Below are 144,179 nucleotides of genomic sequence, written 5' to 3' on the forward strand. Positions count from 1 at the left end.
GTCCACATCCTTTGTGTAGTGGGATCCCAAAACTGAATATAGTACACCAGATGTGGCCTCACCAGTTTGGAATAAAGGGGAATAATCATTTCCTTTGATCTGCTGGCAACAATCCTCCCAATGCAACCTAGTATGCCATTAGCCTTCTTGGCAACAAGAGCACACTGTTGGCTCATATTCGGCTTATTGTCCACTGTGACCCCAGGTCCTTTTCTGCAGAGCTGCTGCATGGACAGTCAATCCCCAGCCTGTACTAGTGCATGGGATTGTTCTGTCCTAAGTGCAGGACTTTGCACTTGTCCTTACTGAACTTCATGAAATTTATTTTGGTCCAATCCTTCAATTTGTGTAGGTCTCTGAATCCCAGCCCCACCCTCCAGCAAATCTACTACATCCCCCAGCTTGGTGTCATCTCTAAACTTGCTGTGGGTGTACTCTGTGCCTTCTTCCAGGTTGTTGATGAAGATATTGAACAAAACTGCCCCCAAGACTGACTCCTGGGGCACCAGCTGCTAACTAGACATTGAGCCATTGATTACTACCCTCTGAGCCCAGTGATCCAGCCAGTTTCCTATCCATCTTACAGTCCATTCACCCAGCCCCTGCTTCTTTAGCTTGCCTGAGAGAATGTTGTGGAAAAGCATATCAAAAGCCCTGGTAAAATCAAGTATATCACATCCACTGGTTTCCCCACATCAAAAGCCAGTCATCTAATCATAGAAGGCAGTCGGGTTGGTCAGGCATGACTTGCCCCTGGGGAATCCATGCTGACTGTTCCTAATCGCCACCTTCTCCAACTGCTTAGAAATGGATTCCTTCAGGATCTGCTTCATGATTTTTGAGGGACTGAGGTAAGGCTGACCAGTCTGTAGTTCCCTGGATACTCTTTTTCCATTCTTAAATATGAGCACTCTGTTTGCCTTTTTCCAATCATCCAGGACATCTCCTAATTACCACGATTTTTCAAACTTGATGGCCAGCAGCTCTGCAATTACATCAGCCAACTTCCTCAGCACCCTCAGGTGCATCCCGTCTGCCCCCAAGAACTTGTATATGTCCAGCTTTTCTAAATAGTCCATAATCTGTTATTTTACCACTGTTGACTGCTCACCTCCTCCCCAAACTCTGCTGCTAGATGCAGCAGTTTGAGAGCTGACCTTGCCTGTGAAGACTGAGGTGAAAATAGCATTGAGTACTTCAATCTTTTCTGCATCCTCTGTCATTGGGTTGCTTCCCCCCTTCAGTAAGGGATCAACACTTTCCCTGATCATTCTCTTGTTACTGACAAACTTATAGAAATCCTTCTTATTATCCTTCACATCCCATGGTAGGATCCTAGCCACCCTCACAGTGAAGTAGTTCTTACGGATGTCTAATCTAAACCTACTCTCCAACAATTTATGGCCGTTATTACTTGTTATGCCAGGGGGTGTTAGGGGAAACAAGGTCTCTCCCAAACCCTTCTGGTTAGCCCTGCCAACCATGACCTCACATTGGGGCCTGTGGAGCATGGTGCTGGGCCCCCCGCTGAGGGCCTGGGTTCAAGTGCTGGCCTCTCCCTGTTTTTTTTCTTTCTAGACTTCAGCAAGGCCTTTGACACCGTCTCCCACCCCATCCTCATTAAAAAACTAGGCGACTGTGGCATGAATGCCTACACAGTCAGATGGATTGCAGATTGGCTCAAGGGTCATACTCAGAGGGTGGTGGTGGACGTGTCATATTCAACCTGGGGGGAAGTGGGCAGCGGAGTCCCCCAGGGCTCGGTCCTGGGGCCTGCGCTGTTCAATTTCTTCATCAGCGATTTGGATGACAGGGTGAAATGCAACCTGTTTAAATTCACTGATGATATCAAAATTTGGGGTGAGGTGAGCATGCTAGTAGGAAGGGAAAAACTGCAACAAGATCTGAATAGGTTACAGGAGTGGGCTAACATAAACAAGATGCGTTTCAATACTGACAAGTGCAGGGTCCTGCACTTAGGCAGTAGAAACCAGCAGCACACTTATAGAATGGGAAACTCCCTTCTTGAGAGCACGGAGGCACAAAGGGATCTTGGAGTCATTATTGACTCCAAGATGAACATGGGCCGACAATGCGAGGTCTCGGTTGGCAGGGCTAACCGACCATGTCGTGAATCCACAGGTGCATCTCAAGTAGAGCCAGGGAGGTGATCCTCCCTCTCCATGCGACGCTGGTCAGGCCACAGCTGGAATACTGTGTCCAGTTCTGTGCGCCCCATTTCAGAAGGGATGTGGACAACATTGAAAGGGTCCAGCAGAGGGCCACACGCATGATCCAGGGACTACAGGGCAGACCCTACATTGAAAGACTGCGGGACCTAAACCTGTTCACCCTTCACAAGAGAAGGCTGAGGGGGAACCTGGTGACTAGCTATAAACTCACTAGGAGGGACCAGAAGCGTTTAGGGGAGAGGCTGTTTCCCCTAGCACTCCCTGTCATGACAAGGAACAACGGACACAAGTTATTAGAGAGTAGTTTTAGATTAGACATCTGCAAGAACTACTTCACAGTTAGGGTGGCTAGGACCTGGAACCAACTTCCTAGGGAAGTGGTGCTGGCTCCTACCCTGAGGATTTTTAAGAAGAGGCTTGATGACTACCTGGCTGGACTCATTTGAGTCCAGTCTTTTTCTCCCGCCCAGGCGGGGGGTCGGGCTTGAAGATCTACAAGGTCCCTTCCGACCCTACTTCTACTTCTATGATTGTCGGCCCATGTTCATCTTGGAGTCCTTTCTGCCTCCGTGCTCTCAAGAAGGGAGTTTCCCATCTTATAAGTGTGCTGCTGGTTACGACCGCTCAAGTGCAGCACCCTGTACTTGTCAGTATTGAAACACATCCTGTTTTTGTTAGCCCACCCCTGTAACCAAGTCTTGCTGCAGTCTTTCCCTCCCTACTAGTGTGATCACCTCAACCCAAATTTTGGTATCATGAGCAAATTTAAACAGGTTTCTTTTCACCCCATTGTCCAAATCACTGATAAAGTAATTGAACAGCGTGGGCCCAAGGACCGAGCCCTGGGGGACTCCGCTGCCCACTTCTCCCCAGGTCAAATATGACCCATCCACCACCACCGTCTGAGTACAACCCTTCATCCAATCTGCAAACCATCTGACTGTGTAGGCATCAATGCCACAGTAGCCCAAATTTTTAATGAGGTTGTGGTGGGAGACGGTGCCAAAGGCCTTGCTGAAGTCCAGAAAGACTACATTCACAGCAACACCTTCATCCAATGCTTTTGTGACCTAATCATAAAAGGTAATCAGGTTGGTCTGAAATAACCTGCCCCTAATGAAACCGTGCTGGTTGCCCTTGAGCACCATGTCTGAGGCCAGCCCATCGCAGATGTGCTCCATGATGATCTTCTCAAAGAGTTTCCCTAGGATTGAGTTAAGACTGACAGGCCTATAGTTGCCCGGGTCCTCCCTCCTCCCTTTTTTAAAGACGGGGACCACTTTGGCTATCTTCCAATCATCTGGCACCTGGCCCGAGCACCATGAGCACTCATAACACCATGCCTAGGGCCTTGCAATAACCCCTGCTAGCTCCCTCAACACCCTGCAGTGGAGAGCATCTGGACCTGCTGATTTGAACACATCCAACTCCTCCAGAAGCTCTCTAACCCAGTCCTCCCCAACCTGAAGTCTGGAGGCATTCCCCTTGAGTCTGTCTTGCATCACGGTGGGGAAGTCCTGGTCCCTGCACAGGAAAACACAGGTGAAGAATTGATTAAAGAGGTGTGCTTTCTCCTCTGGCACAACCACCATATTGCTCAGAGGATCTTGCAGGGCCCCCACACTTCCTGGTGCTTTCTTCATCCTCCCTATATATTTGAAAAATGACATTTTATTATCTTTGATTTTGGACCCAAGTCCTAGCTCCATGTTCGCCTTAGCTTTCCTGACAGCTCCCCTACAGGCCCGAGCAGAGGAGGTATACTCCTCTTTGGAGATACCACTCCCTTTCACTGGTTGTATGCTGCCTTTTTGGCAATCAGGCATTCCAGTACACACTTGGTAAGCCAGGGGGGCTTTGGGGCACTCCTGCCCCCCTTGCTTTTTATTGAGATGGTCACCCCTTGATCCCTGAGTATTGTGTCCTTAAGGAACAACCACACATCTTGGGCACTGAGCTCTCCTGCTCTCGAGAAACCCAGCGCCTCTCCCACTAATCTCAACTCATTGAAGTTGGCCCTCTTGAAACTTAGGGCTACCGCCTTGCTGAAGACCCTTGACACCCTGCACTGGATGGTGAATTCCAGCAAGCGATGATCACTATCACCCAGGTGGTCAAGGACCTGGAGGCCCCTTACCAGGTCATCACTTGTGGCCAGGACCAGGTCCAACAGGGCATTTCCTCTGGTGGGACTGTGCACCTCCTGAATTAAGTGGAGGTCCTGTATCTCGGCCAGGAACCTCCTGGAACAGTCCAACCTGGCTGACTGTTCTTCCCAGCAGATGTCCAGGTAATTTAAATCACCCATGACAACTACATCCCTTGCCTTAAGTGCCTCTGCAAGCTGGCCTGAAAATTCCTGGTCCAGCTCCTCCCCTTGTTTGGGGGTCTGTAGTAGACACCCACCATTAGTTCCCTCTCCCCACGGCCCCCTTGTATGTTGACCCAGAGCACTTCTGCTTGCCCCTCTGACCCCATTTTGCTGGCAGAGGTTGTGTATTGCTCCTTGACATAGAGCGCCACACACCTGCCTTTCCTTCCTTCTCTATCCTGCCTGTAAAGCCTATAGCCCCTAATGCTAACTGCCCAGTTGTGGGATGAATCCCACCAAGTTTCTGTAAGCCCTATTATATCTTGGTCTGCACTGGATATTCTGATGGAGAGTTCCTTCTGTTTATTCCCCATACTACGAGCATTGGTATATAGGCATTTAAAGCCTTGCCTAGTTGCATGTGCCACCCCCCGATTTAGGAGACTGTCTGGACCCCTGTTTCTTACCTGGGAACTCCTTGCATTTGTCACTTGTCTTGCTCCCTTGAATTTCTTTTTATGTTGGCTGTGGCTATACTCCAAGACTCATGTGTGAAACTTCAGTTGATTTTGTGTTATACGTTTGAAAAGATGGGGAAAAATGTATCCATTAGCTTATTGGAACCCTCGCCCCTTCAAGAGACTTCTCTTATACATTATAAAACAACAGTCATGGGAATTAATTAGTTAATTAAAAAGTTAAAAATTTAAAGAAATGGCTAACTTTTAACTTTAACTAGTTACATTTTTCAGCTGTCAACTTTTAACTTTAACTAGTTAAAAAAAAAGGTTAACTTTAACTTTAAAAAAAAGTATAAGCTAAAGGTTAAAAAAAAAGAAATCTGGCTTTCCCAGAGTGTTTCCTGACACAGCCACTCTCTGGGACTTACATGGAATGATATTTCTTTATTGAAAGTCTAGGACTTCTTGTTTGAGACACAGAGAGTAGTGTGCCTTCCTATGAGATACGGTCTCTTAAGAACGACAAATCCCTGAGTTCCTTAATTCATGCCTGACATACAAAAAACTAGAACTCTTGGTTCCAAAATGATACTTTTATTAGACCAATTGGAAAATGGCAAGAAAATTGTCCTTTTCTGCCAGCTTTCGGGATCAAAGTCCCTTCGTCAGGCTCTGGGAAAAGCGTAGATGGTACAAGATAGTAAAAAGTCCCCATATGTAGGAAATAAACTTCATTTTTGCACAGAGGGAGCTGAAGATGGAAGTCTGTCCCTCTGGATCCATGAGTGTCTTTGTAAGCTGTGTTGAGTAGCTCTTTGATGTGTTGATCAGGTAGAATTCCTTCCCTGGAGGTGTCAAATGGCAGGCAGGGAGGTAAAAAAAACACTTCCTTCTTGTTCTGCAATGAAATTTAAAATCCAAAATCAGCTAAAATTTGTCATCTTCCATGTTTCTGGAGTGCACTTGGTATCTGTGTTGGTCTGAGACAAAAAGACATACAAAAAACTAGAACTCTTGGTTCCAAAATGATGCTGCAACAGACTTCAAATGGCACATTCTTTCATCCCAGTAAAGTCTTTCTTAAGTGTCAACAAAGATCTGTCTAAGCCAAGTCAGTTACAGATGCAGTGTCTAAGCATATTTTATAAGGGTAAAACCAAAGCAAAATGAATCCCAATTTACAAATAGCTAACAAAGTCAGAGAGAGATTAGGAGGCCAATTCTAAAATTTGTTGCATGTGGGCAGTCTTTTGCATCCTCACATAATCTATTTTCCTGAAATGGGGTTCTATATAGGTGCAGTGCAAATGATATGCTGTCAACAGGCCTAAGCCACTAGCTAAAATCAGTGGAATTGTGAGGAAGCCGGGAAGTGAACCTATATTCCTTGGCAACACAACAATCCTTCTTCACAAGTACAATTTTTGATACCCAGAACATAATATAATGTTGATTTCATGACCTTAAATTGCACCTGTTTTTTCTGATCTTGTGTAATGCTTGACCACAGGACAATTTTCTTCAGTTAGTTCTTTATTCCATATTCTTTGACAAAAAACATTACTGAATAATTAATTAGTTGTAATTTGTTTGTGAGCAATTCATTGCCAACGTATGATATTCAGAATGTGAACTCTAATGAACGGGCAGATTCTTTGTATCATATATTTCTGTTCCTGGCTAAAGAGGTGCCATTTTCAGAATCAGGCTTCCAAAGTACTTAAAGATAGCCAGTGTGAATATCTGTAGTTACAAATTCAGAATTTCCATAAATATTGCGTAGTCAAAAAACAAACAAACCCCAAAACAAAACAGAGGAAAAAAAATTGGTAATTTGACAGACACTTGTTATACCAACAAACAAGAGATCACCAAGATAGATTAAACACATTGGTTCCAAAAAAGTGTGACAGGCTGCCCCCGGGAATTTCTCTTACCCCGTCCTTCAGCTGTTCTTTACTATGCTGGGCTTCACCTGTTCTGGTCAGACCTGAGGAAGAATATCTTGCTTTCAAAATGCTTGTCTATCCCAAATACCTAGCTGGTCCAATACAAATATCATCCTAACAAATCTTTACCCTTTGCATAATTTCTGTACCATCATGGTTACAACATCAGTCTTACACTACAGATATTCGTTGCATGTGTTTGCTGTATTTTGACATATTTACACTTGTAGGATTCATGTACTCTTAAGGGCAAAGTTGTCCTTAGATCTCCACTTTTGAAATTAGCTTTGTTGTTCTACTCCATAAGAATATGCATCTTCTTTATTTTGAGTAACTATGAATTATACAATTGTGAAATTGATGGAGAATCTGGATTTAATTTGTAGAAAGCACAAAAAAATCAGAAAAAGGTGAAAGATTAATTTTCAGGCAGCAATAGGGAACCAAGACACTTTGTCTTCTGCCTATGCAGAAGTCAGAGGACATGTTCATAAGCATTATCTGACATTTTGTTTTATTTAATTAAGGATAATACATGTTTAATGAAAAGTATGCCCAAGCATTGTCTTTGGACAATTAATGCTATCATTAATGAATATAAGATGCTTCATTATGCAAAGCAAGCAATAATTCTTAGGAAACTAATTTCTATAAAGTGGAAAGATACAACCTTGTTTGAAGTACTGAATGCTAAGGTAATTGATCTGCTTCTTTTTAATGCAGGCTGAGAAAGTACAAACAGGTAAAAAATGATCAGTATGTGCTATTGTATATAAATTCTCATAAAACACATTCACTGAATTTAGAGGCCAGATCTTCAATCAGTGCAGTGGCATCACTCCATGAAAATCACTGAAATATTACTGATTTATACCATCTTAGATCTGGGAGTTTCTGGCTATTTATTAATTCTGCAGAACTGGCAGGCTTCCCTGGACTGAAGAACTGGGAATGTCTTTCCCTCCTGCACCCCTCTTTCCTTTGTGGGAGAGCTTGGGGCCAGCCCAGGAAACATCTCAGTCACCCAAAGAGGGAAAAGGATTTGAAAGCCCTACAGGGTTGGCAGGCCTGCCTGGGGAGGTACTACTGAAGGGTTGTGTTTGTTGGAACAAAAGGGAGGAGTTAGGTGTACTTTTTGGGGGAAAGGAGCAACACCTGCAGCCCCTCTGTAGGAGAGGGGTGAGAAGCTGGGAGGGGAAACTGCAAGGAGAGTTCAGGGACCTTCCCTGCAACTGAGGTGGGGTGGAGGGAGTAGGGAAAATTATTTTATATCTGGAAGTGGTGGTGGTATGGTTGGGATTGGCAGGAAGGTTTGCTTGTGTGGAGGTTTGGGCAAGGATAGGGTGGAAAGCGGAGACTGGAATTCTTGGGTTTTGGGAAAATCCTGTCTGTGGGTTGGTTGTTTACAGTAAGCCACTGTGGGCCTTTTGGATAAGGTGGGATAGAAATCTAGGAAATAAATAAAGCAGTGGATAGAAGAGTTAGTGGTACTGCAGCTAAAAAGTTTTCTTCTAGTTTAAGTGCTAGAGGCCTGGAAGTGTGAAGAAGCATGCACTATTCCTGTTTTCCTATTTTGTGAAACTTTTGATTGCTGTCTATCGACTTAGATTCATTTTTGTTCCTCAATTCATAGATTCATAGATGCTAGGGTCAGGAGGAACCTCAACAGTTCATCAAGCCTCACCCCTGCCCTAGGCAGGAAAGGGTGCTGGGGTGAGATGATCCCAGCCAGATGCCTTTCTACTTACTCCTAATATCTTGAAGGAAGTACTGGGGCTGTGGGGTGCCTTCTATTAGCATGAGACATTTGAAACAGACTGATTTTATGTTGGCCTCTGCCTGTATGTATATGATGGTATGTACTGCAATAACCTGAAAAATTTCAATTTAAATTGAAACATGTCAGATGCTAAGCAGTCTCAGGGTCCTTCTAGAAAACTGACCAGGACACTTCACCCTGCACATTTGGTTTGTGAATCAAAGACAAGGCCTTAAAAGAAGTTTGTTTCAAAATTATGTAACCTAGCAGAGATCAGCAAAGTATATCACCTCAGATATATGCAGATACATTGCTTGATATTTAAGACTCTAATCCCAACCTTCAACACCCTCACAGTATGGAGCCTGGATCATTTCACTAGTCACTCCTGTTTTTCATTGATCAGTTTTTATTATACCAATTTCAGTCATCAGGAAAAACAAAGGAACTGATAGGAGCAAGGTTGAAACTCAGATATCTGTAAGTGACTGGGTCAGAGTTAATGGGCTCTTTTTCTACATCTACAATTAAAATGACTTGCATCTTACAGACATAAAAACTAAATATAAATCCCATCTCCTTAGCATTAGTTCCCCACCATAATCTTCCTTAGAAAAGATTCTTGAATTATTTGAGCATGATTAGCTCAAGAAATTTAATCAAACAGTCTGTACAAGCCCAGATCTGAAGAATTAGGATGTTCTTATGGTTTGGATAATTATTCAGATTTAAAGCCTGAATCGTCAAAACAACTCCTCCCTTTTGCAAAGATGTATGAGAGAAAACTTGGAGGTCAGGAGCAGTGGGGAGAAGAGGGACACAGGTGCACGTGTGTCCTTCCCACACGTGTGCCTCCTTTCTGGACCCGGAGCGGAGGAGAGTGCAGCAGTAGCAGCGGCGGCGGCGAGCGGAGCAGCTGAGGGGGCAGCAGCAGCTGATCCCCCTAAGGTAAGTGGGGCTGAGGGACTGAGGGGCCGGCGCAGCTGAGCCGGATCCGGAGGGGAAGCCCCCCGGGTCCCTCTTAGCCGAGCCGGTAGGGAGCCGCGCTCCCGAGCCGCGCAAACAGAGCGTGCAAACAGGCGCGGTCTGTAAGAGCGCGCCGGCGTTTGCGGCGGCGTTCGCGCCGGCGGGCGAGCAGGCGGGGCCCAGAGGCTGACCCCTGCTCTGCTAGTAAGGGCAGCAACCCCTGCGATGGTGTCGACACGGAGTTCTGCCAGGGCCCCTGCCCGGGGGGCGCGGCCTTCCCGGGGCTTGTCCGAGGCCTCCACCCAGACGGAGCCCTCGGGGGGGCTGCCGTCCTCCAACCCCCTGGCCTGCGGGAACTGCCCAGCAAGGTCTGGGGGGGCAGGGACTGGGGACTCCTGCACCTGTCCTGTAGGTATCCGCCTTAGGACCCTGGAGGAGCGGGTGCAGGAGCTCCTGGAGGAGGTTAGCAGGCTGAGGGGAATCCGTGAGGCAGAGGAGGAAATTGATAGGTATTTTCTTTCTCTGCAGGGTGGTATGACAGAGGAGAGGGCAGCCCGGGATGAGCCCTCCACTGCTGAGTGGCAGACGGTCTCCCGCGCCAGGGCTATTAACCATGTTGCGGCACCAGTTCCTCCTGTCCATCTGGAGAACAGATATGAGGCCCTGGCAGCCCTGGAGGAGGAGGGAACAGTGGAAGATTCCAGGGAGGAGACTCTGCGCACACAATGTCCTGTGCGGGCGGCGGGAGTCAAGAGGCCTAAGAGGAGGAAGCGTCGCGTCATCGTGATTGGTGACTCCATCCTGAGAGGTACGGAGGGCCCCATCTGTCGCCAGGATCCCTCAGCACGTGAGGTCTACTGCCTGCCCGGAGCAAAGATTCAGGATGTGAAGGGGATGCTCCAGTCCATCATCCAGCCCACCAATTATTACCCCATGGTCCTCGTCCATGTGGGTACTAACAATGCGGCCAGGAGAGCCCCTGATCACCTGATGGAGGACTACCATGCTCTGGGAGGCGTACTGAGGGAGATGGGCGCACAGGCGGTCTTCTCTTCCATCCTGCCAGTGAGCGGTCGAGGCAGACGTCACGAGATGTGCATAGCGGAGACCAACTGGAGGCTACAGGAATGGTGCTTCGAGGCGGGCTTTGGCTTCCTCAGCCATGACCGGCACATCGTGATGAGAGACATGCTGGGATGGGATGGGCTCCACCTTTCCCCTAAAGGTAAGCGTGTGTTCTCTTCCAGGTTGGTGAACCTCCTTCGGCGGGCTTTAAACTAGGCTCGTCGGGGGAGGGGGAAGATGAGGGCGGAGGAGATGATGAACTACCAGGCCCAGCAACAGCCAGCGAGCCCAGACCAATGGTCAAAAGGGAGAAACAGGTAAGTGATGGGGGACGGGGCATTGCTGAGACTAGGGGGTCAGTGGGCACAACCGTTGGAGGCCTCAAATGCCTCTACACGAATGCTCGAAGTATGGGGAAGAAGCAGGAGGAACTCACCCTCCTCCTAGCTGTCACCAGCCCTGACATAGTAGGGATCACAGAAACGTGGTGGGACTCATCGCATGACTGGGCGGTGAGTGTCAAGGGCTATAGGCTGTACAGGAGGGACAGGATAGGAAGGAAAGGTGGAGGAGTAGCACTCTACATCAAGGAGGAATATACTTCCTCGTTAATTAGCAAGGGGGTAGAGGGGGGGCACTCTGAGGTGTTCTGGGTTAGAGTAAAAGGCAGTCCAGGGGAGAGAGACTTAACGGTGGGAGTCTACTATAGACCTCCCAACCAGGGAGAAGAGCTCGACCAGGAATTCTTAGGTCAGCTCACAGAGGCAGTGAGGGCTAAGGATGTGGTCATCATGGGGGACCTGAACTTCCCAGACATCTGCTGGGAGGAGCAGTCAGCCAAGTCTGATCGCTCACGTCGGTTCTTAGCCAGAGTGCAGGACCTCCATCTAACCCAGGAGGTGCACAGTCCCACCAGGGGAGGCGCCTTGTTGGACCTGGTGCTGGCCACGGGTGATGACCTGGTGAGGGGGCTGCGGGTGATGGGCCACCTGGGAGACAGTGATCATCGCTTGCTGGAATTCACCATCCAGCGTAAGGTGGCAAAGGGCTGCAGCAAGGCAACAGCCCTAGACTTTAGGAGGGCTGACTTCAACAAGCTAAGGAGGATCGTTGGGGAAGCGCTGAGGACCCAGAGGGGAAGGGAATCAGATGTCGAAGGTGAGTGGTTGCTCCTTAAGGAGACGATCCTCCATGCCCAAAGGGAGGTAATCCCAACAAGGGTCAAAGGGAGCAGGAGGGCACATAAACCCCCATGGCTCACTAAGAGCATCCGGGAATGTCTCCTTGCTAAAAGGGAGGCATATACCCAATGGAGAGATGGGGTCATCACCAAGAAGGACTATGTTACAGTCGCCCGAGGATGTAGGGGGGCAGTCAGGACGGCCAAGGCAGAGATGGAGATAGGACTAGCTTCCCGGATTAAGGACAATAAGAAGTCCTTCTTCAAATACATAGGGGGTAAAAAGAGGGTCCCGGGTAATGTGGGGCCCCTGCAGGACACGATGGGCAACTTAGTCATCACGCCAGATGATAAAGCTAACATATTTAACGATTTCTTTGCCTCTGTCTTCCTAAGTAGGGACCAGTTCAGCCACCTCCCTGCTGGGCCCCCCTCGGGCCCCGGGAGAGACACGCCTGGGCCAGGGGTTAGCGAGGAGTTAGTTAGGGTACTTCTGGAGAGGCTGGACGTGTTCAAGTCCGCTGGTCCGGACGATCTTCACCCTAGGGTTCTACAGGAACTGGCCAAGGTCATTGCGGGACCCCTGGCGCAGCTCTATGAGCACTCGTGGTGCTCTGGCGAGGTGCCGGAGGACTGGAAGAGGGCCAATGTGGTCCCTATCTTCAAAAAGGGAAAAAAAGAGGACCTGGGAAATTACAGGCCAGTTAGTCTTACCTCAATCCCAGGTAAGCTCTTTGAAAAAATTATCCTGGCACACATCCAGGAGGGCCTTGCGGGGGAATGCATGCTCAGGGGCAACCAACATGGGTTGATCAGTGGCAGGTCTTGTCAGACCAACCTGGTGGCCTTTTACAATCAGATCACCAAATCATTAGACGCAGGGGTTGCTGTGGATGTAGTCTTTCTGGACTTCCGGAAGGCTTTCGACACTGTCTCTCACCCTGTCCTCATCAAAAAGCTGGGAGACTGTGGTGTCGATGCCCACACGGTCAAATGGGTCGCCAACTGGTTGGAGGGCCGCACCCAGAGGGTGGTAGTGGATGGGTTCTTCTCGACCTGGAAGGACGTGGGCAGTGGGGTTCCGCAGGGCTCGGTCCTCGGGCCCGCACTGTTCAACATCTTCATCAGTGACTTGGATGAGGGGGTAGAAAGCACCCTGTTCAAGTTTGCTGATGACACTAAGATGTGGGGGGATGTGGGTGCACTAGAAGGGTGCAATAGGCTACAAGCTGACCTTGACAGGTTGCAACGGTGGGCGGATGAGAATAGGATGGGGTTTAACACTGATAAGTGCAAGGTGTTGCACATGGGGAGGAAGAACCGGCACCACACTTACAGGTTGGGGAACTCCCCTCTTGCCAGCACGGAGACGGAAAAGGATCTTGGAGTCGTCATTGACTCCACGATGAACATGGGCCGGCAGTGTGGGGAGGCAGTCAAGAAGGCCAACCGTACCCTGTCATGCATGCACAGATGCATCTCGAGCAGGTCCAGGGAGGTGATCCTCCCCCTCTATGCGGCACTGGTCAGACCGCAGCTGGAGTACTGTGTCCAGTTCTGGGCGCCACACTTCAAGAGGGACGTGGACGATATGGAAAGAGTTCAGAGGAGGGCCACTCGTATGATCAAGGGTCAGCAGGGCAGGCCTTATGAGGAGAGGCTACGGGACCTGAACCTGTTTAGCCTCCACAAGAGAAGGTTAAGGGGGGACCTTGTGGCCTGCTACAAACTGGTCAGGGGGGATCAGCAGGTATTGGGGGAGTCCCTGTTCCCCCGTGCGCTGCCAGGAGTGACCAGGAATAACGGCCACAAGCTGGCGGAGGGTAAGTTTAGATTAGATATTAGGAGGCGCTACTTCACAGTCAGGGCGGCTAGGGCCTGGAACCAGCTTCCAGGGGAAGTGGTGCAGGCTCCTAGCCTGGGGATTTTTAAAAGGAAGTTAGATGAGCACCTTGCCGGGGTCATCTGACCCCGGTGCTCTTTCCTGCCAAGGCAGGGGGTCCGACTAGATGATCTACCTAGGTCCCTTCCGACTCTAGCTACTATGAAACTATGAAACTATGAAACTATAAAACATAAGCATATGAATAAATGAGAATGGTCCTCTTCTGTGGGAGTGTTTCATAGCTATCTAAGTTTCAGTAATTGATGTATATAATACATTAATCAGAAGATTCATTCCTTTATGCAACATATAAATTCAATAAGTAAGTATAAGAGTTTGGTGTCAAAAGGGAACATTCGATCTTTAAGCAAGTAAAACATCTATGTGATAATTAGTTTATTTCAAAAATCAATAAATAAGAAGTTACAAATTAGTCTACTAATAGAGTCATTATCATCATCCCTTTGAATTGCTTTGAGTGGAACTATGACTTATACTATCATGAGCAAACTCCTTTTGTCTCATTGTAATAATCATGTACAGGTGCAGCTGTAAGGAACATGTGATCCATCTCCCAGGAGTATACACTGTGCTTGGAGCAAGCTGTTTCATTACTATTAGTGATTGCTTTCCCCCAAAGATCCAAAATCTTTCCTGAATCCTTACTAAGCAGAACAGGTCTAAAACTAATCACAGTGGATCAACAGCAGTAGTTGCCACTGCCAAAACCAAAAGGTGGACAAACTAAGCCATCTTAGCTGCTCAGTCTCTCTGGAGCTATTTGAACAGTGATTCTCAACCAGGGTGCTACCATATCCTTTGAAGGATGCTGCAAGGTGTAAGGAGATAAGCAGAGAGGGGGAAGCTCAAGCTTGTCCCTACCTGGGTAATCTGCCACCCCCTACTGCCCAGCCCCTCTGTAAGAAAGTAAGCACTCTAATATAAGTTAGTTTTTGAAATTGGGTGCTACTCTATTCACAAAAGTTATGATTGGGGTGCCTCAAATCTAATGAGGGATAACTTGAGTCCAAAAATAGTTGGGAACCACTAGAGTACTAGAGTTATGTGACCCCAGCCCTTGCCAATTTGCCACACCCAGGATAACTACAAAGCCTCTGTAACCCTTGAAGCTCTTATGATGTCAGCAGTCTTTGCTTTTAAGGACCTCTTTGTTGGATTGGAAGATTGGCTGGTTCACAAGGTTGACTGATTGGAAAAGAGCAGAGAGATAAGTACCTTCAGAGCTCACAGCCACAGTGCCATTAAACATTAATGCACAACTAATCAATGGATTTACTACCTTCTTTAACTTAATACCTAAAAAATTAAAGGGTTGGCTCAAATTCTCCTCCATTGTAATCAGTGGCTATGCCCCCACAGACTTCAGAGATGCAATGCTTCCACTCATATTTTTCATTTGATTTCTTTATATAAAAAATGTCAGTGTTCTGAGTTGTTCTAATTTTCATTAAGCAAGATAAAGGAACATATTAAAGCAGTGAATATGAATGAGAAGATACAAAGAATGAGGATTTGTGCATTACCATACACTGTACACCAAGTGTTTTAACATTTATATTTTCATAATGGCACTACAGTTTCTTAGGATTGTTTACACTTTGGTAGGAGTTTTACACATGACACTAATCTGACCTATACAAGCATTAGAAATGTATTCAAAATAACTCATTAGCATAAGGAAATATGGCATGATTATACTATTCTTTCTATATTGTGCTTTTCTTTTTTAACACTAGCAAATACAAACATAGTTTATTTAAAATAAAACCCTACCTTCTTTGTATTTGAATTATTTAGGAATTCTAAATATAATTGGAAAGAAAAAAACAAACTGATGCTATAAAACAAAGTAAATTGGAAATGCGGAACATTCCACCTTTAGGTCTCAACTAGTTTTTTTCCTCTGTCCACTTCCCCTACTCCTTGAATTTCCAAATTCCAATCCAAAAGGTTAAGAATATAATTTGATCTAATAAGTAATTGAGTTAACATTTCCCAGTGATATATGCAGGTGAACTACACTTAGAAATGACACTATGAATATTAATTTGAGCTTGATTGCAATAAATGATTCGCTTCATGTGAATTAAACGTGCCTTACAAGAAATTCTTCATGCAAAAATGTGAAAAAAAAATCATCTTCCGGTTTCATTGTATCATTTCTGAAAGTGTTCACATGATATTGGAGATGTACACTTCTTGTTAATCCATTTCTAAGGCTTAGTTCTTTATATTCCTATATAGTATGATAACATATCCCGACAATGTATATACATTCTCTCTTGTGACCAGTTCTTAGATTTTATCCTTTTGTAAACAGACACGAGTCTCTAGTTATTAACTATGACTTACATTTCTCTTATTTTATTTGTATAACGTAAATGAAAAGAAAAGAAAATAGCTAGACGAATAAGTATAAAATTGGATATGTTGTCTTGAAACTCCAAAACATTTATAATACTACGCAGTTTACTAACTCTATCTTATACTTTAGATGGATTTGAAAATCTCAGGATAACTGAACAGATATTTATACAGCTACATTTCCCCAGCACATTAAAATACATCTATCTATGGTTTACAATTCAGAATTTGGTGATGGACAGCACTGCTTACCAATGATACTATCTTACACTGGAAGTAGTTTAATATCTTACAGTAATCCAATATCTTATACTGGAAATCAAATCAAAACACCATACCTGAATTCTGGTTCAAATGAAGAACATAGGAGTAATAATAATAATAATAATAATAATAAAAATTAAATGTTTGTACTTTGGTATTTCTGCTACGTGGTCCACAAGTTACATGTGAAGTGACTGTTGACCTCAGTTAGGTGGCCAAGGAACTAGCGGACCTCCTGTGGATATGATGAAAGACCTACAAAGAATGGAGGATGGGATCCACCTCCAAGGAGCAATATTCCACAGTGGTCCAGGAACAAGGAAAGCCAAGGCTGTGACTGAACTCCAACTAGCTATAAGTATCAAGGATACTAAAAAGTCCTTTTTTAGACATGTGGGGAGCCAGAAGAAAAGCAAGGGCAACATTGGACCCCTGCTAAACCAGAAGGGACAATTGACAACCGACACCCAAGAAAAAGCCAACCTACTAAATAGGTACTTTGCATTGGTCTTCATTGGTCCCATGGATTGTCCCTGCCCATTACAGGACAGCGAGGCCTGGATGAGGGAGATTCCTTGCCCTCCATCAATGCTGACCTCATGAAGGAACACCTTGAGAGGCTGGACACCTTCATGTTAGCTGCCCCTGATGGTTTACATCCCAGGGCACTCAAGGAGCTGGCTAACATCATAGCTCAGCCCCTGGCATGGATCTTTGAGAGTTCCTGGTGGTCTGGTGAAGTGCTCGAAGATTGGAAGAAGGCCAATGTGGTGCCTATCTTCAAGAAAGGGAGGAAAGTGGATGCGGCAAACTACAGGCCCATCAGCCTAACCTCTATCCCGGGGAAGGTCTTAGAAAAAGTCACCAAAGAGTCCATCTTCAATGGACTGGCTGATGCCAACATCCTGAGGGATAGCCAGCATGGGTTTGTTGTGGGTAGGTCTTCCTTGACCAATCTCATTTCCTTTTATGACCTTTTATCACCTGGACAAGGGAGAGGAGATTGATGTTGTATATCTTGACTTTAAAAAAGTCTTTGATCTGGTATCCCATGATCACCTTTTGGCAAAACTAGCCAACTGCAGCCTTGGGTCCACCACGATCCGCTGGCTGGGGAATTGGCTCCGTGGTCGGACCCAGAGGGTGGTGGTGGATGGAAGTCAATTGTTGTGGTGCCCTGTAACCAGTGGGGTCCTTTAAGGCTCTGTCCTTGGTCCTATATTGTTCAACATCTTCATTAATGATGTGGACAGTTGAGTCAGAAGCGGACTGGCCAGGTTTGCTGATGATACCAAACTTTGGGGTAAAGAATCCACACCTGAGGACAGGAGGGCAATCCATGCTGACCTTGATAGGCTTAGGAAATGGGCAGATGAGAACCTGATGGTGTTTAACACTAAAAAATTTAAGGTTCTCCACCTTGGGAGGAAAAACCTGCAACATCCTTATAAGGTTAGCAGCACTTTGTTGGCTAGCACTATGAATGAAAGGGACTTAGGGGTCATGATTGACCACAAGATGAACATGAGCCTTCAGTGTGATGCTGTGGCTAGTAAAGCAAGAAAAATGCTGGCTTGCATCTGTATATGCTTTTCAAGCTAATCCCAGGACGTCATTCTACCCTTGTACTCGGCCTTGGTGAGGATGCAGCTGGAGTACTGCGTCCGGTTTTGGGGTCCACAATTCAAAAAGGATGTGGAGAAGCTTGAGAGAGTCCAGAGGAGAGCCACGTGCATGATCAGAAGTCAGGAAAACAGATCTTATGACGAGAGGCTGAGCCATGGGACCTTTCAGCCTGGAAAAGTGCAGGCTCAGGGGCCACCTATAAGTTTATCAGGGATGTTCACCAGGATCTGGGGGAATGATTGTTCACCAGAGTCCCCCAGGGGATGACAAGGTCGAATGGTTATAAACTTCTGCAAGACCGTTTCAGACTGGACATAAGGAATAATTTCTTTACTGTCTGTGCCCCCAAGGTCTGGAATAGCCTGCCATCAGGCGTGGTTCAAGCACCTACTCTAAATGCCTTCAAGAAAAAATTGGATGTTTATCTTGCTGGGATCCTGTGCCCCCAGCTGGCTTCCTGTGCCTGGTGCAGGGGGTTGGACTCAATGATCTTCCAAGGTCCCTTTCAGGGCTAATGTCTGCGAAATCTGTGAAATCTGTGAAAAGCACAGTCTTTTTCCATAATCAGCTTATTACAGCTGTATTGTAGGATTGTGTTATGCTTCAGGTACTGATATGATTTGGAGGAGAGTTGGCCCTATTCAATGGCCGAATCTCTGAAACTGAATTGAATCAGGAGACCAATTAAAAGGTCCAAATTGATTTGAAGCTTTCCAAATTGATTCAGAAAAGATCTGGACCTGGACTTTGTGTTGGTAGTTAAGGGGCAGGGGAAGGGAGGCTGGAGGATGGGGGAGGGGAACATTTGGGGGATTTGTGCCAGGTCCCATTCCCTTCCTGTTCCCCTCTCTCTCCTGAGTGCCCTGCAACCCCATCCACTTTCCCATCCCCACCATTGCTGCCCCACCTGGCCACAGCTCCCAGCTTTTTTTTAAAAAGCCCCCACTCACCAGTTGCTGCCAGGAAGGGGCACAATCCCCACTGCCCCACACTGCATGGGAGCTCTGTCATGAGCCCTCTGACCTCTGCCCACTCTCTCAGCCCTGCCCTCCCCATGGCTGCCCCAACTCCCAGCCCTTTTAAAAAAAAAAAGGCCTGACTCACCAGTTGCTGAAGCAGCCTCATGGTTTCTGTGGGATCATGGCAAAGCTCCCATGTAGTGTGAGGCAGTGGGGGGCCATGGGAATTGCCCCCCACCTGGCAGAAGCCGGTGAGCGGGGATTTTTTTTTTTTAAGAGCTGAGAGCTGGGAGAGCAGGAAGGACAGCCATAGAGCAGGCAGAGGATGGAGCTAATTTGGAGATTGATCCAATTCGGCAGTGGCCAAATCTCTGAATCAGATTTGGCTGAATTGCTTCGGGACAGTGATTTGAATAATCAAATCGCTGTCCTCTGAATTAGCATAATTCAAATCCAAAATGAATACTAGCCACTTCGCACAGGCCTACTGTATTGTACTAAAAAATAGGGTGTGCAAAATGGGCAGTATTCAATTCAGATTCAGATTCATCCTGAATTGGGGACAGTGATTCAATTAATTGATTCAGATCACTTGTCCTCATTCAATTCAGCTAAATCTGAATCTGAAGATTCAATGCAGATTCAGAGACTCAATGATTTGGCCATAGACACAGCTTTAAATGTTTTTCTACATACTTTGAGGTACCAGGCACAGCTTGTGAGTGCTGCAATGCTGGGGTGGCTGGAATATCACACAGGAGTGTAGAGTGGGGGCCCTCATGTGCTTGGCAGCGAACCCAGAAATGGATCAGAGGTACTTCTGGTCCACTTCTGGGTCCACTGGGGAGCATGTGAGGGTCTCCTGTGCCTCCTCATCTCAGTGCTTGGTCACAGGGGGTCCAGGTGTCCTCCCAGACCCAGGAGGCACCACTTGCTGAGCCAGAGAGGCACAGGGGGATCCACCTGTGCACTCCCTGGTGGAAGTGCTTCTGGTCTTCTTCGGGGTCTTCTGCCAAGCACACTGGGGAGGCCCCCATGATCCTGTGGGATGCTCTATCCATCCCAGCATAATAGCATTCACGAGCCACCTGGTACCTTGAGGTATGTAGAAAAAATATTTAAAACTGGGTCTATTTCTGAATCACTGAATCTATCTGAATCTCTCTGAATCAATGTGAGGGGTTCCGATTCAATTCAGAGAGATTAAAGGGGCTCTTGGTTCAATTTGGAATTGGAGATTTGGCCACTGAATGAATTGGACTGAATCTCCACTGAATTGAATCAGGGACCAAAGCTTTGTACAGCCCTACTAAATACATGGATGGTATACAATAGAATTTTGTTTTTTCCAGTTGTCTCTACCCGCAGTCACAATCTTTTTTCTTTCTTTCTACATCCTATTCAGAATCTGCTTTCAGATTTACACTTAAGTATAACAAGGGTGGAGCAAATGGAGCAGCAGCCCCAGGTGCTCACTGACGGTGTGCCAGAATCATCTCCCAGCCATAGGAGCCAGGCAGGGCAGTGTACACCAAGCACTGCATCTAGGCAGGGCAGTGCCACACCAAGCATTGTATCTGGGGATGGGAGCTGCGTGGAGATCCCCCCCATGATGCCTTTGCCACAGCAGGCACAGCTCTGCACCTAATATGTATGTAGCTGCAATGGGGCACAAGGGTCAGCTTCCAGGGAACCTGGCCACAGGGCTGCTGCCACTGAAACAGAACTGATGGTGCTACAACAGTGGCAGCAGCAACAGTAGTCTGGGAAGGTAAGCCTTCACCTCCCCTCATCCACGTCCCATCCCCCCAGTCTACATTGGCCTTGCCCTTCTCCTTTCTCCCCTCCCCCTGACACTCAGTGATCTTGCTGCTCCTCAAAGATGGCCAATCCAAATTGCATTTATTCAAAATATTCCATGGTAAGTTTTTATTGTTTATATTGTCTTTAAGAATATGTCAGGTTGATTTCATAGGCAACTTCAGATTTAGGTTATTAGCCAGGCAGATGTAGCAGCAACATGTAACAATATACTGTTTTCTGGAAGGATGATAATGAAACTAACACAAAGTTATTCATTTTTATTAATTAGTAATTGAAGCACTAATATGTTCCAACTGGATAAGGAAAGTGACTCTCTTTCACCATATGTGTTAGGTACCCCTAGCTTTGATTTGTTAAGAACTGAATATCCCTAAACTTAAGCAGTTAGGGATGAAGACAATGCCCACTGAATGCTGTGGAAGCTTCTAACATGTAATTCAACTTCCAATAAAGCTATTGGAAAGGGAAAGACTTTCAAAGACTTCAAATATTTGGGTTAAAGTTTTAGGATAAAATCTAAATGAATTGAAGTCAGTGGCACAATTTCCATTGATGTCAGTGGTTCAGGATTTCATTCTTACTAAGAAAAACCTTTATTGTCTATAAGAGTTTAAATCTAGGGCCTTGATCATAGAGTCTAGAAAAGTACAGCTGGAAGGGATCTCCAGCAGTTCTAGTTCAACCGCCTGCATGAGGCATTGTATTGTTTAACGTATTAGCAAATTATGCAGTCAACCCTGACACAACCATAAGACATAATGCCCTAACCTGCCACAGGTAAAGCAGGGGCACCATGGGGGCAAATTATCATAGCTGCTGTGAAGGTTGTTAAAATACGCTCAAGAGAGTCTATACAGATTTATGTTCATGCCTACATTTATGCATGTGAGTAGGTCCATTTCATTAAGTCAGTGCATCAGTCTCTGTAAGACTGGGGTTTTGTTTGCAGTACCTGACACACTATTAAATGTGTTCAGAATGAGTAATTGTCCCTTAAGTGTAGCTGATTTACAAGTAAAGTTTTTTTTTTCCAGTGACAAATTATGATTTTTAGTTGGCATGGAAGTATGTGGTTCAGTAATGAAAAGAATCAATATCAATTATGCAGTGATAATGCACTAGTTTATCAAACTTAACATAGAAAAGTTCCTTTTCAGCTGTTAATACCATTTCAGTGAATAATAGTGAGAGCCTCAGTTTTCTAGCTATGAATATTAGCAATTTGTTTACTTTCTTGTTCTTTTGTTTGTTTGTTTGTTTTTTTAGCTGGGGGTTGGAAAATCCTTTATACATTTGCTGCTTCTATGACATAATGCTATTATATGTTGCTTAAAGCTGTGGAAGCTAGGGTTTGCTTGCAGTCAGCATACTTTATCATGACATAGAGACTTGTTTGAAAAGAAACTCTGAAAGCAATCAAAACTTATAGAGGATCCCATTATTCCAGTGTGAAACAATCAATAACTCCAAATTCACCCAAATTTTAATTTTCCTCATTATTGGCCGAATGAGTACTTGATACTTCAGATGTCCTTCAGGGGTTGCAGCACAGAAGGCAAGACTATTGCACTATATGTCAGTCAAAACCTACAAAGTTAACTAAGGTAACTAGCACAGCGCAAATGCTTGACTTTAGGAAAGCCAACTTTGATGCACTCAGGGCAGTAGTCAGGGGGGCACTCAGAGCCCAGGGGGTAGCTAGTATGGGGGTTCAGGAAAGGTGGTCCTTCCTCAAGGAGGCTATCCTTGGGGTGCAGCAGGATGCAATTCCTCTGCACAGGAATGTGGGAAAAGAGTCCAAGAAATCTTCATGGCTGAGCGTGTATATCCAGGCTGGCCTGAGGGCAAAGAAAAAAGCATACTGGCGGTGGAACCAGGGGGCAGGGACAAAGGAGATGTACATGTCCCTGACCCGAGCTTGTAGGGATTTGGTGAGAAAGGCTAAAGCAGCACTGGATCTTAGATTAGCTTCTGGGATTAAGGATAACAAAAAGTCCTTCTTCAAGTATATAGGTAGCAAGAAGAAGTCTCGAAGTAACATTGGACCCCTACAGGACAGGGCAGGGTAGTTGGTGATGGATGCATGAAAAAAGGCAGAACTCTTCAACAAGTTCTTTGCCTCCATGTTCCTGACAATGGGGTGCTCTCGGGTGACAGCATACAGAGGCCCAGGAAGGATGCGAGTCCCCCAACTGTTAGCTCAGACCTAGTTAAGGATTACCTGGAGGGCTTAGATGTGTCCAAGTTGGCGGGCCCGGATGACCTTCATCCACAGGTGTTGAGGGAATTGGCTGGTGTCATTGAGGAGCCAGTGGCATGGCTGTTTGAGGCTGTGCTCAGGCCAAGTCCCTGAGGACTGGAAAACGGCTACTGTGGTCCCTATTTTCAAGAAGGGGAGGAAGGAAGAGCCTGGCAACTACAGGGCAGTCAGTCTCACTTCTATCCTGGGGAAGGTCTTTGAAAAAATTATCAAGGGCCACATTTGTGAGAGCCCTGCAGGGGAAGTGATGCTGAGGGGTAACCAACACGGGTTTGTGCAAGGCTGATCCTGCCTGACTAACCTGGTCTCTTTCTATTACCAGGTAACAAAGAGCTTATATGTGAAGGAGGAGTTGATGTCATCTTCTTGGACTTCCAGAAGGCCTTCGACACAATGTCCCACCCAATTCTGGTGGGCAAGCTGAGGAACTGCGGCATTGACGAATGCACAGTCACATGGGTGGCAAACTGGCTCCAGGGGCACACCCAGAGGGTGGTGGTGGACGGGTCAATGTTGACCTGGGAGGGTGTCGGCAGCAGCATCCCCCAGGGCTCGGTCCTTGGGCCAGTGCTGTTCAACATCTTCATTAGCAACCTGGATGAGGGTGTGGAGAGCACCCTGTTCAAGTTCACTGATGACACCAAGCTGTGGGGTAAAGTGAATACACCGGCAGGCAGGGACCACATCCAGGCAGACCTGGATAGGTTAGAGAAGTGGGCGGATCTGAACAGGATGCAGTTCAACAAGAACAAGTGCAGGGTTCTGCACCTGGGAAGAGGGAACCAGCGTTATGGTTATAGGTTAGGGGCTGACCCTCTTGGCAGCACAGAGGCAGAGAGGGATCTTGGAGTCAGGATTGACTCCAGGATGAATATGAGTCACCAATGCGATGAAGCAATAGGCAGAGCCAACTGCACCCTGTCCTGCATCAACAGGGGCATCACTAACAGGTCCAGAGAGGTCTTGCTCCCCCTCTATGCGGCGCTGATCAGGCTGGAGTACTGTGTCCAGTTCTTGGCGCTGCACTTCAAGAGGGATGTGGAGAACCTGGAGAGGGTCCAGAGGAGGGCCACTCATATGGTTGAGGGCCTCCGTGGCCAGCCCTATGAGGAGAGGCTGAGGGACCTGAATCTCTTCAGTCTCCGCAAGAGGAGACTGAGAGGGGATCTTGTGGCTACCTACAACTTTATCAGGGGCCACCAGCAGGGACTCGGGGAAAGTCTGTTCACCAGGGCCCCCCTTGGAGTCACCAGGAACAATGGCCACAAGCTGAGGGAGGATAGGTTTAGGTTAGATATTAGGAAACACTACTTCACAGTAAGGGTGGCCAGAGCCTGGAATAGGCTTCCCAGAGAGGTGGTGCTCTCACCTTCCCTGGAGATCTCCAAGAGAAGACTGGATAGGCACCTGGCTGAGGTCTTATGACCCCTGCCACCCCCAGTGCTCCTTCCTGCCCATGGCAGGGGGTCGGACTAGATGATCTATCTAGGTCCCTTCCGACTCATTGATTCTATGATTCTATGAAAGACAGGAACAAGCTGTAGAGGATTGGAAGTGGCCTCATTGCCCATTCAATCCTGTCTCTTGTGCTGGCAAGCAACCATTTGTCTAAAGTAGGGGTGACAAACTTACCCGGCATGAATCTGGACTGTGCAGCTTCTCTTGACCCAAATCTGGACAGTGGCAATGCAATGAAAGGCAGCAGCAGTAGCCAAAGTTACTTCATCCATTGTTCACCTGGCCTCCAGATTCTCAAGCTCTCCAGTACCCTTGTGGGCCAGAAAACCTGGCTCCACTGTCTAGAGCCCATCTGTGGGCCATATAATCTACAAGATTGTCTCACAGACTAAAGCCACAGGAACACCACTTCAGTTAAAACAGGGAAAAGAAAGCATTTCCCTGTGCCTCTTAGGCAAAGAACAGGGGATAGGAGGGCACTTCTAATACTTTGTCACTACAATAAATGGCAGTTTTTAGGTCAATATATGCTCCTATGGGGACCCAGGAGAGGGATTATACATAGTTGGAAGTAAATTTAAGGACCAGGAATTAATCTTTTGCTATATTTTAGAGCCCCAATTTACCTTCAGAGCATAAAGCTAAGAGGGAATCAGTATTTGTAAAACAACTGAATTTTAAGGGTCACTTAAATCAATGGGAAGGTTGCATCAACTTCAGTTTGCTTTGGTTCCGGCTCCAAGGAGAGGATTCACTCCTAAATACTTTGTAATGATTTGAGAGCTGCTAAACAGAAGTTGAAATGATTGCAAGCTGATATTTGTAAATTTTATTTCTTAGCTTCTGCCAGGAAAAAACATTTTACAGGCTAGCAGGTTATTTTGTTACTTTGCCTGACAAGCACTGGGAAAAAGCAGGTTACATTATGACATATTTTGATATCTACATATTATTTAAGGTTTTTAAGCTGTTATGCTAGTGACACAGGCAAAGGAGAAAGAAGGTTAACTATAATTATAAGGTTATATTCTGCTTTCCTGGAAAATGGCAAAACAGTTTGAAACTATTGTACATGATATTGTATTTATCATCTTGTCTATTGACAGTTTCAAATACCAGCTGCCTTCATATGTACATTACTAATAAGATGGAAGATAGAGATTCAGTTTCAAGTCTTACTTTGAAAGGCAACCTCCTGATATTTACTGCTGTGGGGACAAAGATGTAACATACACAAGTGTAGAGAAAAAATATGGAAAATTGGGTGCTTCATAATCTGCTATAGGTATATTTTTTTCATATGGAGGCAAGAAACTGAACATGCATTTTGAAAGTTTCCTGCAACCACCCACCCTCCCATCCACTCTAGAATGAGAAAATGACTAGTTTTAGACTTTTCACTTGGGAAAACTTCCATTGTAGTCAACATCTCCATGCCAAGGGATTTTAGCATGCCAAGACTAGCCCCTGATTTGGCCTATCCTTCAACCCGAGCCCTGGGAGTATCTTTGAAGATAAGTGGCTCATCTGGCTAAAACCCTGTAAAAAAATCGGGGGGCAGCCAAGATACCTTGGGCCCTACCACATAAGGAGAAGGCAACCTAGCAGTTAGTCCACTTGGTGACTCTAGCACGTAAGTGTTGGGCTGACAAATGGAAGGGCATAAGGTCAAGGATACTCACAACCACTGGTGGTGGGAGAGAAGACCCTTCTTTAAGATGGACATTTCTTTTTTTTGCAAGTGGGAGGGAGGGGTTGCTGTAACTTTTGGGGCCATACAGCACAAGGAGGCCAAGAGAAAAAATTCCCAGTTGACCTGCTCAGTGGCTCCAGGGCACAAGAATTACACTGACAGATGGAAAGGTGTGAGTTCAAGGTCACAGGGCCTGGCTGAGCAAAGGGCCTTTCTTCTGAGGAGGGCAAAATGAGTGTTAAAAACAGTGGGTAGAGCTGTACTTTCTTTCCTTCACAGACCTGAACAAGAATGCTTTGCTTGTTTAACTTTATCCTGATTGTAGAGCTGGTACAATAAAATATCTTACCCCCCACAAAAAATCCTTGTCTCTAAGGCGATTTTGACATTTAATTCTATTGGCATTCAATGCTTCATACATATTGTAGAATACTAAATATTTTATTCAATTTTCAATGTCTCCTTAAATCAGGGGTGGGCAATTATTTTTGGCAGAAGGGCGCTTATTGAGTTTTGGCAAGCTGTCAAGGGCTGCATCGGTAGCCCTGCCCCTTGACAAGTGCCCTGCCCCCGCTCGCCATCTTGTGACCAGAAGTCCCACCTCCAGCCCCTGGCCTTTGCCACCAGAAGTTCCTCCCCTTGCCCCCAAAAGAACTTCTTACAGAAAGGGTATTTTTCCATCTCAAAACCAGAAAAATACCAAATGATATTCGAAAAAGTGATCATCTACAACATTCATTAATTTGATTTCAAAAAATATTTTTGTCCTGGTTTACATGTGTTCATGTAGTGTACACAGAGGTGACTGCACAATAGCTTAAAATGAAGTCTTATTCTTGTATATTGTGGGGGGTGGGTATACGTTTGTGGGGGCTGTGAGTGTGTGGGTATGTGGGATATGGGGGGAGGGTGGCTGGGGTTTGTGTATGGCAGTATGAGGGGAGGCATAGGTGCATGTGTATGGAAGGGTGTGCATGTGGGACTCATCCTATGAACACACACACACACACACTTTCCGTGTGCAGCAGACACACACATACACACACACACTCTGCCCCAGTGTCTGCCAACACGTGTGTGCACACACATACAAACCCCTCCCAGCATGGTCCCATAATCTGTAGTCCAGGGGGCCACAGTAACATGGAGCACATGGATCTGGGTGGGGGCAGGAAAGCAGGGAACTGCCTGGGGGTGGATGGGGCTAGGCTGCTCAAGCCTGCAAGACTGCTGAGGGATCTCTCTGGGTCCTACTGTCCCTGGCTCCCGCCAGCTTTGACAGGGAGCTGGGGCAAATAAATATTAATTTACTAAATTTTTTAGGAGCTCCACAGGCCAGATAGAATGGCCTGGCAGGCCAGATCCAGCCCATGGGCCAAATTTTGCCTGCCCCTGCCTTAAATATGTAGCCTTCTTTATACATAACAGGGTAAGTTATCACTGATAACTCCTGATGCTGCTATATACCTTTTTCCTTCCAGCCAACAAGGTTTTTTACAAGTATGTCAGCAACATGAGAAAGATTAGGGAAAGTGTGGGTCCCTTTCTGAATGGGAGAGTCAACCTAGTGATTAATCATGCAGAAAAAGCTGAAGAACTAGATGCCTTAGTCTTCACATGCAAGGTTAGCTCCCTGACTACTGCACCTGGCTGCACAGTTTGGGGAGGAGGTGAACAGCTAACAGTGGTGAAAAAACAGGTTAGGGACTATTTAGAAAAGCTGAATGTGTACAGGTCCATGGGGCCAGACGTGATGCACTTGAGGATGGTGAAGGAGTTGGCTGATGTGATTGCAGAGCCACTGACCATTATCTTTGAAAACTTTTGGCTGTCAGGAGAGGTCTCAGATGATTGGAAAAGGGCAAAAATAGGGCATCTATATACATGCTCTGGGGTGTGGATAGAGGGGCATTTTAATTAAAGCGGCTCTTGGAAGTCCTTCTAATTAAAAAGCCTGCAGCATCTCATGCATTCAGCATCCTGAGTTTCAAAATGTGGGGGGACGGGAGGGCTTTAACTAAAGTTTCTTTGATGATTAATCAAGTCTGGTCCAAAGTGGAATGCATTGGAGCACACATAAAGCTGCCCGTGGTGTCTATCTTTAAGAAATGGAAGAAGAAAGATTCAGGAAACTAAAGACTGGTCAGTCTTACCTTAGTGCCTGGAAAAAGCTTGGAGCAGGTGTTCAAGAAATTAATTTTAAAGTGCTTGGAAGAGAAGAAAGTGATTAGGAACAGTCAGCATGGATTCAAGAAGGGTAAGTCATGCCTGACCAACCTGATTACCTTCTATGATGGGATGACTGGCTCTGTGGATATAGGATGAGCATGGAACATGATATATTTTGAATTTAGCAAGGCTTTTTATATGGTCTCCCACAACATTCTCACAAGCAAGCTAAGAATGGGTTGGATGAATGGACTGTAAGGTGGATAGAAAACTGGCTGGATCAAAGGGTAGTAATCAATGGCTCAATGTCTAGTTGGCTCCCAATATCCAGTGGAGTGCCTCAGCAGTAGGTCCTGGTGCTGGTTTTGTCCAATATTTTCATCAATGACCTGGAAGATGGGATGAAATGGGCCCTCAGCAAGTTTTTAGATAACACCAACCTGGGGGGAGAAGTAGATAAACTGGAGGGTAAGACTAGGATTCAGAGAGACTTCAATGAATCGGATGATTGCACCAAATGAAATCTCACGATGTTCAATAAGGACAAGTGCTAAGTGCTGCACTTAGGATGAAACAATTCCATGCACCAGTACAGGCTGGGGACCAATTGGGTAATCAGCAGCTCTGCACAAAATGACCTGTAAGTTACAGCGGACAATAAGCTGAATATGAGGCAAGAGCGTGCCTTTGCTGCAAAGAAGGCTGATAGCATACTTCTTGAGTATTGTGTCCAGTTTTCAGCCCCCCACTATAGAAACGATGTGGACAAATTACAGAGAGTCCAGAAGAGGACAACAAAAATGGTTAGGGGCCTGGGTCACATGACTTCTGAGGAGAGGCTGAGGGAGCTGGGCTTATTTAGTCTGGAGAAGAGAAGATTGAGAGGGGATTTAATAGCAGCCTTCAACTAGTTGAAGGGTGGTTCCAAAGAGGATGGGGCTACACTGTTCTCATTGGTGGCAGATGACAGAACAAGTAGCAATGGTCCCTTGCAGCAAGGGAAGCTGATATTAGATATTAGGAAGAGCTATCTTACTAGAAGGGTTGTAAAGCACTGGAACAGGCTACCCAGTGGGGTTGTGGACTCTTCATCCTTGGAGGTTTTTTAAGACCTGGGTAGAGAAAGCCTTGTCTGGGATGATATAGTTAGGGTGATCCTGTTTTGAACAAGGGGTGTACTAGGTGACTTCATTGTTGAAAGGACAAATTTCAATGCTGGTATAACTCAAAATGTGACCTCACTAAGGTAAGGTAGTTGTATGGTTTTTCTGGAAGATTGAATCAGGCTGCTTTACAGTGCAGCACCTTCTGCACTGGTAAGGTGGAGTTCCCAGCCTAACTTTAGATGATAATGGAATAACAAGGAAATGTTAAATGATTTCAAACCCAGAAAAGATTTAATAGGGGAACAGGTAACAAAGGGTAAAGGGGAATACATGAGCAATGAACAAGCAATATACTTTACCAAGCTAGAAACAAATGACAGTAGAAACAGCAAACCAGTTACAGCAATGTAATTTGAAAAACTGATGATGACAAACAGGTAAGCAGGGGAATCTAAGGACAAATCCTATAGGTCAACATCTAATACAGAGGGCAGGAAAGTCACTCAGAAGACTGGGTTTCTGAGCTACAGTTTCATTGAGATACCAACACAGCCAAAGCCCAATCTCATACATTAATCAATAAATTCACCCAATCTGAACAAACCAACCAATGCACAACAACCATTCCTGACAAAAATCCTCAAACACACAGGCTGTGTTCAGATCAGCATGGATGTTTGGTTTCCCAGAGACAAGTAGCAGTGGCCCACCTTGTTCCCAAGGAACATCAATGCTACACATACATTGGCATGTGGCAAATTACCCTGGGAGGAGTAGGAGAGGCTGTGTCCAGCACCATGTGGGCCCCAGTGGCCTTACTTGGAGTTCTGGGGGCCTTCTTGGGCTGTGGAAGTGGTGATACTGCTGGGTGGAGCTTTGTTGGCAACCACAGTGTGACTCCAGGTGGCCCGACTCCACTTTTCAGTGCTATGAGCTGCTCCGGGTTTTTTTCATGGATGTTTTTGACCGCTAAAATTCAACTTTGTATAAAAAATTGTTCATGTTGAACTCATTATAATGGGTTTACTTGCCAGGTGAAATTCATCAACTATTAGTATAATCCTTATTTGCTGTGGAAAAGTGAAGATTTTATCTATTTAAATCTCATAGAATTTAGACTGAAAAAAAGCAATTATCTAATCTAGAACTTGTCCAGGGTACCAGGATTAATACCTGTAGCTTTGCAACAAATGCCACAGGTTTTTTAATATAAAAAATAACCAATTTCATCTTTAATCCAAAACATGACTTGTCTAAGACTACAGTCCTTCTAGTACCATGACATGCCATTTGTTTAGTATTGATTCAGAGTATATTACTTCTTGATTCCTGAATATTGCCTGCCCTTATAACAGAGTTTTACTTCATAATTCCCATCCAAATACCAGAGAGTCACAAATATACACATTCTATATAACGATTTCTGCCATATTTGTAAAAGTCCTTGACTTAGCAAAGCACTTATGCACATACTTAACTGTAAGCACATGTATAAGAATTTTCTTAAATCAAATTTAAATGAGGAATTACTCCACTTAAATAAATCAAATCAACTTGATTAAAAAATATATGAAGATTAGATTGGGCCCCATATCTTCAAATAAGTGCACTCCTTTTTTACAAGGTGCAGCAAAAATATCTACTTCCTCTATGCAATGGTTCCATCTGTAAGGCCTTTTAATAGAAGCTTCTCTCTAGATTGTCAGTTCTACTCCTTATCCCTACACATAGGATAAGATATGTATCTAATAGTCTCTTTGTCACTCAAATAGATCTCGCCATCATTTTTAAATATATATTTTTCACCCAACCAAACTCCTACATTAAAAACTCCAACATGGAGCCAACAGAATCCACAAATAACCCAAAATATCTACACATGCAATACACAAAGGATAGAAGGAACAGTGTTTTAGGAAAACAAGTTTCCATTTTATTTCATAATACAAAAAGCAGTCAATATATTTTTGTCCAGGAGGCTGCTTCTGGAGACCCCTTTCCCCAAGATAGAAATGGTATAATATCTTTTTGCTCCAAAGGAACACTCCAGGGAATCTCTCAACTAAGAAATACTCCATCACAACCACTACCTACTTGCTCAGGCTTGCCACCGGTCAGACTAAGCTACATCTCATTTATTCAAATATATATATTAGCATGAAAGAAAGGGACTTATTCAAAGGTTTACATACTGTTGCCACCTAGAAAAATAAAAATATGAATGTAGTGTTTTGACTAAATATTGGGGGGAAAAGGAAAATTCCATCCTAGTCACAATTCCCTGACTTAAGTCACACTTTCCAGCCCTCAGCTCCCTAAAACAGTGCATTGCTCCATTCCAGTCTCTTGTAAAAGGTAGTTGACAAGCGATATAAAGAGTGGTCTTGCATGCAAGTTATCTACAAAACAAGGAATCAAATTAACAACAGTAGAAAGTTGCTCTGTTATACTCTTGACTGCTAAAAACAGTGAACTCTGCAAGTGACTATTCAGAGGAAGAGAAGTTGCAGAACTTAGAGGGGAACATTTTCTCTTAGGGCCCTGTTCAAATTCAAGCTGGATAGAAACCAGTTATGGAGTTGTTACATATTTTCAAGCACTAATTTTCTAGCTTGTTGGCTTTTTTATAGCCAGATAGTTATTTTTACAATGTGATAATTACTTTGAACATGTGGCTGTTCTAAATGCATTGCACAATTAACTAGCTGCAATTAACTAATTGTGTGTTAATTAATTTGCACTTGTGGCTGGTCTTACTTTGCATATGTTGCTTGTCAAAATTTACTGCACGATTAACCAGTTAATTGAATAATATATATAATGTGTAGCAAGAGCCTTAGATAGCCCTGTTAGTAATTATGATTTATCATCTATTACATTTCTTAGTATTCATTGAAGTCATTTAAATGCATCCATTTTGCTGGCTGTAGGAGAATGGTATGTTATTAAAAAATATTCACTGAAGATTCCTACTGGGAATTTTCTGTTAAAACCTATCTGTGTTATATAGTGAGGTTTCCTATAGTGACATTATGTAATGCTGGGGACATTCAAAATAAAGGCAATAAAACAAAGTCTGATACCTTGGTTTATGTTGAGCACATCAGGGTAAAATGGAGCTCTGCGTTAACAAAAGTGATGAAATTTAGCCAAAAATAAGTTGCATTAGCAAAACCTGCCTGTCTGTGAAAGATCTTTTTTTTTTTTTTTTTTTACCTCTGTCTCTACCAATGGTCTGTGTCCTGCTCTCAAAAAGGAAAGAAAAAGTCTTGAAGCTGCAGTGAAGTAGGTTTAGATTGGATATCAGAAAAAATGTCTTCACTGTTAGAACAGTGAGGCAATGGAATAGACTGCCTAGGGAGTTGTGGGCTCTCCATCACTGCAGGTATTCAACAGGAGGTTGGGCAGCTGGTCAGGGATGATATGTTTATGTTCTACTATGGGTATTTCCCATGCTTCTGGGTTTTGATGGTTGCCCTCATCCCTTTTTCTGCTACATGTGTCAGGGTGTTTTTCCGTCCTTCCTCAGCAGCACCGGATGGTGACTGCAGCTGAGGGAGGGGATTGTGGTGGGGCTGTGCCAATTATTCTGCTGGGACTTAAAGCCAGAGGATCCTGGCTAGGGGACTTTGCACCTCTGCTCAGGGTCAGACTGATGTCTTTATTTGGGGGTCAGGAAATAATTTTACTCTGTGGCCAAATTTGCACAGAGTGTGGGGTTTTTTGCCTTCCTCTGTAGCAGGCAGGCATGGCTCTCTACAAGGGATCCCGTCAGCATATATTAACAACCTTTTAAAGAAGCAGGATGTTGCCTGCTGCAGTTCCCCTGCTGTGGCAGATTAGGGTGCTATGTCTTGTCTTGTGTCAGGGTTGATGGTAGTTTGAAGAAGAGTTTAGATTATGGATTTGTATAGGATGGTTTGGATAGGGACTATTCTGCCTTATGCAGGGTTTTGGACTAGATGACCACTGGAGCCCTACTTCTCTATGATATTGATTCTATGATTCTATTCCTTATAATGTATATGAATTCTGAATTTTTTTGTCAGTGGTATTCACTTGATTCTTAAATTTTTAGATTTGATAAATTAAGGAAAATTGCAAGACATGGAGGAAAAAATGAGCCATTCTTACCACAGTGTATATGCTTGTGTTTAGGGAAGGGGGGGGCAATACTTTATACTATAGTTTATGCTATTATAATAATTATATATTTTTTTCCTTTTTTTTTTTTTTACATCAGTCATCTAATCTCTAAAGGGTCACAAAAAAATCTTCACTTTATCTGTATATGTACTAGAAGTCATGATTTATTTGCTTGGAGAAAAAGGTCTTTAACTTCTCCTGAGGACAAGCAGGCATACCCATATTCATCATATCAAAGATTCATAGTTCTTCCAGTCATCAAGATTCAAGAAATGAAAGTCATATTTCAGGTATTGCCCATACAATTCCCAGCTTCTATTTCTGTCACACACACACACTCTTCAGTTTTATTCATGATAAAGGCAGAATAAGTAATTGAGAATCCCTATGTACAAAGTCTTTCTTTAATGACATGTTAGAAAATGTCACATAATTTCATTAAATGACAAGTTAAAAATGCTACAAAATATAACAAGTGAGAAAATAAATTATCTGAAATGTCATTCTACACACAATAAGTGTTTGACCTCATCTATATTCCTGTGCTAGCCATCACAGATAAAGCACATCTGGCATTTGATATTTTGTGTGTGAAAAATCTCACTGAGACTTGTCACAACCAAGCATGTCCAATTTTCTCCCACTTCACAAAGCATGTAGAAACTCTGTGTATCAAAACATATCAGTACTTCTTTGGATCATAAATATTTTCCTACTTTGAACCACTGCTGCTTATAAAAGATAAATGTATTCAACAATCCAAGTGGAGTGCTATAAATACTAAATAAATGAGCAGCTCTGCTGGAAGACAATACATCTTTTTCTATTGAAGTCTCCATCTAAACTGTTTTTTTCCTCTATAGCTCAGACCCCTGGTACCACAAGAATTCCCCCAGGAGCAGTAACAGCTACAGCAGAGCCATGGCATATGAGCAACATTTCTTTTCAGCCTTTCTAGGATCTGGTCAGATTTGAGGGATAGGAGAGGCAAGCTCCATCACATGCACATGGGTTCAGAGAGCTGAGCATGGGAATTCTGAGATGAAAACAATGTCCTCCAGCAGGAAGGATTCCTCCAGGAGCAACTTCTGCTGTAGAGGCTGAAACTGCCTTATTCCACCCACTAGGATGCAGATCAGACCCAAGGGAAACCCTTTTCAACAAGGACTATTCTCCCATGTAGGCTCCCAATCTACTCCCCCATTTTCAGGTATTATTTTTTGTGGCTGATTGTCCATCTATTCTGATCTCCTACTCCTTCCTCATTATTGCTCTTTTCTCAGGTCCTCTGGATGTCTTCATCCTTCTTTTTTCTCTTCTCTCCTTTTCCCAAGTCTCTGTCTCTCACTATCCGGCATCCCTCTCCTCCTTCCTTCGTTGCCTCCCATGTTCCCATGAAGTAATTACGCTCTGTATGTAAAACTGAAATTCTAATTGTTATTTTTCATGGCCTTTGTCTGTCTCATCCAATTACATACAACACAACTTTTTTAGGGTCGAGAGTGCCTTCCATTACGTGTTCATACACGGTCCAGCATAATGGAAGTACAGTTGTGTCTGGACCCTTCAGCTGTTTCTATGCTACAAATAAGAATCCCTTTCTGGTTTTCCATCTTTTAATTTAAAATAACACTACAAGCAAAACAGATAAAAGCAGGGAAGTAAGATCTTAAAGATGCTGAATGTTTCCCAAGTGCCAGCAGAGTTCCACAGAAGGAACATGGATTAGCAGCTGTCAAAATCAACTCCATAGTTTGCTATTACTCTGATCTTTCATGCTGTAACATTTTTATTAAAAAGAGAGTCATCTTAAAAAGCTGTTCTACAGTACTTCTTTCTAGAACACTGCATTCAGTGTATTAAATGGCAGCAAATATCTTTTCCAAAACACAAAGAGCACTTCATTTTGAAAAGGTATATAGAAAACCTTTCATGGCTGAGAAAATTAAAAAAGTTAAATGTGTACATTCAATTTTTAATAGGGAAAAGGAGTGGGCAAATGTTCAGCTGGCATAATGTGCCATAACTCCATTGTCATGAATTTCTACATATACGGGTGTTCTTAGTACTTTCCTATTCAGGCTTTGGAAGAGGAAAAATACATTCTCAAATCCAGGCTACAACTGGTAAGTTTCTAAGTATCCTGTCTGACAGAAGTCATTGGACAACTCATGGGCTTAAGTATTTTGCTGGATCTGTGCCAATCAGCTCAGCACCTGGCAAGGTCCTGCTCTTCCATGCCAGGAGTGTGGGTAGAGTGTTGCTTATAAATATGCAGTGCTAGTCAAAGCCTTCACTTTGAAGTCTGAATTTAGGGTAGTGAGCATCACCTTGGGAGGAACCCCTTTTCCCCAAGTGTTTTATTTTCAGTAAATGATTTGATTGCAGAAACATCTCACTACCTTCCTCACATCACTTCTGCTCCACTGGAGCAGGGGCAGGGGGTGGAGAGTGGAGGAAGGATGTTCTAGGTTATTCTTACCAATCCATTATATTCTCCTGAGATGGATGAATCTATACACATAGATGGACTCAGTGCCCCACCACTGCATCCAGAGCAGAATTATCTTTCTGCTCCTGTCTCTCCAACATCGTCACTGTAGGGCAAGACACAATCTGGTTGTAGCAGGCTGTGTGCCCAAGGGCCACCATAATACCCTGTAGTGGATGCCTTGATCCTGCTTCCTCGTACTTCAGCTTCCCAGGGTCTCACGCTCCTTCTTTTCCTGCCATGCCTTTATGTTGAAAAGTAAGGAAGGGAAGCTGGTAAACCTAGAGTGTGTGCTTGCTCTTTCAGTGTTCATCTTCTCAGGCCCTACTTGCCTTAAGACCTAAAGCTGGCCTAAAGTTTGTGGTCTCCTTCCACCCCTACAGCCACACCCATGCCTAACAAATGTTACTCCATTGCCAGTTAAACCCTTGTTAGCCCTCCCTTGTGTCTGAGTAACAGAGGTCAGGTCCCCTGTTACACCGGCCCTCAATAATGATAAGTATTTAATGCTTACTCAAAACACAGCAGTATGGGTCTTATATTACAAAATCATAACTCATAGAATCAGAGGATTGGCAGGGACCTCAAGGATCAACCTCCTGCTTGAATGCAGGAATACTATTCTTAGACAATCCTTATCACACAACTATGGTTCAAATTCAGAGACAATAATGTCACATGGTTGGCAGGGGAGGACAAGTACAGTTAAAAAAAACAAAACAAAACACAAGAGTAGAAAAGAGGTAGATAGAACATTTTTAGGGCTTCTTTAATTACTAAGGGCTAACAAGTGGATTGGGGCGGTATAAGAGAAGGTATAATAGTCAACCTATTTGTATGTTACAGAACCATAAATTATATTGGGCAAGTATCAGAGAATGGAAACACTGTCACTTACTTTGAAAAGGTGCAAGATCATGCTTATTAGAGTTGGATGGAATATTTGGTTACATGGTTTCAGCTTTCATTTCAAAATGGAAACCCACTCCAAGTTTATCTAAAAGCAGGGCTGTCCAATTTCTAAGTGGCCAGGGGCCATACACAGTGTGGGCCATATCAGTGGGACCTGCATGCCCCAGGGGCTGCATTGGTGTAAGCCACAGGCCCCCAGACTGCACCTCCCTGCACCCTGAGCCATGGGTGACTGGTGCCTTCCAAGCCTGGGGGTGCACCAGATCACCAGTGGCCCGGGAGGAGGAAGTCCCCCAGCAGCTGATCACCAATCCAGCAGCCCATTTGTGGCTAGCACTTCCAGGGGGTGCACAGCCAATCTCAGAGGGTGCATGTGCACCTGTGCGCAACCCCTACACATCACCAATGTGCTGCACAAGTGGACAACTTCACCCCCTCATACTGTTCCACCATACCCATACGGGAAGCCTTCCCCCCACATTGCTGCATCATCTGTGTGGGTGGTGCCCCACCTCTGTACAATGTGTAAGGGTGGTCCATACCTCAAATCCTATGCTGCACCACTCTGCAAACTGGCCCAGCATGGTGCTCTGCATTGGGATGCCCTGCCCCCTGGCATGAGAGCAGGAAGTTAACTCTGAGGGAAGGAGCCTTGAGATCCCAGCTGTAGCAGCAACTGGAGTGATATGACAAGAAACAGATTAATAGGAGCCCAGGCACTGCACATTAACTGTTCATGGGTTGCATGCAGCCTATATGCCACCAATTGGACAGTTCTGATCTAAAAGGATCAACAAGAGACATGTTCCATTTCTTTCACATAAACCCCACCCATTGTTATCTTGACCTTCTTCTCTGCAGAGATATACCCAGTTATAGTTACTGACTCCCACCCTTTTCCAGTTATGTCACTTGATGTTAGTTCACCATAGCTTGAGACACATTGGTTTTCTTCTCAAATTTTGCAGCTGACACACTAGAATGTAATGCATTATGGCCAGCTGACTTGGTCACCCAGCAATGTAAAACATAGTAAGATATGGCAAATAAAATAAATATTACTCTGTTCATCTGCATTTAGACAAGTATATATTTTTAAACCCCACAATTTTCATACAGTTGAGAATACATCCCCATTTCATGATCTAGGGATTGGAATAATTTCTCCTTTTATAACAGGAAAGAATATCAGGATTTATAGCAAAAAATGTGTTGTTTAGGCAACCTTCAATTTTTACAGTATCATTAAAATAATTTATCATAAAATACCCATAATTGGGGATTCAATTCAAACTGACATTTGAAAGTTTCTACATTCCAGCAATATATTCAAATTTTATTTTGGATAGTAATGCTTTAAAAAAAGTGATATTTTGATATAATAAAGTATAAATATTTTCTGTAAATATTTAGTTTACTCCTTACTCTGTTGGGCCTGATTCTGCAACACTTACCTAAATGTTCTGCTGTTAACTTAAATGAGAGTAGGCTTGTCCTTCTAGAAGGGAAAGTACTGTTACTATGATATAGGATTTTATACTGCTCAGAGGTATACTTAGGCACTTAATACAGGAATTTCTGGTTCCTTGCCCAACTACTACCTTAATTATAGGGAAAAAAACATGTAATGGAAAGGGTTTTAGGGGGAGGTGGTGAACAATATAGAAGAGTAAAAAAAGAGGCAAAAGGTTAGGATGAAGTTACATGTTACCTAGACCATACTAGGTTTGTGGACTGTTGGACATTGTTAAAGTTAGAATGTGCTGTGAGTAGTGGCATGTTAAGAGTTAATACTGTTTCTTGCCTGCACAGCTCTGACTTGTTATGAGATGGCTGGTGAGCGAGGGTGTGACTAGGAACCAGGACACTTGCATTTTGGGGTAGGGACGGTGGGGTGGCATGGAGCTGAGAAAAGTACATCCTGAGAACTAAAAATTGCTTATTTTATCTCTTTGGAGGAGACTGAAGTTACCTTAACATGATCTAAGTAGCAGAGCCCAGAGCTCACCCTCACTTGAAGTGGCATACCTAGAGATGCTCCGATAGTATTTAGTGTGAGTTAAAACATGAGTATATGCACATTCGAGCTTCTTAAGTGCCCTTAGTCTAAGTATAATGTTTAACATCACCTTGAGCAAGAACTCTTGTAGGGTTGCTCTGTTTAGCAATGTGTGTGCTATAGTGGTTCAACTAATTTTTTTTTTTTTCTACATGTCTAGACTGAAAGGACAATAAGGAAAGGGAATATTTCATGTTTGAGAATCTAAGACTGTGCTTTTCATAATCATAATATGGTGATTTCATATATTCATTTGTGTATGTAGAAAACAACATATATTTCAAAATGTTTTGGTTGAAATATTTGTATATTTAGGGCATATCAAATTTGGGCTCAGAACATCTCCCCTCATTCTAATTGACAGCATCTACAGAAATAAGGACAAAGGGGATTCAGATACACAGAGACATACACACACACACACAATAACTATATTAAATAGGAGTGAAGGACAAAAATATGACAGGTGTGTTGTCCTTATCCCCATACAAATATTGCAAACTTAGGGAATTCATAGCTAGGGGTACACTGAAGTGAATTCTAAGCATGTAGATGTACAGAATGCATAGTTAAGGTATTCAGATGCACTTAATTCCACCCTGTTGAGATGCCATACAATAACCATATAATTATGATTGATGCATAAAATTGCAAGTTAAATAAACACTTTAGGCATTAGATTAAAATAAATTTAAAAGGACAGGTTTCCACTCCCACCATGATGTGCTACCACCTTCACTAAGGACAGTGTTGGCTTTGTTTCATTGATTTCAGTGGGAGGTGATGGCTACTATGAAAGAATACATTTTACTTAGGATATGTTTAATCTCACTTGCCCTGAAAATAATAAGGTGTGTCAGTCCTTTTTAAATAGGACATAGTTCTTTCTATTTAGGTAAAAACAGTAGAGGAAGATTTTGCGAGAACCCCTATAAATTCAAATACTGTGATCCAGATCCTTAAAAGTATTTGGGTTTAAAGGCCTGATTTAGCTCACTGAAGCCAACTGAAAGACTCTTTTTGAACTGAGTAGTTTTTGGATCTGGCCCTTACCTCCCATTCCAATCAATGGGAGTTAGGGATTTACATACCTTTAAGATCTGGGTCTATATCCCCTGTGCCTCATGGAATCAGTGGACACATCTACATGTGAAATTAATACACCTGAATTTTATCCATAGAAAATTTGGGATCATTAAAATGCTCCTGGGCACAGGTCTACACATGTGCCCACCTCAGGAGACAATTGCCCTGAACAGGAGAAGCCCTGGACTGCTTCCATCTGCTAAATCTGCTCCTGACCTGCTCTGTAACCTTGGAGCAGCCAGGGGGAGGTCCAGGCTCCCTCAGGTGTCATTTCCTAGCTGTCCTGCTTCTGGGGGCAGCCCCAATCTGCCTGGGGGAGGAGAGGAGCTGTCTTTACTCTATGGGCATCTCCCTGCTATCAGCAGGGAGATCTGGATGTCAGAGGAAGCTGGGTGTCAGAGGGAGCTTGTGGCAGGACGGCCTTAGGGTGCTGTGACCTCCCCTTAGCGCCCCTGCCTACTGTGCCAAGTCAGGGTCCTTAATAAATCCTCCATCTCGCCCGCCACGTCTTTGATCTTACTGGTTAAATTAGGAAGGCTGCCTTCTCTTTCCCCCTTGACACGGGGCCGGTCTTACTCTATCCCAATTCTGGCCCACTTCCCGTGCCAGCCCTTGCTGGCCTGCCCCCAAAGGTCTCCTAAGCAGCCCGCTCTCTCTCTCTGGGCTCGCTTCGATGTACACGCCCTCTCCCAGGGCCAGCTCCACTACACCCTCTCTGCCCGCACTGGGGCCCTCGCCCGCGCTTCTCATGCCTTGGGGCTCAGGTGGCCCACAGCCATGCCTGGCCCCTTGACCCTTTCCTGGGTCGTGCACCCCACTGGGTCTATATCGCGCCTCTCACGCTTGTGCCACACCTCTCACGCTCATTGCCCCCTCTGGGCCTATATCGCGCCTCTCGTGCTTGTGCCACGCTTCTTGCGCCCATTGCCCTCTCTGGGGCATGTGCCGCGCCCCTTGCGCTCCTCGCCCACACTTGGGCCTATCTATGCCCAACTCGGGCCTACACCCCTCTGGGGCCTTCTGTGCCCAACTCGGGCTTCCCAGGGTTGGGGCTCAGGCGGCTTTAGCTTTACCTGGCCCCCAGACCTGCCTCTTCGGGCCTATGCCCCACTGGGGCTTCTGCCTACACCGAGCTCCTCCCAAAACTGCCCACACTGGGCTGCGGTTGGGACACCCCCAAACATGGCACCTTCTGTAGTGCCAGGAACACCCCCATTTTACTGGGGGAGCTCCTATTGAGGCCTCCTCCATCCCTACAGCCTCGCCCGGTCATCCGGTATTACACTCCAGGGCTTCCCACTGCCCCCTATCAAAGCTGTGCCCTCTACAGTGCTCCGGGGCTTCCTGTTGCCCCCTATCCAAGCTGTGCCCTTTACGGCACCAGGACCCCTTTCCACGCTACTGCGGGGCCCCTATGAGGCCTCCTCTGCCACTTATAGCCTCTCCCAGTCCTCCAGTTTAACAATAAACACAAATCCAAAATCTCCCCTTCCTGGGTGTGGCAACACAAACTCCCAAGCACAACAGAAACTCAAAACCCCTCAGCTACAACATAAATCTTGAGCTGACCTGGCTATCCTTCTCTCATCTCCTCATTGGAGTTTCTCCCAACCATTGTGGTCAAGCCAGTGCTCTCCAGTCATCAGGCTTCTTCCTTCTAAGCTGCCAGCAGGGGAACTGACTCTAGCCTTGGCCTTGCTATTTATAAAGGCCAGGCCCTGCCCCACCCGGCAGTCAGCTGACCCACTCTGTTACCATGGTAACTGTCACCTGCTGCCCTGCTGAGTGGCAGCTGGGCGCATTCACTACCATTCGGTAGCAGGCACCCTAGTGCCCTGCTACAGAGCTGTCCCAGCTTGGCAGGCAGCTGCCTGCCATCTGCACACAGATTGGGACCCATTCTGATCTTGGCAGAGGTGGGAGGCAGCATCCTGCCAGATGGGAAAGATATCCCTGCCCCTGTGGTCCCCTGCTGCCTAAGCTGACTGGGAGCAGTTTGGTCCTGGTCAGCATCTACATGTGCCTCTCAGCTCATTAGTTTAATGCATCAATTTCTAGTACCTCTATTTACAGTATGTAATATGAATTACAGTATGTAATACATAGTAAAGCACCTCGCATAGACACATGCAGTGAGTACTGAATACTCATGGCTTGTTTCTTTGCATTCCTCCAGCACTGTGGATGATTCAAGAGGAAGAGGTAAATACATTTCATAGACCTGAGCTATATATAACATTGAGGCTTCTCTGCTGTTTAGTGAGTTTCTCCTATTCAACTGTAGCAGCACATTTACCATGGGATTTACTGAACCTATGCATCCCCATCTGTGCCTGTCTCCTTTGTTCCAATGAGGTTTGAAAGAATAGAATAAAATAACAAGGAGGCCAGCATTAATTGTTACAGGAAATGTCCCTTGGGTAATTATACCCTGCCATCAACCATCAGAGAGCAACGCTATGTGGCATTCTTCACACTGCGTTCAGGATATTTTAGGCCACTGTAATACATTTTCTGTTATATAAATTATCAGGAAAATCTAGTATTTAGCTTTGTATGATTGGTCTTAACTCACTAACACTCTGTTACCCATTGTTAGTAGATGGTTGTTTGACCTGTTTGGTTGATTTAGCAGATAGAAGCATTTTCCTATTGCTCACCTTCATTAAAAAGTGCTGTATTGCTCAAGATCACTAGATGCATCTACACATGCATATACTGCTGGATGGTTTTACTCCAAAGTAAATTAACCACCCTGGGCAAGTTTCTACACATGTCCATTTGGGAGTAGTTTTGCTGCTCCTGGAAGCACTCTGCTCCCATCCCCTCTGGCCCTGTACTGGCTCTCTGAAGCAGCCAGGGGGAGGTTTAGGCTCCCTCCCAGGTGCTAGCCCAGGGGCTGGCAGGAAGCATAGGGCCAGGAGACAGCTGTCTCCTGGCAGGTGATGGGAGATAGCTTCCTGCCCCCAGGAGCTGCCTGCTGCTGGGGCAGGCTCCACCACTGAAGCCAGGTGGAGACAATGTCCCCCTACCCTGGCAGCAGGGAGATCCCTGCCCCCAGCTCTCCAATCAATGACAGGAAACTTGGAAAGAGCTGTGGGGAGGTCCCAACCCCCTACCCCAATCCCCTGGTAAAGCAGCTAGCAGTAAGCAGTAAGGATTCCCTAGCTGGGGGCTCACAACTAGCTGCCCCTCCCCCTCAGCTCTTTCCAAGCCCCATACCTCGATCACCCAATCAAGGCATGAGGATGAGAAAAAGCTGGGAGCTTCCCCTGACTGTGACAGTTCCTGGCCAGCTCTAGGCTGCCTAGAGAAGCTTGCACCCGCAGCCTGGATCTCACTACGGATTGCTCGAAATGGGACAGTCCCCAGCCAGCTCCAGACTGCATGTGTAGCTGTCCCTGTCCAGCCTGATGCTGGCCAAGAGCTGTCCCAGTCTGGGGCAGGTCCCAGCCAGCTGCAGGCTGGACAGAGAACTCTCCCCATGCAGGAAGCTTCTGGCCTCAGCTCTATGATTGCAATTGTGCAATTGCAGAGTGGGGGCTCATAGCTCCCTGCTGCTGGGTCAGGGGGGACATTGTCCCTGCCCAGGCACCAGTGGCAGAGCCTGCCCTGGTAACAGGCAGATTTCAGGGGCAGGGAGCAAACTTTCTCCTCTGGATGCCTGGTTGACAAAGCAAATTTGCTCTTGGTTAGCCATCTACATGTGCCTTACTGTGCAGTAATTACTCAGCAGTTAATTTAATTTGCTACTTGCTTTTGCAGGTAGCAAATTAACTACTGAGTAGAGCAAATTACTGCACAGTAAGGATTTGCATGTATAGATGGTGACACTTACTACACAGTCATTTGTTCTATTTTGTAGTAAAGCATCTCATATAGATGTGTCTATTTTGTACAACCATAGTGGAACTAATCCAAAATATTTATATTTGTATTCACTTAGAATTTTTCATTGCATATTGTCAGTGAGTTTCATTACAGGGTGCCAGGAATAAGTTGTCCTTCTAAAATTAGAGTCTTTACATCTCCTCTGAGTTTGACAGCAAGTGGTACAAAACCTAAGAAGAGCATGGTGTTCTCTCTCTCTCTTTCTGTACACAGTCTGTAAGAACTCTTGTGATATTGCCAGAGACAGACTGTGTCAGTTTGTGGTCCAACTGGGAAAGAAGTATGCCCTATGATATCTAGTACATTGCTGAAGTGAGAAACATAATGTAAAAAGAAACAATGGCAGTTAAGGATAAGAGGAAAAAGCAGAGGAAAGAAAGCAATAATGTGTGGATAATTGACCAGGGTAATTATACTGTGCAAATAGGTAAGAGAAGAGGTGTAGTTGAAATGACTTTTAGAAAAAATAGAAAAAAAGGTGTAGAAGAGATCAGAGCTCTAAAGTGCAAAAAGAGACACAGCAAACAGAAAGCATAAATGGAAAGGTAGTGTAAAACAGAAATGAAGGTCACAAAGAAACAGTAATAAGGAAAAATGAACAGGGATTTCAAGAAAACTACAATCTGGTTAACCATATTATTTAGTCAGAAGACTGCTCCACTGATAATCCAGCAGGGAAGTATAATGATTTGTTGTACTTATATATAAATACAGTAGCCCCCTCATATTCTTCTTTATCTGCTTCATATTCACATGTCAGCTTGTTATCCTGGAAACCTGTGACAGATGAATTGGGAGGTGTGATGGCTAGAACACAGATTTTATTGGCTTCAGATCAAGTCTGATCACCTGTACAACAAAACTTTGAAATCACAAGCAACAGCTGTGTTCTAGGCAGAAGCAAAACTCTCTTTCCTTCCCCCATGCCATCTGCAACACACTGATCCACAGAATTGTTCCAGGTGGCCTACAACCTAGATAATCCATACTCTATTTAGCTGCGCTAAGAAGTTTATGCTAGAAGTGTTTTCAAGTTTCTTTATCTGATATTAATTCAGATGGAACTAACTTTTTCTTTGACATTAGAGTTTTGCTGCTATGGTGCTCCTTACTGATGTTCTGAAGATTTTGAGGCAGGCAGAATATGATGTGGGACAGGGCTGCTATTCTAGTGGTCAGAGGTTAAGGGAATGTGAATGGGGGTAGTTGGAACTGTCTTCCTCTGGAGGGCAAGGTACCAAAAAGCCATAGCAGGAGAGCTCTGATACTCTGGAAATATCTGCAGTCCTTCAAAAACCTCAGTTGGTCCAATGTTAGGTGTTTAAATCATCATTTCCCTAGTTTAAACATGTACATAGGATGGCATTTTCAGGGAATGTTCATGTGGAGTGGGAAGGGTTCCTCCCTTTACTACTCATTCCCTACTTGGTGTGACACACTGTGCATGTCCACACGGGTGTGCATGTGCCTCTTGGCCTGACTCAAAACCCTTTGAGGTGGGGCAACAGGCACGTGCAGGAACGAAAAAATGTTCTCTCTGCTGCAAACCTGCAGCACGGGGAGAAAATTAGACCCCTGGATATCCAGGGGTCTAAAAAAATCGAAGCTTAAAAAAGTGGACTGTGCCCTGAGGCAACCAGAGGCTGGGTCTTCCATGGAGATGCTCTGGCTGCCAGAGCATCTCTATGGTTGGCCCTCACCCTGGTGCTGAAACATGTGGTGGGCCAGGCTGCATGTTTCAGCACCAGGGCTCTGGTGCTGGTGAGTAAGGGTCGGGGTTGCTGGAGGAGAGGGGAGGGGACCATGGGGGGACCCCCAATGGCTTTGCCAACTCCCCTAACCCCCCTAACCACTGCCACATCTGGCCCCTCCCCTCCCAGCCCCCCCAAAAGCCCCCGGTCCCTCCCAGGGCTGGCCCCTCCCCCTGCCAACCTCCCCCCAAGGCCCTTGACCCCTGCTGGGGCTGGTGCCTCCCCCTGCCAAACCCCACAAGACCTCCAAACCCTGCAGTGGCTGGCCCCTCTCTCCACCAGCCCCCCTGAAGCCCCCAACCACCAGCCCCCCCGAGGCCCCTGACCCCTACCATGGCTCCCCCTGCAACCCCCTCAAGGCTCCCAACCCCTGCCACAGCCAGCCTCTCCCTGCACCAGCCCTCCTGAGGTCCCTGACCCCTGCCCTGGCTGGGGTCTTTGTGATTTTTTTAATCAGGGATTTTTCAATTTTTGAAAAGGAAACACCAGAATTCCTGCTACAGATGGCCAGTGGCAGCACCCTGCCTGCTCAGAGCTGGCACCTTGGACCAATCTGGCTTGGCTGACCTCCTGGACAAATGGGGCCAGGAGGACATGCTTTGACAGTTCAAAGCAGGCCACCGCACCCAGAACATGTTCCGGGTGATAGCTGCCCACGTGGCCAGGAAGGGGGTGCAAATGTTGGTAGTGCCACACAAAGTCAGCCCTGCAACCACAGCCAACTGGCAACTGGCCCAGAGGGGAGATGCCTCTAGTGGCTCTGCAGTCCCCATCTGAGTCTGGCAGGTGCACAGCAAGGTCACAGCCAGGCAGCAGCCCTCACTGCCAGACTGCTGCAGTGGGTGGAAGGTGCCGGGAACTCTCACAGCTGTTTCAGCAGTCCATCTGACACAAGGGGTAGTGTCCCCAGGTACCAGTTTGTGGGGCCCCAGAAGCTCCTGAGAGCTAGTAGCCCTGAACTACTTGCCAGGATGGCTTTTTATACTGCTGGGACCAGGACAAGATAGCTTTTTATACTGCTGGGGACAGCACAGGTGCTGGCCCCAGGCTTTAGCTCCCCCTGCCAGAAGATCCAGGAGGAGCCAGGCAGGTTTATTATGCCCCCAGTGGCACAATTTGCTCCACAATAAAGTGCATATCCGAGCACATGTGCTGAAGCAAAAAGCCCCAGCTCAAATTTGCACTTCTATTTTAACACGTGCTTGCATGTGTGGACGTGACCATTGAGTTTTTTGTTTTGGGGGAATGCAGTAAAATTTATCTATTTCCTCAGGCTGTGTGAATATGGGATGAGTTGAGGAAATGGCATAAATGGGTTAGATGAATGGTCACCCTGAGTTCTGACAGGGTGGTTAGCTGATAAGGTAATTTCTCTGGGTTATTTGGGAGTTTTGTGGTCATTATAGTATTATACAAGCACATGGTAGTTAGATGGTTAAATATAACAATTGTTGTTGAAAATTGTTTTGATCTATTAGGGGTATAAAATATTCCTTTGCACTCTAATTCAAAGAGATCATACAGGGTTTGTCTATATGTGTAATTAATGTGCAGAAAGCTTTTCCTGAGAGTGTGTCTGCATGTGTGCTGGGCAGGGCTACTCGAACCCTGCTCTGCTTCCATATGGCAGCCAAGGGGAGCTCTAGACTCCCCCATGAACCAGCCCCAGGCTGGCAGGGGTACTGGGGCAGGGAAGTTGCCCTGCTACAGCTTTGTGGTACCTTGTCCTATCCAGGAAGACAGTTGTAATCACCTCCAGTAACATTCCCTTAATTAATGTAAATATGATACTTCAGAATTTAAATCTGCATGGAAATTCATCTAATACATTACTTTAAGTCATCTGAGGAGCAGGCAAAAGAAAGGAATTGATTCTTTTTACATCTTCTATTCACTGTTTGGGATGTAAATTATACCAGCTCAATATTCTCTTAGGGACACTTAGACTTCATAAAATTGGTCTCAAGAAACCATTATAAGGCATATACAGAAGCATCATAGAATCATAGGGAAGGAACGGACCTCCAGGTTCATCTTGTCCAACCTGCTTAAACACAGGGATGCTATTCTAAATGTTATTACTTGTATAAGGACATGTATGACTTGTACTTCATTCTGATTGACCCTTTTCCACAGGCCTAAAACTAGAGCTATGTGAAATATTCAGAGCAAAGCAGCTTTTTGTATCACATTCAGCTTTCATGAAAATTCAAAATATGTGACTTAGTTGAAAGTTTGTTTAAGTTTCATAAGCCTTCCTGAACATGGACCTGACTGCAGACAAACTACAGTCAACTTATAATTATGTACCCAAATCAAGTGAAAAAGATCATGGAACTCATTGCTCTTGGTTAAGTTTTTCTCATGTTCAGCTCAAGATTGTGAACCCTCCTCATATGGCATAGAAGAAAACAAAACAACAACAACAAAGTGAAGCAAAACATCCAATATTGTTTCACCTCTACTAGAAATTTAGTAATACTTCTTTGTTGTTTTTCTACATGTAGTCAGTATTTAATTAATAGTTCTGGTTTTCATCCTCTAGTACAATGGTAGCCAAACACTTCTGTAGCACCAGAATATTACTTTTTCGTACTAATCACAAGGAAAGACAGTAGTGGCATAGAAGCAGCTACAATAAATCTTTGTCAACTAAGGAAAAGAATCCCTGTGTTGATCCACCTATAGCTAACTAAATATAGTTTAGAGCTGTTTTGCAAAAAGATTATACTACTACTAAATATATTTTAAAAGATGAAAATAAATTGTCTTAGTCTTAAAACTGTGAATATCTAAAGTTCATTTTTATGTCCATATGCAAGACGGAATCAAGGGGAATGTCTCCAGACCTCAGGTTGGGGAGGACTGGGTTAGAGAGCCTCTGGAGGGGCTGAAAGTGTTCAAATCAGCGAGTCCAGATGCTCTCCACCCCAGGGTGTTGAGGGAGGTAGCAGGGGTTATTGCAGGGCCCTTGGCATGGCTTTACGAGCACTCGTGGTGCTCGGGCCAGATGCCAGATGATTGGAAGATAGCCAACATGGTCCCAATCCCTAAAAAAGGGATGAGGGAGGACCTGGGTAACTATAGGCCCGTCAGTCTTACCTCAATCCTAGGGAAACTCTTTGAGAAGATCATCAAGGAGCACATCTGCGATGGGCTGGCTTCAGAGATGATGCTTAAGGGCAACTAGCATGGTCTCATTAGGGGCAGGTCATGTTAGACCAACCTCATTGCATTTTATGATCAGGTTACAAAAGCATTGGATGCAGGTGTTGCTATGGACGTAGTCTTTCTAGACTTCAGCAAGACCTTTGGCACCTTCTCCCACCCCATCCTCATTAAAAAACTAGGTGACTGTGGCATTGATGCATGCACAGTCAGATAGATTGCAGATTCGCTGAAGGGTTGTACTCAGAGGGTGGTGGTGGACGGGTCATATTCGACCTGGGGAGAAGTGGGCAGTGGAGCCCCCCAGGGCTCGGTCCTTGGGTCCGCACTGTTCAATTTCTTTATCAGTGATTTGGATGATGGGGTAAAAAGCAACCTGTTTAAATTAGATGATGATACCAAAATTTCGGGTGAGGTGAGCATGCTAGTAGGGAGGGAAAGAATGCAGCAAGACCTGGATAGGTTACAGTGGTGGGCTAACAAAAACAGGATGCATTTCAATACTGACAAGTGCAGGGTTCTGCGCTTGGGCATTAGTAACCAGCAGCACACTTATAAGATGGGAAACTCCCTTCTTGAGAGCATGGAGGCAGAAAGGGACCTTGGAGTCATTACTGACTCCAAGATGAACATGGGCCGACAATGCGAGGTCACAGTTGGCAGGGCTAACCGGACCTGGTTGTGCATCCACAAGTGCATCTCAAGTAGGGCCAAGGAGATGATCCTCTCCCTCTACGTGACACTGGTCAGGCTACAGCTGGAGTATTGTGTCCAGTCCTGTGCGTCCCACTTCAGGAGAGATATGGAGAAGGTCCATAGGAGGGACACCTACATGATCCAGGGACAACAGGGCAGACCCTACAATGAGAGACTGAGGGACCTAATCCTATTCAGCCTTTTGAAGAGAAGGCTGAGGGGGTCCTGGTGACCATCTATAAACTCAGTAGGGGGGACCAGAAGGGTTTGGGAGAGACCCTGTTTCCCCTAACGTCCCCTGGCATAACAAGGAATAACGGCCATAAGTTGTTGGAGAGTAGGTTTAGATTAGACATCCATAAGAACTACTTCACAGTTAGGGTGGCTGGGATCTGGAACCAACTTCCAAGGGAAGTAGTGCTGGCTCCTACCCTTCGTGTCTTTAAGAAGAGGCTTGATGCCTACCTGGCTGGAATCATTTTAGCCCAGTTTTTCTACTGCTTGGTCAGGGGGTAGGACTTGAAGATCTACAAGGTCCCTTCCGGCCCTACTTCTATGATTCTATGATTCTATGATTTTACACACCTATTCTAGAAAGACACAAAAGCCTGTGGCAGAACATTCTAAGCTCCCTGGATATTCCACCATAGATCTCAGAACACTGTTCTCAAACAACAAAACTTAAAATAATTTGAACAAAAAGCTATAGAACAAGAAATCATTCATAGACTAGAGTGTATTAAATATGGTCTCGTCAGAGACTCCTGATTCTTATTGTATTACCTGGACTAGCTATTATAATGCTTACAGCCCTCTGTGGGTTAACTGCATTGTTTATCCCTTTGTATCTCTTCAACCCACCTTTCCCTCTCTTGGGCTAGGGACAGGCATTCAAAAAGCCTGAGCATGAATTGATTCAATCTTTGCAGATTAGTCTTACTTACCTAGGTTTAATCAGCTTGCAAGTGTACAGGCATTCCCTCTGGACTGAGGAAATCCAGGCACATGCCTGCAGTGGGTCAGGCTAGAAGCTGGGGGTGCTAGAGCAGCCGTCCCTCCCATTCCATAGTCCTGAGATAAATGGGGTGGGGGGAGGCATGGGCAGGACCCAGCAGAACATTGTGATTAAGGAAGGGTTTACACCGCCAACTTGCCTGCACAACCTCCCAGGCTTTTCCCTGCTTGCTGCTCAAGGGACAGGAGTGTTGCCAGTCCCCAGCTAGCACTCTGAGGGAAAGAGGTTGGGGGTGGGGAAGGGAATGGAGTGCATGCATTTGTTGATGAAACTGAGCTTTTCAATCTCCCTATCTCTGCTTCTTCATACTGTCTGCAGCAAACCTGACAGGTAAGGGAGCCAGCAGGGATCTGATAACAAAGCATTTAGCAGCCCATCAAGAAAGCCTTGAGAGGGTTCAGAGGAGGGCTACTCAGATGGTTCAGGGCCTGCAGGTAAGACCCTATAAAGATGAACTGAGGGACCTGAATCTCTTCAGCCTCTGCAAGAGAAGACTGAGAAGCGATCTTGTGGCTGCTTACAAACTCATCAGGGGAGTCAGTGGGGAATAGGGGACACTCTTGTTTTCCAGGGCGCCCCTTGGGGTTACCAGAAATAATGGCCACAAACTGAAGGAGAATAGATTTAGATTGGAAATAAGTAAGAAATTCTTTATGGTAAAGGTTGCCAAAATATGAAATGGGCTTTCAAAGGAGGTGGTGCTTTCCCCTACCTTGGAGGTGTTCAAGAAGAGATTAGAGAGGCATCTGGCTGGGGTTAGTTAACCCCAGCACTCTTTCCTGCCTGGAGCAGGGGGTCAGATCTCATGATCTACCAGGTCCCTTCTGATGCTAGAAATCTATTAAATCTATCTATGAAATCTATGAAAGCAAAAGTTCAAGCTCTTAAACAGCTTTTTAAAGGAAGGAATGGAGAGACATTACCAGCTGACCTGTTGATTAGCTCCAAAAAGCCCTAAGTGGGTGCTGTCCTGTCTGTCTTTTTCCTGTCCCAGTGAAATTGGAGACACACACACACGCACACACACGCACACACACACCCCTCTCAACATTAGCTAGCATACCACATGTCTAGGATCTGTGTGGCTGGGGTCTGTGCTGTGGGAGATGGGAGGAGGGATCCCTGCTTGAGCAGGAGTGGGGAAGGGGGTAGGGAAGCCAAGCAGACCTTGCTGTGCCTGCAGCCTCTACAGGGGCTCTGGCTAGAGATCAAAGGGGTGGGGCCAGCCCTGCTCTGTGGAGCAGACAGCTCAGCCCAGGGCTGCAAAGCATCTGGGATGCTGGGGGAGTCTGATTTAATTTAAACCAGGAAGGGGTCTGAGACATAAACTGGTTTGACCCAAATCTCTTAAGTCTAATACTACATTCAAAATGGTTTATTTTAAACCAGTTTTAGTCATTTTGAAACTGGTTTATGTGCACTGAACTTAAAAGTCTGTTACAGGTTTAAACCAGTTTCTGATCACTTAAACTGGTTTATGTGTAATATCTGTTCCTACCTCCGGACATGACTTCTTCTCATATTCTTTTCTCCCCTCACTTTCTCTATTCTTTGTATTTGAATTACTTTATTTCCTTCTGTTTAGCACTCCTGATCTCTGCAGATCCACTCACAGCATCTGATGAAACAAGCTGTTGTCTATGACACTTATGGCTCCCTGAACATGTTAGTCCCCAAGATACCACTGTGCATTGTCTCCATTATAAATGAGGACTCTCATAAATTTTAAATACCCGTCCTCAAAAAAAAATATATTGGTTGTCCACAACTCATAACAGTTTAAAAAGAATATGATATTAATGCCATCTACCTGAATAATATAGAAAAAATAATAAATGTAATATGTTTTCAAAGCTTTCCCATTAACACATAACCAATGCAATATCGCTTTCAGAGTGAAGTGTCTATAAAATAAATCTGGCTTCACTTGATAATTTTCATGTTGTAATCTACTAGCTCTCTCACCCACGGTTCCAAACATGGGGGGAGGTAATTGGTGGGGCAAGAGTGGGGACCAGCAGTCTTACCCATACTGGCAACTCCTAAACAGTTCCCAGATGAGCTACTGCTACTGTAGCCACATACTTCACATTCACTGGCTGGTTCTCTTAAAGCAACAACAGATGTGGGCTGTTTCGGAGTCCCAGGCATGGATATGCTACCAGGACATGACCTTTTCTTGGATACAAAGCGATTCTAGCTTCCCTCCTAAAATGGCATTCAGGGAGGGTGCTCCTCTTGCCCATCCCCAGTTACATTTTTGGGGAACAATATGTATGTATATGAGCAATATAATAATCTATATCTATATAAAACCTATATAAAACTCTGTGTGTGTGTGTATGTATGTGTATTGTTATACAGTAAAAGCTGTGTTAACTGGCATTCTACTATTCGGAATACTCTATTAATCAGAATTTCTGACCAGCTGGCTAGATGCAAAGGTGGGGAGGAGGGAGGAGGAAGCTCATATGCGGTGACTGCTGCTGCCACCCACCACATGGTGGGATCTCTGCTCCACATGTGGTCACCACCACCCCTCCCACCCATGTTCCACGTGCAGCCACCACCACTCCCCACCCGCTGCTCCATAAGGGATTTTAAAAATGTTGAAAACCCTGCCTCAGATAACCAGAGTTTTTAGAAACCTCGCACCCCCCTTACCTCACTCATGCTAGTTAACACAGCTTTTACTGTATATGTTTCTATATCTTTGTATATTGTTTTATGTGTCATATAGTTTATGGAGATACTTTAAAGTTTAGATCACTGTAAATCTTCAGTTAGTAGGATCAATGTATGTAAACACTCCGTCATTCATGATGGCCAATTGGCTAGTTTAAGAATATATAGGGTAGGTTTGTTCATGAACAGATGATGAAAACCAACTTCTATAATGTTGGATCATTCCTGAACCTGCGCTCTTCCAGGTTGAAGAGTCCCATGGCTCTCAGCCTCTCATCATAAGGTCTCTTATCCTGACCTCTGATCATGCATGTGGCTCTCCTCTGCGCTCTCTCAAGCTTCTCCACATCCTTTTTTAATTGTGTAGCCCAAAACTGGATGCAGTACTCCAGCTGTGGCCTCACCAAGGCTGAGTACAATGGGAGAATGACGTCCTGAGATTTGCTTAAGAAGCATCTATGGATGCGGCCCAGTGTTTTGCTTGCTTTGCTAGCTGCAGCATCACACTGAAGGCTCATGTTCATCTTGTGGTCAATCATGACTTCCAAGTCCCTTTTGTTTGTAGTGCTAGCCAGTGTAGCACTGCCAAGCCTATAAGCATGTTTCAGGTTATTCTTCCCAAGGTGGAGAATCTTGCATTTTTCGGTGTTGAACACCATCAGGTTCTCATCTGCCCATTTCCTGAGCCTGTCAAGGTCAGACTGGATTGCCCTCCTGTCATCAGATGTGGATGCTTTACCCCAAAGTTTGGTGTCATTGGTGAACTTGGCCAGTCTGCTTCTGATACCAATGTCAACATCATTAATGAAGATGTTGAATAGTATAGGACCAAAGACAGAGTCTTCAGGGACCCCACTGGTCACAGCGCACCATGATGATTGACTTCCATCAACCACCAACCTCTAGTTCTGCCCACAGAGCCAATTCCCCAGCTGGTAGATTGTGGTGAGGCCGAGGCCACAGCTAGCCAATTTTGCTAAGAGGTCATCATGGGATACCAGATCAAAGATTTTTTTTAAGTCAAGATATACAACATTAAAATCTTCTCCCTTGTCCAGGTGATAGGTCACCTGGTCATAAAAGGAAATAAGATTGGTCAAGTCCATTGAGGATGGCCTCTGATGATTTTTTCTAAGGCCTTCCCCGGAATAGAGGTCAGGCTGATGGGCCTATAGTTTGCTGCATCCACTTTCCTCCCCTTCTTGAAGATAGGCACCACATTGGCCTTCTTCTAATCTTTGGACACTTCACCAGAGCACCAGGAGTTCTCAAAGATCTGTGCCATGGGCTGAACTATGATGCTAGCCAGCTCATTAAGTACCTTGGGGTGTAAGGCATCATGGCCAGTTGACTTGAAAGTATCCAGCTTTTCAAGGTGTTCCTTTATGAGGTCATCATTGATGGAGGGTAAGGAATCTCTCTCACCTTGGCCTCCCTGTCTTGTAATGGGCAGAGGTGTCCCATGGTTCTGGTGAAAGACCAACACAAAGTACCCATTTAGCAAGTTTGCATTTTCATGGGCATCAGTTGTCAGTTGTCCCATCTGGTTTAGCAGGGGTCCAACGTTGCCCTTGCTTTTCCTCAGGCTCCCCACGTATCTAAAAAAAGACTTTTTATTATCCTTGATACTTGTAGGTAGTTGGAGTTCTGTCGCAGCCTTGGCTGTCCTGGTTCACTCCCTGCAGGTTCAGACCAGTGCAGTCCTTGGAGGTGGATCCAGTCCTTCATCCTTTGTAGGTCTTTCTTTTTAGATGCAAGAGGTCTACTGGAGAGCCAAGGGGTCTGCTGTGCCCTTTTGTTGCCTTTTCTCTGAGATCAAATAGACTTTACTTGTGCATCCAGGATTGCTTCTATGAGGAGCAACCACTCATCCTGAACTCCCCTCCCCTTTGGATTGTGGCCTTTTAGGACCTCACTGACAAGCCTCTTGAGCTTGCCAAAGTCAGCTTTCCTGAAGTCAAGGACTTCTGTATTGCTGACTGACTTGCCAGTTTTACAATGGATGATGAAGGTTATCGGCTCATGTTCACTGTCACTCAGCTTCCCTTCAATTGTTAGGTCACTGATTAGGTTGTCCCCCATTTCCAGAACTAGGTTGAACACCACTCTACCTCTCATCAGCCAGTAGACTTCTTGCTTCAGACAGAGCTCATCCAAGCATGAAGGAAAGCTTTGCAACTGCTCAGATTTGGCAGAGTGCTCTTCCCACGAGATGTCTGGGCAGTTGAAGTCTCCCATTACAACCATGTACCTGGAGTGTGCAGCCTCAGCCAATTCCCTGGTGAACTTGTGGTCAAGCTCTTGATCCGGGGCAGGAGGTCTGTAGTAGACTCCCACCATTGTGCCCCCTTTGCCGTGTTCCCCATGGATTTTAACCCAGAGGTTCTCCAGTCATCCACTCTGGGCACCAATGTTGGCTTCCAGGGATGCATAGTTTTCCTTGATGTAAAGAGCTACACCCCTGCCCCTTTTGTCCACTCATTCCCTCCTGTACAGGGTATAGCCATCTATACCTGTGGTCCAGTCATGGGTAGAGTCCCACTAGGTCTCTGTTATCCCCATGACATCATAATTATTTGTCTTAAGCAGGAGGAGAAGTTCCTCTTGTTTATTCCCCAAGCTCCTGGCATTTGTGTACAGGCAGGAAAGTGTCTCTTTGGTGGCCCTTGCCTTGTCTAAAGCTCATTCCAGGGCTGGGACCAGGGCAGGGGCAGGGGCAGGGGCAGGGGCAGACTCCCTTAAGTGCCTTGGCCTGCTGGCTTTACAAGGGTTGCTTAGTGGGCCAGCTGTGGTGGTAGTCCCCCCATCCCCTGACAGGCTTAGTTTAAAGCCCGCTGGAGCAGGTCAGCCAGTCTGGCTGAGAAGAGCCTCTTCCACAGTGAAGAGAGGTGGAGGCCATCCCTTCCCAGCAACTCACTGCCTCTCACCAAAGAGTGGACTGTGGCCATGGAAGTCAAAACCTAATGACACCAGAGCCAGTCTTTGGTTCACTACCTCAGTCCTCTTCTCTGTCCTCAGCCCATAGCTTAAAACTGGGAGTGTAGAAACCCCACCAGTTTTTCTTTTTTAATACATATAAATATATCTCTCTATATATGATAGACATGCATTCCCTTCCCTTCCCTAATTATTTCTGGCTTGTCTTTCTCTCCTCTCCATTCCCTATAGACAAGCATAAGCGAGCTCAGTCTTAGGATAAGCTTTAACATTTTTATTTTGGTAGCAAGTTTTTGGTTTTGGATATCCCCTGTTTTATATTGTATTATTATTAGGTTTCTATTGATTCTTACTGGTATATATTGTATTATTATCATTTTCCTATTGATTTTTATTGTTTCATATGGATATTGTATGGTTTAAGCCTGTGTTTGTAACTGAACCAAAGTAATGTCAAGTTTCCATTTTGTATGTCAAGTCTCCATCTTGTGTCCTCTGCCCAGGCATCCCCTATCTTGCAACTGTATGAGTCATGTACCCCTCCCATGTAAATTGGTTCCCAGATGAATGAGAGTGATTGGGAATGATTGAAATACAATGGTATCAGGCCTCTACTGAATGGCCTGTAATGATTGAGGTCTGTAATGGACAGAGAGCTGAGGGAATTAGCAGAGGTCATTGCAGGACCCCGGCACAGCTTTATGAGAACTCGTAGTGCTCTGGTGTGGTGCCAGAGGACTGGAAAAGGGACAATGTGGTTCCCATTTTCAAAAAAGGGAGGAAGGAGGACCAAGAAAACTATAGGACAGTTAGTCTTACCTCAATCCTGGGTAAGCTTTTTGAGAAAATTATTATGGCGCATGTCCATGAGAGGCCAGCAGGAGAGACCAACACGGGTTCATTAGAGGCAGATCCTATCAGACCAACCCGGTGGCCTTCTATGACCAGGTCAAAAAAACCTTAGATGCAGGGGTAGCAGCAGACATAGTCTTTCTGGATATTAGGAAGGCCTTCGATACTGTCTCTCTCCCCATTCTCATTAAAAAACCAGGGGACTGTGGCATTGACACCTACACAGTCAATTGGGTCACTAACTGGCTGGAGGGCAACACCCAGAGAATGGTAGAGGATGGGTCTTTGTTGACCTGGAGGGATATGGGCAGTGGGGTTCCGCAAAGCTCGGTCCTCAGGCCCACACTATTCAACATCTTCATCAGTGACTTGGACGAGGTGGGGAAAAAACACCCTGTTCAAATTCACAGATGACGCTAAGATGTGGGGGGATGTGGGCATGCTAGAAGGGAGAAATAGGCTGCAATCAGACCTAGACAGGTTATGGGGTGGGTGGATGAGAACAGGGTGCGTGTCAACACTGACAAGTGCAAGGTGCTGAACCTGGGGAGGAAGAACCAGCTGCATAACTACAGGCTGGAGAACTTCCTTATCATCAGTGCAGAGGCAGAAAAGGATCTTGGAATTATTATTGATGCTAAGATGAACATGAGCCGGCAGTGTGGGGATGCAGTTAAGAAGGCCAACCTCACCTTGTCATGCATCCACAGATGCATCTCAAGCAGGTCCAAGGAGATGATCCTCCCCCTTTTTGCGACACTGGTGAGGCTGCAGTTGGAGTACTGCATTCAGTTCTGGGCGCCGCACTTCAAGAGGGATGTGGACAACATGGAGAGAGTCCAGAGGAGGGTCACTCGCATGATCGGGGGAAGCAGGGCAAGCAGGGCAAGCCCTATGAGAAGAGGCTGCAGGACCTGAACCTGTTCAGCCTCCACAAGAGAAGGCTGAGGGGGGATCTGGTGGCCACTTACAAACTAGTCAGGGGGAAGCAGCAGGCATTGGGGGAGTCCCTGTTCTCCCAAGCACTACCAGGAGTGACTAGAAATAACAGTCACAAGCTGGCAGAGGGTAGATTCAGACTAGACATCAGGAAGTGCCACTTCACTGTTAGGGTGGCTAGGGTTTGGAACCAATTTCCAAGTGAAGTGGTGCTGGCTTCTACCCTGGGGGGTTTTAAGAGAAGGCTAGATGAACACCTTGCTGGGGTCATTTGACCACAGTACTCTTTCCTGCCATGGCAGGGGGTCGGACTTGATGATCTGCTCAGGTCCCTTTCGACCCTACCAACTAAGAAACTATGAAACTATGACTGGGCCATCACCTTGCATTGATTCATCCAGGAACCACAGACCTCACCCAGGAACAGAGACGAGAACCCAGCATTTGAAAGACAAAAGACCCCGCAGAACCAGCAACTCTACCATTGTACCCCATCAATACAGACACCTGAAACTGCACATCCCTGAATGGAGCACACATGCTCAGTATGCCAAGGGCTGACCCTTTCCTGGGCATGCCTCCTGTCACTAGGGTCACACAAGGTCTGCCCCTATAAAAAGGGGCAGTGAAGACAGACCCAGTGGGACGCCCTCTCCATCTGGACCAGCAACATGCCATATCACCTACCCACCCAGAGGCCCTTCTGTTGTCCCCCCTCTGGACAACACCGACTGGACAAGGACCCTTTCCAGCTTGGATAGGTAGCTATCACCCCGCACCCCTCCTTCAACCAAGGACTTGGTCTCTGCTTCTCTTCCCTAACTGGACTCCATCCCTTCCACTGAGTCTCTTTCTCCTGCTGCCATTATGAGTGCTTGTGTGTGTGTGTGTGTGTGTGTGTGTGTGTGTGTGTGTGTGTGAACCAATAACTTCATGGGGCTGTGTAGTGTGTTGTCTGTGGAATAAAACTGTTAATTGGGGTTTGCTTTACTATGCTTTCACCCTGCTCCAATCTCTGCTCCTCGCCCCTCTAACTTCTATCTCATTTCTCCCTCTCCTGCTTCTGGCTCACTGCCACCTCCAACACCTGTCCTGAGCTCCTCTCTGCCTCCAAACCCCCTGTTTCTTTGCCACTGTCTTTTCCTTTTCCCCTGAGCAACAAGGTTTCTGCCTCAGTTTCTTTCCTGGCTGTCTCCTCCTTGCCACCTCTTATCTGCCCGCACCCAGTGTCTCAGCTGTCTGCCTCAGTTTCCAGCCCCAGTCTACCTTAAATAAACCCAAGCCTTGGTTCTTCTGCCAGTTTCTCTGTAGTCTGCCAGTTCTAATCCCTTTTTTGGCCCCTTTCACTCCCTACACCTTTAACTCTTTCTCTCTTCTGAGCTTTCCACAAAGTATCCCAGCTACCCCAAGCACACACATCCACACTGTACCATCCAAATTAGGAACTTACCTGTGTGTATGTGTAGGTAAGTTGTATGCAAGTGAACTGGTAATTGTGTGTGTGTATATATATATGGCATTGTGTGCATGATATATGAATTAGTGATCTGTGTCTAACCTTTGGGTGTTAGGTGTATAGTGTATGTGCTTGAATTGGTGATAGGTATGCAGGTGCCTAGGCTCGTTTGGATGTGTAAGTGTCTGAGCTGGTACTGTGTGTGTATGTATGCACCTAATTGATTTGTGTGTTTATACGTGCAATTGTGTCACATCCTCCTGTCTAATAGCGCAGTATTGAAATCCTGAGAGTTGGCCTGACCCCACAGGACTACAGGAGGATAGATGAAAACACTACCTGTGTCCCCAGCCCCCTAATCCCCACTCCCAAATCCCTGTAGCACTTCATGACCAAGCTGGGATTTCTCTGAGCCATGTCATTCATGCCAACATAGATAAGGAGCATAAGGTAGTGGTCTGTGGGCTGGAGGAGCTCAGGGATCTTTTCCACAATGTCTCGGATTTGGACTTCCAGGAAGCAGCAGACTTCCCGGGCTAAGGGGTCAGGGCAGCAGATTGTCCCCTCAGTCCCCCTCAGGATAGAGTCTCCCACAACATATACTTTGTGTTTCATCTTAGGGAGAGTGGGGGCAGTAGCTGCAGTTGAGCCTGTGTTGCCTGCAGGAGATGGCAACTTAGCAGGCTCTGCTGGAGCTGCAAGAGGTTTATAGCTGTTGCAAAGCTCCAGTGGGGTGGGGACCTTGGTGCAGTGGGCCTTGGGGCCCTTGACCGCCTTGGTCCAACGCCTGGGCTGGACAGAATGGGAGGTCCCTGAGACCTCCCTTGTCCTGGAGGGTGACTGTGGTCTACCTTCCACCTCCAGGGCAAGAAGGGCCTGGCAGTAGGAGTCTATCTCTCGCTTACCATCTCTGATGGCATGCAGTCTCTGGACTGTCACCTGGAGCTCCTCCAGCTGGCACGCCAGTGATCCCAAAAGGGAGCAGACCTCAAAAGGGGAGGTGGCCATGCTCCCAGACCCCAGAACCTGAAAAAGTGTCAGGCAGTGTGACACTGAATATTATGTCTGTGTGATAGAGGTTCTATGAAGGGTCTATAAAAATTAGACCAAGTGTTTTTCTGTCATTTGTTCAGCTATTAAGCTATATGTTGTTGCTGAGAGCCTAATTAAAGTCTAAGCTGTAGTAAGGCCTTGTATGAAATGAGGCCTAGTAAATTTAGCAAAGCCTTATAGAAGTAATGGTAGGCCCTGTGGCATAGTTAAAATTAACCTTATCAGAAGAATGCAAGGCTTGTACTGCTATTGGTCAGTCTAAGGACAGTTGAAGTAAAAACAATCTGAATGGCTGTAAGTTATCAGCATAGCTCAGAAGTTATAAATTGGCTGGCACATCCAGAAATCATTTGAAAGGAAGATACAGCTCTGTGAAAGAAGCTACAGACTAGCTTCCGGCCTGAATTCAGTGGGTCCATGGATCTTGAGGAGCCCAAGGACTGAATACCAGGGTCCTTCCTGGTACCTCTCTGACAGTGCTGATCAGGGACACCTGACTTCGCTGAGCTTTGTGAAAAGAGAAACTTGTTGTACATCAGGCATCAGAGGGGACTGCCGATAAGTTGCCAATGCAAATTATTATTGTGTGTCATCCTCTGTCTTATTATACTATGCGTAGTTGTGTTTTTGTTAAGTCAATAAACCTTTCTTACCTTTCTACCCCCAACCACACTCTCAATCCCAAACCATCTGCATGTGTCTGGGACAAGACAGCCCCTGCAGGCAAGAACCAGAGGCTCCATCTACATGGAGCCCAGAACCATGGGCTTCATCTGGGTGGAGGCCTCTGAGGCATCAGATGGGGATGCTGCAGACCCTCAGGTTGCGGTGTGCGCCCATCCACCTGATACTGCTGATAGGCCAGCTTTGCCTGGGACTGTCTACCCTAGGGGGCTCACAGGTAGGTCCTTGGGCCCTCCCACTCATCCTTCTGTGCAAGCTCCCATGCTAGCTCATGTGCCGGGCATACAAGCGCACCTGTTTGCACGGTCCGTTCGTGAGCTCTGGTCATGTGGCTCCCTGGGGGGCTGGGCAAAGTAGAAGTTTGGGCAGTGTGGCCCTCCTCATCTCCACTCAGCCACCTCCCAGCTGGGTACATTCCTCCCACCATGGGCCCCTGCTTACCTGCAGGCAGGCTGTGGATCCTGGAGGTCCTGGAGGTCCTGGGGTCTCTCCTGGGGGTCCTTGGGCTCATGGGGGCACAGAGGGCTTTCACCCACATGTCTTGCTCTCGAGCTATGATCCTAATGTGGCTTCTGCCTTTGCCAGGCCTTTTTAAAAATGCATGCATACACAGAAGGGCTGGCCAGTGTTGCACTGCTCTTGGAGGGCCAAGGGGGTCCCTCCCCCACCACTGAAGAAGAGGACAGGTAAGTGCCTCCCCCAACCTGGCTTGCATGCCGACAGCCTGGTCTCATGGCTCCCTGGGGGGCTGGGCCAAGTTGGAGCTGGGGGGTCGTGACCCTCCTCATCTCCACTCAGCCACCTCCCAGCTGGCTACATCCCTCCCATCACAGGCCCCTGCTTACATGCAAACAGGCCAGGGCTCATCAGGGGTCCTGGGGGTTCTGGGGTCTCTCCTGGGGGTCCCTGGGCTCATGGGGGAACAGCGGGCTTTCACCCGTATATCTTGTTCAGGAGCCAAATTATTTCTCCATTGCACTGGTAGGAGTGAATTAAGGTCAATAAGTGCATGTTTTATCTATATTGCTATCCAGGTAAAGAGGAAGATATCATATAGAAAGTTCAGCTTGTACCTGGTTAAGCTCAGTTAGCTTCCTGGTTCCTGAAGGAGAGGGCTTTTATATTTTGCAGAATAGCTAAACTGAAAAATGCAAAAAGAAAGTTTACAGTGCTTCAAGTAGTTGATGCCAATTAGAGTAGTTTCTGAAATCCTGCTGACATTTAATTGCATACCTAGCATTTAATATTTATAGAAGTATGGAATTTTGTAAGTGTTGCCAAGGAATTGAAAAATCTTTGATGAAAGCTGTTCCCTTTATATCCTGATCAAGTAAAGTAGTCATGGAATGACATTTAATCACAGGACAATAAATATCTAGTAATAAGTAACAAACAAGGTTCTTTGGGTAAATGTGATATCATTTATTAGACCAACTAAATAGTTGGAAAAATTGTTCTTCACAAGCTTTCAGCCACAAACACCCTTCTTCAGGCATTGGAGATATCCTGCTCTTGGTTTGGGTGCTCTCCTATTTAGATTAGAAGCCAACATGCAAAAATGCAGGTCTGTGAAAATGCAAATGTTTGGTAGACAACAGGTGGGTGGGGGCAGGGGAACGGGGAGTGTTGACTTGGTGAAAGAATGCAACTAGTAAACTGTAGAGAAGTTACCTGGGGTTCTAGGCTTCAGGCAGGTTATAATGTGCCATAAATCCAATGATTTTTTTATCCAGTAGTTCTATAAAGTGAAGCTTGTAGGCTTATATACAAAAAGGTGTTTTGTAAATTCCTTTTGAGGACTCTGTCTCCAAACTCTCAGTTCTAGTCCTCAAAGAGAATTTACAAAACACCTTTTGTAGATGAGCCTACGAACTTCACTTCATAGAACTAGTCATAGGTGACTACTATCATGATTTTAACCCATCTGCACTCCATATTTTTAAACATGTTGATTCTACATTAGGGTGATAGCTGTTTGGAACAGTATCCTATACTTGGTGGCAACTGCAGTGCACGGGAGGTATAAATGTGAAATACCCCTCAACTATCAACTAAAGATCTAAAAGTATGGCATATCAGGAAATGTTGAACCAAATGGTTAATAAGTTTAGATTGGAAAAAAGAAAATGAAGGGAGATTTATAACAGCTTTCAAAATGGACTGCTATAAAGAGGGTGTTGTACAATTTTTATTTTTATCCAAAGAGTTATGGCCTCAAACTGTAACATGACAAGTTTGAGTATACATTAAGAAGAACTCTCTAATTATCTATTGTGGAAGAAATCAAACTTCACATTGTGGTTGAATCAGAACTGACAGAGCCAGCTTTTCCTTATTTAGGGCTATACTGTGATCACAGGGAGGATTTCATACAGCAAGGGGAATCACCCACTTGTCTGTTTCATAGATTTCATAGATTTCATAGACATTAGGGCTAGAAGGGACCTCGGGAGCTCACCGAGTCCAGCCCCCTGCCCAAAGGGCAGGAAGTCAGCTGCGGTCATAGGATCCCAGCAAGATAAGCATCCAATTTACTCTTGAAGGTGTTCAATGTAGGTGCTTGAACCACCTCCACTGGCTGACTGTTCCAGACCTTGGGGGCTCGGACAGTAAAGAAATTCTTCCTTATGTCCAGCCTGAAATGGTCTTCCAGGAGTTTGTGACCATTTGACCTCATCATCCCTTGGGGCGCTCTGGTGAACAAGCGTTCCCCCAGATCCTGGTGGTCACCCTTGATAAACTTATAGGTGGCCATCAGATCACCCCTGAGCCTGCGCTTTTCCAGGCTAAAGAGTCCCATGGCTCTCAGCCTGTCATCGTAAGATCTGTTTTCCTGACCTCTGATCATGTGCGTGGCTCTCCTCTGGACTCTCTCAAGCTTCTCCACATCATTTTTGAATTGTGGAGCCCAAAACTGGACACAGTACTCCAGCTGCGGCCTCATCAAGGCCGAGTACAAGGGGAGAATAACATCCTGGGATTTGCTCAAGAAGCATCTATGGATGCAAGCCAGCATTTTGGTCGCTTTACTAGCTGCAGCATCGCATTGCAGGCTCATGTTCATCTTGTGGTCAATGATGACCCCCAAGTCTCTTTCTTCCGTAGTGCTATCCAACGTAGCACTGCCAAGCCTATAAGGATGCTGCAGGTTTTTCCTCCCAAGGTGGAGAACCTTGCATTTTTCAGTGATAAACACCATCAGGTTCTTTTCCACCCATTTGCTGAGCTTGTCCAGGTCAGCCTGGATCACTCACCTATCTTCTGGCGTGGATACTTTGCCCCAAAGTTTGGTGTCATCGGCGAACTTGGCCAGTCCACTCCTGACTCCAATGTCCACATTGTTAATGAAGATGTTGAACAGTATGGGTCCCAGGACAGAGCCTTGAGGGACCCCACTTGTCACAGGGCACCACGATGAGTGACTGCCATCAATTACAACCCTCTGGGTCCGACCACAGAGCCAGTTTCCCAGCCAGCGGATCGTGGTGGAGCCAAGGCCACAACTGGCGAGATCAAAGGTTTTCTGAAGTCAAGATATATGACATCAATCTCTTCTCCCTTGTCCAAGTGATAGGTCACCTGGTCATAGAAGGAAATGAGATTGGTCAAACAAGACCTACCCACAACAAACCCGTGCTGGCTATCCCTTAGAATGTTAGCCTGGGCCAGTCCATCAAGGATGGCCTCCTTAATAAACTTTTCTAAGATCTTCCCCAGGATAGAAGTCAGGCTAATGGGCCTGTAGTTAGCTGGATCCACTCTCCTACCCTTTCTTGAAGATCGGCACCACATTGGCCTTCTTCCAGTCTTTGGGCACTACACCAGAGCGCCAGGAGTTTTCAAAGATCTGTGCCAGGGGCTGCGCTATGAAGCTCGCCAGCTCCTTGAGTAACCTGGGGTGCAGATTGTCAGGGCCGGCTGACTTGAAGTTATCCAGCTTCTAAAGGTGTTCTTTCACAAAGTCAGCATTTATGGAAGGTAGGGGATCCCCATCACCCGGATCTCCCTGTCCCATTGCAGGCATGGGCGTCCCATGGGACTAATGAAAGACTGACGCAAAGTACCTATTTAATAGGTTGGCTTTTTCCTGGGCGTCAGTTGTCAGTTGCCCCATCTGGTTTAGCAGGGGTCCAACATTGCCCTTGCTTTTCCTCCAGCTCCCCACAAAAAGGACTTTTTGTTGTCCTTGATGCTTGAAGCTAGTTGGAGTTCAGTTGCAGCCTTGGCTTTCCTGGTTTGCTCCCTGCAGGACCGGACCAGTGCAGAATAATCCTCCTTGGAGGTGAATCCCGTCCTCCATCCTTTGTAGGCTTTCCTTTTTAGCTGCAGGAGGTCTGCTAGGTCGCTGGAGAGCCAGGAGGGCTGCTGTGCCTTCTTGCTGCCTTTCCTCCGTGTTGGAATAGATTTAGCTTGTGCATTGAGGATCGCTTCCTTGAGAAGCAAGCACTCTTCTTGAACTCCCATCTCCCTGGGGTCATGGTCCCTGAGGGCCTGACCGACAAGCCTCTTGAGCTTGTCAAAGTTGGCTTTTCTGAAGTCAAAAATTTCTGTGTTGCTGACTGACTTGCCAGCTTTATGGAGGATGGTGAAGGTGATCAGTTCGTGGTCGCTGTCACCCAGCTTCCCATTGGTCACTAGGTCGCCGATTAGGTCGTCCCCCGTAGCCAGTACCAGGTTGTGCAGCGCTTTGCCTCTCGTTGGCCCATAGTCTTCTTGAGTCAGGTAGAGGTCATCCACGCACAAGAGAAAGCTTTGCGACCGCTCAGATTTTGCTGAGTGATCTTCCCACGAGATGTCCGGGTAATTGAAGTCACCCATGACAACCAAGGTCCTGGAGGAAGCGGCCTCAGTCAGTTCCTGGGCGAACTCCTGGTCAAGCTCAGGACTTTGAGTGGGAGGTCTGTAGTAGACTCCCACTGTTGTGTCCCCTGTGCTGTATTCCTCACGAATTTTTACCCAGAGGGTCTCTAGCTGTCCATGCTGGTCGCCAATATCAGCTTGCAGGGACATGTAGCTTTCCTTCACATAGAGAACTACACCCCCGCCCCTTTTGTCAACACGATCCCTCCTGTACAGTGTATAGCCCTCTGTACCCATGGTCCAGTCATGGGTGGAGTCCCACCAGGTCTCCGTTATCCCAATGATGTCATAGTTCTTTGCACTGAGCAGGAGGACGAGCTCGTCCTGCTTGTTGCCCAGCTCCTGGCATTAGTGTACAGGCAGGCAACTGTCCCTTGGGGGCTCTTGCCTTGCCCACAGATTGTGCCAGGGCTGGGGCAGGGGTGGGCTCCCTTAAGTGCCTTGGTCTGCTGGCTTTGCAAGGGTTCCTCAGCGGGCCAGCAGTGGCAGTAGTCCCAGCGGGCTTAGTTTAAAGCCTGGTGGAACAGGTCAGCCAGCCTGGCTGAGAAGAGCCTCCTCCACAGGGAAGAGAGGTGGAGGCCATCTCTTCCCAGCAGCTCACTGCCTCTCTCGCCAAAGAGCGGGCTGTGGTCATGGAAGCCAAAGCCTTCCCAATGACACCAGCTCTGCAGTCTTTGGTTCACTGCGTGGATCCTCCTCTACCTCCTCAGCTCATAGCCCGAGACTGGGAGGATCGACGAAAACACCCAAATCCCTGTAGCACCTCATGACCTGGCTGGGGGTGCTCCAAGCTGTGTCACTGGTGCCCACATGAATAAGGAGCATGGGGTAATGGTCTGTGGGCCAGAGGAGCTGTGGGATCCTCTCCACAATGTCTCGGATGCGGGCCCCCGGGAAGCAGCAGACTTCCCGGGCTAAGGGGTCGGGGCGGCAGATTGCCCCCTCAGTGCCCCGCAGGATGGAGTCTCCCACAACAATCACCTTTCACTTTGACTTGGGGAGAGTGGGGGCAGTAGCTGCGGTTGAGCCTGGGTGCGGGAGCCGGCAACTGAGCAGGCTCTGCTGGGGCTGCAAGAGGTGCGAATCTGTTGCTAAGCTCCGGCGAGGGAGGGGCCTTGGTGCGGCGGGCCTTGGGGCCCTTGACCACCTTGGTCCATGCCCCTGACTGGGCAGAGCGGGAGGTCCCAGAGTCCTCCTTAGTCGTGGAGGGAGATGGTACTCTACCCTGCGGCTCCCGGGGGAGAAGGGCCTGGCAGTAGGAGGCTATCTCCTGCTCGCAGTCCCTGATGGCACGCAGTCTCTGGACTGTGGCCTGGAGCTCCTCCAGCTGGCGCACCAGAGACCCCAGTAGGGAGCAGACCCCGCAAGGGGAGGTGGCCATGCTCCTGGGCCCTAGAGCCTGAAAAAGGGACAGGCAGGCCCCGCAGCCAAGAGCCAGGGGCTCCGTCTGCATGGAGCCCGGAACCATGGGCTCCGTCTGGGTGGCCGTCTCTGAGGTGCCCAAGGGGGGGGCCGCAGAGCCCGAGGGGACCCTCGGGGTGCAGCGCGTGCCCATCCGTGCCATGCCTCTGGTAGGCTGGCTATGGCTGGTGCTGACTACTCTGGGGGGGTCGCAGGCAGGGTCTCGTGCCCTCCCGTGCCCTCTCCTGCGTGAACTCCACTCTAACTCAAGTCACGCTAACTCAAGTGCCTGTTTACGCAGCCTGTTCACGCGGCTCCGGTCGCATGGTTCCCTGGGGGGCTGGGCCAAGTAGGGTCTTGGGCAGGGCCTTGACCCGGCCCGGCACCAGGCAGCGGCCTCCTTCCAGGGAGCGAGGAGTTAACCCTTTCCCACCATGAGCCCGCTTACCTCCAGCTGTGCTGGGGGTTGGCAGGGGGCTCTGGGGCTGCTGAGGGGGTGTCTGGGGGGCTTTGGGGGAGCGGGGCTGCAGCGGGCTTCACCCACATGTCTCTCACTGCTCCGGAGCCTAACTGAGCATTTTTTTTTTTCTTCCCTGTTTGGCGGGCCCTTTTAAACTGCGCGCATGTGCAATGGGCCTGCCGTCAGGGAAAGCTGGTTTCTCAGGCCAAGGGGGCCCTGCCCGGGATTTGGGGGGCCCTGCCCTACAGGAGGGGGACTGGTGAGTACCCCACTCCTTCTCTTGTCACACCCTGGGGGGCTGGGCCAAGTAGGGGCCTGGGCAGGGGCTTGACCCGGCCCGGCACCAGGCAGCGGCCTCCTCCCAGGGAGCGAGGAGTTAACCCCTTCCCACCATGAGCCCGCTTACCTCCGGCTGTGCTGGGGGTCAGCAGGGGGCTCTGGGGCTGCTGAGGAGGTGTCTGGGGGGCTTCGGGGGAGCGGGCTTCACCCGCGCGTCTCTCACTGCTCCAGAGCCTAACTGAGCTTTTTTTTTTCCAAAGGAATCCTCCTCCTCTCTAAGTTTTCAAGAATTTTTATACTTAACACAAATAAAGAGAAAAAAATACAACCTTGGAGAAAGTAAAACAAGGTTACTTAAATGGACATCTGTGCGCAAGGTAATAAGACATGCAGGATTTCTTGTCTCAAAACATGTAACTGAAATAAGCAGTAGCAGCACTTCTGGTCTCTGTCTGTTTTTCTAGTCAAGTAGGCCAGTAACCTGACTGAATTTACTCCTACACTATAGAGGTGGTAAAATCACTGTCATTAGAAGTTTTTAAAGCCAGGATGGTTTACACGAAGTAGGAACTTGGACTAAATTAGCTTCTGAGTCCTTCTACAACTATTTTCATGTGTTTTCCACAAAAAGATATTTAAAATTCCCTATGTATATATAAAACCAATGGATTTCATTGGTAGTTTGACAGGTCTTCTGTAATAAAACACTTTATCATACAAAAATAATCAGCAAATCTATAGTGAGCTCTTAGACTATTTGGCACTAGGAATTTGTTATTTCATCAGTCTGGATTGAATATAGTGTGATTGCAATAAAAGTCTGATTTGGAATCTCTCCAGATTTGATTATCCTATTGTTGCCAGCACCTGACCTGTCTAATTCAGAACTAGTTTTTATAAGTCTATCCACAATGAGGCATTGGGGCTTAGGGCCTTGTTACTGGGAACACAACACTCATTTCATTTAGATTGTAGTAAGCATTACTGTGCCATACTGAAAGTTAGAACATGTTCTGAGCAGTCATACAGTAATGCTTTCTATGATGTCATCCCACTTTGGGCAGGGCTGGAGTTGGCTGTCCCATCTCATGGACTACCTGCCCCCCCACACACTGGGAAAACCTGACTCTGTGCTGCTGATAGCAGGCACAGGGAGCTGAGCCCAGGAAAGCGTACTGCTCCTGCTGATGGTTTTGCAGGTCAGGCTGCACCTATGCCACTGGCAGTCTTGAATCAGCTGTGATGTGATACTGACAGTCAGCTGATTGTATGCCCTGTCCCCTGCATCACAGTGGAATTTTGAACCTTATAAATTCATAGAAGCTAGGGTCAGAAGGGACCTCAACAGATCATCGAGTCAGATCCCCTGCCTAGGCAGGAAAGAGTGCTGGGTTCAGATGACCCCAGACAGGTGTCTATCCAGCCTTCTCTTAAAGACCTCCAAGGTAGGGGAGAGCACCACCTCCCTTGGAAGCCCATTCCAAATTTTTGCCACCCTTACCGTGCAGAAGTTTTTCCTGATATCTAGCCTAAATCTGTTCTCTGTCAGTTTGTGACCATTATTCCTTTTTACCCCAAGAGGCGCTCTGGTGAATACAGCATCTCTGATCCTTTGCTGTGTCCCCCTAATAAATTTGTAGGTGGCCACAAGATCACCTCTCAGCCTTCTCTGGTGGAGGCTGAAGAGATTCAGGTCCCTCATTCTCTCCTCATAGGGCTGTTCCTGTAAGCCCCTGATCATACGACTGGCTCTCCTCTGGACCTTCTCTCATCTATAGAAGTAGGGTCAAAAGGGACCTTGTAGATCTTCAAGTCTGACCCCCTGCCCGAGCAGGAGAAAAAACTGGGCTGAAATGGTTCCAGCCAGGTAGGCATCAAGCCTCCTCTTAAAGACCCCCAGGGTAGGAGCCAGCACTACTTCCCTTGGAAGTTGGTTCCAGAATCTAGCAGCCCTAACTGTGAAGTAGTTCTTATGGATGTCTAATCTAAACCTACTCTCCAACAACTTATGGCCGTTATTCCTTGTTATGCCAGGGGGTGCTAGGGGAAACAAGGTCTCTCCCAAACCCTTCTGCTCCCCCCTAGTGAGTTTATAGACGGTCACCAGGTCCCCCCTCAGCCTTCTCTTGTGAAGGCTGAACAGGTTCAGATCTTGCAGTCTCTCATTGTAGGGTCTGCCCTGTTGTCCCTGGATCATGTGGGCGGCCTTCCTCTGGACCCTCTCAATGTTGTCCACATTCCTCCTGAAGTGGGGCGCACAGAACTGGACACAGTATTCCAGCTGTGACCTGACCAGTGTTGCATAGCGGGGGAGCATCACCTCCTTGGCCCTGCCAGAGATGCACCTGTGGATGCATGACAATGTCCGGTTAGCCCTGCCAACCACGACCTCACATTGTCGGCTCATGTTCATCTTGGAGTCAATAATGACTCTAAGATCCCTTTGTGCCTCCATGCTCTCAAGAAGGGAGTTTCCCATCTTATAAATGTGCTGCTGGTTACTACTGCACATGTGCAGCACCCTGCACTTGTCAGTATTGAAACGCATCCTGTTTTTGTTAGCCCAACCCTGTAACCTATCCAGGTCTTGCTGCAGTCTTTCCTTCCCTACTAGCGTGCTCACCTCACCCCATATTTTGGTATCATCAGCGAATTTAACCAGGTTGCTTTTCACCCCATTGTCCAAATCGCTGATAAAGAAACTGAACAGCACGGGCCCAAAGACATGAGTCCTGGGAGTTTCTGCTGCCCACTTCTCCCCAGGTCGAATATGACCCATCCACCACTGCCCTCTGAGTATGACTCTTCAGCCAATCTGCAATCCAACTGACTGTGTAGGCATCAATGCTGCAGTCGCCTAATTTTTTAATGAGGATGGGGTGAGAGATGGTGTCAAAGGCCTTGCTGAAGTCCAGAAAGACTACATCCATGGCAACACCTGCATCCAGTGCTTTTGTGACCTGATCAGAAAAGGCAATCAGGTTGGTCTGACATGACCTGCCCTTAATGAAACCGTGCTGGTTGTCCTTGAGCATCATCCCTGAGGCCAGCCCATCACAGATGTGCTCCATGATGATCTTCTCAAAGAGTTTCCCTAAGATTGAGGTAAGACTGATTGGCCTATAGTTACCTGGGTCCTCCATCCTCCCTTGTTTAAAGATGGGGACCACGTTGGCTAAAAAAGGGAGGAGGGAGGCCCCGGGCAACTATATCAACATCCTTCTTGAAGTATAGTGCCCAAAACTGGATGCAGTGCTCCAACTGTTGTCTAACAAATGCTGCATAGAGGGGAAATATCACCTCCTTGGTTCTATTTGTCATTAATCTGCTGATGCATGATAAAGTGCAGTTAGCTTTGCTTATGATTTCGTCACACTGATGACTCATGTTCATCTTGTAGTCCACTATGACTCCAAGATCCCTTTCCACTTTTGTGCTGCTGAAAGGGTCTTTTCCCAGCCAGTAGGTGTGCTGGATATTTTTGTGCCTTAGGTGCAGCACTCTGCACTTGTCCTTGTTGTACTGCATCCTGTTGTGTACTGCCCACTTTTCTAACCTGTCCAGGTCTGCCTGCAATAGTTCCCTACCCTCTGGAGTGTGCACTTCACCCCACAATTTAGTATCATCTGCAAACTTGGACAGAGTACACTTCTCACTCACATCCAAGTCACTGATGAAGATAGAGTACAGATCTGAGGAATGAACCCTGTGGGACCCTGCTACACACATCCTTCCAGGTTGATACCGAGCCATCTACTACCACTCTCTGGGTGTGACCTCTAAGCCAATTTGCCACCCACCAGACTGTGTAAACATCTATATCACAGCCTCTTCATTTATTTATGAGAATGGGATGAGATACCATATCGAAGGCCTTGCTAAAATCCAAGAAAATGACATCCACCTCTCCTTCTGTGTCTAAGCATTTTGTGACCCTGTCATAAAATTAAACCAGATTGGTCAGGCATGATCTACCTGCTATGAATCCTTGCTGGTTTCCCTACTACATTATATTTCCCACTGGACTCCCACAGATATGATCCTTCATAATCTTTTGAAAGACCTTTCCAAGGATGGAGGTGAGACTGACTGGCCTATAATTACTTGGATCCTCCTTCCTTCCTTCTTGAAAATAGGGAACACATTGGCTCTTTTCCCATCCTCCAGGACCTGACCCAAGCACCATGAGCACTCAAATAGCCATGCCAGTGGTTCTTCTATGACATCAGCCAATTTCTTCAGTACTCTCAGATGAAGCTAATCCGGGCCTGCTAACTTAAATGCATCCAGTCCATCCAAATGACTCTGCACCCAGTCAGCATCAGTTTTGGTGGGCTGGTGTCCCTCTGATGCTCATCTAAGAATTGATTAGGATAATTATCTTGACCCCTGTTCAAGAACACTGAGGCAAAAAACCCAATGAATAGCTCAGCCTTGTCCCTCCTGTCTGTCACTAATTCCTCCTTGTTTAGTAGGGGTCCTATGCTGCCCTACACCTTCCTTTTCCTCCCTACATACCTAACCCCCCAGCCCCTTTTTGTTGTCTTTAATTTGTGTTGCCAGACTCAGGTCTGTAGTTACTTTGGCCTTTCTAACTGCCTCCCTACAAATGCAGGCCAAGTAGGTACACTCCTCCTTGGTAGCTTTCCCCTGCTTCCACCACCTATATGCCTTCTTTTTTGCCATTAGGCTTCCCTGGATTTCTCTGTTTAGCCAAGGAAGTTTTTTGGCTCCTTTCTCCCTTTATCCTCATACTGGGATTGTCTCCTTCTGTGCCCGAAGGATTGCCTCCTTTAGGAACGACCACCCTTCCTGGACTCCTATCTTGCCAATCTTCCTATCTTGCAGTGCATCATTGACTACTCTCCTGAGTACACTAGTTATCTTTCCTAAAGTCAAGCATTTCCACCCTACTAGTTATCTTACCAACACCACTCTGGATGGTGAATTCGATTAATTGGTGGTCACTGTCCCCAAGGTGACCACGAGTCTGCAGCTCCCCTATCAGGTCCTCCCCTGTAGCCAACACCAAGTCCAGAAAGGCATTTCCCCAAGTGGGACCATATACCCCCTGCATTACCTACTGGGACCGTATACCCCCTGCATGCAGGACATGAACCTATGCAAACAATTGGATTTGGCTGACTGCTCCTCCCAGCAGATGTCAGGGTCATTTAGGTCCCCCATGACAACCACATCCCTAGACTGTACAGCCTCTGAGAGCTGTCTGAAGAATTCCAAGAATTCCAAGTCTTATTATCTTAGTGGAGAAGTCCAATGACAGCTGAATGAGAATTACTTAATATGATATGGAGATACTCCTTTCAAGAAAAGTTCTAACTTTACTATGACACAATTGTACTTAGCATGCCTGAATGGAGATTATTTTGATTATTTGTGTGATCACAATCCGGTGGCTGAGTGCTGTCAAGATATATTCTGGGAGTATGGAGAATAGATACTATGATAAATCAGAACATTTATTTTCATCTTATGTATTCACTAATTAATCATACCAACACTGTTATTTTTCTAATTCTGTAGATGAGAAATTCCCAAAATTTTGTTTATGGACGGCTACTTAATATGTTTCCAGAGAGGTATATCACAACGGGGACCAGAAAACAAAATGCATCTGAAAAGCAAAATCTTTGAGCACCTATATACTTGCAGTGAGTCTGCTCTGACACTCGGTAATTACAGCATATTGGGGCAGACTCAATTAACTGAGTCTGCTAGAATGTGGTAATTACTGCACACCAGCATCTCATGTATTAGCATCCACATGCTGAAAAAATGACAGCAAGGGTGCTTTAACTAAAGTTCAGAAGCACTTATATATTTTCAAAGGGGCACCCACAAAAGCATACACATGTTAACAACCAGGCCTACTTAAAATATAGCTATTAGATATTATCCCAGAGATATTGTTTGATATTTGCTGCATCAGTGATTTGTGCACTCCAGTTTTTTTAAGTGTTTTTTTAGATTTAAATAACTATGGCATGAACTATTTTAAAACAGCTCTCTTTAGACCAAATCTGAAGCCACAATGAAAGACACAATATAAGCCATAATGCACAGTAGTACATTTTGTGTGAAATGTAGCAGCGTACCATGTCACTGGTCAAAATTGGAATTTGAACAAATTAGCTTGACCTAAATATCTGTCATGCTTTCAACAAGAACTTTTTTTGCACTTAGCAGTAGGGTATTGCTTCAGGATATATTTCTAAACTAAAAAAACCCAAAAAAAACCCCCAAAAAACCAAATTAGCATTTGCTGCTAACTTAAATGTGAGAATTTCACATACTTGTTAGGTCATATTTTATCAGCTGATGATTAAACTATTCCCTAAATATAACCTTGATAACCTGGATAATATATAAATCTAATAGTACTGAGGGAAAGGTTTGCATTCATTAGGATATTGGCAATGTGTAGCGGGTGCACCTGGGTGCATGTGCACCCCCCTAAGCTTAGTGGTGCACTCCCTGTGAAAAGGCACTGCCAACACTGCCAGCAGCACCTGTAGGTGGTCACTTCTCACCACTTCCCCACCCTCATCACCGACACCATTTGCAGACAGCCTGTGCTTGCTGCTGGCCACTGCCAGTCTGTGGGTGGTCACCGACTGCTTGTCAGCACTTGCCAACTCTCCACCCCACTGCCAACAGCACTGTGGCCACCTGTGGTATCTCCCTGCTTGCCACTACCATGGTCCCACTGTTGACAGTGCCATTGCTGCCTGCAGGATCTCACCATACTCCCCCAACCTCTGGGGGGGGCACATGGTGTTCATGAATTAAGATAATGCAGGATTATTCATTAAAAAAAATCATAGCCACAGTTGCATATCTTACTGCATTTACTTGCATACCATATGAACCCTTTTCCTACAAATCAACCCTTCATAACTGGGGTGTGAGCTTTAAATGGGAAAACTGATTTTGTGCCATAATTGAAGCACTCTGTAATGGCTGCTGTGGATGTCCTTATTTTCCAAAAAAAGAGGGAAGGATGGAGTGTGGTGTTCAGTATTAGGATTAGTTCTAACCCTTTCTCAGCCATTGCTGACCTGACAGTGTTGTTTGGGTGAATAGCCAAAAGCTTCTGCCAATTCAGCAGTGGCTGTGAGAAAGTTAAAACTGTAGCTTTTGCCTCAATAGCAACTTTAAGAATTCAGCCATGATTCTAGAAATAATCTTTTTTTCTTCATTTTTCCTTTCCAAAAGAAAGTGAGTGGGGACCTGTGATATGCAAGAACATAAGTTACTTTGTGGAAAAATACAGGAACTTAAAACATTATATTATTGTGAACATTAGGCTAGATTGTCAAATTCTTTCAGGAACCAAAAGCTCTCAGTGAGATTTGTTGGGATAAAAATCTGGCCCAATTCAAGGACTTGGGGTTACAGTGGACAGTAAGATGAATATAAGCCAACAGTGTGCACCTGTTACCAAGAAGGCTAACACCATACTGGACTGCATTACTAGGAGTGTTACCAGCAGATTGAGGGAAATGATTATTCATTTCTATCTGGCACTTGCAAGGCCAAGTCTGGATTACTGTGTCCAGTTTGGGCCCCCCCACAAGTGAAAATGTGTGGACAAATTTAAGAGAATTAAGTTGAAGGTAATGAAAATGGTTAGGAGGCTGGGGCATGTGACTTATGACAAGAGGCAGGGAACTGGGCTTATTTAGTCTAAAGAGAAGACTGAGAGGGGATTTAATAGCAGCCTTCAACTACCTGAAAAGGGGGGTAGGGGTTGGGGAGGGGGTTCCAAAGAAGATAGAGCTAAATAGTTCTTAGTGGTGGCAGATGACAGAACAAGGAGCAATAGTCTCAAATTGTAGCAAGGGAAGATTAGGTTAGATAAGGGGGAGAAATATTTTGGGGACAGGGCTGCTTATGGAGTTTTGGCAAGCTGTTGAGGGCCACAAGGAAGTCACCATGTTGGGACTGGAAGTCCTACCTCTAGCTCCCAACCTTTGCCATTAGAAGGCCCTCCCCTTGCACCCCCAGAAGTACTCCTTTCAGCAAGGGTTTGCCATTTTGGAACCAGAAAAATACCAAATTATATTCTAAAAATCAAACATTTACCACAACATCCAGTAATTTGATTTAAAAAAATATTTTTGTCTTGATTTACATGCATTTGTGTAGTGTACACAAAAGTGATTGTGCAATAACTTAAAATGAAGTCTTAGTCTTATATATAGTAGGGGTGTGTGGTTGTGTGGGTACGTGGGGTGGGTGGAAGGGTGTGGGTGTGTGTATAAGTGGGGTGGGGAAGCAAGTGTGTGTGTGTGTGTGTGTGTGGCTATGTGGAGTGTGGGTGGGTATGGGGTTTGTGGGGGACTGTCAGTGTGTGGGGGGAGGGTGGCTGGGAAGGGTTGTGGCATGTGTAGAGAGGAAGGATTTGCCCACAGCACTCCCACAGCAGGCAGAGCCCCCCGCAGCACTCCTCCAAGCCCAGGCTCCGTGCTCCTGGCCCCAGGGCACCAGCGCTGCCCCATGCTCCCACATGAAGCCACTTCCTCCCATTTGCCACCACTCTCCTTCTGCCACTTCCTTGTCTCCGCCTCCCTTCCCCTCCCCCCTGTAACTCACTGCTCCTGCACCACGTCCCAGCTGCATGGCCCAGACTGCAGGAAACAGCAGGAGCTGGACAGGCCTGGTTTGCTCCACCAGCCAAGACTCATAGGGGTCCGGCCAGCTCCGGCACTGCAGCCAGAAACCATGCGATACTGAAGCGATTGACAGGGGGTGGATGGGAACAGTGGCAGGTGGGGGAAAGGGGCAATGAGCAGGCATGGGGAGCACAGTGACAGCTGGGTGGGAGTGCAGGGCCCATGCACTGCTCCAGGGCCAGCACTGGCAGGGGCCAGAGTGGATGGCAGGAGTGTGGGGCATGGGCTGGCAGGGCTCTATGGAGCCAGGCCAGGCAGTGCCAGCAGGGAGAGGGGGAGCCGGCCCAGCTCAGGAGCCCTGCCAGCCTGGCTCCATGCTCCTGCTGACCTACTCTGGGCCCTGCTAGCCCTGGTGCACTGGTACGGACTCCGTGCTTCTGCCCAGATGTTTCAGTGCTTTGCGTGCCCAATTGCTGCCCCTTCCCCCCACACCCTGCCTGCTGCTGCTTTCAGCACTTCCATGCCTGTGGCTGTCATGGCTCCTCTCCACCCCCCACAGGCTGCTCTGGCCCTGAGGATTGGGGCAATTGTCTGCAGTACTCCTCTGCCTCCCACTTTCACCCCCCCCCTCCACTTCTTATCTGAATTTCCTTCCAGCACAAGAAGGCAGGAACAGCCCCAGGGGCCCAGGCCATAACTCTGCTCAGCACAAGGCTTCTGGCTGGGGGCAGGGGGGTTGGGTCCACAGGGTGTTACTCTTGCAGCCTCTTAATCCTGCCGGCAGCTTCCCTTGGGTACTAATGCCCCTGGCTTATGTCAACTTCGACAGGTAGCCAGGAACAGATAAATATTCATTTTCTAATTTTTCAGGGGCCCCCGTGAGCTGGGCAGAATGTCTTGGCAGGCCAGCTGTGGCCTGCAGGCCGTGTTTTATCCACCCTTGTGTTAGATGTATGAAAAAACCCTCTCACAAAGAGGGCAGTAAAGCACTGGAACAGGCTACCCAGAGAGGTTGTGGACCCTCCATCCTTGGGGTTTTTTTAAGACCCAGCTAGAAAAAGCCTTGGATGGGATGATCTAGTTAGGGATGGTCCTGCTTTGAGCAGGGGGTTGGACTAAATGACCTCCTGAGGTCCAAATCAAGATGCCAATTCTCAGAGCTGAGTAGTTCAAAGCTAAACTTTCAGAAATAAGTGCTTCTATGTTTTCTTGCGTGTAACTATAAAACATTTGTAAAAAAACCCCCTCTTCTCCAGATTTACAAAAAGTGCATAATATGGAATAACTTTATGCAAATGTTGTGTTCCAATATTTTTGCTTTGCAGACATGATTTAGGCTCATGTTTTAAATATTCTCTCTTTGCCATATGATAAAAACATAAATTATGTTATATATTTCTGGTGAAGTATATAGTTTCATGGCCAATCAAGATCTGATCAAAGGGTTTAATATCCTGTGTCAAAACAAAGGCATTAATAGTCTCTATGAGAGTTAGCCTGCTTATAGCATATTAAGTTTACATTTGTATAACATTTGCTATAGGAGTTCTGAGATAATTTCATTAAAACTGAATTTTATGTGACTTGAAATAGAGAGGGAACATCTAAAATTGTGGATGCTAACTCATACAGTTTTTGTGTAATTCTTTGTGCAAAAGTACATAAACTAATACAACATCTAGTCATATATTTTGAGAGAATACAAGATATGCTGACCCTGAATCAAAATTCCTAAGACCTAGATCCAAGAAAGGACTTGTGCACCCTTAGCTCTGGTGTACAAGTTGTTTCTTGGATCTAGGTTGTAAGAATTTTGATTCAGTTTCAGTTTATCTTGAATGTAAAGAACAGTTTAGATAAAAATGGAAGCAGAACTTTTGTGGTACAGACAATCAAGGATCCTGAGGCTGAATGAATTCAGTTTTTGCAGGTTAGTCTAAGCTGGAGAGATTAAAATGAGAAACAACTGGACAGACATTCACATCTGATTCAGGAAATGCAGTCACATGCCTTCAGTGGCTCAGGCCAGAAGCCAGGGGGTGCTGAAGCATAGCTGTCTGGCATGTAGCCAGCATGGTCTCTATGTTTACTTCCTTTTCTTGCTGCCCCCGAGTTCCCTGGGATTTGCAGTCCAGACTCTCAGCAGCAGAACTCTGAAGGGTTACTCATTGTTTCCTCTTTGTTCTTCCACGTGCCTTTGGGATTTGTAGTCCACAATCAAAGCCAGTAGTAAGTTTTTTTTAGCAGGACAGGGCAGGCAGGGCATCTCTGTACTTGGAGGAAGGGAAGTTTTAACTCCCCTCTCTGGCCCTAGACCTCAGCTGCGGTTTGCCTGGAAGGGGGAGCCCCTGCCTTCCTCCCCCCCAACCCTTCTGTGCTGGAACAGATAACACAGTGCAGCCCAGGGTTGGAAAGCATGCTGGGATGCTGTGAGGTTGTAATTTAACTTGAACCAGGAAGGGGTCTGGGACAGAAGTTTCAAAAATCTGTTTGACCCAAATCATGTTAAGTCTGATACTACATTCAACCAGGTATATCTTAAACCAGTTTCAGCCACTTTGAAACTGGTTTATGTGCACTGAACTTATGTTCTATTACAGGTTTAAAGCAGCTTCTGATTACTTAAACTGATTTATGTGTAACTTCTGCCCCTAGCCCAAAAGGTTAAGTGCTGCAATGTCTAACTTCTAAGCTAAGTACAAACATTCAAAAAGCTTGAGGCAGAAGCACTCTATCACATTGTACATAAAGCAGTTTAAATTAGAGGAGAAGTGAACCTAACTGATGTTCTCTGTTCAGTGGTTGGGGCTCAGAGTCTGCCTGCCCTGGCTGAGGTAAGCAGGTAGGGGGTGCTGTTCCACAACTCCCAACTGCAGGGTCCCTGGGCTGCCAAAGGTTCCTGAGGAGACTCCTCAGTCTGATTGGAAATGGATGTCAGTTGTGCAGAGGGCAACCCTGATTGGCTAACCTAGACCACCTCCCAGGCTGTGTCTCCTTGCAACATAATGTGGAGATTATGGAGGGACTTCCCACTTGGCTGGAACAGTACAGTTAATCCTGAGTAACACATTGTGTCCCTAGACTGGGAGCCAGGGGGGAAGAAGGGCTGGGAGTGAGACATGCTGAAATGCCAAAAGGCTGTGCTGTGGCATCTCTCAGAAGCTACATGTACTGAAATTCACTTTCCCAGGAGCCATTTAACCATACTAATTGGATTATATTTCTCTGGAGCATCCTTTTTTTCCTAAGAGAAAAATCTTGAATATTTGTATACTTGTGGTTTCTACTGGAAGAGCAGTGCTTCTCCCAGTAGAAACTGAATATTTAATCCCAGTTTCAGAACATGACCCTGCAAAATTCATTCATAGTTCCAGCTCTCTGATAGGGAGCAGGGAGCCATATTATTTTTTATTGTATAATAACACCCTATCTAGATATGAATGTATTTCTCTGAAGAATATTTTTTAGATAATTCTTCATGTCCATTCATGGTCTTCCACTTTTACTCATCTATTTTAATTTAAAAATTTAGCAAGGAAAAATCACTTTTATGGATGAAGAATTATGCATGGAAAATATATTATCATAAAAATGTGGTTTTCTAAATTATATTCTCTCCTCTATATTATATTGTCAATGAAAAAAATTATTGAAAGAAAATTAAATTGTCTCTGAGGGATAGAACTATACTCATAGAGAGAAGTAAAACCAAAAACCCATAGGCATGTCCAAACAAGCGAAAACATGTGCTTCCCCAGGGACAAATAGCAGCAGTAAACCTTGTGCTGCTGCTACTTGTCCACAGGGAATGCCCATGCTAGTTGTCCTATAGGGAACACCTGTGCCATATAAGGGTCTACAGCATCACATACTGCATCCACACTTGTCTGGATGCACCCCATCTGACCAAATTTGGTACAAGTTTCAGATTCTTTTTAGACTGTAATGTTCTGATCCAGTGAAGAGAGGTACAGAGGGTCTACAATGATACCACACAGCATCTGGGAGCAGTGTGCTGAAGCACAACCAACCCACTCTGTGCATACCACAGTGCAGAACAGAGACAATGAGCAGAGAGGTGGTGTACCTGTGTCCAAAAGATCCAAACTATGAAGCATTGGGGATGTCTACATGGGCATTTAGGCATGCCTGAATTTAATGTGCATTAGGTTACTGTGCATGAAGGCAATTTAGGTTGGCATCTGTACGCGCATGTATTAAAGCTCATTAACGCCATGTGCACAGACTGACGTGAAACTAAAGTTAGTCCCAAGTCAGTCCATGCACAGTGTTAATGTGCCTTAATGCATCTATGTGTGCATTAATGGTCTTTAGCTATTAGCACCTAAATTTGATACCTGCTTTTGCAGGTATCAAATTTAAGCACAAATTGCCTAAAGTCGCCATTTTTAAGGTACAGCTGCACAGGGGCCAGGGGCTCAGGAGCTTGAAAGGACAAGTGAAGCTAGAGGTTTAAAGCCAGGTCCTATTCAGTGGGCTGGGGCCTAGCAAAGGTCTGTGGGCAGGCTCCCTTTATATTTATTTACATTACCATCAAGGCATGGCAAACAAGATAGGAAGGCATGTTAGGGGTGGAGCAGGGCATGGATATGGAGCCACCAGGAGGTGTCACAGCCACTCATGGGACCCCGGCATTATGGTCTGTTCCTGTCCTACAGCTTTACTGTCCTTTTCATGAGAGAGTTTTTTGTAATATCTAACCTAAACTTTCCTTGCTGTGGCTGGAGAACATGGGTCATCTGCTACCACTGAGAACAATCTAGCTCCATCTTCTTTGTAACCACCTTTCAGGTAGCTGAAGGCTGTCATTAAATCCCCTCACAGTCTTCTCTTCTCCAGGCTAAATAAGCCCAGCTCCCTCAGCCTCTCCTCAGAAGTCATGTGCCCCAGCCCTCTAATAATTTCTCTTGACTCTCTCCAATTTGTCACATACTTTCTGTAGGGGGAGGCCTAAAACTGGACACAGCACTCTGATGCTAGGTAAACTGTTGATTTATCAGATTTATTCTATCTCAGAAAAATATTTTTTTCAGCATTTAAAGTTTCAGGTCCTATTTGTCCATCCAACTACACCTTGGATTTGACTGGGCACTGTAAAAAAGATGTCTTAACAAAACATAAAGCAAGGAACAATGTCATAACAAAACATAAAGCAAGGAACAATTGGAAGACCTAGGGAAAACCATTTATCAAGAATACATATTTCTCATGTAATTTGGCCAAAACCAGCAGATGGAGTTCAATTATCTGAATGAGATTTACAGCCTTCTGAAATGCTTTATTTTTCAGTGATAGATTAGCAGACCACTGGAAAGAGGCATAGTAAAAGTGTTAGCAATTTCAGAAAATTGAGATTCCAAGGTACCTGCCCAGTAAGCAACTTGTTCAAAGTGATTAATCTCAGAGTTCTTCAGTAAATATCATTTTAAAAGCAAGATTGAATTAATCAAGACTGGAGATACTGTATGTATATAAGTAGATTAATGATCTGCCCACTTCCATATCCAAAAATGGATCTATACTCTTCCATGATCTAACATATAAAATCATTTAAATTATCATGTTAATACACAGTTTTGCTGGGATTACTTAGTTTGCATAAGTACAAAACTTGGATGTAGTGCAACTTCAGTAGCTCATACCAAACTATTGTGGCTAAGAGCAGATGTTCAAAATGTGCTTTACAGAAATGCTCTAACTATAGCAGTTTACTTAAAGTTTTATAAGTTAGAATGGGAAGAAATTGAACAGACATTCACCATTCAGTGGTGGGGGCTTGGTGCCTGCCTGCAGGGGCCAAAGCCAAGAAGTGGGGGGTGCTCCTACACACTTTTTAGGAGGCTGCGAGAGCAGTCCCTTTCTGCCCCACCCCCCACCAGCTGGTGACTGGGGAGTAGGGGAAAGAAGGTGCTTTCTGGCTGGGATCTTGGGGGAAGGAAGGGGAGGTGGGCTGGGTCTGAGTGGAAAAAGGACTTCCTTCCCCTCCATCATCTTGACAGCTTTTTGCTGTGCTTGGACCTGAGGCAGGGGTGGAGGAGTGGGGTGGAAACCAGAACCTCCTTGATGAATGAACATGGCCTGGCCCCCGAGCCTGCAAGCATGGGGAAGGGGGAACCGTGTGGCAGAGAGGCTCTGTTTCTTCACCCCCTCACCTGGCTGTACAGAGAGGAAACAGATTTTTTTTCTATTTCCTTTCTGTGGCAGCTTGGGATGGAGCTAAGCCTGGAGGAAATGACCACCAGCCAAGGCTAGCAAGTCACCCAGTGAAGGGCCCCTGTGATGGTGGCAGAACACAACCTACATTGAAGCCCAATGTATGTAGTACAGATGTTCAAAAAAAGCACTCTAACCTAAAGCTCTTTAGTCTACTACCACATACTCTGGGGGTTAATTTAGAGTGGGATCTGCCATTTTTAAAGCACTTTAAGTGTCATGAACATCTGTTCTGTTACAGCTCTAAAGCACTTTCTCCATGCTCAATATGCATTAAGTATAACATATGTACTTAGCCTATATGACCCAAATGGACACTTTATGGGACTTTTTTGACTCTGGTAGCTTAGATAATAACCAGCCTTTTCTCATCTGTTTATTCATTTGCTTTGATTTTAAATTAAGTTTGTTAATCAATGCTGCAACTAGAACACTTGCACATTTTAAACAACTCATCAGAATTTAATTACAAGTAATTTTTTCAGGGAATTCCTCTGGCACTGAAATGTATCCTTTCTATTGAGGAGTCTAAGAAAAGTGATCAGTTTTGTTAAATATTATTTAACATTATGTTTTTCTAGCCTGGCTGATCTGACATGGGGGACAGGAGACAGCTTATTGTGCTAACAGGTGCAGAACCCAAATTGCGGACTAGATGAGTCTGGGCAGCAGGTATGTCTGGCAAAAAATGCCAGCCCTTTAGTGAAGAAGGTTGAATTCTTTAGTGGGAACATTCATGATAAGAACATATATCATAATTAGTTTTTAGCTTCCTAGTCTCATTACTAATGAACCATAGGAGAAGGATAGTCTGCTCCATGTGGACTGTACTGAAAACAGCTGAATGGTTGAAACTTAGCCAATGGAAAATAAAAACGTCATACTTAGGAAGCAAGAAACACTGAGAAATTTGACAAGACACTGACCTCATTCATTGACTGGACTGACCATTGATCTGCAAGGTATTGTGATGTTTTGGTGTTGTGTTAATTTCCTTACTGCTCCCCATCTTGTATCTTGAGTTTAACCAGCAAAACTTTCTTCCATATTTGGGCAGCCATGAGTTTGTTCTCTTTTAGGCATGTATGTAAGCTGTCGTGATCCGTGCTTCAGTCAACTGTGACTGGTGTTAAAAATAAAACAAATAAAAACTCATTTTAAAGAAAGCAACAATATGCTGTTTGCACACATCACCCTTTCAGCTTTTTTATCATTCTTCTGCGCTCTCAAATATCCACAGGCTGCATTCAACTCTCATAGAATATAAAGTACCACCAGCATGTTTTTTATTCAGAGTAAGCAAGCAGACGTTTATTTGAGCCTCATTAACAGATAGTGAATAAATATTTCCCTGCAAAATAATTTAATTATGTCTTCAGTTAGTCCACTGGTTCCTTGCTAGCTTAGTGAGTCGTGAAGATATAATTATTCATTTGTTATTTTATAATCCCAGGAAATTAGATTTGCCCCACTATTATCTGTTGGGTTCTGTGATATAATTTCATAATGGAAATCCTCTGGTATACTAGACTCTAAAGGGAAAAGAGTGCCCTCAAAAGTGGTGCTTCATGCATAGAACTAGACTTCAGTCTTTAATTTTCTAATAATCTTCAGAACAAAGTCACTAAAATACCTTGTGGCAGCACTGCCAAGAAGATAAGCTAATAGATCTTTTTCTTCATTAATTCCTCTGAATTTATTATCCTACTGAGAATTTGCTGAGCAATATAATTACAGTTATGGATTAAGGTGGAAAATATAACTTGTAGAGATGGATTAATGTATCTGTAGTTAAATGATACACTTAAAGAAATTTCCTGCATCAGATTGGAGCATCAATAAAACCATAGATCTCCCTGGAGTTTGAGTGCTATTAAGGATTTCAAAATTAACAAAAAGAACCTGGTGATTAAAAGCTGAGGGAAAATATTCTTAACAACCCAATTCCTTTTCCTACAGAAGTTAGTTGTAAAAATTCATTGTTTTCAGATTAGGCACTGTCAATTTTATAATTGCTGTTTACTTATGACTTTAGCAGAGCTTTTGTTTTGGTTAGTTTAGTAGGTCAAAAAGAGTTCTTTGAATAAGAAAACAAGGGAGACTGCCAAAATATATCATAAAATTAACAACAGTATTCTGAAACTCATGAAAAACCTAGGAGGTTTCATATTGAAATGCATTTTTTTAAAGCTTTTTTACTTCCACCAAAAATTTAGAAGGAAAAATAGCTATTACACATAAATCAACATCCTACAAGCTCTCCAGATTATGCCATATGTTACCAGTTCATTTTTTTTTGTTGTAATATGGAACCATAGAACTGAAACCACCATAACATCCTGGGCAAGCAGGATCCCCTGTGGGGGCAAGTCTGAGGAAAAGTGCATACAGAAGAGTTGGTCGTATTTTTCAGGAAGTGCAAGAGCAAGTTATTCCAATGTGATTAAAGAATGGGAAGTGCAACAAGACACCAGCCTGGCTAGACAGCAACCTCTTTAGTGAGTTGAAACTCAAAAAGGAATCCTACAAAAAGCAAAAACTTAGTCATATTACTGAAATGCAAGAATGTTGCATGGGTATGCAGGGAAAAAAATCAGGAAGATAAATACACAAATTTTCACATTTGCCTTACTGGGCACAAATTGCACCTGGGCAACCCAGGCAGCAGGGGCTAGATGCCTACTTGCTGCTTAGCCATATGGCTCTGTGCTTCGGGCATTCTCATGCCCCAGTGAGCCCCTTTGCTGCCTGATGCAGCCACCCAGAGCCTGGGGCTGACCTCCTAGGCCTGCTGTCCCAGGTGCATGTGTAGATACTGCACCCAGGAGCAGTTAACTCTGGCATGGACTGTGCTGGAGTTTACGCAGCTGCCTTAATAGCACATGTAGAAGCACCCACTGAGTCAGAACAGTGGTCAATTAGCCCAATGTCCTGTCTTTGGCAGCATCCTGGCAGTGGCAGGAATGGATACTATAGAGGGAGGGCACATGAACAGAGTATAATCTAAAGCAATCCATCCCATTTTCCTCCCTCACATCTATCATCATTGGTGAAGATGCTGCATCTATTTTCCTATGATCCTATATTTATCTATGGATTTATGATTGAAAGATCCATTCCTTTCTGACCACTATTACATTACAACTTTATCAGGAAAAAAAAGAAAAAATAAAAAAAAAGCCCTTTGACTTACAAATTCCCCTGCATATTAATATAATAGAGGAGAGTTTGGAGTTAGTTCACTAAGCTATTCTGGAGTTCCATAGTGCTGAAAAATGCACAGTCTCTATGACTTTTGCCAAGTGATTATATGAACTTATAACTTCAAAGCTTAGTTTTAGCTTCATACTGATACTGTTCTTCATTTTCTCTAAGAAATAGTACATTATCTACATTCTACATGTAACTTTTAGGAAGCTTAGCAGAAAAAAAAATAGAATATTTTTTTGGATTCAATGACTGGATCTGTGCAAGTGCCTTAGTAATAAGGTGAATTTATGTTTCCCGCTTTGCAAAGAATTGGATATGAACCAGTGATGGGAGCAGCAAATTGAAGTAAATGTGCAACAGCATGGCTAAAAAAAGCTGGTCCTGTAAATTCGCTGACACATAAAACCTAGTTGAGCATTTGACAACGGGCTCTGCTTCAGTGCCTCTGCAGAGCATTGTAAGTACATCACTTAGTCTATGGAGATTTGGTTATTCAGTGGCAAGTCTGATGATAAGCAAGGCAAATACAGCAGTGAGTGTGTTGAGGACAAATATATATATGCACCACTGAATTTGCTAAGAAGAACTTCTGTGAAAAAGTCTGTGACAAAAAGGAGTGGCAAACACACTGCAGCTCATAAATTGTTTAGCTGTTGATTGGATGACTATTATCTTTATTGCTTTTGGCATAAATATGTGTTCTTATGCAAATACAAATTTGCACTAATGCAAGCTTAGCCTATAAATTAATGTGTGAAAACAAAACAAAGCAAAGCAAAACTATGTATTCAGCATTCACACAATCTGGATACTTTTAAACAGGATTTGCCCAGTGTTATAAACCATGTAAAGCAGCCTTGGTGTAAGAAAATGGGCATTACAAATTATGACTATACTGCATGCTCTAAAAATCTATAGTTGTATTAAATGACATGACAAATGAATATGAAACGAAAACATAACACATGTATGCATGGTGGTAACAAAACAAGGGGCAACTTCAGTCTATCTTTATATTCCAGAATCAGATGAACGCTTAATGGGGAAATAGATGTCTGCAATATGAAACAGAGAAAGAATGACTATTATTCCTATGGCCCCATTCTCCCAAAAGATGATAATGTTCTCATAAATACAGTCCTGGACAGCCATGCCAATGTCATCCTGCCATTCCTCTTTAGAACTGATCTTGAGTACATTTTAAGAAACAGATCTGTTTGTCACAATTAGAAGACAAAGAAGACACAAATAGAATATTTCTAAGAAAAGGCTTCATAATATTCTGTTTGCTTTCTCCTCTTGTATCACTGTAATTTACAGTATTTACCACCGTACCAGAATGGATGTTGTCACGGATTTTAAAAAAATCAATGTAATTGAGGTTACTATCCACAGTAAAAATGCATATACAAAAACCCCACAAATTAGATTATTTTCAGTTTCTATTTCTATCTGAATCCACCTGTCATTATTTGGACCAAATCTTTCATGAGGAAGTAGAACATATTGATTGTCAATGATCTGTCTAGGTGGTCCTTCAATATTATAGAAGAATTTCAGATAGGATCAAGACGTCTTTGCTTTTAAAATATTTAAAATTAGTTTAAGTAAACCAAGTGTTCCCTCTTTTAGTGGTAGATAGAAATAAAAAATAATGAATGATATATGGTACAGGATAAAATATGTAATTAAAAATAAAAATACAAAATATAACAAAATGAGCTGAAATGAACCAGCAAAACCAAAATTAACAAAACCAACAAAAATAAATCAAATAATCAAATAGAATTTTGGTTTTCATTTCTGTGAAACACTTCTTTTTTTGATTCATTTTTTTTCCCTAGGAAAACTTTACTGACCAGTTCTGTTTAGCAGCGATGACATAGCTTGTTATCTGAAGGGATAACATTAATAACATTAATAAGGCTGTCTCATCACTCACTTCCTAATATATTCCATGGCTTCTCAGATTTCTGGAAATTGCTGATAGGCATGAACAACTTGCCTATGTGCCACATGTGCTTTTATTACAACAACTGATCTGCCTAATGCATGCCTCTTCCCTGCCAAAATGGAGTATGCCGCTCAGCTTTCCAAAATACCAGCATTAGATGCTAGTAACTAGGATAGTGACCATCTCGGCTAACACCAATGCCTGAATAAATGAGTTAAAAGCTTGTTTTTTTGCAAAATGTATCAAAGCAGGGGTGTCAAACTCATTCCACCCTGGATCATGCCTATAGACCAGCCCCACAGAACACAGGGTTGGTCCTACATGTGTACCTTATGTACAGTGTTCTCCTGACTAACACTATGTGGTGCAGGCAGCATGCACCATACCTGGTCTGACACTTTTTTGCGGACCTAGCATGGAGAATGTGCTGCTTAAGGGGCCCATGCTGGACATTTGTGAGCTGGTCAGTGGTCCTGATCCAGGCTGGCCCTGGAGCCAGTGTGCAGGGCCAGTCTGACAGGGTCACACAAGCAGCATCTGCCTTGCAGTGCAGTGGCATACCATGTGTTGGTCCTGGTCGCAGCTTGGTCTATACACTGTGCATGGGGCATGTGCTCTGTTCAATGCTTTCACTAGACCAGTTCTGCATGCTGACTTAAGTTTTTAAGCTGGGAGTTGATATAGATTTCTGTCACCTAAGGACTGAATGCAGAAATGGTCATGTAGCAAACACACTGACTGATAGATTTCTCAATAAAAAATGTGTGAATCTGAATGAAATGTGAAAGAATGTTTTGAAGATTTACACCATAATTTATAGATTTGCAGCAGTTATTTATCATCATGACAGATATGAAACTTGATATGCAGGGAGACTATTACTTGTACCTATAGAACAAAAATAAAACATTTCAAAGCAGCCATCTGTATTTTTAGATATGTTCTCCATAGGTTATTACGCCAAGTTCAAGGTCTTTAGGGTCAGTCCTCAGCTCATGTTGACTATTATCACTCCACTGACATCAGTGGTGCTATGACAATTTTCACCACTTCGGGGGCTGTCCTTCTGGCCTTGAATGTGCCTACCCTAAAATCTTAAAAGATCATTGAAAGCTCCAGGATAAGGAGCATGATCAGCAACCCCATTCCTGTGGCATAGAAACACTCTACAATGCTATGAAAGATAATTTTAAAGTAGCAAACATTTACTAGGGGCCTGTTCAAAACTGATCCTTCGAACGAACAAAGATCTAACCACCCTCCCCAACTTCATATTTTTCTTGGTGTAAATACAAAATGAACAAAACAAAATAAAATTAACAATCTCACAATTTCTCCTCTGGAAAAAGAAGGAAGAGAGAACTGGATGCTACAGAGTTGGTAATCATCATTTCTGGAATGTGCCAGAGTGTGGTACTATGTAAGAGTCTTAGCAGAACAGAACTGACACACTCTGGCTGTATACATACATTTTGGGAGGTTGGGGGGGGTGTTAAAATTAGCCACCTCATCTAAGGTAAGTTGGGATGGGGGAGTTAGCAGGGGGAATCTGGGTGGGGGTGGAGGGCAAGCAGGCTCTGGGGGGAAATTGGAGCGGTAGGCAGGGCCCATGGAAGGTATTGGGTAGATGAAATCAGGGGATAGAGGGTTATCAGGGTCTCTGGGGGAATCAGGGAATTGAGGGACTGGCAGGAGAGTTCTTGCGGTCCAGGAGGGGGAGTTTGGAGGGTCTGCAGGGGTTTTGCAGGGATGTGGGGATCTCTCTCCCCATCCCCTGGGATGAAGGGCTATTTTTAGCTCCTGACACCCCTCTGTCCCCTAAACAAATAGCTCCCCTCCCAGTGAGTGAACTCTCCCACCCTCCTACCCCCCCTCCCATCCTAAATTACTTCCTTGGCTTCCAAGATCAGTAAATACTGAAAAAAAACTGGCACCAGGAGTGGCTTGTGAGATGTGGGGGTTGGTGCACTGGGGGTGGGGTGATGGATTGGTAATGGGCTAAAACTAGACCGGTGCAGGGAGGCAGGCAGGAAAAGCACAGACCTGTGCTTTCTCAGCCCTGAGCCTGCACTTGGAACTGTACAGAATTTCAGGACAGTTACATTGGTTTAAAAATGACCAACATGATCTAAGTTAGACTACCTTGGAGGATGGGTTAATTTAGATTGGGTTGGGCAATTTTAGACCAATCTAGCCTTCCTCAAACTTCTGTACAGTTTGCACTTATATCAAGCTAACTAGGGAAAATCTGAGAATTTCCAAACAAAAGCCCAGATCTCCATTTACTACCTGCAAGTACTTCACACCCCTAGGACACATCTACACATGCATTAACTCTGAATTTCCTGTGCAGTAAGCTACTGCACAGTGAGCACATCTACACATGCACAAATGCTTCACAGTAATTTGGGTTACTGAGCAGTAACCAACAGTTACTGTGCAGTACAGGTGTGTGTCTACACATACATGCCCGTACTGCACAATAACTATACCAACTTATGCTGATTTGGGAGTAAATTTTCTACCTGCATGGTGCTCCCCTCCCCTCTTCCAAGAGCCCAAGGATGGTGTGTTTAAGACTTTTTCTGGCTGCAAACAGATATTCATTGACAAATCATTTTATCCTGGGGATAATGTGCAACCATACAGACTTCCATGGCCATTGTCCCAGGAAAAAATAAAAGTCCTAGATGCAAAGGTAGTAACAATTTATCTCAGGATTTTGTAAAGTACGTGTTCACAATTAAACCAGGATAGCATCAGTGAATCAATCTCAGGACAGTGGCACTGCATTCAGCTGCTCACTAACCCCTGATTAGAAGGGTGATATGTATGCATGCCAATACAATGTTTGTCACTAGCCTCTGAGCTTCCTACCCTGTCTTACTACCAGGAGTTGTTGCATATTAAGTGGCAGTGAGATTGTCTGTGGTGCATAGCTTGACATGGAGGCGTTAGAGATATGTCCAAAATAGCCAAAATATGACATTACTGGTTACCTAGAGAGTGCTATAGTAGAAGGGAATCTTCAGTGTGCCTTGCTCCCTTTCCCTCTCAGCCCTTGTATATAGATTATTTAGGGTAAAGCAAGAAGAAGAGTGGTATGCTGGAATACTGAAGCACTTTGATGATTCTTAGAAGATCTGGGCTTTCAGGGTTGTTACAGCTCAGAACAGCACAATTTAAGGAAACCTAAAGGATCAGCTAACTCCATGGCTAGTAAGGCTGGAGTATAATATTGATATAAAGCCACTTCAACCACATCTGGCTGCACAAATTGCAGTACTGGAGAACCTTTAGTTTTCAATGATGCCTCCACATTGAAAGTTATTTGAAATTTAGGATTTCTTTCCAACACAAGCAGGCTGAATTAATAGGCCCATGCTCATTCTGGGCAAAGACAACATAGTTACAAGAAGATTAAACTGGCTCATTTTGTTTCAGATTAATCCTCATGTGCTATTCCCATTGAGGTCAATGCAAATTGTGTACATTGTTCTTTGCAGCAGCATTTGGTCCTTAGAGATCACTGTTTAATTTATCTACAGTGTAAATGTGTTATGATGGCACTAATTAATCTAAGGGATAAGAGTAGGTCAATGCTTAAACTAGTACAGCAACAACAGTGGATTTTGCATTCATGTCCATATTGCACTTTTTAAACCCGAGGGAAGAACTGTCATAGTCTGCTTGCCCACTGAAAATGCTGATCTCCTCTAGCTATATTTTGAATAACAGTCACAGCAGAGCAAAAGCTTCTTTTTTGAGGCCACAAGGTTCAAGGCTGTTTCGTCCGATGGTAAAAATCTCTATGAAGGAATGAATGGCATTTTAAAGAACCTGCATTTTAAAAGTTATGCCAATATAGTTTTGTGTAAATGCAATTCTGCTTTTCTCTCTGTGTTTGTCTGCAGCTTCTTGCTGAATTTCATATTGAAAGCATAGCTATGTCTGTTCAAGAAGGAAATGGCAAAGATATTGCCCAATGAAAAGCAATTAACTTTTTAATTTTAAATTTCATTTTAGATGACTGTAATATATTTATATATTACATTTTAAATGTTTAATTTAAAGGAATAATTCAATTTCAAATATATTCTAACTTTAGTTTCATTTGTCTATTAAACAACAATTCTTTCAGACTATTACTAGAAGGGATTCTTATTTGTAATTAGAAAAGAACATTGAAAGAGGATTCTAGTTCTAAGTTGATGAGAACGGATCTAATATTTGTTTCAAAGAGCTATTATGGTCCATTGGTCAAAGTCATTAGAAATGTCTTTTAAAAACTGGATAAGTGCTGAATGATTATTAAGAATAAAATTCATTCCTTTGTACACAAAACCCAAATAATTGCATGTTATTAGCAACTAACTGGGGAGTAGTGAACAGAAGCCGGAGGCAAGCTATGAAGCTACAGATTAGTCCCTCGATACTGGTCTGAAATATTGCTGCTTTCTTACATACCTGAAAGGGATGTTTTGATTGCTATCCCTGCATAAGTGTAAATGTATGATCTGTCCACCCAACATAAATGTATTAGAATAATATTTGATTGAAATATTAAAACAACTGAAACATATGAACATATGAATTAGCACCACTGATCAAATATCCAGTTTGACAACAGAGAGTTAAAAAGCAAAAGTGATAAGCATTAAATAGAGATAACATTACTGAAGTTTGTATTATTACTGTTTTTGCCTGAAATAGTCCTGAGGATGAAGATGTAGAAGATTTTGTAGATGTATATACTTTTCTGTAGGTTCCTTATATGTTCCCTGTATCGATTTGCAAAAATATGTATCAGGTGCAACTCACATTTATAAGGACCCCTAATATAGGCCTTTCTGTAGTCCAAGCAGTATACATTAATTTATTGAAAAGGAGAGGCCCTAAGGTCAAAATGAACTAAGGTGGAAAGTATTCTCACTTTCTTATTTTAAAAAAAGTTAGTTTGACATTGTACATAATAATGCTAGCACAAACTCACAGGACTGAATTTCCTAATAATGCCCTGCCCTCCTCCCCATCAGAGACAACAATATAATTTAAGATTATAGCTACTTGAACAAGTTTTTGTGATTTTATGGTGCGCTATCTACTTCATAATACAAGACTTACATCAGGGGTAGGCAAAATACAGGCAATGGGCCAAATCTGGCCTGCCAGGTAATTCCATCTAGCCCACAGGAGACTCCAGAGGGAAATGAGCTTATTTAGTCTAGACAAGAGAAGATGGAGGGTGTGTTTAATAACAGCCTTCAACTACTTGTACGGTGGTTACAAAGAGGACGGAGCTAGGTTGTTCCCAGTGGTGGCAGATGACAGAGCAAGGAGCAATGGTCTCAAGTTGCAGCAAGGGAGATTTAGGTTAGATATTAAGAAAAACTTTCTCACTAGGAGGGTAGTGAAGCACTGGAAAAGGTTACTCAGAGAGGTTATAGAACATACATCCTGAGGGTTTTTTAAGACCTGGATAGACAAAGCCTTGGCTGTGTTGATCTAGTTATGGATGGTCCTGCTTTGATCATGGGGGTAGTCTAGTCAACCACCTGAGTCCCTTCCAACCCTAATTTTCTATGATTCTAGGATGTTCTGGGGCACTTCAGGTAATGACTCCAGAACACAATGTCACAATTTGATTTCTTGCTACTTATATGTTCAAAGGCAACAACAAAATGTAAAGCAACTTCTTAACACAAAGACCAGCCTTTTCATGCAGCAACCATATATTTCCAGACCTGTGACCTGATATTTTGGTCTAAGTCCAGCAACAGTAATTTAATTTCTCTGTGGCTCACAACTCCACTCTTAATTGCTACAACTCCACTTGGGTTCGTAACTCCTATGTTAGCAATTGCTGTGCTAAAATAAAGATACTGAATTATATATTTGTGGAGTGCTGGCTTCACTGACTAACACAGAGGGCGTGCCTACATGTGCCAATAGTGTAATGCATAACTCCAGTGCAGTTCACACTGGAGTTTATTGTTCCTGGGTGTTGCTTTTGCACATGCCCAGGACTGCAGCACATTGAGTTGGGGTACAGCAGCCCTGACTGGCAGTGGGCCCTGGAGAGTCAGCCTGCTACCCTGGCACTCTTGCTACCTGCTCAATTTGCTGCTAAGGGGCTGGTTGAGGCCTGATGGTGCTACTCTGCAGGGCTAGCTGACAGGCAGCCCTATTCTGAAGCACCCTTGTGCCCCAGCCAGCCCTGTCAGTGTCTACATGTGCATTGTGGTGGAGTAAATAACTCTGCCATAGGATAGTATAGTACGTGTATCTGGCAGTACTATTGTACAGTGGAATTAATTAGTTTACTCTGGCCTCATAGGACTGCATGTGCAGATGGTGACATTTTACAGTGGAGTGAATTAGGTAACTAGTAAATATCTCCTGTGGATACGCCCAGTGTGTCCTGTGTCAACAAAAATACTATTTACCTTTTCTTTACAAAAAAAAATCTACAACTCAACACAAGTAAACAAAAATAATTTTCAGTTCTCTGCTCATAGCTATATCTAAGCTGACAGTCATTATCAGCAAGGGGTAGTTTAGGTGTTGTAGACAGGGCCTTCATATATATGCAATGTACTTAAGGATGAAAGAATGAGAAGAGTTGCAAATGTTTAAAGTACATACCCCTGTAGGCTAACACACATTGCAAGCAACAACAAGCAAACCAAGTTGGATAAATAACTGACCCCAAAACCTTTCCTCCTAACTTAACCCACATCTAGACAAACGTGTTTAGTTGTCTAATTTCTTTTAGTTTTAACGTGCCTGTTAACTGGTTTTATTTGGAAGCAAAAGAACTGAAATCTAAGATTATTCTCAGGGCAATTACAGCTTTGCTAGAAGATGGAAAAGAAGGAAATATCGTAAAACAACTTAACCCTCAAGAGATTTGCAGCCTTATTTCTAGACAATAAGTATTTAGATAAATGGATTTTAGCTGCAAAGGCACAATTTGTTTTTAGATTCTTATTTGAATCAAATCTTCATAGACCCTTGAGATTTGCCCATTACTATTTATTATTCAGTGAAAATAAACTCCTAATGCAATATTATTATTTATTAAGCACCTTTTATCTGCTTTGTGCCATACAATACACACAAAGAGAAATGGCACCAATTTCAAGAACCTTACCATTTATATAGGAGTGACTATATAAACAAACACATAATTTGCCAGTTGTCTGGAGACATATGAAAAACAATACAGCATGATTTATTTATTTATTTGGTGGATTATCTTTAAAAGTCTTCTCAGACAGTCATAAATCCTGCAGAGTCTGAATCTCTGAAAACATATATTTACTGGGCTTTCAAATTTGATTTCATTTATTTGTGTTGACATAGTAGAAAAATCTTTCCAGTGGTTGGGATGGCTGAGACATGCTGTCTCCAATGGAAAATAAGAAAATATCATGCAAGTATTAGCCAGTTAATTGCTGACCTAAAGGACACTTATTTCCACAAAACTATTCTAACACAAGGACCCATTTGATTTTCAAATCAGCTGTTCTCAGCTTAGTGTCTCTCTAAATTAGATTTATTTTACAATTACTATCAAATAGCTTTCCCTATGTGTTTATTAACACGCATGAACTTTGGTGAAGAATCGAATGTCCCAGAGAGTTATACATGCCTAAATGACAGAAGGCAGTAAGATTCAAAACTAACTCCTTGAAAGAGGGAAGAGTTTTTGCAGACAATGACTTTTTCTATCAGGTCCTATGAATGGAACGGACAAACTCCATGTATATAAATGCAATGACCCTAAGTTTTATTCCATCTGTTCCAGTTTCTGTATCAGTACAAACATAATAATACTTTTATATTTCTTACAACCAAACATTATTTCTTAAACATTATTTAAGCATTTCTTTATTATATCTTAAGTATCATTACTCTCATTCTCCATTTATAGAAACTGAGACAATAATGGCAAAGTAACATGTCCAATTCAAACAGCAGCTGAGTTTCAGAGGCAGGATCCCAGTACACTTGATTCAAAGTCTTGTGTTTGTTCCATTATACCATAATGAAACAAAGATAGTGCTCACCTTGCAGGTTAGGTCTGATCTGCGAGTGTCCTCATGGGATCAGAAATTGGTGGCAGGGGAATAGCAACAGTGTTAATCGCTTCTTCTCTGATGCCTATTTTTTGGATATGGGGGGAGCCCTGCAGGTTGGATGACATGGCCCTGCACACAAAATTGCACTAGCAAGAGCTGGAGCTGTTGTGTGTGGTCACTCTGGATCTGGATCTGGCATCCAGGGTCAGGTTGGCATACAGCTGGATTAAACATGCAAGGCTGGGCTGGTACACAGTTGGTTCAGGTCAGTGGGCCAACCCCACATGTCAACGCCATGGGTGGGATCTGGCCGGAGAGGCTGGAAGATTGAACACAACTACACTAAGACAAAGGACTCCACTTTTGTCCATTTTATGTATGTTTCTAGCATTAGCATGTAGACTGCATCGCTTAACTTTAATTGTAAGAACATAGTATTGCAAGTGGAAAATCTACTCCTAAAAAGATATTTTAATCTAGTTTATTCCATGGACATATGGCATATATTCAGCTCCATAAAACTTCAGGGATTTATATCTTATGTCTTTACATTCTGTGCAAATGAATTTTCCACAACAAAAATAGTTTGATAACTGTACATGCATTATATGCAAGTTTCAAGAAAATAATGGCTACCATGGAGAGAGAAGACTTTGAAGCAAAAACATGAATTGAATGAGGACATTTTTTTTAACAGTTTATTCTTCAAATTCATAAGGCAAGATTTGATGATAGAGATATTTGATTACTGGGACTGCCTATTTCAGCTTAGCTTTTAAAAGAGCTATAAAGTTGAGCCAGCTGTGTTATTTATATATTCTAGGCTCTTTATAATGTCTCATAAGTAATAGTAAGTTAAGGAAATACAAAATAGATGTAAGTTCTATAATGTGGATAAATAACTAGTTGGATCTTCATACTCAATGAGCAGTCATCAATGGCTTAAAGTCTAGTTGGAAGGAGGTAACAGTTGGATTCCTCAGGGGTCTGTTCTGAGTCTGGTATTACCTCAAATGTTCATCAATGATTTGGAGGATGGATTGAGTACACAATTAGGAAATTTGTGAGCAACACCAAGTTAGGTGGAATTGCAAATACTCTGGAGACCAGGGATCTAGAATGACCTGGACTGACTAGAAAAATGCTCTGCAATTAATCAGATGAGATTTAGCAAGGACAAATGAAAAGTTATCCACTTGGGATGGGATAATTGCATGCAAACATACAGACTGGCAAATCAGTGGCTAAGCTGCAGTAGTGGAGAGAAGTACTTGGAAGGTTACACTAGATCATAAGCTGAATATAAGGCAACAGTGTGCTCTTGTTACAACGCCCCCGCCCCCCCACAATGGCATAGTGCTTGCATTAATAGAGTGTCACTTGCGTATCAAAGGAACTGATTCTTCACTATTTCAGCACCTGTGAGGCCTCACCTGGAGTACTGCGTCCAGTTTTGAGCCCCACACTTCAAGAAGGATGTTTGGAAAGAGTTTGGAAAGACTCCAGCACAGAGTGACAAAAATGATCAGGGGCATGGGAGGCAAAGTTTATGAAGGAAGGCTGAAAGAACTAGGGTTATTTAGTCAGGAGAAGAGATGATTAAGGAAGGATTTCATAATCATCTTCAAACAACTGAAGGGTGATTACAGAGAGGATAGAGATGCACTTCTCTCTGCTTGAATGTGTGGACGTGCCCATGGTGTGTTACTCTGGGGTTATAGATGAAACAAGACATCTGTCTGAGTTTGGAGGGAGGCATAAGATGGAACTACTTCCCCTGCTTCTGTTCCCTGCTGCTTCTTTCCTTTTTCAAGAAATAGAGCACTCAGATTTACAAGTAACAGAGATACACAGAATTCCTTGCTCAACATCTTATCTGATCTACAGGGCTTTAAAATGGAGAAATACTTTAGGATCTATTCAGTTGGGTCTTACCTAGAAAGTAACATAAGTGCTTTCTTGATAGCTTACAGTCACTCACCATAATTCTCAGTTACCCTGAATTCAGCCACATTAAAGTCAAGCATCAGAGATGCACTAACTGACCTCAAGTAACTCTGGCAGAGTAAAAGCAAAGTAATTTAAATAGTGGGCATTTTTGTGGTGGGGAAAAGCTACACATGAAAAAGTTGTTCCTACTTTCTGTACTGAATGTGCACTCTCCACATGTTTATGCATACTTTTGCAATGGCTACAGTGACAATACACCAGATAGTGACCTGATTTCTATCTTTATTTAGGAAAACATGTAAAGAGCTTTCTTGTTTGTAAGCCCTATGGCCAAAAGCTCCAAAAGGGAAAGTGTTCTATTCTTTCTGGTAGTGAAAAGAGAAAAGTGCTGCCACATACAGCTTCATTTGCATGGGCTTTCTATTCATAGTATATTGGTGATACTACTGAACTTAATACCAGGAAAAACTCCTTCAGAGTCAGGATGTCCAGACTGTGGAATAAACTCCTTCCAGAGGTGGTGCGGTCACCTACCCTGTAGATGTTCAAGGGGAGACTGAACAGTCACCTCACTCACATTTCTGCCTTCCCCTCAGTGCTTCCTGATTCTCTCCTCCCAGCACTACTACCACCTCAGCCCACACCCCTTCCCTTCCCCTAGTCCCCAGGCCAGGCCTGCTCTGTCTCCTCAGGCAGACTCATTGTGTGCTGGACCAGCAGGGAAGTCTCAATCTGGAGCCCTTGCACCATCCCCTCACCAGGCTGGTTGCCTCTGCTTCCACCCCCGGCAGGCTTTTGCACCCAAGTCACACCTCAGCCCTTCCCCTCAGGTGGTCAGGCACTTGTGCTGCCGCTGTCACTTCAGTGCCTCCTGCCCACCCACCCAACCTCCTCCTCCGTGGGGCTGCTGCACTCTGCCCACCATCCACCTTCCCCTCGCCCAGTCTGGCCACCCTGGGACACTGCGGGAGCTGCAGGGCCAGGGCATCGGGTGTGCCCAAGCCAGAGCCTGAAAATCCCTGTGGCCCTGGAGCCTTTCTTTTTCTTTTTCTTTTTTTTTTGTTTGAAATGCAGCCCTGGGTAACTTGTTCTCAGCCTTGCTGGTCCCTTCCACCCCTTGTCACGTGGACAGAGCAGCACACACTTGTCCTCACCCACCCCAAGCCATGGAGCTGCCTACAGGGTGGGTAGGAGCTGAGAGTGGGGCATAGCCACGCACTCAGTCTCACCTCTGTGGAAGCCCTGAGCCCTTAGAGCAGCCCCTCATATCTCCTGGGCCAAAAGGCAGCACCTGGGACACCCCAGAGCTACCCTAATCCCTCCCGGTCATGCAGAGGCACCAAGAGGAGATATCCCCACACCTGTTCCTACCTCTTGCATGTGTCTGGCATTATCCAGCAGTGGTATTAGCTCTGTGTGCCCACAACAACCCCCAAGGTGTACCCTGACTCCTGCCTAACATGGTGCTGTGGGGCCTGGAGCAGGAAGACAGGTGTTGTGGGGTGGGCAGCTCTGTGCAGCCACTGCTGCCCCCTGCCTGGCACCACATCCAGCACTGGGGCCAGGACTCCCTGTGCACTTGGGTGCTCTGGGCTGAGGAAAGGCAGTGAACAGTGTTGGTTTCTCCTCACTCTTGCACCTGTTGGGGTGGGGGGGTTTGCTACTACTGCTGGCACTGCCAATGGGAGTCCATTAGAGACCCATGGCAGCCAGGGTCCCCACAGAGACCCACTCTGTGCACCAGGGTTTCCAGTAGCAGCAGCGCCTTCTCTGTGTACAACCTGCTGTCTCTGGGGCTGCCTCAAGGCTCTTCTCTGGTGGGCTGCAAAGACACATCAGTGCTTGCCTGGGCAGAGTGGCTCCAGGGCAGGTTTCACCCAGGCTTTGTCCCCTGAATCTAGCTCCCAGCAGACCCAAGCTGGAACCCTGTGCATTAATCCAACCAGTGGCAACACATAAGGGGGCATGGGGGTGTATGTGCACCCTCTGAGAGTGCCGGTGCACTCCCTGACCAGCCACACTTGCTGCCTAGGTGGCAGGCGGGGGGGCAGGCAGGAGCGCTGGTGTCTCCCCCTGCAAATGCCAGCCAGTGAGTTGCGCTCTCAGAAGTGGCCTCAGCCACTCCCAGAAGTGGCTGCAGCCACTGATTGGCAGGAGTGGCCATGAGGGACCCCCCCTGGTCAGTGGGATTGGCTGTAGGAGGACACCTCCCCAGTTGGCTGGAACAGCCACAGGGTCACTGATTGACCTTGGATCATGCCCCCCCCCAGTTGCTGACTGGTCAATGGGGGGGACACGTGCCCCTCTGACTAAGGCAGCACCATTTGCCCATGAATCCAACTATGAGGCACAGAGTAGAATTTGCAGCTTCTAGCTACATCCCTGCTCACCGGGCCTCTAGCCACTGGTCAGAGCAGTGCATATTACAGAGATTTTGAATCTCAAACATGCAACTGCTCACAACACATGCTAACTTTTACCACAGCCCAAAGCTCCTTAGAGCTAATGTGTACTAACTGGAACATGTCACCTCACCCTAAGAGTACCATGTTTAGATGGGATCAGGCAAACAATTTCCTTTTCCTCATGTATTAATTCTTCTATTTTTACCATTCTGTTCATAGCATCCTGGAAATAGATTGTTGTCTATGAAAGCTCATGGCTCAATGAACCATTTACTCTCTAATGGTAGAAACAGACATCATCTGCCATTTCATTTGTACTGCTGTAAAAAATTTTATGGTGGCAAAAAGTTGCATGGTAATGGACACCACTATCCTTTGTGATGCCACATCAGAAGAAAAAGCAGAAATGTGACAAAAGGTAGTTATACACTGCCACTTTATTGTGGCAGATGTCTAATAGCTCTGTGACATTAAAGTATGGGCAGCCTGAGCTGCTTGCACTTTCCACCCACCCCAGATAGGTGCTCCAAGGGCTTGACAGATCTCAAGCCCTGAGGCATCTATCTGGCTTTTCCTACTTATAGAGAGGCACCCTGGGGAATGTCAGAATGCCTCTCCATAATCAGGGAAACTGGGGCTTGTGTTCACCCAGCCCCATCCCTGGTGGTCCTAGGAATGAGCCTGAAACAGTGAGAAACTTGTAGACATGCCCCAAGCTGGGAAGTGGGGGAATCCCTTGCAGGGAATTTCCCTGGCACATGTTTGCAAGTGTGGAGGGGGGTGTTCCCTGGGGGGGATTCCTCTGGTCCCCAACATGAAGGGTGCATCTACAAGTATGGAGTTTCCCCCACTTGTAGATATTCCCCAAATCAAGGAGTGACACCCAGTGATGTCTGCAGATATGTCATAGCACAGCTGATTACATTCCACATTCTATCTGTTTCTATCCAGAGGTACCACCATGCTCTACCTTCTTTGGGACTTCAGACTAACATGGCTAACTACCTCTTCACTAATCCAAACTGAGTGGTGTTAAGTGGATGGGTCAGGTCATATGATCAAGGGACCTGTGGGATATTCTCACTGACAGATGGAAAGTCAGTAAAATGGACTACTGCCAAAGTTATTGAAAAGGGATATAACATAGAATGTTATCTACACTTACACTGTTTTGCAATATTTTTCTCAAGTTTCTTCCTGTGTTCTCTTTTCCCTAGAAATATTTAACTGTGGGCACATGCTGCTTCTCAATAGAGATGCTCTTCATATTATGGTAGCAAAGGTGGGCTTGTTTATTCTTTCTAATTTTGTTATTTGTGAAAAAATGCCCCAGATATATTGAACCTGGACTCTTTTTGTTGCTGTTAACCACCTGACAGAAGAGTTACATCCCAAAGAATAGAGCTAGTATTATCCATAGCACACAGCTCTTTTTTCAGGTATTACCTGCACAATTTATGTAAACACCTAGATTGTCAGGTGTTCTTAGTTGATCCAAAGTATATAAAGGATGTTTACATTTATTTGCCTGAGATTTACATAAAAAAATCATTGTACTATTTCTTGATAAGGAAATGTAGTTTGTTAGAGATATAGTATTTTGTCATTGTTCAGTTCAAGAAACCATGCCTTTTCTTTTTCAAGGAGATCAAGGAAATTTGGTGTCTATTGTCAGATAATATCCAGTCAGACTCAAAGAGATGAACCTCCATAGCAGTGGGCTTTGACCTCTGTTATAGAGTTCCACTTATCATAAGTGGAAATACACTCTTCCCTTACAAAGGTCAAGGTCCACAAATACAGACAGTGGTAATGGCACTTGGGCACTAGACATGATCAAATCAGATTATTGACAAAAGAAGTTCAGCGGGTTTAGAAGTAGTTTAATAAGGGAAACTTGGAAGACTTTAGAATAACTTTTTATAGAGTAAAATAATTCACTTAGACTCAAGGAAAACAGGTTAAATGATTTCTGGACTGCTGTGATAAATGTTATTCAATAGCAACATAACAGAATGAGAATGAAAGGCTTGACTGAATTCAGTTTGTAGTCAACACTCACTAAGACCAAATAGACCATAAATTCTAGAAATGTAAAGTTGCCAGTTGAAAACATGTAACACGTGTGCCTGCCTGAACTATTTAACTGTGAAATGTAAAGCTTAGATAACAGATCAACAGCAGGATCTGCAAAATAAAACAAAGAAAAACTAACTATGGATGTACAGGTGAGTAACGCCTATGCAGTGCATGAACATTTCCCCATAGTAACACAGGGATGAGTCAACTAAATATTGCTTAGTTACAAGTTCCTACATAATTTATTGATTCTGAAAAGGAAACCTAGGTACCAATGTATAAAAATATACCTGAAAACAGACTTCACAGACCTATGAGTCAGAAACCCTTTTGCTGTTCCAGCAAATATACAGGTCTTTCTCAGACAGGAAAAGCAGGGGGTTTTTTTTATTATTATTCTAAACAGTACTATTTAGGGCAGTGGTGGGTGATTATAAAAGCAGTTGCTGGGGGGGGGTGGTCACCCCCTTGCCCTTTGCCCCCCCCAGTTCTTCTTCCTGCATCCTTTCTGCCCCCCTCCCCCATAACTGACATCTCCACAAAGCCTCTGCCCCTTCCCTCCTACTCCCCACAATCCCTGCTGCTTCCTCATCCTGACCCCCTGCTATCAAATGTTGCTTGGGCTCTGTTCGCTCCTAAACCACAGAACTTGGAAGCTTAGCACCTGCTGGCCATACAGCCATGCTGCTGATTAGCAAGACAAGGGCCATGCAACAGTGTCAATGCTATTGATTGGCTGGGCAGGAGATAGAGTTTCCATGTGTTCTATGCCTGGGTGGGAATCCAGCCAGAGCTTGGATGTACCTGATAGTAAGATGGAGGAAAGTGGGGGGGGAGGGCAGAAGCAAAGGGCAAGCAGAGGGTGCAGGCAGGAGGCTGCTATGGGTCTGACTGGTTCCAACCCAGGCTCAGAGCCAGAGTCAGAGCTGCAGCAGCCACTGGTTCCTCACACTTTATATGCAAATCTAAGACCTGGGGCTGGCCATGGGAGATGACCTGGTGAGGGGTCTGCGGGTGCTTGACCACCTGGGTAACAGTGATCATCGTCTGCTGGAATTCACCATCCAGCTCAAGGTGGAAAAGGCCTGCATCAAGACAGCAGCCCTAGATTTCAGGAGGGCAAACTTCAATGAGCTAAGGAGAATAGTTGGGGAAGCACTGAGGTCCCGGAGGGGAGGGGAGCCAGGTTTCCAAGGAGAGTGGTCGCTCCTTAAGGAGACAATCCTCCAAGCCCAGAGGGAGGTAATCCCAACGCGAATCAAAGGGAGCAGGAGGGCACACAAGCCCCATGGCTCACCAAAAGCATCTGGGAATGTCTCCTGGCTAGAAGGGAGGTGTACACCCAATGGAAGGGAGGGGCCATCACCAGGGATAACTATACTGCAGTTGCTCAGTGATGTAGGGGAGTTGTCAGGAAGGCCAAGGCAGAGGTGGAACTGGAACTAGCTTCCCAGATTAAGGACAATAAGAAGTCCTTCTTTAAATACATAGGGGGTAAAAAGAAGGTTCTGGGTAATGTGAGGCCCCTGCAGGACACGTAGGGAAATTTGGTCATCACACCAGATGACAAAGCCAACATATTTAACAATTTCTTTGCCTCCATTTTCCTAAGCAGGGACTGGAACAGTCATTCCCCCTGCCCCCCTCAGGCCCCAGGGGAGGCACTGGTTAGTGAGGAACTAGTTAGGGAACTTCTGGAGGGACTGGATGTATTCAAGTCAGCCTGTCCAGACCAGCTCCACCCTAGAGTACTAAAGGAATTGGCTGAGCTCATTGCAGGACCCCTGGAGGGCCGCACCCAGAGAGTTGTGGTGGATGGGTCATTTTCAGCCTGGAGGGATGTGGGCAGTGGGGTTCTGCAGGGCTCGGCCCTCAGGCCCGCACTGTTCAACATCTTCATCAGTGACTTGGACAAGGGGGTAAAAAGCACCCTGTTCAAATTTGCTGATGACACTAAGATGTGGGGGGATGTGGGCACATTAGAAGGGAGGAATAGGCTGTAATCAGACCTAGACAGGTTACAGGGGTGTGCGGATGAGAATAGGATGGGATTCAACACCAACAAGTGCAAAGTGATGCACCTGGGGAGCAACAACCGGCACCATACCTACAGCCTGGGGAACTCCCTTCTTGTCAGTACAGAGGCAGAAAAGGATCTTGGAGTCATCATTGACTCCAAGATGAACATGGGATGGCAGTGTGGGGATGCAGTCAGGAAGGCCAACCGTACCTTGTCCTGCATCCACAGATGCATCTCAAGCAGGTGCAAGGAGGTGATCCTCCCCCTCTATGCAGCACTGGTCAGGCCGCAGCTGGAGTACTGCATCCAGTTTTGGGAGCCACAATTCAAGAGGGACATGGACAACATGGAGAGGGTCCAGAGAAGGGCCACTTACATGATTAGGGGGCAGCAGGGCAGGCCCTATGAGGAGATGCTATGGGACCTGAACCTGTTCAGCCTCCACAAGAGAAGGCTGAGGGGGCATCTAGTGGCCTGTTACAAAATAGTCAGAGGGGACCAGCAGGCACTGGGGAAGTCCCTGTTCCCCCAAGCGCTGCCAGGAGTGACCAGGAATAATGGTCACAAGCTGGCAGAGGGTAGATTTAGGCTAGATATCAGGAGGCGCTACTTCACAGTCAGGGCAGCTAGGATCTGGAACCTACTTCCAAGTGAAGTGGTGCTGGCTCCTACCCTGGGGGTCTTTAAGTGGAGGCTAGATGTACACCTTGCTGGGGTCGTTTGACCCCAGTACTGTTTCCTCCCATGGCAGGGGGTCAGACTAGATGGTCTACTCAGGTCCTTTCCGACCCTAGAAACTATGAAACTATGAAACAAAGGGGCTTTTTTCCCCATGCTGATTTGGGGAAACAATCCTTGTCATAAATTTGACTATATAAGATACTATTTTGATATGATATGTTGATCCCAGAAGACTCAGAATTGTTGTCTTAAAAATGCCTAAAATAGTGTGAAAATAACTAATTATTCCAGGACATTTTCACTATAGTTTTATATCTGTAAGACCCAAGTGTCCAGAGGGGAGCTTTAAAGTTGAATATCAGAAAAACTGACATAGTCACATATGAAGACTTCCAAATTCAGGTTCCATTCTAAAAGGTGGAATACAGTTGGATTTGTATTTTTTGCACTAAGAGTATTGATTTGTTTTGTCCCATATATTATAACATCTTATAGCCTATAATATGAATATTGTGTTATTATGTAACTAGCTCTAGATGTCATCCATAAACTGTTGTGCAATGTATACATAATCCACAGAAGAAAAATTGGGCCTTTCTAATCTGCTCTTGAAAGTGTTGACCTACAAGAAAAGGGAGAACTTTGTAGATACAGTTTATTTCAATTTTCAAAAACTCTTTGACAAAGATATTAAGGAAACTAGATAATTCTGGGATAAGAAATTAGGTGCTGTAATGACGTAGAAACAGAATAAAAGAGTAAATACAAAACAGACATAATTTGCCTTTTATCTCTTTTTTATCTTCTAGACAGAAGGAGTCCACTAGAGAGGCATATGGCAGGCCTAGGGAATTTTAAGATAATTTTCTTTTCTGTTCTGTGTGGTGTAAAACAAGACTTTTCATTTGACAACATGTTTATGACCATGGTTATGTTTATGTTTATGTACTCATTTCTTAAATATCCATGCTTCTCTGATTTCTGCCATTTCACTAGCATGAGGTTGACAGTTTAAGTACATATTTTTGCTCTGAAAGAAATTCACACAGAACCTTTATCTAGAAGACTTACAGCATAAAAAAAAAACCCTTCTTAAATATATTCAAAGATTGTATGAAGGAAAAAGGAAATAGGAGTTTGTAATATATAATGTTCTCTACCATGGTAGATAATGAATAAACAGTACCCATCCAAAAAAATCTGAGCAATAGTATGGGGTCAGTTTAGGGCAATATCCAGTTCTGCATTTAAAAGCAAGTACAGTAGAAGTAAGTGACTAATTAACACAGTTTTGGGGTATTGGTTTAGATTTGAGATGAGGTAAGTTTCCCACAACTTGCCCCCATTTAGGTTTCATTTTCATCAATTTCATAATTTCATAGGCATTAGGACTGGAAGGGACCTCAGAAGATCATTGAGTCCAGGCCCTCGCCCAAAGGGCAGAAAGTCAGCTGGGGTCATAGGATCCCAGCAAAATAAGCATCTAATTTACTCTTGAAGGTGTTCAATGTAGGTGCTTGAACCACCACTAATGACAGGCTATTCTAGACCTTGGGGGCTCAGACAGTAAATAAATTCTTCCTTATGGTGAGCCTGAAGCGGTCGTGCAGTAGTTTATAACCATTCAAACTCATCTTCCCTGGAGGTGCTCTGGTGAACAAACATTCCCCCAGATACTGATGGTAACCCCTGATAAACGTATAGGTGTCCATCAGTTCACCCCTGAGCCTGCACTTTTCCAGGCTAAAGAGCCCCATGGCTCTCAGCCTGTCGTCATAAGGTCTGTTTTCCTGACCTCTGATCATGCATGTAGCTCTTCTCTGGACTCTCTCAAGCTTCTCCACAACCTTTTTGAATCGTGGGGCCCAAAATTGGATGCAGTACTCCAGCTGCAGCCTCACCAAGGCCGAGTACAAGGGGAGAATGATGGGATTTGCTTGAGAAGCATCCATGGATGTAAGCCAACATTTTGGTCACTTTACTAGCCACAGCATCGCATAGCAGGCTCATGTTCAACTTGTGGTGAATGATGACCCCCAAGTCTCTTTCTTGTGCAGTGCCAGCCAGCGTAGCACTGCCAAGCCTATAAGGATGCTGCAGGTTTTTCCTCCCAAGGTGGAGAACTTTGCATTTTTCAGTGATAAACACCATCAGGTTCTCATCTGCCCATCTGCTGAGCTTGTCCACGTCAGCCTGGATCGCCCTCCTGCCTTCAGGTATGGATGCTGTGCCTTAAAGTTCAGTGTCATCGGTGAACTTATCTGGTGCACTTCTGACTCCAATGTCCACATCATTAATGAAGATGTTGAACAATACGGGTCCAAGGACAGAGCCTTGGGGGACCCCACTGGGCACTGGGCACAGGATGTTGGCATCAGCCAGTCCATTAAGGATGGCCTCTTTAATAAACTTTTCTAAGATCTTCCCCAGGATAGAAGTCAGGATGATGGGCATATAGTTTGCCAGATCCACTTTCCTCCCTTTCTTGAAGATAGGCACCATATTAGCCTTCTTCCTGTCTTTGGGCACTACACCAGGGTGCCAGGATTTCTCAAAAATCTGTGCCAGAGGCTGAGCTATGATGCTTGCCAGCTGCTTGAATACCCTGGGGTGTAGATTGTCAGGGCAGACTGACTTGAAGGTATCCAGATTCTCACGGTGTTCCTTCAACAGGTCAGCATTAATGGAGGGCAGAGGATCTCCCTCACCCGGACCAGCCTGTCCCATAGCGGGCATAGGCATCCCATGGGACTGATGAAAGACCGATGCAAAGTACCCATTTAATAGGTTGGCTTTTTCCTCGGTGTCAATTGCCCCATCTGGTTCAGCAGGGGTCCAAGGTTGCCCTTGCTTTTCCTTTGGCTCCCCACATGTCTGAAAAAGGACTTTTTGTTGTCCTTGATGCTCAAAGCTAGTTGGAGTTCAGTTGCAGCCTTGGCTTTCCTGATTTGCTCCCTGCAGGACTGGACCAGTGCAAAATATATTTTCTTGGAGGTGAATCCATTGTAGACCTTTCTTTTTAGCCTCAGAATGTCTGTTAGCTTCCTGGAGAGCTGGGGGACTGCTATGCCCTCCTGCTGCCTTTCCTCCGAGATGGAATTGAATTAGCTTGTGCATTGAGGATTGCTCCCTTGAGGAGCAACCACTCTTCCTGGACTCCCCTCCCCCTGGGGTCATGGTCCCTTAGGGCCTCACTGACAAGCCTCTTGAGCTTGTCAAAGTTGGCTTTCCTGAAGTCGAGGACTTCCATGTTGCTGACTGACTTGCCAGCTTTAAGGTGGATGGTGAAGGTGATCAGCTTATGGTTGCTGTCACCCAGCTTCCCATCAATCACCAGGTCACCAATTACGTGATCTCCAGTAGCCAGTATCAGGTCAAGCAGCGCTTTATCTCTCGTTGGCCCATAGACTTCTTGAGTCAGGTAGAGGTCATCCATGCATGATAGGAAGCTTTGTGACTGCTCAGATTTTGCTGAATGATCCTCCCATGAGATGTCCGGGTAATTGAAGTCACCCATGACAACCATGGTCCTGGAGCATGTGGCCTCATCAAGTCCCCAGGTGAACTCCTGGTCAAGCTCTTGACTTTGGGTGGGAGGCCTGTAGTAGACTTCCACCATTGTGTCCCCTATGCCATGTTCCCCATGGATTTTAACCCAGAGGGTCTCCAGTCATCCACCCTAGTTGCCAATATCAGCTTGCAGGGATGCGTAGCTTACCTTAACATAGAGATCTACACCCCTCACTTTTATCTACATGATCCCTCCTTTACAGGGTATAGCCATCTATACCCATGGTCAAGTCATGGGTGGAGTCCCACCAGGTCTCTGTTATCCCTATGATGTCATAATTATTTGTGTTAAGCAGGAGGATGAGCTCCTCCTGCTTATTCCCCAAGCTCCTGGCATTTGTGTACAGGCAGGCAAATGTCCCTTTGGGTGATCTTGCCTTGCCCACAGATTGTACCAGGGCTGAGGCAGGGGAGGGATCCCTTAAGTGCTTTGGCCTGCTGGCTTTTCAGGGGTTGCTCAGCCAGCCAGCAGTTATGTTCTGCTGCTTTCCAGGGGCCCACATCTGTGACATTGCGGATAAGATCCCTAAGCTCCTCCAGCCCACAGACCACTATCCCATGCTTCTCATCCATGTGGGCACCAATGATATAGCTCGGAGTGCTCCTAGCCGGGTCATGAGGTGCTTCAGGGATTTGGGTGTGGGGCTAAAGGGTCTGGGGGCACAGGTGGTGTTTTCTTCGATCCTCCCAGTCTCAGGCTATAGGGTGAGGAGGGATAGGAGGATCCAGGTAGTCAACCAAAGACTGCGGCGCTGGTGTCATCAGGAAGGCTTTGGTTTCCATGACCACAGTCCACTCTTTGGAGAGAGAGGCAGCAAGTTGTTGGAAGAGATGGCCTCCACCTCTCTCCGTTGGGGAGGAGGCTCTTCTCAGCTAGATTGGCTGACCTGCTCCACCGGGCTTTAAACTAAGCCTGCCGGGGAATGGGGGGACTACTGCCACTGCTGGCCCACTGAGTGGCCCTTGCAAAGCCAGCAGGCCAAGGCACGTAAGGGATCCCACCCCAGCCCCAGCCCTGGAACAAAATGTAGGCAAGGCTAGGGCCCCTAAAGGAACAGTTGCGTGTCTATACACAAATGCCAGGAGCCTGGGGAATAAACAGGAGGAACTTGTTCTCCTAAATGCAAATAACTACTATGTCATTGGGATAACGGAGACCTGGTGGGACTCCACCCATGACTTGACAGGCTGGATACCTTCAAGTCAGCCATCCCTGATGGGTTATACCCAAGGATACTCAGGGAGCTGGCGAGCATCATAGCTCAACCCCTGGCATGGATCTTTGAGAGCTCTTGGTGCTCTGGTGAAGTGCCCGATGACTGGAAGAAGGCCAATGTGGTGCCTATCTTCAAAGTAGATCCAGCAAACTATAGACCCATCAGCCTGACCTCTATCCTGGGGAAGGTCTTGGAAAAGATTATCAAGGAGGCCATCCTTAACAGACTAGCTGAAGGCAATATCCTGAGGGATACCCAGCATGGGTTTGTTGCGGGTAGGTCTTGCTTGACCAATTTCATTTCCTTTTATGACCAGGTGACTTATCACCTAGACAAGGGGGAAGAGATTGACGTCATATACCTCAACTTTAAAAAAGCCTTCGATCTGGTATCCCACAATCACCTCTTGGCTAAACTGGCTAACTGCGGCCATGATGTCACCATGATCTGCTGGCTGGGGAACTGGCTCCGCAGTAGGACCCAGAGGATGGTGGTTGATGAGAGCCAATCATCTTGGTGCACTGTGACCAGTGGGGTCCCAAGGAGCTGCTAGGTCCTATACTATTTAACATCTTCATCAATGATGTGGATATTGGTGTCAGAAGTGGACTGGCCAAGTTCACCGATGACACCAAACTCTGGGGTAAAGCATCCACACCTGAGGACAGAAGGGTGATCCAGGTGGATCTGGATAGATTCATGAAATGGGCGGACGAGAACCTGATGGTGTTCAACACCAAAAAATGCAAGGTTCTCCACCTTGGGAGGAAAAACCTGCACCATGCTTATAGGTTCAGTAGCTGGTTAGCACTACAGATGAAAGGGATTTTGGGGTCATGGTTGACCACAAGATGAACATGAGCCTTAAGTGTGATGCTGCAGCTAGTAAAGCAAACAAAACACTAGCTTGCATCCATAGATGCTTCTCAAGCAGATCCCAGGACTTCATTCACCTGCTGTACTCGGCCTCGGTGAGGCCGCAGCTGGAGTACTGCATCCAGTTTTGGGCTCCGCAATTCAAAGAGGATATGGAGAAGCTTGAGAGGGTGCAGAAGAGAGCCACGCGCATGATCAGAGGTCAGGAAAACAGATCTTATGATGAGATGCTGAGAGGAATGGGGCTGGTCAGCCTGGAAAAGCGCAGGCTCCGGGGTGATCTAGTGGCCATCTACAAGTTTATCAGGGGTGCTCATCAGGATCTGAGGGAATGACTGTTCACCAGAGCCCCCCCACAGGATGACAAGATTGAACAGTCACAAACTCCACTGTGACTGGTTCAGGCTGGACATAAGAAAGAACTTGTTCATTGTCTGAGTCCCCAAGGTTTGGAACAGACTTCCACCTGAGGCGGTTCAAGCACCCACTTTGAACGCCTTCAAAACACATTTGGATGCTTATCTTGCTGGGATCCTATGATCCCTACTGACTTTGCCCCTGAGGCAGGGGGCTGGACTCGATGATCCTCCGGGGTCCCTTCCAGCCCAAATATCTGTGAAATCTATGAAATGTGTGTGTGAAGAAATGGACATGTTAAGGAAAGAGATACTCTTTTATTTACTAACATTATCCAGGCGTGGCACAGTGAAATATTGTTCCCTAAGAGCTCTCGTTATCTCACGAACAATGATAGGACAATGCATGTATTAATTTTAGCCAAGTTTAAGTTTTGCAGTCTGTACGCCAGCCCAAAGCCAGCTTGACTGGGTACTATTTTGTACTAGTTCACAAATTAAAGTTCAGTAGTGGGACTGTTAAAAATATGGATCATTTTGGACCTTCTCTATTACTCCTATAAAGATGTTTAATGGGAAAACTGCATGTAGCATACTCTGCTACTATTCAAGCAATTGTTTTCTATAATTCTGCCTTCTGCATAATCAAGCACTGGTTATGGTGGATTAGGCTGTGACACCATTAGCTCAAATTACTTTAATACTTGAGTAGTTTTGACTTAATGGGACTATTTAGGCCTTATAATTCTGCTCAATGAGAGCAATGGTATTAGACTATGGCTTTATGTTCTGAAGAAGTTAAGAAAAGAGTATTGCATGTTGTTTATTACTGTAATTTGTATGGAAAAATTAAAATCCTGTAATGACAACTTATTTCCAAAACAATACCAAATTTGCAAAATAATCAGCATCAAGATAAATACCAAATTGGGGGTAAACATGTAACAAATATTACTAATAATGAACAATTCAATTAGATGTACTTCAAAAGAGGTGCTATGTGAAAGTTGTCAATAAAAATCAATGTACTATCAGCGAAAATGCTCTAAATCATTGACTTAGCCTGGTTGGTACTTTATTGCTTATACTAGATACATACTTTTAAAGTCATCTAACTACATAGAAGTGGCGCAAACTTGAGATGGGGCTTATTGCTTCAGTGCACATGCTCAGACATGCACTTTGCTGTGGGGCAAATTGTGCCACTTGAGGCAAAATAACCCTGTCTGGCTCCTCTCAGATCTTCACCCAGGGGGAGCTAGAGTCCAGGGCCAGCACCTGTGCTGTCCCCAGCAGTATAAAAAGCTGCCCTCTCCTGGTCCCAGCAGTATAAAAAGCCACCCTGGCAAGTAGCTCAGGGCTACTAGCTCTCAGGAGCTTCTCGGGCCCAGCCAATTGGTACCTGGGGGCACTACCACTTGTGCCAGTTGGACTGCTGAAACATCCCTGAGAGTTCCCTGTTCCCTCTACCCACTGCAGCAGTCTGGTAGTGGGGGCTTGTAGTGCCTGGCTGTGACCTGCTGCACACTTGCCAGACCTGGATGCGGACTGCAGAGCCAGTAGAGGCATCTGCCCCTCTGAGCCAGCTGCCAGTGAAATGTGGTAGTGGGGTTGGCCTCTGTGCGGCACTACTGCCATTTGTGCCACCTGCCTGCCCATGTGGGCAGCTATCGCCCAGAAGATGTTCTGGGTTTGCTGGCCTTCTTTGAACTGTCAAAGCAGTTCTATAATGGGGTTCCAGGCACCCCAGTTTTATGGGCTATGCATGGTTCCTCCTGGATCCATTTGGCTAGGAGGTCAGCCACAGCCAGCTGGGTCCAAGGTGCCAGCTCTGAGTGAGCAGGGTTCTGCCACTGGGCTCCCTAGCAGGAATTCTTGGTGTTCCCTATTGGAAAACTGAAAAATCCCTGATTAAAAAAATCCCGAAGGCATGCTGTAAAATACCCCCAAATCCATGTTCCTCCACAAGTAAAACAAAAGACCACTATAAAGAGAGAGAGAGAGAGAGAGAGAGAGAGAGAGAGTGAGACAGAGACAGCAATCAGTTGGACAGTGTTTTATTGATATATCTACAGTGTTAAAGCAAGTCTCTTGTAATAATAAAGTGAACGTTAAATACATATTTCATGAATTCATGAATACATGAATATATATTTTGCTGCCCTCCCACAGGGGATTTGGCCCACACACAAGGGCTACGCCCCCCCAACAGGGGATTTGGCCCCCACACAAGGGCTATCGCCCCCTTAAAGGGGGTTCACCCCCCCAACAGAGGCCAAATGGCCCCTGCAGTGGCTACTACCCCCCTTCAAGGCTCACATGCCCCACTCCAGACCCCCAACTGCTGCCCCACCTAGCTCCATCCCCTGCCAGCTGCTGCAGCCCTCCTGATGGCTGCCCCACCCAGCCCCACCTGCCCAGACTCCCAAAGGCTGCCTGTAGCAGCACGGGGTCCTAGGGTGGCTGTGATATCCCCTAGCACCCTCTACCATGCCAAGTCAGTGTTAAAGCCCCTCACAATCGCTCCTGCCATGTTTTTGATGTTCTGTAGTTATGTAGAGAGGCTGCCCCTCATTCCCTTGACTACAGTTCTGCTGGTTCTCCCTGCCACTTCATTCTATAATGGGGTTCCAGGCACCCCAGTCTTATGGGCTATGCATGGTTTCAGCCACCCCTGTACCATGACCCAAGCTTTGCAGATGTACCAGACATTGTTTGGTCGATTTCACGCTCTTGCGCCCCACTGGCACTTCTGGCTTGCCTCACAACCATGCTCTCTGACACTCATCAATCTCTGTCCCCACTCTGGGGCTTCTTGCATCTGGGGTCAATGCACCCCTGAATGTTGTGCCCTTTCTGGCACCAGGGCCCCCACCCAACCTTGGAGCCCCTATGAGGCCTCCTCCAACCCCTAATAGCCTCACCTGGTCCTCCGGTGTAACAACAACAACAAACAATAACACAAGCCCCTGAGCTATAGCATAAAGTTAAACCTCCTGGCCAAACATTCTCCAAACCACACCACATCTCTCCCTCATGTAAGTAGCGGCTTATACATCCAGGCCTTTTTCTCTTTCCTACATTCAAGGCCGATCTCTTTCACTTAGTCAGGCAGTACTCCTCCTTCCTGGCTGGTAGGAGAGAGAGAGAGAGAGCACACGCAGACTCCAGCCTGGGTGTGAGGGAGCGGGCGCTAAGGGCGGCCGTAAAACTCCCTAGCGCCACTCACCGTCACATTAGGGTGAACGTCGCACCCTCAGAATCTCGCCCGCCACGACTTTGATGGTTAATATATAGTATGGAGGCTGCCTGTTTCCCTGGTGGACGGTATCGTTGTTCCTGTCTCTGCTCCCCAGTGGGGTGTCTATCTGTGCCCTGCCTTAAGGGCTACGCGTGCCTCCAAACCTCCCCTTCAGCACGCCCCAAGCCTCGCAGCTGTTCCGGGGGATGTTTGTCTTGTCCCTCACCCGTCGGGTGCCTCTCGGCCACCTGGCGCCCCACGGGGCCTATAGCGCCACCGCCACCCAACTCTCGGCGCCCTTGGGCCGGCCTTACCGCCGCCCTAGTCTCGGCGCCATTGGGCCGGCGCTATCGCCTCTGTACCTGGCCCCCTCTGGGGCTTTGCCCCCTCTGGGGCCCAATACCGCGCACCTTGCGCCTCGCCCCCTCTGGGGCTTTGCCCCCTCTGGGGCCCAATACCGCGCACCTTGTGCCTCGCCCCCTCTGGGGCTTTGCCCCCTCTGGGGCCCAATACCGCGCACCTTGCGCCTCGCCCCCTCTGGGGCTTTGCCCCCTCTGGGGCCCAATACCGCGCACCTTGCGCCTCGCCCCCTCTGGGGCTTTGCCCCCTCTGGGGCCCAATACCGTGCACCTTGCGCCTCGCCCCCTCTGGGGCTTTGCCCCCTCTGGGGCCCAATACCGCGCACCTTGCGCCTCGCCCCCTCTGGCGCCTGTGCCTCCCTGGCACGATCTTCCGGAACCCCCCAAGCTGTTGGGGGGGGGGGCCCTGCTGAGGCCTCCTCGCTCCCCAATAGCCTCACCCGGTCCTCCGAATCTACCTGCCCTTGAAGGTGATCTTGTTCCCTGCATCATCGCAGCCCGTTAGTATGGTAAGGCTGCCACACTTGCCTCGGGCTGCTCAGCTCAGCCGCAGAGCTCCTGCTCCTGCGGCAGCCAGAAGGGAACTGTGTGGCAGGCTCCGGCCTAAGCTGTTTATAAAGGCCGGGCCCTCCCCCCTTCTGGCCACATGACCCAGCTGGTCACCCTGGCAACTGGCACCTGAGCTGCCTGGGTGATTGGCAGCTCTGCCAATCACCCTCACAGTCACGGGGCACCTGCGTGACTCTGTGACACTGGGTCTTATAGTAGTCAGCCCTGCCCCTTCCAGTCAGCTGACTCACCAGGTGTGGGCCCTTACCTCCTCCTGGTTGCCCCTAACAACCAACACCTGAGCCCATGCTGCTGCTTTTCAGGTAGAAGGCACCTTAGTGCCCTGCTACACTGCCCCACCCAGCCTGACCCCCCAGGTCCCCATGACTGCCCCACCAACTCCAGGCACCATCACTTAAAAATGAAACAGAAAAAAACCCAGAAAAAATAGCCTCTGCTTACCTTAGAAGCAGGGGTGGGGGTGGCTCCATGGCCACCTGGCAGAGTCCCCCTGGGCAACACAGGACAGTGGGAGGGTAGGAGAGCCCAGGCTGGGGCTGCTGGGGCTGTTACCCTGCCCCAGACTGTGCGGGCAGGGCCCAGTGAACCAGACAGCAGTTGGAGCTGCTGTGAAGTGTTGGGTTTTTTTTTTTTTTAAACTATGGGGCCAGGCAGGGCAGGGTCAGAGGCCTTGGGGGGACTGATGGAGGTGGGGCCAGGCAGGGCAGGGGTTGGAGGACTTGGTGGGGCTGGAAGGGGGTAGGGTTGGGCAGAGCAGGAGTGGGGAGACTGGGGGAGTGGGAGGGTCCAGCAGGCATCCCCCCATGGTCCCCTCCCCGCCTCTCCAGCTCCCCAATCCCTTACTCATTGGCAGTGGAGCCCTGGCCGTGTGTTTCAGCACCAGGGTAAGGGGCCAAGCACAGAGATGCTCTAGCAGCCAGAGCATCTCCATGGAGGACCCAGCCTCTGGTGCCTCAGGGCATGGTCTGGGACTGCCCTGCTCTGCTTTTTTAAACTTCTATTTTTTTAGACCCCTGGATATCCAGGGGTCTAATTTTCTCATTCCTGGATGTTTTTTTCATTCCCATGTTCCTGTTGCCCCATCTCAAAGGGGTTGAGATGGGCCAAGAGGCACCTGCATGCTAGTCTGGATGAGCTCATAGAGACCATATGTTCCCTTCAATCATATACAGAAAAAGATTGGTACACACTATAGACAAAAGGTCATGTAGAAGAAAAAAAATGTATGTGTTATGTGATACGATATTAACTTCACATCACAGAAACTTCCTGATGCCAAATTCCCAGTGATGGAGCTCTAATGGCCATACATGTTAGCAGTGCAAGTGACTCCTTCCTTATCTCCCCAACCACCATTATTGGGTCCAGTTCTGAGCTAGGAGGCTTCTTACAGTCTGGATTAAACCCTGAAGGACGCCCATTGTCCAGATCTGGTCTAGAGATACAAGTAAGTTTGACACCCCGATCTACTAGGATATCTGGTATGATAGTGACATATATCAGATGTAAGTTCAAAATCCTGTCAAGGAACACTGTGGAATTTTCTTCATAAACCTTAATAGTCAGTAGCTTCCTTATTCTGTGAAGTATGATGCTTGGATCCGTTAAATTTATTTATGCCGTCCAGCAAATCAGTATCCCCATTTATCCATTTTAAAACCGTTGGCTTCCACTTTCATTGACTGTCCCATTGTCCTTGCACAAGTGTTACTATCTGCTTCAGTATTTTATCCAAGTGAGTAAGGAACAACTAAGCATAACATGGTCTCTGCAACTGTAGTTTATAGTCATGCCATCTATATTGATTGTTAGAGCTGCAGATGACAAGTTTTGCCTATTTTCCTCAATTGCTGGTTCTACTGAGATCAGACAGTAAGGCAAACACCACTGTGAACCAGACTTTGTACATACTGGTAGGTTTGCAAGTATTATACATGCCTCTTTCTTATTTGCTGACAATCTGTGGTAACCCCCTTGTTTTTACTTCTATTTCCCTTGCACCCTTTAATTATGTGTGTCAAGTGCATTTGGTTTCCTGGAAACTTTCTACCCTGTTTTATACATTTATAAAGTTGCACTACATTGAGGGCGCACCTACACATGCAATTAGGCCTTTCCATTTGGATGTGTGGATGGGAGCACAGTATGCTGAGCCAGGTCAGAGGAGCCCTGGCTGGGACATGAGGGTGCTTTAGCACAGGGATAGCCGGCAGGTGCTTCTGTGGAGTAAAAATCTCCTTAGCAGGGTAGTACTTGTATTTACTTGTATAATAAGTAAATCTCTTAATCCTGCAACAGGATAGTACTTGTAAATACAACTACTAATAGGGCTGCATGTGCAAAATTTGCTGTAGAGCTAATTAGTCCACTCCTCAGTAGACTTGCAGACATGCTGAGAAAGTATTATTCTTAAATAGACACGGTAAAAAGTGATAGATATGATCCAGAGGTGCTTCAATCATGGTCTCTATTGTCAAATGTTACTATTACAATATACAACAGGTATTTCACTCATTATACTAATATTATACAGCTAGGCATTATTCAGAAGTTTAATTGCAGTCTGTACATGGAAGTCTTGATTGTATTTCTGAGGCTTATGGGGATTTTTAATTGAAAGAGAAAGAGGCCAAACGACCACATCTTCTAAACCCAAGCACATCTTGCCCAATCTGCTAAACCTCATTTTTATATGCAACCCACATTTACAAGTGATTAACAGGTCTTTATGCATGCTATAACTCCTATTAACATAGTTTCATAGACGTTAGGGGCTGGATGGGACCTTACAGATCATTGGATCCAGCCCCCTGGACAGAAAAGACTGCTGGGGTCAGAGGATCCCAGCAAGGTGGGCATCAAGATGATTTTTGAAGATTGCAGGCTGTTCCAACCCCTTGGCACTCAACTTGTAAATAAGTTTTTTTTTTCTTATGTCCAGTCTGAAGTGAACTTCTATCTGTTTTTGCCCATTGTTTCTTGTCCTCCCATGGGGGGCCTCGGTGAACAGATGCTCCCCAAGACCCTGATGTATGTTCCTAATATAATTATAGGCTGCCACTAAGTCCCCTCTGAGTCTTCTCTTCTCCAGACTGAACACTCCCAAGTCTTTCAGCCTTTCCTTGTATGACCTGTTCTCTAGGCTTCTAATCATGCATACATGTCTTCACTGGCTATTATGAGCTTATTTTCATCAAATTTGTCACTAATATCTGGAAGTGGTAGTAAATAGGAAGAAGATAGTTTATATAAATTGGAGATGTGCCTGGAAGAAAACCTGAACTCTGACATGAGTTTTACAAAATGTAAACCTGGAATTATGTGCACATTTCACAAATGCCTTTAAAATGACCCCAATCAAAATCTCACAAATTTTGAGGTGTATAAAGACCTAATCAAACTTTGCATTTGGGAACAAATTTCTTGCATGCTGAACCTCCTAGATGTAGGCTATGTCTCTATGTTAAACTTGCTGTTTCTGGCAGCATTACTATCCAGCACATTGCACTGAGCTGAACAGGCTGACTTCTAAATGGGGAAGCAGTCTAGCTGCATCCATGTGTGACAGGATAATAGTGAGGAGGCAGGCTATTGGCACTATCATTCAAAGGTTCTAATTAGTCTGCTTGAAATGCCGTACAGAGGTGTCTTCCAGTGAGGGAGACAGCCCACCCATAACAGTGCAGCCTGCTGAAGGGTGCTATTGCTGAGGGCGGTATTTTTACTGAGCCTTAATGTATGATTTAAATAATGAAGACATGACTACTGTTGACAGAGAATCTGATATATAAAGTCTTCGGTATGAAACAATATAGTTTTAGACAAGTAATTTGCCTTTATGCTTCACTAAAGTATTATTTCACTGACAATTCCCATTATCATATTTCTGTGAGGAACAGAGTAATAAAGTGTTTTATGATTCCTGGCAGAATTAAACAAATAACGTCCTAGGAGGAACCCTTTTTAACAAGCTCTTGAGTGGTCTGCCTTAGACAAGATTTGCAATCAAAGACACTAGGACTGCATATCAAATGCATGTTTTTGTCTGCATAGAGGATGACAAGGAAGGAGAAAATAATCCTAAAAGTTTTTCATAGACATGTTTCATTATGAAGAATGGAAAAATGCACCACTAACATTACACCACACTTTTTATTATTATTTTGTATCAGTACCCTAACATCCTAAGTGCTTCCCAGCCAGAAAAAGAAAACACGGTTCGGTTGAAGAACAGCTGTCAGCCTTCTATTAATGAACTTGACATGCAAAAATAGGGGTACGCTAACAACATTTTTTAATAACACAAAATTGGGGGACAATAACAAGGATTAGACTATTGTACCAACAGAACTGGATGACTAAGGACTAAAGTAAATAAAGTTAATATCACTGAGTTATGGAGGCCAAATTTGGTGCAAACTTGGTAGTAGCACCAATTTTGGAAGTTGTTCATAGTCTGCAGCACATAGTAACTTATAACTTGGAAACATTACATACGTGTTACCAACTGCATGGCAAAGAGGAGAGTGATTATCTGGCAGACTGAATAGTTATCCAATCAGTCAGAAAAGAAATATAAAACAGAATCTAAAACAATTTGTTCATGCCTGAATTCAGAAATATAGTTATCTTCTTTGTCTCAGGGCCAGTAACTCCAATGACTTGTTTTAGCCTACTAGCAGAAATATAGCATAAGTGGGGAAAACAGAAGTAAGCACACTTACTAGGTTTCTTCTCAAAGATCCTACAGTAGCGTCAGCAGTGATTCAGGCCTATATACAGCTGACTTGATAAAGGGTGCTTTCATATTAGCAGCAGAAGCCTAAAAGGAGACAGAAGGTTATTCTCCTCTACTTCCAGATAAATAGTACAATGGGAAGAAATTTGGAATACAAAGAAGGAAAAAGTCTTTAATGCTTTGGTGGTCCTAAGAACCTGGTGAGAAGGCCAGGTTCATTCTCTTCCTTGCAGAAGCCAAGTTGTTGCTGAACCAGCATCTACATACCTTTAAGCCGTTAGCAGCATGAAACACTGAGGATATTTTCTATGGGATATGGCCCTCAGATTGCTCGGTAGCACCAATGCTAGCAGCAAACTGTGATTTCTGAAAATTAAAAAAATGCATATATCCAATAATTTATTTGAAGTTTGGTAGCTGTATGTGCTACAGCTGTATGTGCTGTAATTAACCTGGATTTGGTATGAAGGTTCTTTGTGCAGATACTGTTCCTGAGCACAAAGAACATTCTCACTAAAACATGTTTTTTCAAAGAACTCCTACTCTAATTTTTCAAATGGCCTTGGGCATCTAGTTATCAAATGAAGGATCAGAGCTCTTATGATATCAAAGTGCCTGCTCTTATACACAAGCAGTGCTAAAAATAACTGTAAACTAGTTCTATCTCCTTTTCTTGACAGAGTTGCATTGTAGCTTAAGTCTCACAACCAATAAACACAGAATGGAAAACTTCTTAATCAAATCGCTTAGCCATTAAAAAGATTTGCCAAGAGGTATCACCTGGTTATCATACTTATTTATTGTATTAAGTCCAGAAATCTGGGAGTAATCGAAAGATACTGCACACTATTTGTTTTCAGAAGCTGACTTCTTAAAAAGTAATCACTGTACATTTAGTTTAGGTTAGTCTTCTTGGGCTATTTTATGTGAGATCTATAAGCATTCCTGAACTGGCTCCACTTGGTTCAACATGGTACCTGATGACAGTGTACACAATCATTCAAGTCCAGAGAGGAACACAGTTTGTAGTTCTAACCATCACAGGCAATGCAAGGACTTGTGAAGTTGATTTTCACATAGTTTATCAATATCTCATTGAGAAGAGAGTGCAGACCATCTTTCAAAATGTGTGCAGTACTGCCTGTTCTGAAGCAGCTATTTCTTCAATTAAAATGCTTGTCAAGTGGTAGCCAGTTCCTGTCTTTCCCTTTTAGGCATTGCAGTTGATTCCTGGTATAGTGTGAAAGTCTTCATACTTGGTAGAGTTGTAGTAGGCTAGATTCACCTCTATATTATTCTAGTTTTAGTGTGGGGCAACAGTGGTACGACACTGGCATAAAAATGGAGGAATACCCAGCAAATACAACTGAGACCTTGAGCTTGGACAGCTAGCATTCCAGTTGTCTCAGGCACACATGGCAATTAGGAACCATTGATGTTAATGAACAAATGTATTTCACAGGTAAATAATTTGAATTAGGGTATACTTTATGTTCTCTTGCTTTCAAATATGTAAAACTTCTTGAGACCATCTCTAGAGGTGAGGTATAGTAGACTATCTTCCTGGATGGATTGGCTATAACTCATTCTCAGCAAAGACACAAACTGACATACTCTTGTCCCTGCTTTTTAGAGGAATTTGTTTGGAGACAAGGAGATTTAAGTTCATGTTTTCTACGTGTCAAACTCAGTGTGCAGTCAGCGTATACAACATCTGTATTTATCCTGTGCTAACCTAGCAACGGCAGTGTGTAACCCCATGAACTCAAGCTCAATCAATTCTCACTTCACAAGAATTACAGCACAGCAGTTCAGCCGTCTGTAGCTTGTTTAGAATACCACAGCTTGCTTTCTCAATGATTTGAGCAATCATGGTTTTGTTATACCCAACCTACACCTTGATATAAAGAACTTCAAGGGTATTGATCATAGACCATTGAGTAAGTATCTAGTGTCCATAACTAACTATGGCTATTGTAAAAGATACCTTCCTTGATTGGTTTGAAAGGCATCTTTGGTCCTGGATATTTCTGAAAAATGTTGCCTGAATCAATATAGCTACCATAAAAAAATAATAAGCCAAGATACCTTTCTATCCCATTCTGAATCAGTCCCCAAATATCACAGACAACAATATCATAAAATTCCCCTTAATAAAACTAATTTCTAATATTTTATATTGGGAGATGACTGAAATTGTCATTCTGTGGATGAGATTCAGAAATGTATCCCCCTCTTCCCCACCTCTCTCATTTTTCCTCTCATATGACATAATCATTTAAATGCGTAATTTATTTTCATTCAGGAAGATACTTACCTACCTGTAGATGGAGACAATCCCATTGCACAGGAAAGGGGATGAAGGAGCCAAGAAACCCTCCTGGCTGAACAGGGAAATCCAGGAAAGCCTATGAGTAAAAAACGAGGTATGCAGGCTGTAGAAGCAAGGGGTAGCAGCTACCAAGGCAGAGTATACCTACTTGGTCTGCAGTTGCAGGGAGGCCATCAGAAAGGCCAAAGCAGAAATGGAACTTAGGCAACAAAAATTAAAGACAACAAAAAGTCCTTTTTCAGGTATATAGGGAGTAAAAAGAAGGCACAGGGTAGCATAGGACCCCTACAGGATAAACTAGGGCAATTAGTGACAGATAAGGGGGATAAAGCTAAACTCTTCAATGAGTTTTTTGCCTCTGTATTCCTGAACAAAGATCAAGACAAATCTCCCAGTTAGATCATAGACAGGCATAAAAGGGAAACCAGCCTACTGATTGTTAGTGCTGACTTAGTGAAGGGACACTTGGAAGGGCTGGATGTGTTCGAGTCAGCAGGCCTGGATGATCTTCATCCAAGGATGCTGAAAGAATTGGCCAGTGTCATAGTAGAACCACTGGTATAGCCGTTTGAGCACTCTTGGTGCTCAGGTGAGGTCCCAGAGGACTGGAAAAGGGCCAGTGTGGCCCCTATTTTCAAGAAGGGGAGAAAGGAGGATCCACATAACTATAGACTGGTTAGTCTCACCTCCACCCTTGGGAAAACCTTTGAAAAAATTATTAAGGATCATATTTGTGGGAATCCAGAGGGAAGAACAATACTGAAGGGTAACCAGCATGCATACATAGCAGGTAGATCCTGCCTAACTAAACTTATTTCTTTTTATGACCAGATCACAACATGTTTAGATGCAGGAATTGTGCTGGATGTCATGTACTTGGATTTTAAGAAAGCCGACATAGTATCTCATACTATTCTCACAGATAAACTGAGAGTCTGTGACGTAGATAATTACACAGTCAGGTGGGTGGTAAATTGGCATAGGGGTGGTACCCAGAGAGTAGTGATGGATGAGTTGGTATTGATGTGGAAAGATGTGGGCAGCAGAGTCTTACAGGGAATTTGGATCTGTGCTGTTTAATGTCTTCATCAGTGACTTGGATGAGGGCATGGAAAGCACTCTATCCAAATTCACTGATGACACCAACCTATGGGGTAAAATTAACATGCTAGAGGGTAGGGAATGAATCCAGGTGGATCTAGACTGGTTGGAAAAGTGGGTGGAACAGAATAGTATAATTCAACAAGGACAAGTGCAAGGTGCTGCATCTAGGGTGAAGGAATTACCAGTATGTTTACAGGCTGGGGGAAGTCCTTCTCAGCAGCACAGCAGGAGAAAGAGATCTCAGAGTCATTGTTAACACCAAGATGAATGTGAGTCATCAATGTGATGAAGCGACCATTATAGCTAACTGCACATTAGCAGGTGCATGAAAGACAGGTCCAGGGAAGTGATACTTTCCCTCTATGTGACATTGGTCAGGCCACAGTTGGAGTACTGTGTCCAGTTTTGGGTGCCACACTTTAAGAAGGATGTGGACAACCTTGAGAGGGTTCAGAAGAGGGCTACTTGTATGGTTAGGGGCCTGCAGGCAAAGCCCTACAAAGAGAGATTGAGAGTCCTGGATCTCTTCATCCTCCACAAAACATGGCTGAGAGGTGATTAAGTGACTGCCTACAAATTCATGGGGGGGACAGCACTAGGAACAACAGACACAAACTGGTGGAGGACAGATTTAAGTTAGACATCAGGAAGAACTTCTTTACAGTAAAGGTTGCCAGATCTGAAATCGGCTTCCAGGGAGGTGGTTCTTTCCCCTACCTTGGGGGTCTTTAAGAGGAGGTTAGACATGCATCTTGCTGGGGTCATCTGACCCCAGTGCTCTTTCCTTCCCAGGACAGAGGGTCTGACTCGATGATATTCTGAAGTCCCTTCCGACCCAAACATCTATTAATCAACCTTTTCTGACTGAGGTATTGAAAAAATTAGACTGATCATGGGAGAACTGCATAGAGCAACAGGTTATATTTATTTCACTCCTAAAGTTGATTGATAGCTCTGACCACGTGCAAATTATTTTTATATTGGTATATGGGTAGAACAAGCTGAATTAATTGATGCACATTACTAGTGCTGAATTTGGGGAATACTTAAGTATTCACATGCTTTTATGCAATGTAAATCCTAAAATAGGGATTATTTACTGGGAATGGGGTAAACAGAGTTAAAGCCATTTTGTGGTGTCACTGCAGCCATAATGAACAGACAATGGCAATACTAACTAGCTTCCAAATCTATAGGATAAATAGAAATGTTTTGAAAAGCTCATCTGGACCCAGGAGGTCCCAGCTGTTATTTGGATGTTTACCTCAGAAGTCATTGTAACCAAGGCCATATCATTGTTGTCATTTCACTCAAGCAATGCTGCCTGAACCCAGTAGGAAATTTATATAAAAATCAATTGGAGGTTGTAGAAGTTGTAGAATTAGAAAACTGTATTAAGAACTTGCTATTTGTCAGGAGCAAAGCAGAATAACCATCATGCTTCCTTACTGCTTACAACACAAACATCTGCACAATGGAGAAGTTCTTAAAGAAAGATGATACAGGGCCAAATTATTCCTTACCCTTGTGAAGCTAGGGTGGGGGAAAGGAGTACAGGAAATCTTTCTAATCCTTTTTATTTCTTGTGAAAGGGCCAAGTACTGTTGAGTGACTGTAGACACTGCTTCTTGTGAATGCTCCTGGAATGACACTTGTTGACACTGGGCCTACGGTCCAGATACCATAACTTGTTCTGCATAGACCCAAATCCTCAAACCAACCAAGACCTCTCCATTTGGTAATAGGCAAATTTGATTGATACACGTTGTGCCTGTCCGGCCTCGAAAATCTGGTCATGTGCCACTTGGGCCTGAATGTTCTGTGGTGTTCACCGATCCATCCCAGATGTTCCATTCAGTGGGTGTTTCCCTCCAGTGTAGTCTCCCCCAGTCTCTCCTGCCATGACTTTGGATCTTCTTTCAGTGGGGGATCTGACCACTGGGAGTCTCTCGACAACGGGATGTCTGGTGGTCTTCCGTGAGGCTCCACCTCCCCTCTACCTCACCCTTACACCCTGCCTTGAAGGGTCCCAGATGTCCTTATGGCCAGGTCCTTGACTGTTGGTTCCCAAAGTGCACTTGAAGAGAAGGTCCTATCAGACTACAGAGACTAACCCACAATATACTATCCATGCCTTGCAGCTGCCTATCATTCCATGAGGCTGTCAACCACCTTTAGGTTTAAACAACACTCAGGCTCCACACGCCCTGCACTGCAACCCCTCCACTAGTGGGAAACATAAAATACAAACAAAAAACCCCACTGAGACATTTAGAGAGGCCCACTGCCCCTTACCACCAGCTCCTCTGGCCTAACCACCAATGTCTGCCCTCAGGTACCATAGGTCCCTAGTTGGCCATATATGGGTCAGGGGTAGTTTGCAGGATACTCTGTACTCATATTCCCCCATCACCCAGCCTGTGGGTTCACTGGACCCACTGTAGTCCTTCACCAGATGCTTGTCCCCACATCCCCCATTGGGTCATCTCTATACCACTGGGGCCCGTATTTCACAGGCCCTCATGCTGCTTGTGTCACCCATCTCCCACCTGGTGCACCTCCTCGGGTCTTCTGGAGCCCTCACCAGTCCCACCTGTTCTGGTGTCTTGATGTATGATGGACTCTCTGGCTCCTCAGCTGTAGCCCCTGGCATAGGGATCTTCCTGCTCTCCTCTGCCTTTTAATCTGGGTCCCCGGTCATGGGGAGCTGTCTCTGGGTCCTGGCTCCTTTCGCTGCCACCAGCAACATCTTTCCCGCAGCAAGCTTTACTGCACTCTCCCCCCACTGGGAGAAGCAGTTTCCAGCCCCTTTTCCCCCAGTAGGGGCTCAGGGAGAACCTTACCTGCTGGAGCTCCTGCTGGTCTCCATCCACCTCCCTCTTCCTTGCCGGTGGCCCGTTTTATTTCTGCCAGCCAGCTCCTGTGGCTGACATCATCGACCAGCCACAACTGTGTAAAGGCACAGCTAATGAGCCACGTGGGTCCCACCTCTGCCTCCAGTTTCACCATGGATCCTGCTGCAGGTAAGAAGTTCCCATTTTCTTTTATTTTACTTTAATTTTCCTTTGAGGGTTCCTGACCCCGGGGCTCCCCTCTGGCCTTTTCGGGTCTTCCCTTCTGTTCCTCCCCATGACACACATTGTAAGGAGGATGTCCTGGGAAAGAACAGGAGAGAGAGGGGATAAATGGGAAAACTAAGGAAAAAGAGAAAAAACACTTACCTGCAACAGGAGCCGTGGCACAGCAGGGATAAGAAGAGAAGCCTGCATGGCTCATCAGCTGCTTCTTTATTCAGCTGGAACTGGCCAGTGACATCACCATCAATCACTGGTGGGAGAAAATAAAAATGGCAGACAGCAGAAAAAGTGGTGGAGGGGGAACAGACAGGAGCAGCGTGTGGCCTCAGGACCCACACCAGGAAGCCATCAGCTGAGAAAGAGGGCTGGGTAAGGAGTCAGAAGAGACTCTTGGTCCTAAGCCCAACAGCAGCAGCAGTGGACCAGCCACCAGTGTGGGAAGTGGGCTGGAAGCTGCCCCTGCAAGCTGTGACAGCAGCAACAGCAGAATCCAGAGAGATACCATAACTTTCAGTACAGCAGGTGGGGGTATTGGGTGTGGTTGGGAGGAGGAGGAGGTGACCCTGGTGGAAAAAGCCCAGCAAGAGCTCAGGGAGGGCACCGGACAAACAGGGCACCTCCAGCACCTATAACACAGTGACCATCCCTATGTAGGGGAAGGTGGAACACCTAGAGAGGGGCTGCCACAGGAGGGAGAGAAGTGAGGTGGCCTAGGCACATGTTAGGAGCCAGGAAGGTGTACCAGACAACCCATACGGGAATAGACTAGGATTTTGCTAGAAAGTGGGAGGTTTCCCCTAGCTATGTTATATAGGAGCTAGACTCCCATAGCCTCTACCATGAGGAAACAAGGAAGGGAACTTTCCTAATTACTAATGAAGTGACAGAGGCAGTTTTTGTGTTTTCCATTATGTGCTTTTCTTTTGTTTTCCCTGAGTGAAAGGGTTGAGAAAGAGAGGGCTGGAGAGTATAGCCCATAGGACGTCAGGTGATGATTTGAACCCGAGGGCCGGAATGCTCAGGGTAAAGGGCAGGGTCTGCGATCAGGACCCCCTATCACAGAAGTCCCATGAAGGGGTTAAGCAGAGCAGGCTTCAAGAACAGTGCTCCAGTAAAAAATAAACTGAGAGGCACCATAACTGTAGAAGTGAAGGGACATGGCTGGGAATATGGTTGGATCCATCAAGGTGGCATGAGGCTGGGGTGTAGGGGTGGTGGAGCCTGTGAGTGACTGTCGAGCCAACTGTGGGCTGTACAGGGACCCAGGATAGTCAATCTCCATACTTGGAACATTCAAAGTCATGGCAGGAGAGATAGGGGAAGACAACTCCTGGAGGGAACAGCTACTCTACCAATCATGGGAGCCAGTAAGATGTACGTCATCCATCACTCAAACTAAAGCTGCACATGACAGGGCGCTGGCAACTCGGTGGTCACAGAGGAGAAGAAGATGGTGCCCAGGAGCAGGCAGGAGCTGGTGAAGGAAAAGAGATCCCCACAAACTGTGTTTCTGGAGTTACAGCTCCATAAAGTTAAAGCAGCCCTGGAAAGGGAGAGAGATGGCGGAGGACTCAGATGATGATAAGGGGAGTGACACCACACAAAAAGGAACCCAGGAAGATGGTTGGGATGGCTGCGGTGGCAGTGAGCCTGCAGTCAGCTGGCTGAGGGGCTTGGAAGAATTATTGTAAGCTGAGAGATGCCAGCTGAAGAAGTGTCAGCTGCACAGAGAGTGAGGGCTAATCAGGAGAAGTCAGCTGAGGCCTTCAGAAAAACTTTTCCTTTTAGTTTCTGTGGTTCAAAGGGTGAGCCAAGCTGGTGACTACAGAGAATTACAGGCTGTAGAGATTGAACCTCTGATGTTTATAGTTGGGTTTAAAGGTGGAAGAATGTCCTTTGCTTGATCTGTAGATCCCTAAGAGAAAGGTGGATTGGGAAATTGTATCCTAGAAGGGTTTCTTCTCATTTCATTGGTTATCCTTCTTTATTTTTCCTATTTTTAATAAAGACTGGACATTGTACTTACCTAAGGTTGGTGATGCTGTCTGTTAGCATTTAGAGATGTACGTCCATCACTCTAGACAGGAAGACATCCAAGGTACCTAGACAGCAAAAGAAAAATAATCAATAAAAGATGATTAACGAAAACAGTGAGCACTGTGAGTTTTAATAATAAGAACTGCAGAATTTTCAGTGTCATTGAGTTCTGTTACAAGAGCTCAGAATTACAAGAGAAACTGACATAGGTCCTGTTATATAGTGGTGTTTAAAATTCAACCTTCCCAATAGAAATCCTTTTACATAAGATGTGACAGGCAACATTCGGGATCACCACTAAAATAACCCCATAGTTGAAGGGTTTTTTGCTACTTGAGACCTAATCTTGAAGGCTGTGGCTAGGTATACCTTTGAAAAATTAGTCTGACAACTTCACAACAGTGAAAGCAGATAAGAATAATGCAAACAGTTCTATAGTATCAGTCCTAGAGCTGTCACAGAGTCAAGATATGTCTGCCCAGTATGTGAGCTTCACTCTGCGATTTTCTTGGATGTCAGATGTCATCAGCCTGTAGGTCAAAGGCTAAGACACCCCACCTCCCCCACCCACGGTAGGGTGGGTGAGATGGGCTGGTGGTGTGCCCTCTGTCCATGGTGGCCTTGGGTTCCCCTCTTGGGGACTCTTTCCTGCTCTGAAAACCCCTTTTTTGCATTCTTTCTACCCTCTGTTGACTCTTCATCTCTGGGCATTATTGATTGGTCTCCCTGTGGTTGTCATACTGTCCATGTTCTGTCCTGTCATCATATTCCTTTGTTTCACAAACCCATCACATGCATACATCCTAATTTGGGCTTTTACCAGGTCTCTGAATTTGGTCTGTTCCCCAAAACCAGAAATCCCAAGGGCTCTGCAATTGAGCACTGTGACCTGGCCAGGAAACTGTTATAAACAGGCTTCTGGAAATCGAATATCATTCCCCATAGACCATTGTTCTAATGCATATCTAAATATCATTTTCTAGCCATCAACACTCACCTTCAAGCAGCTATGGCCTCTCCCCACTTTTTCACTAATCAGAGCTGGTGATCCACAGAACTAAAAAGATGCTGCACTCTTCTAAGTACTAGTGTTGGTGACTTCTGCAATGCCTAACATGAGTTTGTACCTTCACATATGAAAAAGTGAGTGTAGGTGGAAGGTGTTTTAGAAAAGGTTATTTTGCTGTGAAGGCATGATTAGATAGAGCTGCTCAGAAATAATTTTTGAGACCTCAAAAACGTTCACAAGGTGAAAATTTTTTTTCCTGCCTATCTCTATCCTATTAGACTGCAAGGTAGACAATGCTGACATTTTAGGAGTGATGAGGACTTGTGCCAAATTTGCCAAAGGGTTATTGCATCTACTAATCACAGTATACATAATTGTTTGCTATATATGTTTGTTTGGGTTTTTTTGTACTTTTAACTTCCACAAACACAGCTCCTGCAGGCAGTAAGCCATAGCTTTGGAATTAAAAAAAAAGCCTACCTTCAAAAACAGATATGTTCCTGTCTCCTTAAATAAAATAATCTAAAGCAATAAAATACCATTTTCTTTTTTTTCTTAACCACCACAATATTTGACACAAGACTCTGCCAAGTAGCCAGCTGCTAGACTGATTTTCAGAAAAGAGAATATAACCCACAGTTACATGTGGAAAAGGAGAGTTTTATTCATGTTCATAGCAATAATAAAAGCATGCTCTCCTATTAGTCATTGAATACAAGGTAGCAAATAAAGAGAACTGAGTAATCAACTACCTTTTCAGAGCATCCAGAACTATCTCTTGCATGACTGTAAATATATGCTAACTACCTTTTCCTAATTGGAAAAAACTTACTTGTGAATATTCCAATACCAATAGTTCATGTAAAACAACATCTACACTAGCATGTAGGAGACTGAGTAGTCTGTTTTTATGTAACAATAATAAACCAAGTTAGTCAATGACGTATTTATCTCAGTGTTTCATGTGTACAGTGACAGGAAAATGTAATACAAATTCCAGGCATTACTTCCAACCTAGGCCTTTACGTTACAATCCAAAGATCATTGACTATAGTGTCTTTGTTACTAGGGCGTTTACTTTGTCAAGATCTAGTTCCTGTATTATATCACACTACAAACAGATTAGATGTAGGGGATGTGTGTTCTTCTGATCACAGTAATTTAGCAATAAGATTGGTGGGTATCAGGCACTTTAATCACCGGAGTTGTTAACTAGCTGTTAGTAAATTTTTGATTGGCAATAATGGATTTGATATTGTAATCCTTAAACACATTGCCCATTCATACAATATGATACTCCCCCCTCCCAATTTCTGAACTTCTGTTCTTGCCAACTAAATGCACTGAATTCTGTACTGTGTTTCAGTTAAACAAGCCAATATTTTACCCACCTTATTTTCTCTTTTTCATAAAACAGTGCTACATAATAGTAGTGATTATGAGACATTGCTGAAGAGGTGCTATCAAATTAAGGAAAAGTCATTTTTTAAAATGGCAGTTACAATCATGTCTAGCTTTAATTATAGAGGAAGTTAAGCTAAAGCAATAGCTACCCTGGGTCCCTTTGACATTAATTTTTAGAAGTTCCTGAAACTGCCAGAAGCCATTTATTTGACTCACCTTGAAACAATCAAAAGTTCAGATACATCATAATGCTGAGCACATGATTTTTAAGCTATTCATGCTTCACAGTTATTGTCATCCAAGAATCTCATGAATTAATGACTGCATAATGCTTCTTACTTCTATAGAAGAACAGAATCTGTCTAATTCATAAAGTATATGTGAACACTCTTGCTCACCTCCAGACACAATGGTTTTAAAATGACAAGATACTCCTTTGAAGCTGGGGTTGTATTTTCTGGTGAACGTAATATGTGTGGCAGAAAGCCACCTTGGTTTCTCCCCAAAATCTCTGCCTTGTGACACTGTGACTAAAATCTCTGAGCTGCAACCATTTGATTAGGGTGGGCCCTGCACACAGGGGACCGCACCCTCAGCCTGTCTATTTAGGTAACTTGAGCTGGCTGCATTCCTGAAGGAGGGGGGAAACCTGCTCCCTCTGCCTATGTGACTTGCATTAATTACCTGGGTAAGAGGTTTCTACCTGGAGGGCTAGAATCTGCCCGGCAACTGGAGATGTATTTCGAATTTGTTGGCGGAGAGCCAACCAGAGCTGGCCTCCACTGGGCCAGGTGAATGAGGTCACAGGGGCTATATAAGTTACCACGGGCTTAGAGGCGGGTCTCCCCTCGGCTCGCTCGCTCTCTCTTCGGCCATGAGGTGAAGCAGCAGCCATGCGGGGGACACAGAGGAGCTTTACCATCTGAAACTAGCTCTCTCTCACCCCAAAACTCATGAGCAAGGAACTGCCTACCCCCAAAGGGAAACTTCACCTGCCTTTGGAAGATGCTTGTGAGTAAGCTACTCAATCTGATTAGATATTTAGCTGGCAGTAACACAGATGCGTAATCAAAAGGCTACCTCAGCCACACTGTTTGCTCATTAGGATTTCTAAGACATTGCTCAATCCTGTACCCTAGTTTACCCTACCTCTTGTAATCAATAAAGTTCTCCTTTTTGACTGGTGTGGGAGACTTATTGAGGGGTGGGTCTAAATTATGCCTAAGGTCTGCGGACTAAGGGAGACTTTACTTTTTGCCCCCTGACTTGGGGAAGTGCCCAAGTGCCTGTACTGGGTCGAGTACCCGTCAGACTATTAGGCCTGTGTTTCCCCAAGGATACAGGACCGAGACAGTCCCTTCTCGGGGTGGTGGTAGCGAAGTTACCCCCAGACTAGCGAGTGTGCTCCGGGAGAGGGGTTGGCCAAGCATAAGGCGCCCCTAGGGAGGCATTCGGAGCCTGGAAGGTGGTCAGGCGCAGGGAGGTGGGCGGCTCAACACAGGAGCACCCCCTACTGGCCTGCCACAATATGAAGTAAACATAAAGAGGCTGGAGATGCCTAATGGATAATATTCTTTTTAAGAGAATTGGCTTTGTCTCTTTGTCCCAACTTTGTCTGATTCTCTATTAAAATAAGGTTTTTAATAGTTTTTATATTACTGACCTAAAATACTACTGCAGCAGTTTCACTTTGCACTAGGGCAGGGTGAAGGAGAATCAGGAAGAATCAAAATCATTCATGTTTGTGACTTTGTTTTGCAGACAATATGTATGTTTTTGACTGGATATCAGGTTGGATAGTGATAATCTTATTCCTATCATGTATCATTTTTCTTCTGGAGTGTTTCCATTGAAATATAAGAGGAAAAATACCACTGAAAATAGTTATATCATAGAATGTGGGACTATGAGTTGGGCAATAGGTTAATGACAAGCATGGCATTATGTACAGGACAATTCATCTTCTAAGACCATTACCAAATTGTGTCCCTTCAGTAATGATGTATCCTTTATTCCAAATAACACATACTCAGTTTTATGTATACAATAGAACCAAACAATAACTAGTAATGTTGAATGGATTTGGTTTCATTTAGCAAATCACTTAATCTTATGTATCTGAGCATTCTCACTGGGAAATTTTTAGTTTCATATCTATCTGCAGGACTGAACCTTATTCTGACACTTACCTCCAATGGAAACAAGTCAGAAAGGCACCAGCAAAGCTAGCCTTACAATTAATTTACTGCCTTTTCTTTGTGTGTATTCCTTATTATTTGGACTTATTAAAAATCAGAGTGTTTAAAACTACAGAGTTTTTCTTTGCCCATATGCTAGGGTAAACAATTCTGAAAGACAATTAAATTTGAGGAAAATTATTATGGAATTTCAGAAATTTTATGTGAATAGAATTTTACTGAATTACCCTAAACCACAAATTTTAAATAGTATATTATACTTTTTCTAGCTTTTTGAAAAAGCTATATAATTCTATAGCTAGGGTATTATTATTTATTAAAGTCTATAAAATGACTAAGTACATTTCTGGAAAGGAGTGGTATGTCCCTGATTTAAAGTCAGTGCTTCTAGGGACTGATGATACATTTTGCATGAAAGAGTCATCAGATAACTAACCCATACTGGAAGCAGGAAATAGAACACAACACTTTCCATTTTTAGAGAAATGGATGCAACACTGGGTGAGAGCGTTGTTGGTTATAGTTGTGTTGGTCTAAGGACATAAGCAGGCAAGGTCCTTTGGATAGATGTGATATCTAAATAGTTGGAAAAAAGTTCTTTGCAATCTTTTGGGCACAAACACCCCTCCCCAGTCATTGGGAGACTCTGCTGCTGTTATGAGTTCTACCAAGGTAAAAAAGAAGCTAAAGTACACAAGAAGTCTGTGAAGATGCAAATGAGTCGAAGTTTGGAAGACAAAGGGTAGAGATAGGAGGGGAGGGGGAAGAGAGAAGGAAAAGTGTGAAGGAATGCAGTTGTGTCAGCTAAAGGCAGGATACCTAGTATGTAAGATGTCAGGTGGGTTGTAAAATGTCATAAATCAAACATCTATATTAAGTCCACATTTTTTAGTAACCCATAGATTTATGAAGTGAAGTGCGTAGGCTTGTTTATGAAAGCTGTTTTGTAAATTTTCTTTGAGGATTAGAGAACTGGGCACCCACAGGTAATTGGATATTTTTGTCTTTGATAGGTTTTCAGTGTGTGTTCATTCTGATACACAGTTGTTCGGTTTCTCCTACATATTTTCCATCAGGGCATTTGGTGTACTGGATGAGATATATTACATTTCTGAAGGTATAGGTGTAAGATCCAGGAATCTTGATGGTTCTATTGTGGGATGTAGTTATTGTGAGACTGGTGGAGATGTGTTGGCAGGTTTTACATTTCTTGTCCTGGCAAGGTCTGGATCCATTAGGAGTGGCTTCAGTCATAGGAAGTTGCTTCTGGTGATGAGGTTAACAAGGTTCAATGTTCAAACTATTGCAACTATACTAGAAGATGACCCAATTCTTAAAGAGATGTTTCCAGATCCACCCATTCCAGGTCTTAAACAAGCACCAAACATTGCTTGTTTAAAGGTAGGTCCAGGAAAGTATGGGATTTCAAACACATCCTTTTTGAAGGGGGTCCTTCTTTTTGGCTAATTAGGTGTCTCCCTGCATTGAGCTTTGTGAATCACATTACAAAGTACCTTGCTCTCATTCACTGCACAGTGAAATCGTTGGTAAGGGATGTTGTCAATGAACTGCTTTCTCTTAAAGTAGACATTCTTAAAATATACTACAGGTTTTCTTTTTTTTTCTTTTTTTAAACCAACACAAATATTGATTTAACCTAAGCCATTGTGGAGAATTAAATTCTATTCACCATAAGCACAAGGCTCAGATCATTTAAAATGTTAAATGATAATATATTTTCTAGATGTAGCTTTATGGTAATGCTCAATATCCCATGTCCTTTCAGTTCCAACCATTGGTACACAATATTAATTTTTGTCGAACCTGGACCCTTGACAGAAACAACACAGAACCGCAAAATGTATTTAAATTATTTAATATGAAACAACATCCTTATTAAAATATACATATAGGGGAGCAGTGTAAGCAAATGTTTAATTTATATTAAAAGTTTAAGGTAACTAAATCTTGAAATTTGGGGGTGACTTTCAATATGGTAATAAAATAGAAACCTTTCCTCCAGGATTAAGCCAATTAGTCATTACTGAACTAAATGTCTGCATAGTATAGTGTCTGATGTGAAATTGATTTGTGGTTTCAATTCACTTCCTAGTGGGAAAGTAGTATCCAGTCACAGCAAATTGGCATCCTTGATAGGAGCCCGAGATAAAAAAATATTGAAACTTCAAGGATACTTAATTATACTTTCCCACCATACACACAGTGCTGCCAAAATGAGGTGGCTGATATTTTGTAGACCTTATTCAGACAGTATTACGTGTGTATACATGTACTAACAATCTGACAGTTAAGCTGGCTTAACTTTTTAAGTCTACTTAACTGTCAAAGAATACACACGTATGTGGAGCAGAGTCAACTTAAATGTGGCACAAGATTTTCAACGTCTTTATTAACGATTTGGATGTGGTAGTAAAGAGCTCACGGGCCAAGTTTGTGGATGACACCAAGTTATGGGGAAGTCTGGTCATGCTTGAAGATGGGCTACAGTTACAGGTAGACCTAGACAGACTAGTAAATTGGGCAGATTGAAACCTGATGAAGTTGTGTTGAGAAATGTACAGTGCTCCACCTTGGGATGAGCAACCCCCAACACACCTACAAGCTTTGCAGCAGCAAACTGACTAGCGCCATGAATGAAAGGGACCTGGGGGTAATAAGAGACCACAGTATGAATATGAGTTGGCAGTGCAATGTTGTAGCCAGTAGGGCAAATAATACTCTGGCATGCATCAATCAATGCAGTTCCAGCAAAGCCAAGGAGGTGATTCTTCCATTCTACTCAGCACTGGTGAGACCACAGCTGGAGTCCTGCATCCAGTTCTGGGCACTGCACTTTAACAAGGACGTGGACAAGCTTGAGAGAGTCCAAAGAAGAGCCACCCATATGGATCAGAGTATTAAAAGGCAACCCATATGAGGAAAGGCTGAGGGATCTGAGACTCTTCAGCCTGAGGAAAAAAAGGGTGAGGGGGAACCTGGTAGCAACTCACCACTACACTAGGAGAGTACATCAAGTACTTGGTGAGCAACTGTTCACCAGGGTACCAGGGTACTGAAGTGCCCAGACTGTGGAATAAGCTCCCTCCAGAAGTGGTGCAATCACCTACCCTGGACATCTTCAAGAGGAGACTACACAGTCACCTTGCTGGGGTCACCTGAACCCCAATTATCTTTCCTGCTTGGTGCAGTGGGCTGGATCCGACTATCTTCCAAGGTCCCTTGTTGTCTTACAATCTATGAATCTGATCTATGAATAAGATAATACACCTCCAAGGTCACATTAATTAAGTTGACTTAGGTTACAAGGAGCTGTTTGCACGTACTGTCAGATGTGGATTAATTAATTTGACTTTATGTTGTTTTATTTTAAGTCGCTTTAAAATGTGGGCACACCCATACTTTGGACTCTTAACTCATGATCTTTAACTGAAATTCCCAGGACCATCTTCCACTACACCAACATAATATTCTCAGTAGTTAACAAACAAACAAAAAAACAGTGACATGTTATTACTCTTTTTTGCAAGGTTATCTCCAATGCTTTGTGAAGGTTGTTCCCTTTGAAGAGTTGTTGTTGTTTGAATCATATCAATGCACCATTTAATACCATAGTTGAGTTCTTTCTTTTCAAGTCCAACAAGTGTTAGAACAAAACATTCAGATATATCTTGCTTTTATATTCCTTATATTTGCAAAGGGCAGAAGGAAAGAATAAACTTGTCATGTCCCATATGTTTAAGTACTCTTTGAATGCTAAGTGAAAACATATAAATAGTTTATACAGATGACAAAAAATACATGGAGAAATCCTTCTCAGAATGGGAAAACAGAAAAGTAGACCATACAAGAAAAATTATAACAAATCCTTTCGTTTGATATATTCTATCAATTTCCAGTCCATAATTTTTAATTGTATTTTATTATCAGTGGTGTTACCCGGTTAAGAACTTTATTTGCCTCTATTATACACCAGTCTGATGTTAATATACCTCACTGTTATAACCTTTCATTAGGAATTACACTCATCCTCAGGGTGCTATGATTCAGCACCCTGAATTCCAGCTGTGTTGATGAGAAAATGAACATTTGATGTCAATTAACAAAGTGCCCATTTCTGTACACTTGTACAGTAGTGAAAGTCCACTCACTCCAGCAGAGTCACTTCTAACTTCACCAATGTAACTTACAGGAGAATCAATCCAACAATCATAAATGGTTCTTTATACAGATGGTCAGATTAGTCACTTGCATGATACTGATTCATAGAGTGAAAGAATAGTGTCTTATTTTCATTGTAATCTTAATTTTAGTATACCATTAGCATAACACAATGAACCAAATATATTGAGAAAGGCAGTTAAACCTGGAAGACTCAGACCCAGACTCAGGAAGCAGTTTCGTTGAATAAGAAAGTTCCATTCTTATATGATAATTCTCCTGACCATAACAAGAAATGAATTTCTTAAAGGTAATGGAGATAGTTGGGGAGTTAGGCTTGTTTGTTCCAGAGATATCTGAGGAGCTAGGGTTCCCCTGAATTTGCTTTTTAAGAAGTATGATGACACTGATAGAAATTTGGTTCTCAGATGTTCTGAAATAAGAGGAGATCAGACAATTGCTTCAACAGTCTGGCTTTACTTAATTTGTATCAGGGTAATTTAGAAGAAAATATGCCTTTTTGTGGTAAAAAACCTGGTTGGATCTAAAAATATTTTTCTCTTATAGCAGAAATTACATTTATACATGACTGGGGTAAATACTGGGAAAAAAACTCCTAAATTCACTCTTTCCAAAGAATTCAATTTTACCTTCATTGTGCTTTCATTTCATGCCTTTTATTACATGAGGCATTGTTAATAAAAGATTGTTTTTTAAACAGTCAAGGTGTTGAATTTACATAATTTAGACTTGGAAAAAAAACAATACAAAAGGTAAGCATTTTTGTTGGTGAATTTTTATTATACTACTTGTAGCTCTCTATAAGAATGCACTCCACGCATTTGAAAACTAGTCTATCCCAAGCATGTAGTTGGCCCAATACAAAGATATCACCCACAAAATCTTTGCCTCTCCCAAAAAGAGCAATAGCATAACAACATCATAATAGTTCAGTGCCATTTACATTGGGACAGAGGGGGTTTATTCCAAGATTGATCACTCACAACAATCTGATAAATTATTATTTTAGCCAAAATAGCCAGGAAGTTGCCTCTGTCACTTACCTAAAAATGACTTAAGAAATAGTATGTAAAGACTATCCTGGTATTTTGCATGCAGTGGCAAATATAAAATCAGTGCTTGGAATAGCATATTATCCAAAGTAGTTAAAGCCATTCTTATCACTAAGGAGGTTGAATGTCTTAATGTTAACAGTTACCCCTTAAATAAAATATTTTGGCCTGACTATAAACTTCTGTTCTCAGGGTGCCTCCAGGGTTTCATCAAGGAGTGGCTGTTGTTTCTTTCTTTCAGTGCCTAGCAGCTGATTAATGAGTAATTTTTCAACATTAAACTCCACACCATCTGTGGGTGCCACCACTGTATGGTGCCACAAACAATCAGGTTAATGATTTTGCTGCGGACCATTTTTACTAGCATCTGTAGGTAGTCATTTAAGATATCTTTGATACCTTGAGAAGAGACATCATTCTCCTAGATTACTTTCATGTGCAGATTTTCATTTTTTTTAGAAGTGTAAACTTCTCTGCAAATTCACTTAGAAATTTTGGTATTGGGCAGGACAGGAAAGGATAGTTATAATTGAAATTTGAGACCATCGATGACATGGTGATTTCTGTTGTTTCTTCCCTCACCCAGGATAGAAAAGCAGAGTTGGTATGTCTCATGTAATTTCACAAGAGTTGTTACTGATGATGTTCTTGTTAACATTCACTGGCAATTCAACACTATGAATGAACGTGGGTGTTGAACTGGTGAGTGACCATTGCCTTCTGCACACAAAAGAGTGTCTCCAGTTGCAATGTCAGTCAGCTGACAGATCAAAATTAGTCAGATTTAATAACAACTGAATTATGAGGTACCTTTTCCTTGCAAAATGTTTAAGGCTAGTGGAATATCAGAGGCTGAAGTCTCACTCTCTTTGTATGATGAAGATGCAACATTCTGTCAAGACACTAGTGCTGACTATTGTTGGCTTGAAAATGAAGTCTTTGCCCTTTAAATGTGAACTATGCATTATTAAGGAGATATTCACTGAAACTAATCTTAGGAAAAATAAGAATAAGAATTTGAGTCTTGCACAATGAGAAAGGTCCAGACCAAAACCAAAGGCCAAATAGGTACAACATTGGGATTTTGTCAGGTCATTCATTGTAGGAATAAGAAAATACACTGATTGACTGAAGTAGTAAATATAAAATAGTCTATCAGCAGACTTCTAGGTTTGGGGAAGAGGCAGAAGTCATTGCCCTACTACTCTGCTCCTCTACTGTTCCAATATGCAAAGGTGTAGTGGAGTGGCAGATTCTCTCATCTGGGGAAATGCAGGGATCTTTCCCCAATGCTTCACTCCCCTCTACTCCCAGGAGTGGAAGGAGTGGAGTGGCACAGCAAGAGGAGAAGAGCAGGGGAGAGGGGGCAGCTGCAGGCTGAATGCCTGTACTCTCCTCCTAGAAACATTTCTAGCAGTGGAAAATTTCTCATAAATTTCCACCACTAGAAATGAATGCCAATTTATACTTGTGGTTAGCTATCAGCTTCCTTGGCACAATTTGCTAGTAACAGACAGAGATTAAGCATCCAGGCAGAGGGTCGATCTGCAGGAAATCAATATCCTTTTAGAAATGAGGATGATGAACAACTCAGGTGAGAGAAACAATTACAGGTCCTTTTGAGTTCCCGCAACCCTTGATTCAAGCATAGTTGCTGAAGAATGAATTTTCAAAGAATTCAGTTATTAAAAATCTAACAAATCTGTACTAAACATGCAGGGGAAAAATGCATGCAGCAGCTTACAATTTGACCAAATATAGGTCAAATCCAAAATGTCAAGTGCTAAAAATTAGCAATCAGGACATGAGCCAAGGATCTGAACTAAAACTAGAAGCCAGGATATAAGATAAGGTTTAAGAGCCAAAGACCAGGATTTGAAATAGATGCATGGGCCATATCCCAAGTTTCTGTGATCACCAACTACTGTACAACTGCAGAGTCTGCTCTAGATTCCAGAGCTTTTGCTCATAGCAGCCAGTCCACAGATGACCAGAGCTCAGCTGAGAGGGACTCCAGGAACCCTGGACCTTCTACCACTGCTATACATTGGTAGGCAGGACTGAAGCATACAAAAATCTTGTCTATTCCAAGGCTTCTGGATGAGAGTATAGCATCTGCTAGTATTCAGAAAACATGTTTTTAGAAGTCCCTTTTCATTGTAAATTTAAAAAATAACTTTGGTTTTGTTGTTAATTGCAAACCAACTTTCAACATGTCTGGTAAACCAAAATTTCCGGTTTTCAGCCTTTGTGCTACCGGCAAAAAGGAGTAGGGCCAAAATCAAATGGAATTATCTTGGTTTGTTTTATTGTTCATGTCGTGCCCCGATGACCGGTGCACCCTTGACCTGCGAGCCTGGGTTGGCACGACCGGTTTGGCACGAGGAAGAATTTATGACCAGACAGGTGGGAGTTAACGGCGAGCAGGAGTCAGATGATTTAAAGCACGATGGTTACACAGAAAGTTTATTTTACTTACATTACTGATGCGATGCAGCATAGGCAGAGGAGTTGATTTATTCAGTTACAGCATGCAGATATCATGTTACCCAGCATTTACAGGGTGGGTAAGAAAGTTGATTGTTACAGATTCCAAGCGATTCACACAAGCTGTTGCAGTCTGCAGATTACCAAGAGCTCTTGATAAGAAAGATAACAAGGAAGATAATCGAGCCGGCAAGGACGGGTTTACACCAAGATAAAGATCGGAGGCGGGGAGATGTTTGTAAGAGGCCACTTTACAAACGGCATCTCCTGGGTGTGTGTGTGGAGAGTTCTCCGCTTTGGGCGGAAGTTGTTTCAAAGTTATATTAAGTAGGGCAGCCAATTATTACATGCCAGATATGAATAATTAACGAGTTGGCACTTGTGCTCTCTTTGTTTGCTCAAGTTTCAGGAAAAGGGGGGGTCATTTTTTTACTTGGGTGGTACTGGTCCTTTTTGGTCACAGGAGGGCGAGCATAGCACATTATTTAATTTTACAACTTCACTAAAGTTAGTTAATTTGGAGTTTCATTTTTATCTCGTTACCAGCTAACCGTATCTTTCATGCTGAGTTGTCAAGGTCAGTTTCTCTCTCGTATGAGAAGCTATTGTGATTTCAAAAGAGGCACAGACAGGGGTGTATATATGCAGTACTGTTATAAACTAAAGAATAATAGTGTGAGACTACAATTACAGAGTTTGTTGTGTTAGCCTCTAACCTTTTGACATCTGACCTTTTGCCATCGGCATCTGAAATCAAAGACTTTGATCTTTGACAGTCCACTGCTTCATTTTACCTTTTCCTTGATATCATCATATACAATTTTCTGTTTTAATTTTGAGTAAACTGGTAGAACAGATCATCTTTCTGTATGCTTTAAGTAAAAACTATGTTTTATATAAATTCTGTTATATAATTGTATTTAATTGTTATTGTTCATTTTATCATTTTATTGTACTTTCTTGGTGAAAGCTGTAAGTAAACCATTACTACTACTACTACTACTACAGTTCTGAGCCAAGCATTTAGCGTGTGTATAGCTCCAGCTCTGTTTAACAGAACAATATATCTTAAAAGGATGTGGAGAAGCTTGAGAGAGTCCAGAGGAGAGCCACACGCATGATCAGAGGTCAGGAAAACAGATCTTACGATCTTTGGATCTCACCTGGAAGATGTTTTCTTCGAGTCGATTTTACACCCGTTCTGTTTGGGCTGGGTGGTGAGGATCCCGTTTCCTAGCTAAGGATCACATTACCTGTCCCCATTGCTCAAGCCAGGGTTATTTATCTAAAGGTCATTTCAGATATTGGGGGGGGGGGGGGACACACACTCTAGGTACAACTCACTCCAAAACCTGTTGTCGCCACACCAAAAATGTCTCCTCTGCTGACTCCCAGAAGAATGATTCTTCAGTTTTCAGCCTAGCAGGAAGCTGCTTCCAAAGGGAGTGTCTAGGCCTGGAAGAGGCTGTGAGGTTCTAAGCCCATTCTGTCTTCTCAAGGCTCCATCTTCATTCCTGTCCAAGCCCATATTCCTTCCTTACGTCTCAAGTTCAACCTCATCAGCACACCTCTTTATGCTTTGATCCTTTCGACTCCTTATTGCTGCATCATTAATTCAAGTCAATACAAAGTCTAGCCTAGAGAGTTCTACCAGGTTCAAAGGCCCTCAGTTTAGTGACCAGCAAAGATTTCAGGCCCCAACATGCAATGCACCATCTGGGTCTGAGTAGCCAGAGCATGTTGCACACTGGAATCTGTATTTTTCCCCAGGTCTTTCCTCCTAATTAAAGATAAGGACATTTGTAACTGCCTGCCTTTCATATAAATTAGGTACAGCTCTTCAGGTCTTGGCAAGATGCCAGTAGAGGCCCAGGTGGGATTCAATTTTGGCATCCTACGTTGGTTAGCACTACAGAAGAAAAAGACTTGGGGGTCATCATTGACCACAAGATGAACATGAGCCTCCAATGCGATGCTGTGGCTAGTAAAGCAACCAAAATGCTGGCGTGCATCCATAGATGCTTCTCAAGCAAATCCCGGGACATCATTCTCCCCTTGTACTCGGCCTTGGTGAGGCCGCAGCTGCAGTACTGCGTCCAGTTTTGGGCTCCACAATTCAAAAAGGATGTGGAGAAGCTTGAGAGAGTCCAGAGGAGAGCCACGCGCATGATCAGAGGTCAGGAAAACAGATCTTATGATGACAGGCTGAGAGCCATGGGACTCTTTAGCCTGGAAAAGCGCAGGCTCAGAGGTGATCTGATGGCCACCTATAAGTTTATCAGGGGTGACCACCAGGATCTGGGGGAACATCTGTTCACCAGAGCGCCCCAAGGGATGACGAGGTCGAACGGTCACAAACTCCTGCAAGACCGTTTCAGGCTGGACATAAGGAAGAATTTCTTTACTGTCCGAGCCCCCAAGGTCTGGAACAGTCTGCCAGCGGAGGTGGTTCAAGCGCCTACATTGAACACCTTCAAGAGTAAATTGGATGCTTATCTTGCTGGGATCCTATGACCCCAGCTGACTTTCTGCCCTTTGGGCAGGGGGCTGGACTCGATGATCTCCCGAGGTCCCTTCCAGCCCTAATGTCTATGAAATCTATGAAATCTATGAAAAAATTTTTTTTTCAGATTTCTTATTTTATTTTTATTCCATTTCTAAAAATAGAAGTAACCCTTATACACAACATACCCTGTAATTCTAAGTACATTCTTTCTGGTATTACAAAATATTCACTTATGTTTTATAAAGAATACCAAGTACCAC

This window comes from Crocodylus siamensis, chromosome 2 (assembly GCF_052110815.1).
Source record: "Crocodylus siamensis isolate JL-2025a chromosome 2, ASM5211081v1, whole genome shotgun sequence".
Classification (NCBI taxonomy): Eukaryota; Metazoa; Chordata; order Crocodylia; family Crocodylidae; genus Crocodylus; species Crocodylus siamensis.